Here is a 115012-nt window from a genome sequence, read left to right as displayed (position 1 = left end):
TGCTTTCTGACATCATTACCTGCAGACTTAATTTCATTTTCATAATACGTCGTTTTAGCCTGTTTGAGCAGTTTTCCTAGTAAGTTAGAATATTTGTTATACCTTTCGTGAAGTGCTGTGTTAAATGGCTGTTTTTTTGTTTTTCTGTAAAGGTTATCTTTTTTCCTTAAGCAATTTAGTAAACTGGTAGATAACCATGGGTTACGAGGAGCTGAAAACGTTTTTTTACAATTCATTAGTACCGTGGAATCTGAAATAGCTTTAGAAATTATTTGTGAGAATGTATTATAGGCAGTTTCTGGGTTATCACATACCATTACTGGGGACCAGTCTGAAGCGGCAATTATTTCAATAAAAATTGACGAATTAAATTTCTTTCTGGTGAAGTTTGCATCGGTAATGCGAGCAGTAGAAGTTAAGCGCACGAATGTTGGGTAATGATCGGTTATTGAAGCTTCGACCACACCACAGTCAGGGTTAGTAAGAAGATTGGATACTATGTGGTCGATAAGCGTGCCCTGTTTATCCGTGGGACAACGAGTCGGAAGAGTAATTAGGTTTTCATATCCTAACCCATTGAGGCAGCTAACGTAGTCATTAAGTAGTGTATTGGATGTATCTAAAAGGTTAATATTAATATCACCCATGATAATGACATTTTTCTGTTCGAATGTTAAATTATGTAGCAAATTACCTAGGGCTAAGCAAAACGCGCTTCCAGATGATGAGGGTGAACGATAGATGCAGCCAACTATTAGGTTTTTCTTATCTTGTGAAAAGAATGTATCATCAAATTCGACCCAGACAGATTCACAGTTCGCCACGTTAAGTGTCAAGTCAGATCGCCTGTGAAAACGCAACTCTGAGGACACAAAAATAGCAGCACCACCATGATTACTGTTATCACGGTGGCAGTATTCGGCTGAGTATGAAGGAAAGCAATACAAGTTACTGTGGGAAGCGGAGAGCCAGGTTTCACTAACGCAGATAACAGAGAAATTATGACGGGTAGATGATAAAAAATTTGTGATGCCATCCATGTTTTTTTGCAGACTTCGCGCATTGAAATGGATTAGTGAACGGCAGTGCGATGAAAAATAAGCCTCAAGTTCTTCAGGTAAAAAGTACGTAGCCATTGGACAGAATTTAAAAATTGAAAGTTGGAAGGCTTATGCAAAGTTAGGTAATGATAGATAGATCAGAATCAGAAGCGATGCGAAATACCCTACTATCGGGAGATTTCCGCACTTTGATTTGACAGTTTTCTGTCCAGATGAACTGCCAACCCCTTTCCTTCTTTAAGGCAAGCGTCCTGGAAAACAAACGCTTATTGTCTGGCGATAGATGCTCATTGATGAATATCGCCTGCGAGTGCTCTCCTGAAAACCCTATACTTCGGGTATTCAGTCGAGCCTTTCGCGCCTTCTTCATGAATTCAGTTTTTTTTGATCGAGAGCAAAACCGCACGATTATATTCTTTTGGCCAGACTTTGCTGGTACGCGATGAACTGTGTCAACATCTATGGCTGAGACTGTGCAGTTGATTTTGTCGGCGATGGCAGTCAGGATTGCGGTACAATCCTCCCCCTGGGTACAGGGCACCCCCTTTATTTCTAAGTTATTTAATCTTGAGTATTGCTCAAGGTCAGCTACTTTCCTTTGAAGGGCCTCGTTTTCTGCTTTCAGAACGCGGTTTGCCGCAGATAACTCAAGCTGTTGAGATCGGGTTGACTCGACTACTTCGTTTAGAAGCTTTAGGCTGTCATCCATGCGACCAACTTCAGTTCTCATCGCACCGATGTCTAATCCTGTGTCCTGAAGCTTAGTTTGTATGCTAATGACAAGCCGGTCGACCAATTCATTCAACCGATGTTTGAATATAGCTTCTAGCTCGTCCATCCGTCTACAAAGTTCAGCATTTGTCGGCATTACGAGGATGGCTAAAATAGTGAACACAATGCGAGTACGGTAACAGAGAAAAGCAATAGCAGCAACAACTGTAGCAGCAGCAGTTGCAGGACTTGAGAAATTCTAAAAAAACATATCGAGAGTAATAAAAGCAACCGACCTGTGAAACCAAGGAAGTTTGCTTAGATGCGTGCTTGGGAATGCAACTGCTGCTACTACAACAGTGATGCTCTCGTCGGGACGGCTTTTATGGCAGGAATCCGGACTGCGTAGAGTGCAGCTTGGGGGTGGTTTCAGCGGAGTGCGCGCCGAGATCAGCAGGGTAGTCAGCGCCGCGCAGGCACGTGTACGATGCAGGGATGACCAGCCAGGTAGTCACCGCAGCTATCCAAGGGACAGCCGATGCAGCTAGCCTGTGAAACCAAGGAAGTTTGCTTAGATGCGTGCTTGGGAATGCAACTGCTGCTACTACAACAGTGATGCTCTCGTCGGGACGGCTTTTATGGCAGGAATCCGGACTGCGTAGAGTGCAGCTTGGGGGTGGTTTCAGCGGAGTGCGCGCCGAGATCAGCAGGGTAGTCAGCGCCGCGCAGGCACGTGTACGATGCAGGGATGACCAGCCAGGTAGTCACCGCAGCTATCCAAGGGACAGCCGATGCAGCTAGCCTGTGAAACCAAGGAAGTTTGCTTAGATGCGTGCTTGGGAATGCAACTGCTGCTACTACAGAGGACCTATAGAGGCTATAGAGGACCGTACTGTTGTCTTGATGACATCATGTGTACGTGTAACCGCTAAAGCAGTCTGCGATGCGACACAGCAAGTACTGAGCCAAAAGAAAAGAACAAGTTCCCGTTTTCAGAAGTAATCCAAACAGTATGTTGGAACAGCCGTTAATAACAGGGGGCGATGCACAAATGCCTCTTGGTTGTTCGCTCAGCCATTTTTTCATCCTTTGTTCGTAGCACGACAGTTTGTTTTAACAGTGCCTCCTGCGCTTTGTGCCCGTCCCGTGGCTACGCCGTTTGTTGCGCGGTCGTGTCACTTGCCGCGTACAGTAGCTCAGCTGTCCTCCAGTGATGATGCACCATTTAGGTAAAGCTCGAACGTGCGCTGTCCACGACAAATGCGACTCAGAAACGAACGAGAAATCACAGTATCTCGCGCACGAACCCACAGTGCGGATGACCCAGAGGAGAAAAACAAACGTTTAAAATTATATTCTGAGATTCTAGGTATACTAAACACACCTTAGTTGGGGGCTATACGGAATAATTTTGACCAGATGGAGTTTTTTTTACGTGCACCCAATGCACGGTACGCGAGCATTTTTTGCATTCCGCGTCCACCGGAATGTGTTTGTCGCGACAAGGATCGAACCCGTGACCTCGAGCGCAGCAGTGCAACAGCCACTGCGGCGTACACCATGCATGCCGGATAGAAAAAGAAATAAACGAAAAAACGGTCAGGGGGGGGGGGGTGCTAATAAATTCAGTTCTTTATTTGCAGACATAGAACATACAGAAATACCAAAACTGGTTGTACCCATAGCCACAGGCTAGTTGGGGGTCAAATGAAAAATGAATAACAATTGCAAGTACAAAGCAAATAAGATACATCACGTGCATACACATATTTGTCGCATACCATTAAATTGCACGAGCGTACAGAATGAAATGGGAAATAGTGAAAAGCATGTTATGCTATTAAACACTTCTAAGTAAACACATAGAAAACTAGTTAGGAGGATTGCAGGGAAGTTCCTGCATTATTACGAACATATAATTATTAATCTCGACAAAATGGAAACACTAGTTAGATATGTTCAGCAGGTTTCAGCGAGTTACTAAAAAACACAGTGTCATTGCAGGTGTTTGGACGGAACTGCTTACAGACAAACACCGCTTAAAGAGTTCAACTATATAGCGTTTGGTCAAATTTATTCGTGTATTTGATTTGGCGCCTCGTCGCATACGCCATTACAACAAGGGAAGTACAATACTACACCAACAACCCAGAGAAAATAAACTGTGCGGTCTAACGTATCAAAGTGACGTAGGAGATATGAGAGACACCGTTAAGGGAGAGGGCGGAGAGGGTCTCCGGATTATACTCTCGACAGCGCAGGGTTATTTAGCTGGCACGATGTACAAGCGTTTTTGCATTCTGTAGAACACCGTGCTCAGCAGCAGAACGTTACTATAGCCACTGAGCCACCACGAAGAGTCACGATGTAGACAAGAAACCATTATTTTTTTTTACTACGTATGCCTTGTCGCAAATCCTCCGAAAAAAGAAAAACAAACAAACAAAAGAACAAAACCCTGATTTTTCTTTTTTCTAGCGAGAGGTGCATTTGCTATGCTCCGAGCTACGTTGCAGCTGACGGCACGTCAAAAATTTCTGTCATAGCAATATTCAGTGTGATGACGTAGATTACGCAAACTATGTATATAAAAAGTGAGTGAACTAAAGTGAATTGCCTCAGACCGACGTCTTGATAGGTATAATTATCATCGTCAAAGTGATCGAAATTTACTTTGCATAGCTGCAGAAATTTCCGTAGTACGATCCGATGCAATGCCTTCACGACAAGTCCGGTTTCGACGTACAGGACTGCGACGTTAGCTCCTGTCGTCGAGCGTGGCATTTTGTGTCCCGACAGGGGGCAGTTCTTTCGAGACATGTCGGAGTAGGACGTAGGGTTTACGCCAGAAACCTTTGTCTTTTGAACTTAAAAGCGCAACTCTTCGGAGAATGATGATATGATGCCACAAAATACCTCTCCATGGAATTAATCGCTGTGTGGTGCACGAGCGTACAGCTGGTGAAGGTACAGAAATACGCCCTTAAGGTAACTTCGGAGGCACTGAAAGGAATAAGGTACTACGAGAAGACACCAATGATAACGGTGAAATCCCGATGAATACGCTTCAAAGGGCACAAATGTCCCGTGGCAGGACACACTGAGCTCGTTATCAACGTCTCGCAGCTCTAGGTGACCGGCTTTTTTTTTTATTTTAAAGCAATACCATTTTCTGTTTCGATGTATATTGCTATTGTGTCCTTTGTACTTGCGCCACTCTTTTTACTTTGTATTCATTCTTTCTGCTTTCTTTTTTGGACTTTTACGCATCAGTTTGACACTGCTGCACTTGAGAGTTTATGCATATTTAAAGCTAGATAAATATATCATTTCACCCCAGGCATCCGGTCATATAAGTACAGCTCGTGCTGCCCGCATGAGCAGTAAGGGTGAAAAAGACTAGATTGGTGACGAGTAAAAAAAAATGGTACCGAGGGGCTGTAAGAAAAAGTTACAAAATAATGTTTGGCTGGTCATAATTAACTACAACTGGAAGAGTGAAAGTCTGTGACAAATACGACCTCATCTTCGTCACACACCTGAACTAATATCTAATACGTAATCCCGCTTATCTCGTCTTCTTAGTGATGCGATTAGCATTATCATGATACTCACATTTCGGTATCTATCTATCTATCTATCTATCTATCTATCTATCTATCTATCTATCTATCTATCTATCTATCTATCTATCTATCTATCTATCTATCTATCTATGGTGGAGCATCGGGCTGCTGTGCTGAGGGAACTCGATTCTCAACCGACCATTGGACCAACTTGGGTCACTGGCGTGTGCGGCTCTTTAATCGACTTCTTTCACGCAAACCTGGGTCACTGGGTACGCGCTTCATCCATTGGGTATTACTGGGTGATCATTGGGTAAGTACCGCTCTTCAATGACAAATAAAAATAATCAGTATTTAAAATTTTCCCAGTGCTCGGCGGAATCAAACCCGCGTCATATACGTTCAGACAATATATTCACGCACGCGCGCTAGCTTTGCGGCGGCTCCGTTAGATGGCGCAGCGTGTCCAAAGGTAAGCGCATGAGAGGAGCCTGGCTGCATACGTGCCTCATACATGACGCGTTTCGGCGGTGGTAGTACGGTGTGTCCCTACGATGCCCCAATGCTTATCGTGAGATGGCTACTGCCGCACCTTTTTTTTTTTTTATGCTGAAGTAAAATACTCTCGCACACGGTTTCTTTCGCCTAGCTTTTCTTTTCATCGTTTCGCGAGCCGCAAAACCGGATTTTCAACAACACTGTACCTCACACTGCTTGCAAAAGAGCGATAACCACAGCCTGCGCCCATGTTACTGTCTTGTGGAACAGCCGGAAAGGGCGCCCTCTATATCGCCCACTCCTTTTGAGCTGGTTCGTACTAACTGCGCTCGTGTTAAGCCCCCCCCCCTTTTTTTTTGCTACCGTATTTTCTGGTGTATAGGCCGCGGACTACACATTGTCTTAAATGTTTACTTGGACGTGTACAGTTGAAATTTCGCGTGGTGCACACTATCTACTTGTGTGAATATGATTGAATATTTTATGATGGAAACCCGCAAACGCGATTCCACGTCAAAAAGAATAAAACAACTTGTCAACATCTATTTATGGTCATGGAGAGTATCTGAAGATCAAGTAAATTTTAATTAGTATGATAATTAATTAAATAGTGATTCGTTTGATGAACTAGCCATAACTGAGAACGTCATCCACAGTATAAAAAAACAGTATTGCGGGCTTTGTGTTAAAGTGACCACCGCTTAAAAACAATTTTGGTGTATCAAGATGAGCGCATCAAAAAAGATACATGGTGCTTTGGGCGAACGATACATCGGGCGCGGACTATGGTGCGGAAAATACGGAGATAGATACTTTTTGTTTTTCAGGTCAACAGGAGGCAAAAGGTTTAAAGCCGCGGAAGTGCCAGTAAGCCGACGGCCTGGCCGGCTCAACCAACGCGAGCCGGTCCGTAGAGACAATACGCGCGTGGACTCGGTTCAGCCGCCAGGTGGCGCTTGTGTGCACACTGCTGCTGAAAGTGCTGCTCCACTGAGATAAGGGCTTCCACAAAGCGTCCAACGGGCCAAGAGCGCGGTCGACGAGGCAAAAGAAAACGAAGTAGGGCACTGAGTCAGTATACACTTAACGATCACCTAGCAAAACACTGCGTTCCAGATTTCTGCGGGCTTTCCTATGCGCTATCTTTCAGTTTCACACTCGTTTAGCGCTTTTGTCTACGTTATACAAGAAAAAAAAGAACTAAAAGGATTAGGAAAGCTGTAGAGAGAGAGAGACAGACAGAGAGAGAGAGAGAGGGAGGGAGGGAAGGAGGGAGGGAGGGAGGGAGGGAGGAAAGCTGTGCAGCTGTAGAGAAAACCCATTGGCTTGTTGCCGAAAGGGGTACTCGGTGAGGTAGTATTGACCCCAGCTCCTGTGATCAGTAGGTATACTTAAAACCTCTTTATGACACATCTTTTTTCGTAATCTGGCGTAGTGAAGTTTTATACTTAGCTTTAGCCGCCACTAAATATTATAAAAATCTCACCAGAAAGAAAAAGGAAATCATTCGAAGGCACGGAGGGTTATTTCTTTGCAGCTAGAACACAGTGTTGTTCCGCACGAGCGAAGGTCACTAATACGGTTCGCTACTTTAGCATTAATCAGGAAAACATCAAGTGTTCGTCGAGTTTTCTCTCGCGTTCATCGCACAAGCACCCACCTTCACGTGACCCGTGGTTACAACTTACAAGGCCACAGCCTACACTGGTCACGAGCTTCGGGTATAGAGAACAAGTGCCGCTTTTCCATGCACCACCACTTTCACTTTCCTGTTGAGCAAAAGCATTTGTTCTTCTCGCTTTAACACAAAAGAAGTGTCCTTGACGGCTATAAAAATACAGAAAAGAAAGATTGTATTTCTGTTGTTGTCCGTAAGTAACATTAGGTATCAAAAAAGTTGAAGGAACGACAAGAAATATGTATCTAGATTTGTGTAGATTACTTGTCCCCATCAAATGGTGTCTCTGTTAGCTGCTAGGGCTTGCACAAGGGCAAAAGAACTTCATCCGCAGTGGTCTAGATTTTTTTTTCCACATACGCCGTCTCAACCACTCCGTGCAAAGTAGCAAAAACTACGTGTTGTGTCACCCAGTCAGAATAGAGAACGATGAAAATTGCTGCTCCATTGTTCTCCATTGTCCACCTATGATCGCCCTCTGCGCGACGCCGACTGAACGGCACTTTCACGGAAAGAGTCAGTGGCGGACAATGGGAGAGCCCTCCTCCTCCGTTTTACGATACATGCAGCCGGCTCTTGTTACGAAATGGCTGACACGAGCCCTGTAGGTTTCGTTGCACTGTACGCAATTGATGAGAGGTGGCACAACTGTTTCTCTTGCCTCGAGCTCGCCTTTGAAATCGCCATGGCTCCGGCTGCGTCACGTACGCGCCCGTTCGGTGGAGCGAGCATCCTCTTCGGCCGATTGGGCAGCCGCGCATTATTTCCGCGCAGCGCTTTCTTTCCGAGCACTTCCAGCATCCTGGGATATACCGCAAGCTCTCGCGCTCTTTCAGAAGCTCTCTGCGCACCGGCTTCCTTCCTCTGTAGTGAAGGAGCGCGCAGAGATCTGCGGGCTCGGCATGGCAAGGGGACTTCGCCGCAACGCACTTGGCAGTTTTACGATCCACGCACCGGCCGCGGAGAACAGCGCACGTGCCGGAAAGGCGACTCCTCCGTGTACGCTGCGGCTCGTTTAAATCCGTGCAGCGAGGTCGAGGCTTCAGCCCAACGTTGCCTCGAGTCACACAATGCAAAACTCATCTCTTTTCCATTTTTTCCTCTTCTTCTTCTTTCTCCTTTTATTCCCTTTACCCCTTTAGCCAGGACAGGGTAGCCAGCCGGTACTTACACTGGCTAACCTCCCTTTCTTTCCTCTCCTTTGTCTCCTCCTCCTCCTCCTCCTCCTCCTCCTCCTCCTCAACGCAGTAAAATGCAACACTAGAAATCCCAACACAACACGATAAGAAGAAGATACATTTTATTGGTAGGAAAGACAGGGAGGTCGACCTGAGCTAGTGCGCTCGAGTCCGCTACTCTGCACTGGGCAAGAGAGAAGGGGAGTAAAGTACTGGGATAGTTGATGATGATAAGAGAAGTGGTGAGTGATTATGAACAGTGGACGGTGGCCCTACTAGAGCCGCTCGTCTAGTTTAGTGTCATGTATAAACTTCAACAGGGCTTCAGTTGCCGCATTGAAGACAACACGGTAAAGAACAAAGAAAAAAAAAAAGAAGAATACAGCAAAAATACCATTGATCGCTGAACAGTGCGCAACTACACTTGGGTGTAAGCAAATTCATTCACGCACCGTGGATAAAATTTCATGAGCGGGAAGATAGACAACCACACACAATATATATATATATATATATATATATATATATATATATATATATATATATATATATATATATATATATATATATATATATACCGCCGTAAGAAATAAAGAAAATAAAAGAGGAAACATTAACAAAATGATCGTTTGGGGCGCACATGTTGCTCACTAAGGGAACTCCGTTTTCCTACTTCTGTTAATTGGCGCATATAGTTTGTACATGGGCTCATGCGACCTGCATATAGTAGCAAAAGTGAGAGAGCGTCGTCGAAAAGCAGCACTATTTTGTGTCTCGCGCTAGTGGACGCCTGAGAACGCCTCGCTGCTTCCACAAAGCTGCACGCATTTGGCGAGCCTAAGGGACAGCGAGGAAACTTGCGAGAAAGACAAGCAGCCGCAGCCGTAGGGTTGGTGCTTTGTTGCTTCAGGCGTGACGAAACCGAAACGCCAGCTTTCGGAAGCACGTACTTGGACCGGCGTCACTTGAGCCTGTGACTCTCTCCGCTGTCTCTGTCGAAGTATTCTCCTCCGTTTTCGCTCTAGAAAATAGAAGTGCAGCGTCATCTCTTTCGTCTTCGGAGCATGTAGAACTTTGTTGACTGTCGGATTTTATCTATAAATCGGTTTTTGCGGTGTCCATCGCAGATATCATCATGCTTATCGTCATCGTATTTATTTTGCGCAAGAAAGCCGCAAGAAAGAGAGAAAAGAACTCTCTGTTTCCGCACCCAGGGTTCGATGCACAACGTGCACGTGTGCAGTTGTTGCGCATGCGTCGTCATCATCGTCTGGTCACAGTACTGTTTCGGGAGTCACCTCAAGCGACACAAAACAGATACGCTAAGTTTCTTTAGACTGGTAATGTAGCCGCGAAAAAAAAAAGAGTTAGCGCAGAAACTCCTGGGAGTCGCTTAAGTATGCGTAAGCATTGTGCCACTTGCTCATCTCCATGCAGCCCGGTGTCGTTATCAATGTTATGAAGCTTGATCCGGCCGCCCGCCATGGTGGCTTGGCGGCTATATTGTTGCGCTGCTAAGCACGAGGTCGCGGGAATCAAAGCCCGGCCGTGGCGGCCGCATTTCGATGGGGGCCAAATGCAAAAAAGCCCGCGTACCGTGCATTGGGGGCGCGTTAAAGATGCCCTGGCGGTCAAAATGAATCCGGGGTCCCACACTACGGCGTGCCTCATAATCAAATCGTGGTTTGGGCACGTAAAGCCCCAGAATTCATTTGTTCATTGAATTGAACCAGTGGCGGTGGCTGCGTGTGGCATGGCCGCGCGGATCCTATATATCATGAAAGCGATCTGCGATGGGGGAAGAATGCGGCGAACGCTGATAGCTTTGTGAACGCTGCTTTCTCGCAGCTTGGTTCGCGTTGAAGCCAGAGACAGCACTGAGGGTAATTCGCTTGCTGCTGCGAGCCCTATATTGAAAACGACCGCCTTACGTGACGGACTGACGGACGGACGGTTTTCCTCCTTGGGTAAGCGCAGAAATGTTTACGCACTTATAAAGAACCAAGCCCGGTTGGTATGCGAGAATGCGTTTAGCATGCTTCGGGAGGTGGTTGTTTGTGACACTATGTTGCACTATGTGTTATGGATGGCGCTCCCCTTACTAATGACCCTTACCTGAGAGTAAACCGTTATTTGGGACGCGACTTCCTCGATGACTAGTTTCCAATAGCGTCTGCGTCTGCGATGAAAGGCGCTGTCTCACTGATAGCGTCTAAAAACGCTAGCTGTCACTAGAGAAGAATGCGAAAACACTCCGCTTGGCACTGGTATCACCGCACCCGTTGGTACCGCCCCACTGGTGGTCCCAGGTTACTTGTGCCACCGCTACCAGCGCATGGTACCGCACCACTGCGCGGTTTTCACCGCTGTGTTAGACTGCACAATCTTCGGGATCGGCCCATGATAAAGGTAAGACATTCAGAAGAAAATTGCGGTTAGTTCTTGAAGAAAGCTAAATGATTTAAAACATGGTCTTTCATTTGTTTGGCGGAAAAGGTTGATTACTATAGGAGGCAAAAATTAAGGTTCAACACTCAGCTATCAAATTTCGCGGCAGAACTGCAGCGTCTGTACGTCAGTATGACGTCACAAAGTTAGTATTTTCTAATAAATCGGCCCCGAAACGTTCTAGGTCGAGTTTTTGGTTCATTTAGAAAGCAGTGCAGCACTTTATCTTTTTCTATGTCAAACAGTTTACTAGATCCGAGCAGACACTTAAAATCTGTGACGTCACTCGAAACTTGTGCGCGAACTTCAATGCGGCCGTCGCTACCAGTGCTTAGTTTTCATATCTATTCTCGCTTACCAAGCGTCCGCACTCACAAGAGTGATGTTTTCGGTATTTTAAATTTTTTACCACTATAATTTAAATCAATGATCTTCTATAATGCATATTTTCTATTATCTTTTGAGTTACTCCATTCTCGAACCCATCATTGCACACTTTCAGCCTCCAATTTGAGTAATTGGATTAATGAGCGGGTAGTTAATCTAGTGTTTCGGAAAGACAGAATGAGACAATTCTGAATTATTTACAAGACCAATGTTTTCAATATCTATATGTTATTGGGAAAAATCATGTAAGCTAGCAAGAAAGAATTCCAACAGATATGAATGGCTAAATTTTGGTAAAGTCCTGGCGTCGAAGCTTAGACCTTAAGTATATTTAGTCATTTACATTATTTGAGCTAGCCCTACTCTGCAACTTAGCAGCCTTGCATAGTATCCTGCATTATGTTACGATTCGCAAAAACTAATAGGAAGGTATAGGAACGAACGGCGCTACAACTCAATAATCGATGTTTAAAGTATCAATCAATCTTTAAATATGGAGGCTATGGAAGTTATGTTTTGAGATTCTATTTAAACGTCGAAGTTATAGTTTAAAAACGCGCAAGACTGGATAATGAACTGTCCATGGAAACATCTGTAGTGCTCTCACATTATTTACAAAACTACCTCTAGGTGCGCATCTTTCGGAACATTTAATGAGCAGAACAACGCAGACAACGTGCGATTCGCACTCTGCGAAGTTTACCGTTGATATCATTTCTTACATATAAGTCCACGTTCACTGGACATGCTTAGTTGGGTTACTAAGCCTCGTTACCACAGTTGGGCGCCGCTTCTGCCGACGCACATTTCATCGCAAGCCCTGCGCTTTGCCGCGGAATTCAGGTCACATGACTTTGACGACTTATCGGAGTAGCTGCAGCATCCCGCTGCAGTCGAGGTCTTTTCACACATGAAAGCCCTTGTTATCTTTTACAACAAAAGTGTCTATAAAAGCAAGCAAGAGGAACGGAGACGATAAAAGGTAAACATATATTGAAAGTGAAATTTGTTTTCTTGAAGCTTCAAGAGGAGACGGATACAAAAGGCATATACCTGACAGAGGTCTCTGTTCCCGCATTTGCGATGACTCAGTATTCGAACAAATATCTTGCAATAGAAGAAAATACAAGTACATATACATTGTGCAAAGGAAGACCCTAACGGTACGTAAATCACTGGTCAGAACACACAATGCATTTCCTAAAGCAACATCACAAAGCATAAGCACAACGTCAACATCTTGGAGAAAGAGTATGAAAGTATAAATGTATAAATAAAAGAAAAAAATGTATCAATGAAACAACGCGTTCATGTTTTCGAAAAATAAGCTGGCGCTCGGCCAAGGAAAACTGCGGCCCGTGTGATTTGGACGCTCTTGGAGCCGCGGCGTGTCAGCGTAGAGAAATAGCGTATACGTCGTTTCTCAACTCAAATGCATTTTTCTTTTTTGCTTGCTAGCTTGATTGATTGATTGATTGATTGATTGATTGATTGATTGATTGATTGATTCTTTGTTTGGTTGTTTGTGTGTTTGTTGGTTTATTTGCCTGTTTGTTTATTTCTTCTCGAAATTAGGGGGCAAATGAAGGGTCTTTTTTGCCTGATTTTTTGTTTGTTCTAGGCATTAGGGTGGAAAATGAAGGCGGTTGCTCTTAACCAGAAGAGAAGTTTAAGCGTTCGCGGCAAAAAACAAGGATCTCCGCGCGACCCTTTGGCATAGGGATAGTAAAGTGACGGGACAAGTGTGCAGGAGCATGGATGCTGAGCGGCGGCATAGCTTGGTCAGCAGTGGAAATGCATCATCATCATCATCATCGTCGTCGTCGTCGTCATCATCATCACAGACAGACAGACAGACAGACAGACAGACAGACAGACAGACAGACAGACAGACAGACAGACAGATAGATAGATAGATAGATAGATAGATAGATAGATAGATAGATAGATAGATAGATAGATAGATAGATAGATAGATAGATAGATAGATAGATAGATAATCAATCAATCAATCAATCAATCAATCAATCAATCAATCAATCAATCAATCAATCAATCAATAATTTCATGTGCTCACGAACAACACCGAGATCTCGGTACTGCTGCACAGAAAAACAAAGAAAGGGGAAAACGTTAAACCATGAGCAAAAGTTATGGGATAAAAATTATGGGAGGAGAAGCTGAACTTACTATCAAAAAGCACACTGAGGTCGCTTATTTCAACAACCCTCGTCAACACTGCAGGATCAGCAGAATAAGGAAATATGATTTTACAGGAATTTTAGGCGGATGACAAATTTATTGTTTTCGATGAATTTAGAGTGATCCATCTTAACTGACACCATTAAGAGATTGAGGCTAGGTCAGAATGCAGAGATCGGCTGTCCTCAATACTGCGTACCTCCTTAAATATTTTGGTGTCGTTGGCATAAAGAAGAAACTGTGAAGACTTCTGGATTATTAAGAAAATTTCATTGATGAAAATTGAGAAGAGAAGCGGGCCTAACATGGCGCCTTGGATGTCACCACTAGATACCGCCTAGACACAAGACTGATCATTGCCGCTCAGGAAGCAGGACACACCGAGGAAATAGCTGCGTAGCAGAGCTGCAGTAGCAGTTTCAACACCGTAGTGCGCAAGCTTCTCGAGCAGTAGGGGATGGTAGGCTACGTCAAACGCTTTGCTGAGCTCGCAGTACAGAGCATCTATACTTGCTTCCTTTGCGTGACGGGTGTCAAAACCTGCATCATAAAGCTGGCAAGGTTGGTGGTCCCTGAGCTGCCAGAAAGAAATCTATGCTGATGTGTAACCTAGCACTTGTTTTACGCCAGACAACAATACACTGTGAATAGCTAATGCGAAAAACTTGGAGAATGCATAGAGAAAGAAAATAGGGCTTTAGTTTGCGCAATCCGAAAACGGGCGCGGTTTTCCAAACACGCGGGAAAGTTGAATTATTCAGACAGTTATTAAAGATCGATGTCAGCCCAGGTACACAGTTACTGCCGTGAGCTTTGGTAATGGCGGCCGGGATGCCATCTGTGCCGTAGGATAAAGATGGCCTCAGGCTCCTGAGGCATTCTCTAGCGAGATTCTCGTCAAAGAGTACCGAGCTGGAAGTTGCAGCAAAAGAGCGCGGTTGGTGGACAGTGCTCTCAGCTGACGGGTTTGCATGCAGAGGAAAAACGGACAGCGAAAAAAAATCAGCGACTGCTTGCACTTCTCCACTTCAGGAATCGAGCAGATGGTTACGATCTCCACGCTTGCTGGAGCGCCTACAGAAGTGTCTCCGAAAGCCGTCCGACCAGTTGGAGGCGCTCTTGTCCAGTGACTCTGTGTGAGACTTGCGACCCTGCTTATACAGGTGATTACACAGGGACCGCAAGAGATCGTTATTCTTTTATACATTTGTTAGGCTCAGGACGTGTGGCTTTTCTGTGGGGAAGCTCTTTACTATTCAGAGCAGTGTTAAGAGGAAGCTTTAGCTCGGGCCCAACTCCGACACGGCCTATTCAAATACATGTAGAATGCAAAAGCGTTTTTCTGAGATAACCACTGGACCTATCTTAATGAAAGTTGATGCATTTGAGAGAGAAAGGTAAATTCCAGTGGCTGTTGCAAGTGGAATTTCGATGAAGAGCCTAAATTTTGTTACAATAATTTTCAAAAATTCGAAAGTGAAATCAATAGCTCTGCATCAAAAACAGATATCATGGTTCTGTAAACGACATCCGTTCGATCATTGAAAGCGGACAAATTGAATATGTGATTTTAAATCTCCCGTGGATTTGTTACGTTGTGTACAAGGGTTCTGCAAAACCTGTATTTCCATATTACCAAACGTTTTTACATTCATGTGTAACAAATTAAGTTTGTCCGCTTTAGATGTACTATTACATGCAATTCACAGAATTGTGTTATCATTTCTCATTGCTGAGTTACAGAGTTGCAAACTTGATAGTTTCGGTTTCTGAAAATGTTAGATTTCTGCCAATTTTGAATAAAGAAGTGACAACCTAAATAAAAAGTTTGAAACAAACAGTCACTAGACTAAATTTTTCTTTTAAATGCAACAAACCTTGCCAAGTTTGGTGCAGTGGTTGCCGAGAAAAACGGATTCTCCTTTTACATGTATTTAGATAGGAGCATCCGAGCTAAAGCTTCCGCTTAAGTTTCGCGGAGAACCGAGAGGAAAACAAAAATGGTGAAAGAAATTGCAATATTAAAAAAAAAGCTTACGCATATTAATTATTACACGTGTGAAATATATTATTACGCTTTATTAAATCATTTTTAAACAGATAAATTACTTTAAAGCGACTAGGCAACGTAACAACAACGTGTACTACTAATACTACTATTACTACTACACATGCACACATGCACTTAAAATGGACTATAAGCACGCTAGGCAGGGAGAAGTAAAGGCCGGAAGCAAATAAGAAAAACGAGGTAAGCGTTCTATGATAAAGTGGGAGGAGAAAATCAATGCCCGTTACGCTCGCACACTCGACCGGCTACCACCGCTGCAAATGTGCAACGACGAAAAGAACGGCGACGAAGGCGCATCGGAAGGAGGAACCGCATCTGCCGACGGGCCGCGCTGTTCCCACGAAGAACGGCTCACGCAACCTGCGTTGAGTTCGAGTTAGAGTTCGGGAGCGAGTTCGAAGTGATCGCAGATGAGGGAGGCGAAGGTGACTGTGAGAAAGTGAAACGAAACAACAAACAGGATATCTATATGGGTTTTCCGGTGGCATGCAAGAAACATATCCTGCGATATATAAAGAGCACATGTTCCTCTTCAAGCCTACACGGACTGATCATATTTTTTTAAAAGTTCTGCCGAAGTTTTAAAGATCGCCTTTCGCAGGTAGCATAATTGTTGCGGACATTATCGAAACGCATATTCAACTAATTAACGAAAATAAACTGATTAACTTCTGAAAGAAATACTTTATGGCACACATTGCAATTTAAACATTGCAGCCGGAGGGTTTGCAAGACACATACGCTTGAAGTGAATTTCCGGGATGACACCATCATGAGAAAATGTAACGGGCTCCCCCTTCTGGTTCTCTCCTGAAGTTTTTATAGCTATAGCAGTAATACTGACGCTCGAAACGCAAGAATGCCATTGGCAACGCCGTTGTCGTGCTATGTCGGCGATTGTGCACGGGGGGGGGGGGGGGGGGGATCAGAAAAGGGTAATTAGAGGGTCTCCGGAGATGTGGACTGCGCTCGGCTTCAAAAAAAAAAAAAAGTGGCTGGGGTTCAGCGTAGCCTGAATCTAGTTATACGAACGAAAGCTCTGTTAAGCATGGTTAGACACGGTTCTTCAGAGCGTTTTCCCTGCAAGCTGTATCGGCAGGGTGCTCAGACTCATCCTGGCGCCTGCGGCGAAGAGCTGACGCGCTCGCACCGGCGCGTGCTTCATCCAAGGCGAGACCGAGCGACCAAGTGCCGGCGAAGCAGCTGTGTTAAACCCTCGCATAGCCCCGTGGTACTCAGCGGCGAGTCTCGAACGAGCGCAGCTGCGACGCCTCTCCGCAGCGGACCACGCGACGTGTCATCACACCTTCACGCATGCGCGCCTGCGGCCGAAGGTCAACGTGCAGCGCTGGCGTAGAGGTAGAACACCCACCTCGCGTGCAAGAGGTTCGTGGTTCGAATCCCGGTGCCGCGCAATTTTCCACCGGATTAAAAAAAAATCCGCGTGTTGGTAAAATTGCATAAGCAGGCCTGGAGTGTGGCCTGGTCCCGGGGACCAGAACCGGTAACGCACTCCCTCACCAGAGCAGGATTGGCCACCCTGGTGCAGTACTTGGCCACAACCTCCTATATGAACACAACAATCAAACCCCGGCCCTCAGCCCCCAGCAGCTGCGAAGCAACTGACCACGGCGGCGGTCAGACCTGCGACGCAGCAGAGGGTGCTAAGAATCCCTGGCTGCGGAGAGGCGGACATTGGAATATGAACCTGGCAGCGTTTAACGCAAGAACGTTATCCAGTGAGGCGAGTCTAGCAGTACTATTCGAGGAATTAGAGGGCAGTAAAAGGAATATAATAGGTCTCAGTGAAGTTAGGAGGCCAAAAGAAGCATATACAGTGCTAAAAAGCGGGCACGTCCTGTGCTACCGGGGCTTAGCGGAGAGACGAGAACTAGGAGTCGCATTTCTGATTAATAAGAATATAGCTGGTAACATACAGGAATTCTATAGCATTAACGAGAGGGTGGCATGTCTTGTTGTGAAACTTAATAAGAGGTACAAAATGAAGGTTGTACAGGTCTACGCCCCTACATCCAGTCATGAAGACCAGGAAGTCGAAAGCTTTTATGAAGACGTGGAATCGGCGATGGGTAGAGTGAAAACAACATACACCATAATGATGGGCGACTTCAATGCCAAGGTAAGCAAGAAACAGGCTGGAGAAAAGGCAGTGGGGGAATGTGGCATAGTGAGGAATAGCAGGGGAGAGTTATTAGTTGAGCTTGCGGAACAGAATAATATGCGGATAATGAATACCTTCTTCCGCAAGCGGGATAGGTGAAAGTGGACGTGGAGGAGCCCGAACGGCGAGTCTAGAAATGAAATAGACTTCATACTCTGCGCTAACCCTGGCATCATACAAGATGTGGACGTGCTCGGCAAGGTGCGCTGCAGTGACCATAGGATGGTAAGAACTCGAATTAGCCTAGACCTGAGGAGGGAACGAAAGAAACTGGTACATAGAAGCCGATCAATGAGTTAGCGGTAAGAGGGAAAATAGAGGAATTCCAGATCAAGCTACAGAACAGGTATTCGGCTTTAACTCAGGAAGAGGACCTTAGGGTTGAAGCAATGAACGACAATCTTGTGGGCATCATTAAGGAGTGTGCAGTAGCAGTCGGTGGTAACTCCGTTAGACAGGGTACCAAAAAGCTATCGCCGGAGACGAAAGATCTCATCAAGAAACGCCAATGTATGAAAGCCTCTAACCCTACAGCTAGAATAGAACTGGAAGAACTTTCGAAGTTAATCAACAAGCGTCACGTGGAGATGCGGAGATTGCCTTTACGACCAAGCGCAGTGTGCTGAATGACAAAATTGTAACAGTTCACCTCATGATTACTTAATATACTTGCGAAATTGAAACTATAGACAATTATCACAAAGACAGAAAGACAGGCAGAGGTGCGATTTTTCTGCAATACGTACATACATACATACATACATACATACATACATACATACATACATACATACATACATACATACATACATACATACATACATACATACATACATACATACATACATACATACATACATACATACATACATACATACATACATACATACATACATACATAGACAAGTGACGCTCGCACGTACATTTAAGCTTGCCCGAAATTCCTTAGCGGAACTTGTATATGGAACACCTGATCCACAAAATTGGATTTTCTGGTTTCTCACGGCATGTTTGCCTAAACCAAAATTGAGAGCCGAACTTCCCCGGGCGCGGATCCAAGCGCGGAATATACATTTGAGTTCGAGCGTGAACGTCCATGCCGCTACGAAATTAAGTTTTTTTTTTCGTGGTCTGGGAGACCTGTCCTGGAAACTTGTGCCACCGGTGGTACAAGTAAGCAAGCTTGCAAACATGCAAACAAAAAAAATGAAGCACAGAAAAATAGAAGCGTCACTGCAGCAGGATCGTACGAAGCGGAGTGGACGCTGCGGCTTATAAGCTGGCGCAATACAAACGAAATGTAAGCCGCACGGTTCACTTTTCCTTTCTGCGTCCACGGGCTTAGGAGTCGGCGCGGCGGGGGCCCGGAGCAATAACATTCTTCTTTCTTTTGCAACCGCCTTGCACCGCAGTCGGATACACGAGAGGCACGGGGCTCTTTTCGAATGCAGTCGGTTTCCTGCAGTTCAATTCCGACGGAGCTGCAAAAGTCGGTGGCTTTAGCAGGCGGGTCGAAGCATGGCGGAGCGGGAACAGCGTATGCACCAGCGCGCCGGACGAGGGCTTCTGGTACAGAGTAAATCGTTACGAGCAAGTTCGTCGGAGTTCTCTCAACAGCACTTTAATGTTGCACGTTTTGATGAGCCGCGAGGGTATCATTCCCGACAAAAAAAAAAAAAAAAACAGAAAAACTTAAGAACAGCGCAAAGAATTGCGAAGCAACAGACAGTGATTGGTTTTGCATTAGGAGATGGAAAGATGTCTGCAAAGATTAGAGAGTAAAGACAGGGAACTGATATTTTAGTTTAAACTAAGAAGAAGCAACGTCTCGAAGGTCACGCAGAGCGCACAAAGGAGATAGCAGTAACGGGATGGGTGCCGAGGGAAAGAAAACGCGATCGGGGCGGCACGAGGCATAGATAGAGGGATGCTTAGGAAATTTGCAGGCCCAGAAGATAGTCTACTGACGCAAGACAGGGGTTAAATTGATGCCGTTGGGGGAGGCCGACAACCTGCAGTCGACACGAGCAGGCTGACGGTGGTGGTGGTGGTGGTAGTGATGATGATGATGATGATGATGATGAGGAGCAGGAGGAGGAGGAGGAGGAAACTGGCATCTTTCCTTTCGAAACCATGTGTCCGCACATTGAGATTTATTTGTTGCGGCCGATGTGACATCTTAATATTTGTTGTGACATTTACAACAGTTGAACCGGCCCGAATATACATCTGAAAGCTTCACTGCATGTTATGAAGAATGCTGCAGTGACGAAAACCATGAGTTCTTTACCGTACAAATTTAAATCCACGACGGTTTTTACCTTCCACACCATAACGCACGGAACCACACCGCGGCGTTCCAGGTAAAACACAATGCTACACCGCCACGTACCACATAGTACCACATACGTAAGAGAGAGAGAGAGAGAGAGAAGGAGAAATGAACGGGATGGGAAAGTCAGGGAGGTCAACCGGATAAGGTTCTGGTTTGCTATCCTGCACTGGGGGAAGGGGAAGGGAAAATGAAAGATGGATAGCTAGATAGATAAACTTTATTAAAAGAATAGTAAGAAGAATCGGTAATGGTCGGGGCCCCTAGTCCAGGGTTCCGCTGGCTCTTGCCATCTTCTAAGCTCTCTGTATCAGCTTGAGCTGGTCGTCGAGGGCCGAGCTGGACAGCAGTGCCCCCCATTGCTCTCTCCTGGTGTTCGTGTCGGGGTGTTCTATGTTGTGATCATGGAAGTCGAAGAGCCGGCCATCGCGTTAGTCATCCGCGAAGGCCAACAAGCAAACAAACCAGTGACGATCCTCACGGATTCCCAGCAGGCCTGCCGCAGCTTCCTACAGAGAAGAATTGGAAGACCTGCTGCACAAGTGCTAGCCCAAATACTCAAGGAGGACCCTGAGGGCATCACCACCCAAACCATCATCACGATGAAAGATGGAAAGAACAGCGACATACCACATATAATACACCAGAAGAAACCACACAGTACCACGCCGGACATACGCCACAATGTAGCGTATCACATCGTACCACACGACGACATAGCACATAATGTCATCCCACCGCCTATACCCCACCGCACCACAACACACAATTCTTCAGAGAAGTAGTTTGATGTAAAAAAGGAAAGGTTAGCGCTATCTGGTGCAGCCCTTCAGAAAGCACGACTCAGCGCCACAACGCTCGACTGCACGGCACCGCACGATATCAAACCCTCCACGACGCTGCAGCTCCGCAACGCTTCGGTGTTTCTTTTAAACATCGCGTGCGGTTCAATTTCTTGCATTTGCCCTCAAGGCCTCTCTCTCTCCCCCTCCTCGATCCAAGCGCGCGCGCGCCTTGCGACGGCAGATGGCGCTCGCGGCGGCGGCGGAGCATCGGGCGCGCGGGCGCCAACGCCGGTTCCGACCGCGGCGCGTCCGATCCCGGCGCTCCGCAGCGGAGCGGCGCCCGACCGCCAGTGCAGCATCGGCCAGCGGCGGTGGCATGCGCAACAGCAGCAGCGGACTGCGGCCCGGGCCCTGCTGCGGTGGCCCGTAGCGCGCGCGCGCCGCCGAGACCACACCGCCTCCACCATGGCATCGCCCACCGACGGCAAGCGACCGCCGCACGAGGAGATCACCTTCACGCCGCCCGACCACAGGTCTCTCTCAGAGTCCGTCTCTTTCACGTCCGCTGCTCGTGCTCACTGCCGCTGCCTGCTCAGCACCCGCTTTCACCCTTCCGCTTAGCGCCGCTGCATGCGATATCGTGGAGCGCCGTGCTTCGTCACTGCGCGCGGACGTCGTGCCGTACTTGCGGTTCACCGGCCTGCACGAGCTGTCGCTCGAGGCGAGCGAGTGTTTCCCGCTGCATTTTGTTGGTCTTGCACGCCGGCCGGGACCGCGGTGTAGGTGCATGCTTCGTCGTTTCTAATCGTTTTACGGTGCATCCGTGCGGCGTAATCTCCTTTCTGCGCTGAGAGGTATGTCGCGCTCTTTTGGCGTTATCGCGGGGCTTAAGCGGGCGACTTCGGGTTATATCATACCGCATGCTCCGGGCTTTTGCAACAGTGACGCGGCCACGAACGTTGCGAATGATGCACTTCCCACCGTGGTCACGGCGAGTGGGACTGGCGGTTGAAGATAACGCTCCGCCGCACACTTGCGAAGGAAGTAAGCCAGGGGCATCTCCAGATTGGTTCAGTGGCACGAACGTTAGTTAGCGTCGTGACAGGTGACATACGGAAATAGGGCAGCCACGACACTGCGGTTGGCGACCCGCGGTTATTCTGTGATGAACTATATTACAGGGAACAGAAAATTTATTTTTAAGGAACAGTTTGTCGTGATGTGTGGATTCGAGTTTGGCGTGGTAACAAGTGACGAATAGTTTTTCCGCTTCACGTTTACTCTCAGTGAACACCTTTATCAGGTCATGTGCCTTATGTCCCTTTAATGTGTGTAGTGCCTTGGAAGCAATTTGGTTGTTCCCTCTCGTATTGATTCAGGGTGCACTGCATCCGTCCCAGTTCATTTGATGCGACCGAACAGGTTGACAAGATTATTACGTGGACATGTTTGATGCTGATTTTGCAAGACACTCTCCCTTGTAGCATTTACTTTCATTCAATGTCTTTCCAAGCCAACCATTAGTGCCAATCGGCAGCCGTCATATGGCATTACGCATTCGCTGCGAGTTGTAAGACGGAGGGCGCGAGCATGGTTAAATTTTCTCGAAAGGCGCGTTGCTGGTAGAGCGCAGAGTTGCGGTGTAACCTGTCGGTTGCAGTGACCGCTTGCTTCAGCTTGTCCGCAGGATATATTTGACAGTGTGGGTATAATGCGCAAAATCACCCTCACTCTATTAAGGCCACGCGGATACTATCTTCGAGGGGCAGCATTATGTTGATGTGCTTCGAAGGACGTTTTCGTAAACTGACTGTAGTCTCGGTGCGTTAACAAACATTAATGCTCGAAATGAGTTTGGTACAACAAATCCGACAACAGTTCAGTCGACGACAGATGGCTGAGAGTTGTCATCGCAGTCTGCTCAATTAGTTAGCTATCTTGATAACTAAAATTTTAATTGCTACTTCTGAACCTCGTGTCGCAGTGACAGTACCGCAGATGTAGCCACAGAAGGTTAGAGTAATTGAAGGGATGTTAAAAGCATTCGTCATTCAGCATTCGTCATAGAAGTATTTGTCCACAAAAACTCATATTTTGCCGCTCTAATTTCGACACTGGGCTCACAAAGAGAGGCGGGAGCGTTTCCTACGTGATTATTCCCGCAAGTCTCGTATATATTTGAAAGCATACGCCTCCCCCCCCCCTCCCCTTCATATTTCACATAATATGCCTTCGAGCCACCCCTTAATTAACACATTTGTATCATAATCAAGTGGATGGGTTTACCGCTAAGCTCGTCGGCTGGGACAGGCCATAGCTTGCCGTACAAACGTGTGGTTGGAATGCCTCAGTGCCGTACAGCAGTGGGCTGTTTGACGTCACGACAGCGTCGTGCGTCACGTGGACAGCGCTTCCGGCTCAACTTGTGTGTCAAGTTTTGGAATCGCAACGGGACAAGAACGGTTGTCAGCAAACATCTCAACAACGAATGCTGCTTTTAAAATCGCGTAAACTGTTCTAACCTTCTGTGGCTAAATCTGTGATACTGCCTTTGCACAGGAAATTTAGAACCAGTAATTAAGAAGTTAATTAGTTAATAATGAACTGATTGCGATATGCGGCTACTCTCCAGTCCAATGCCGGCCGTACTGAAGGGACGAGCTAGTGAATGAAGAGTACTAACAGTGGTTGTCATGCAATATATATATATATATATATATATATATATATATATATATATATATATATATATATATATATATATATATATATATATATATATATAAACAATCGGGGGATCACTTTTAAAGCCACACGATATATCCTCTAGTAGACCTGCTGAGGCATGCTGCTGGGGACACTTATTGGTTAGCTCCATTTCCTCTTACAGTTGTTGGTGTTGAGAAACCCTAGAAAAGTTATGGAGTAGTGTCAAAAAGTGGTTTTCAAAGCTTGTAGCACATACGTTGAAACACCGCTGAGATTCTATTTACGAGTGTTAAAATGGTTTCCTTTCTTTTCAGTGAAACACCATTGAGCTATGTCAATTTGAAAGGTTGTTGGTTTATAATTCCCAATATACTAATTGGCAGCACTGAACGTGTAGTTGAAGTCAATTTAATTGTGCTGACAATTGTATTTAGCGATATTGAAAATTGTCCCGAACTTTTAATTGCAGCACAGTTGGGCTTTATTGTGTTGAGGAGTTCTAATTGTACCATTAACGCATCACTTGAGTGATGCTAGCATCGCAATTAAATATCAAAATATCAGACAACGTGTTCAAAAGTAAATTTATGGCAGCTTCTACTTAGATAGCCTGGGCCACTGTGCAGCTCAAAGCATAGTTGTACGGGACACATATTCAGTTTGTTGTAGTATCGCAACTTAGAGCGCAGCAATGGACGACCGACGACAACACACGTGCTGTCGTCTTTTTCTGCACTTTAAGTTGTGATACTGTAAGGCAATTCCAAGTAGCCCACCTATCCATCCTATTCATTTCGCTCTCACAAGCGCTATCGTAGAACAGCCCGTAATAAAACGACGTTTTTTTTTTTTTTTTTTGTAAGGGTGCCAGCAGAACTCTTTCTTTGCAATCACTGCTAATGCAATGAGGCGTGCTAGTGCCGCGACTTAGCTCTGCCTCCAGCATCGGGGCGGGTTAGAAATCACGTTAGAAGCCTCGCGAGAACGCATCCACTGTCATCAGTATCAACCCGCTGGTTCGCCACCTTTGATTACAGTGTCTCTGGGGTCGGTATAGTATGCTGGGCCCGACAGCCATCCACGCAAAGGGGGGGGGGGGGGAACAACCAAAAAGCTTCGCTTTAAAAGACTACCCGGTATTATACAGGTCATGCACCCACCCATCCTACGTACTTCCTTTCCACTGCTATAAAACATACAATTTTTCTCGTACAACTCAATGACTGAGGCTTAAAAGATGTCTCAGATCCCGCGTATTAACCGTATCGTAAAATAAACACATGGTTCACCATATTCTGTCGGCACGTGAGCTGTAGCGTGTCAATCGTATCCGTAGGGCTTTCGGGCCCCGTGTGAAGAGATGCTTTTTTTTTTTTGCCAATATAACGCCGCATGTCACGTTAATATCAGCCTAACAAGCACATTGCTTGCCCATATCGTTGCATAACTTTTGTGAGAAATACATGTCGTGGCAGTTATAGTTTCAGGGAAGTACTTATTTGCCTAGCCTTCTCGGTCCCGCACGCAAGTCGTAAACACTTGAAAATGCGTGCCTGTTTTTCCGAGTACAAATTCATTCCCGTTTCTTTCAGTGCAAGTTCAGAACGCCATTCTTGCAGCTCGCACAGACGCGAGCGTTATATTTGTCTCCGGTAATCTCGCATGAAGCTCTCCAGGACCAGCTCAATATGCAGCGCCCGATCGCGCGGCGGAGCACCCGTGGGCGCCGCAGGCTCGTGGATACAGAACAGGTGGCCCGCCGGCATAGATCAGGGGCTTCACGAAGGCCTAGCAGTGCTCTCCCGCCTCCTTCGCTTTCGCGAACAAGAAGCGAGAAAAATAGAAATGAAAATGACACGGCAACACAGCGCTTTTCGCCTATGTATAGGCCGGGCGACCCGCCAAAACAATATTCGTGCTACAAACCCGAGTTGATAAGAAAGAAACCTCCCGCGTTCGATAACGTCAAAGTATACGATGTATGTGTTACTATACCCAGTATACCGTGTGCTGCCGCAGTGCGCGGATACAAGAGTGTTTGTTTTTGAACGCGAATCATTATTGGCTTCTTGCCAGGCACTTCGCAGTATGAGTGGTAGGCTCCTGCTTCAGCCCAGTGCGGGCATCGTTCGTAAAAAGAAAGGGGGAAAAATTAGAAATTACGTGTCCGATGGTGGGTTTTGAATCCGAGTCCCCCAGCAGTCTCTCATCTCTAAATCCCGGTGCTCTAACACTGGGGTCGGCTCAAGTCGTAACGGAACAGGTCGTAATACTTCTTCGCCGGAGTAGAATAAATCAGTCTTCATTACATCGCCGTTGCCGTCGTGCTATATCGTCGTCACCGTCGCTTTGCTGCTGTCTTCACGCACATGCACGCTTGCTTCAGACAAACACACCAGTCTTACACACGCATGCCGGTTCATCTGGTAAAGCTTTGCGGAACTCCGAACCATGCCGAATAGCCAGCTCCTTGCAGAATGCTTCGTGTAGCACCGATTTCAACTGATCGTGGCCTCTGCTTAATTTTTTTGCTTCTCCTTTAATCGTCCGCACGACGACGTGACGATGACAGATAATTGCAAGGAACGTTCCCGACGTAAAGCTTCTCCGCAAATCCAGCTACAGTGTCCATAATAAGAAAACGAAAGAGAAAAGAAACTTCAGTGCCGCAAACAAATGCCAACGCGTACTTGATTTTGCAAGTTTGCCTGAGCGTATGTTTTTTAGTGTGATACTGTCATACTTCGTTATCAGACGTTGTGTGTTGCGGCAAAGGCAGATTTAGCGACAGGTGAGGCTGCGAGGTCGCTTCGCAATTTCATAAAATTTCGCAGAAAGAAAGAAAGAAAGAAAGAAAGAAAGAAAGAAAGAAAGAAAGAAAGAACCGTCGCTGTGTCACACTACGAAGTGCAACCGTTATCCTTTTACGAAATACGGTCACGCAGATTCTATCGCATCGCGCGTGGAGGCCAGTCAGCTTGTCAACGGCCTTCTTCGTGCCACCAAGCAAACAAGGCGCGCGCAATTCAATTAAGCGAATAGAGGCCTTCGGATGGCGACTGCGGCTGAGTAGTGCTTCCGTGCGCGGGACGCCTTGGAAGCGTTGCGTGCTTAGGCCAAGGGCTGTCGTACATCTTCGACCGCGTTGTGCGCTATATAGAGGCGACCGATGCGCGCGCCAACTCGTCTTCAGTTAGCTCCCCATGTATGCGTTCGTTTTTCTTGCTCCACTCTCTTTTGAACTGCTAGACCTGGCTGGCATCCATTAGAGGCACATTCGCAACCTTTTGTAACTCCGCGTAAGGCGATTTGGCGCGCGTCGTCGTGGCAACGGCTAACGGCCACGGAGTTTTACCTGAACACGGAACGAAATGGACGGACTGGAGTTCGAAGCGGAACCCGAAGAGACTTCTAAATTTTTCTTCCCGGAATCGGCTGACCGATGCAAAACTTTTTTTCCTTTTTTTTTTTTTTTAGTTAGCTGAGGAGCGAGTGGGAAATAGGCCACCGAAGGGCCGCCTATGCCAATCATCAAAAATAAACTCCGACTAAGGGATGTATGGAAGGAAAAAATAAATAAATCAGTAATGCGTACAATCCGACGTAGCTGGCTATACAATATAATTTTAAAAGTGCTCTGTATGGGCGGCAAGAGGAACATCCAGTCACAGCCAAGCGTTACCAAAAGAGTCTCAATCCGTACGGCCAGAGTCCATGGAAGGACTCTGGTACGGCTAAAAAACAGAAAAGTCATAAATAAAGCACACAAAAGAAGTACGCAGAGTCAACGCGCGCACATTGTAGTCTATGCGAAGCGCAGATTTCGTGATGCGGTTAATAAAAATGATATAAATTTGCCTATTTTGTACCGTCGCTTTTGGCGTCAAGGAAAATGGCCCGCGTGCGTATACTCTCGCTCACCCGTGACACGCAATGTGACAAATCTTTCAGTGGCTTATGTTCCCTAATTTATTATTTATATAATAAATGTAACGGTCACTTCTTGGCCGATCGCCAATCGTGGGTGCGTGCCATCGTGCAGAAATCGTCACCGTCATAATCAACACGCGGATGCGCTTCGTGCCGATCTCCCGTGGCGGGTGTGGAAACCATCACTCATAATCGACACGCGGACACGCTTTTTGGCCGTTCCCTCGTTGTGGGTTATGTGCCGTAACGTCCAAAAAGCGTGTCCGCGTGTCGGTTATGAGTGATTGTTTCCATTATAATTATGAGTAACGATTTCCTACTATAGTAAGAAATCGTCACCATCATCAAGACGCGGCAATCATCTGAAAGAGCTACTTGGTGGCAGGATATGTTCCACTCGCTTCTTCGCCAAATTCCCGTTCTGGTTACGTGCCCATAGTGTATGGTAAATTATCGCTATATTCAACACGGGGCGACCATCTCAAATAGCTGTTTGGTGTATGCACGAAGGGGGAAGCATGCGTGCGCTTGTGGCCTAGCGGTTAGGGCGTCGGGTGGCTGCGCTGGCGGGAGAAGCTTGGCAGATCATAGGGACAGTGTTTTTGCGCGGTCGCGGTAGGTGGGGGTCGCGCGGTGGGTTTCTCCGCGTCTTGCTGTATTGCTGGGGCGGACGCGTGATCGCTGTGCTGTAAAACGTGGGGCAGGATACGAGCAGTTACGTGCGCGTCACCGCGTAGCCAAACGACAAAAGGGTTTCTGCGATGGGGGAAGAACGTGAACAGTATGCGCGTAGATGAGATGGAATTCCACGCCTCTTGTGCGTCCTTGCGTAGAATTCATTTGGACGTTTTGCTTTACGTAGAATACAATTGCGTTGCAGACGCCGTCTTTCCGCTCTTTCTTGTGGTTGTTTTGGTTGTTGTTGTTATCGTTGCTGTTGTGTTATAGTAATGTTAACAATTCGCAATAATTATGCGTGTGTGCAGTATCGCTACGGGAACGTCTGTAGCCACAAGCACGAAGATCAGACACATTCATGTAATAATCGTCATTTCCGTTGAATCCGAACGATCGCAGCTCCAGAGTTCCCTTCTAATAATTATTGTAGGAAAGCCTACGACACGAATCACGCGCACTAAGTTTTGCTTTTTGATGGTGACTCTTTTTCACCGTATCGTCACTGATGTCGATTTGTTTCTTAAACGTCCCAACAACGCGACAGTAATAAACATTACTGAAAAATTGTGCAGAAAACGTCGATTCTCAGTGTGATCGAACACCCGAACGCTTCCACAAAGCCGTTAGCTTGAAGACGTACGTTTGTTGCAATGAGCATCTCGGCGCGGCTTTTGTTGGGCTTCACTGCGTGATCTCGCCGAGAACAGCACGGTTAACCGTGGTCCTTTCTATAAACACGCAGGTACCGAGATATTTCCGGTTAAGCCCTGTGGAAGAATACAAGTTACATTTGCCTATTAGTATACGTACCTCTCCAGCTGGCACCTGTTTTGCAGAGAAGTTTACAATGTCCGACAATTTAATTTTTTTCTCCTAAGTGCAACAAGAAAGCTACATACATTAGCTCGACGCGTGGGGCACGTTTCTTGTTTATCTGAGCACATCAGGAACATGTACCTGTAGTAAACCATGGGACAAAAATACCTATTTCTTTTCCTTGGCTTACTTGGCCGTCAAAAATGCACGACCGGAAGTTTTCAGGGGTCCCGAACACACTGCTACCACAGTGCGGATGAAAGGGCGAGACCGTGTTCTCCACCAGAGCATCTAAATCTTGAGACGCCTCGAAGCTATCGCACGAGAGCACGTGCGTGTATTTAGTTTGCGTTCGGCGACGATACGCGCGCGGCAACTCGTTCGAGCGAGGGCACTTGCCCTTTCCGTCGGCGCCTTTGTATCGGCGGTGAAAGTCGAATCCCCGCCGACCACCTTGCTACCGCGCAACCTGGCGAAAGGAAATCTGTTCGCTTCGATAACTCCATCGAAACGAGGGTCTCGCGCACTTCATTCCGAGTGTCGTCGGGGTCCCATTCCTCTCGTCCAATGAGCCGCGAGAAGAGGTCACGAAAGCAACGAGCAGGCGGCGACGTTTCGTCCAGCGCGTTCCGGCACGCGCTCGCGTCGCCCGCAGTGCGAGAGGGGCTCGCAGGGCACGACGTCCCGTTCCTCGCAGGGCACGCGTCGTATACGCACGGAGGGCACCGGGCTAAATTGGCCTCGCTGCCGCTGCCCCGCCAACGACACGCGGTCCCTCTCGCCTCCCGGGTGGCGCACGCCTCGAGCTTCGCTCGGAGTCGACGGCTGCGTATTATAGGCTAGTTGGTTCTTGATCGCGGATGCGAAGTGGCGCTGCGTAGTTTTAACAGAGAGAGAGAGAGAGAGAGAGGGGGGGGGAGGCGGAGAAAGGCAGAGAGGTTAACAAAAAAGAAATTAAAACTCAATTCTGCGGTTTTGCGTGCCAGAACCACGATCTGATTATGAGGCACGCCGTAATGTGGATGGCTCCGGATTAATTGTGAACAGCTGGGGTTCCTTAACCCTGTAATATCCAAACCCACTTACACATCAAAGAATATATGAAAAGAATGAGGTTATTGACATTTATTTCTGGCCATGGCGAGTACATACGTATAAAAACAAAAACACAACTAAGTTGTTCTTTAGTTATAACCTAATTACTGTACTAACTAACGAATTAGTAATTAGATTGATAAGCTATACGCTGCTGATACATCACTCCAGCATAACAAAAACAAAACGCAACTATGACCTTTGCATGGAGTTTCCCGTGCTTGAATCATCATTTTGAGGCATCAAATTCGGCGTAGCCTATATATGATGCATCGGACATCGCAGGGTGCAAGGTGCCCCCAATGCCCGTTACTACACGAGCGCCTGTGCGTTCCGCTGCCATCGGAATGCGGCTACCTCGAGCGGCTACCTCGAGCTCAACAGCCCAACGCCGTAGCCGGTGGGCTGCCGTGGTGGCTAGGTTATCCAAGCACGTGCCCAGTTTTCCACCCTACAGTTGGGGAAAGGGAAAGGGGGAATGCAGATGAGAAGCAGGAAAGATGAGAATAAAGAGGCAGTCATTTTGAACGCGCCCACGGAGGACTGTTCGCCGACAGACGCAAGCGTTCGTACAGTCAATGCTGTCGCCTTCAAAAAGCGCAGCGGGGCTTTTGTGGCCTTGTACTTGCAAGATTGCTTAGGCCAATGTCCGGAGATCTTTTCCTTCGAGAGCGGTATGTCATCCAAGCGGCTCATAGTAGCTCACAGGGCACACTGTTGAGCGTCGGAGAATGCGCAGTGACACGGAAGGTGTCTGGACTCTCGCTGTCCTTTACTCCCCTACACTCCTACGCCCACTGCTGACCGCCATTCACCTGCCAGCCGTCTGCGCTAGACAGTTGCAGTGCGGTAACGAAATGCTTATAACGAAGTGCTATACAGTGCTCCAAAATCCTTCATTATACAGGTCACTTTGTTGTCAATATTGCGCACTGTGGCACTCATCGTGAAGCAAACTTAACACATTCAACAAGGGAAAAGCATTATTTAATACGAATTGAAGAGATAATCATTCGCCTTTTCTTCAGCGCACACTTCGCATGGCGGAATGCGCGACCGCGCCGACCTCATTGCACCGAGTTTCACGACATGCCCCGCGGTGAAACGCGGTAGCGATGCCAGGTAAAACTGCAGACCGTCGAACGCAGTTATCGCTATTCTTACTGAAAATCTTCTTCGACAGGCTTTTCATCACTGTTGCCTTCGTTAACATTCGCACCCTTTCCGCCAATGAAGGCTTTGGAATTTGAAGTCGTCGTCGGTCGCCAGTTATGACACCATGCATCACGTCGTCATCGACTGCGACGTATTCGTCAACTGTCGCACCTAATGCTACGTTACAACAGGCAGAGTACGAGTTCAGCGATTTTTGAATCTGTGCACCAGGCGGGGGGGGGGGGGGGGGGGTGTACTCTGTGAGAGTCCACCTAGTGGACTGTCCATTTCGGCCGCTGCCGATTGGATGCAGCTGTACGAGAGAGGAGGAGACGAGCGGCCCTAGCCAATCAGCAGCGGCCGAAATGGACAGTGCACTAGGTGGACTGTTACAGAATACTCCCCCAGGACTATACTATCATCGGCAGGCCTCATAAAGTGTGTCGCTAGCGATTCCGTTAGCTAGCGTACGACGCAGCTAAGTGGCGTCTGTGGAGGGCAGAGAGGCGCCGTCACGTGACCTTCGCTGTAAAGCAACAAATCAGCCGTTGTGGTGTGTAAATTTCTTTATTGTATACATACAAATTCATTGTAGTGACAGTTCTTGTGAAGGGGTTCGTGTTACTCATGAAAAATAGGAATTTGGCCGCGACTTAATCAATCATTCGTTATACAGGTCATTTCGTTTTGGAGGCGTTCGTTGCAGAGGGGTTAGACTGTAAGATGATGATGGTTATGGTGATGATAGAGCTTCTGGTACAGTGCGTTACGCAGATATACATAAGCGAGGGAATAGTCTGCAAACCTTCATGTCAAACTTAGTAGTAGAATGTAGGAATTCCTGTGGCTCTTTCTTATTACTTTCTTCTCACCCAACATTCACAATCAGGCGATCGTGGTGACAACGTAGGCGTAGAGCCGTCCGGACCCCTGACAAAGCTCGAAAAGGTAAACGAGTTGGAATAGAATCGTTGGATTAACCGGATCCAGGGTGCTACGCCCTTTAATAATAATAATTATGTGCTCGCCCTTTAGCTGCGAACGACCAATACGTCTTCAGTCTTCACCTGTTAATGGGCGACCAATGTTATCACTTTTAAAACAAGCACCTAATTAGTATACGAAAGCTTATAGCAGATCGTGGCATTAGCATATATATATATATATATATATATATATATATATATATATATATATATATATATATATATATATATATATATATATATATATATATATATATACACACCTTATGTCGAAGATCCCCACTTTTTTTAAGCAATGCAGAAGATAATGTTATGCCGTACGGAATACAAAGGAGGTTTCTTTCCTGAGGAGTGACTGCGCACTCAGGCGCGCGGCACGTTGCAGAGGTTAGAGTGTGCCCGGTGTACGTCGGCCAGTGAATATTGCATAACCCGACCCACTAAAAGCGTGCAGTGCTGTCCGAGAAACAGTCGCCTTCACCGAACTAAGCTGGCGGTCAACGTTGCGTGGAGATTAGGCGATTATGCATTTAAATTTTTTTGTGCATGTAGTGTCCGCCGCTTCGAGTAGACCACCTCGTGAACTAGAATTGTGCTACTTGCCACAGGCAACGTTTACGAATTTTCGAAAGTGTCCGCTGAAACACCCTTTATGTGTAGAATACACAGTAATGTATATTCGAGGTAGGAAAGGATTGAGAAAGAGAATTGCAGCACGGGAGCAGCAGTCATTTGTCGGCTCCCACCGTTTCGGTCTGGCCAATCGCTATTGACAACGGCTAGAATTTGTAAATTGCCAAATGGGCCATAAGGCAAATAGATAAAAAGATAATTAGCGAATGTTGGTTAAATATTCGATTATGTATTTAAATTTTTTGTGCAAGTAATTTACGCCTCTTATTCGAGTAGGCCAACTGATCAACTACAATTGTGCTGACTGCCACAGGCCATCTTTTAAATAAATTTGAAAGCGGTCGCTAAAGCACCCGGTATATATATGATATATCGTCATGCATTTCTTCCCTAGTGCATTTATCCCCCTTTTCACTTTTATCTACCTGTTTTATATTTTTTCCCCTGCCCTATGTTTTCTCTTTTCCACCCTCTTTTCCATGGCCCCTGTTCCCCTTCCGGTGGCAGTTGCCAGCCTGGTCCTCGCTTTCCCTTGCCTGTTAATTGTATATATGTGTTCAAAAAACAAATAATGGCCCCAGGACTGTTCCAAGTGTCCTCTGAGGAGTGAGACAGTTACTATGCCCGCGGCTCTTCATCTCGCGCCTCCTGTCTCCATTTCCCCCAATGGAAGAAACTACTGCTACTACTCCTAATTCCTCGATGCATAACACATTTGCGGGTTGGTCAATCGAAGCAGGCGTAGTTAGACTGTGCACTTCGTGCGCTTCGTATGCGCTGGTCAGTTTTGAATAGTCAACGATCATCACCAAGGTAGTCGTCATCGTCATTCCAGTTCAATTGATAGGTCTCACCTGAATACCTACAGCTATGCCCGCGTCCTGTATTCAACAAGGATACCGCGTGCACATGCGAACTTGCTAATCCGGGAATAAATTCACCGTATCTTTCAGAAAAAAAGTTTTTATTCGTACGAACTTTTGCCCATTGGCCAGCTGCCTTCGCTCAAATATGCCCAATATCGTGATTAGCTGGCACCTGAGTTTACAAGTATTCTAACAAAATATTTTTTTTTATGTGTGTGGGATAATACGGACCGTCATGTCCATCTGAATCTTCCCTGCATAAGCATGGCATATCCATTGTTGAGAACACGTCGTGTTACTTTAATAACCATTGATCACCTGTTGTGCGCCCAATTTGATCAACATGATTACTTCCTTTTAGCCTACAACGCAAATGCGCTTGCTTTACATTAGTTATCCTCACGGCCTCTTGACAATATATCCCTAACTATGGCTGTGCGAAAGATATTATTGAGACCGAATCTGATAAAAATCCAACCGAGCCAGAAACAAATCGAATCGAATACTCTTGGAATAGTTTTCGAATAATCAACAGCCATTTTGGCAATTGTTATAAAGCAATGTTTAAATCCTAGTATTCATAATATAAGCAAGCTTTTGTCGTTACAGCGCCCGTTATGAAGCATTGCTTATTAGAAGCACGAACGCAGCTTTAGAAACGAATAAACAATTCGCTCGCATTCTGCAGAGAGCGCGAATTATCGTTGTTACAGCCGGTCATGTCTGGCTTTCTGAGCTACGCAGCCTGCTCAACTACGCAAGCTCTTTCGTTTTAGTCTATGCTATGTTCACGCGGGTGAGATGTATCGTACTTTACTCCTTATGCTTTGTTTCATTGCGCACAGTGGACATTCTAAAGTGTTCTAAAACTATTCGAAAGATATTCGCATTTACGAATAATGACTATTGGATTCCTAGACAAATCGAATAATTCAATTCGTTTTTCGAAAGTTATTCGCACACTACTACCTCTCACAACATGCCACAGATCAAGTAGCCAAAATCGCCTGTCGGCCGGCAAATCGCCAAAGGCAACAATGTGGCATATACACTGCCCATATATTTAGGCATCCCCAAGATTACTTTTCCTACTTTCCTTGCTTTAGTAAATACGTAATTTACTTACACTCTGTTGAAAAACATTACTTTGTGTGCGGAAGTGCTTCACATATTCCCATATTGACATTCGGCTTATCAAATGTGTTGTTCGTGCGCTGTCACTGGGAAATCTAGAACCAGCGATCAATGATATAAATCGTGCAAATAGAGAGACTGGTTATTTCTACATCAACGTATTTATGTCGCAAGAGATTACTGTCAACATGAAGAGTGGGGCAACCACAATCGATCGTTACGTAGCCTTGCGATCAACTGAACAGCTTATGCACTGTTGCACAGAATTAATGAAAAAAGTGCGGTTTACATTTGCATTACCTTTCCGCGGGAGCGCTCGGTATGCAGGTAATGCGTATGCAGCTGGCGCTGATTTCTTTCTCTCTCACTCACTTTTCTTTTTCTGTTCCGATCCGGAGGGCAGCGATATTAGTTTAATTTGAGCGCTGAGATTGATGAGGGCGTTGGAACGCCCGGAATTTCATAATGCGCTTACTACAAGCGCCTGACTTCCATCACACGGCGCTGAAACTAAACTGAACTAAAACTAAAAAAAAATTTACCGCTTCAAACGACATCCGAGAAATAAATATGCAATCAGTTCAGGAGAAATAAAAGAGTGAGAAAAGCATAGACGTTATTGGACACTTCGTCTCGCAAAAATTTTCGTTGACGTCCTGCCAAGTGGTTTATTTTTTTTAAGACTCTGGCAGGTCGCAGAAGTTTGTTCCTCGAACTAGAATGCTCCAAAAGGCGTACATTAGCTCTTGGCAGCACCCCTACTGAAAACAACTTGAAGCAAAATAAGGTTTATGCATAGCGTAAATAGCATTATTGTTATATTGGTTACCTGTAGCCTCGAGTTTCTCTCGTACGCTGGCGACCTGTTTATTCGCGTTTCTCTCCTAGGGGAACCCGCCTATAATGACTCTTTATAACGGCCTAAACACACTTAACATGGTGGAGGGACCGAAGGGAATAAAGCTGATGCTTGCATGAGAACATCTGCTTTTATTTTGCCGAGCAAGTAGAAGAACGACAGAGCGAGAAGGGGATTGAAGAGGAGGAGGATGAAGAGGCCAACTTGAAAAGCAAAAGGAGCAGCGAAAACCCTAATTTCGAAGACTCGCCACGGTGGCTCAACGGCTTTGGTGTCACGCTGTGTGTCTACGCCCCTTTCTTTCTTTATCTCTACTTTCTTTATCACTTTAGCTCCCCCTCCCCTCTCTCCCAAGCGTAGGGTAGCAAACTGGATGTTCCCCTCTGGTTAACATCCCTGCCTTTCCCCTTTCCTCTGTCTCTCTCTCTGCCCATGTCCCGTGCATTGGGGGCACGTTAAGGATCCCCTGGCGGTCAAAATTATTCAGGAGTCCCCCACTACGGCCTGCCTCGTAATCAAATCGTCGTTTTGGCATGTAATACCCCAGAATTCATTAAATAAATTTCGATGGTGACGGATGACTATACGAAGTCGGCAAGCACGGGCATAAGCTACTGCTTTACGGGAATGCGTTGTCGTCGTTTTTAACGAGATAAAGTGCGGTGCCCTTCACGCAGCAAGCCGATTGTTCCTTTAACGTGTTGGAAAAAGTTTCAAGTCAATAATTTTAAAAGCCACGTACAGTTAAGCAATAACTGCGTAGACATAAAATAAAGGCCTCATTGTCAGGCACTGCTCTGGAGCCTTCCGTATGAATAACGCGGAACGAGTACAAGCAACAACTTGACGAAATGGCAATTAACCTGGAAGCCTAAAGAGAAGAGATTGTGGTTCGAGAAGGAGAGAGAGATAGAGAAGCATCGTGAAGGGAAAAAGAACGAAATCGATGGCTATAGGGACGCAAAACGAACACGAAGTGAATAAGGGACTGTAAATGAACTACGCCGAAGAATTGAATATCTCAAAGCTAGAAAGGATGACGGTTGTAGTGAGATCAGTAAAAGAAACGCAGGTTTTATGATTTTTTCTATGACATGACTGAATTAGATGTTACTCTTCTCAAACGTACTCGTCGTTACATGCAGTTCACTCTATCCTGCCATCGTCATCAACACGCGTACATACATACACACTCGCTTTCTCTCTCCTTCATTTACCCTGTCTATCCCCGCTCTTGTTGGCAGCGGATTAGACACAGAGCTCTTTCTGCCAGACCCTCCGCCTTACTCTCAGAAATTTTTCTTTAATTTCTTGGCAAACTTTCACACGACTGACAAGCTAAGGCACTAAACAAATCCGAAAAAAAAGAAAAGAAAACATTACATAAGAGCAGCCCGTTAGGCAGGAAACTCGAGTAACAGTGCGAGCGAGCGCCGACGTGACTGGTTCCTCTTGCGGCACAGGTGACCTGGTCAGGATTAACGCAGGCACGAAATTGCAGGGCTGCTTACCCTCGGTAGTTCTAATAACCACGGGGCGGATGCGCGTACGCGGAGAGAGAGAGAGAGAGAGAGAAAATACGGGGAGGTTAGCGAGAAAGAAGTGCATACACGCAGAAGCTCATCGCAACACCGGCGGATAATTGGCTTGGCGCTTGGTGCACACTACTGCTTTATTACTTTAACAGTGCGCGGCTTGCGAAACTGCAAGGGTATGGACGTGGCGCCCTCACATGCTGTAGATGAGCCTACTAAAGCGTGCGCAGCCTTTGTGTTAGCGGCATGCGTATAATTGCCCCGGAGACAAGCTGGCGTGCGTTACTGACGCTCTCCACACAACTCCTCGCGAAGCGGTATAAGCGCCCCCTGACCCTGTACCGCTGTAAGCAACGACCGAAGAGATCTTGGCGTTCGCGTTGAAGGCATTGGTCGCTTTGTTTACGATTGCTTTTCGCAGAGCAGCAAAGAGCAGCTGCACGGTGAAGCAGAAAAACATAGGAAAAAGTACGCTTTACAGGGGGTTGTATTTATTTCAGAGCCGTGTGGTCATACATTACGACAACATTATTATGGCTACGAAGGGCGGAGTCAGTGGCGTAGCCAGAAATGTTGTTCGGGGGGGAGGGGGGGGGGCTCACGTTGGAGGTGTGTTGAAGGCCGTGAAATGAACAAGTTGAGGACAAATATTTTAATGAAATTTTGTCATTCAAGAACCTTGTTTACATTTTTGTACATATGCAACTGCCAGGGAAAATTCTCTGTCACGCTGTCCTTCGTTCCAATGCACTGCGCAGGAGCAGCTGTCAGCGGTCGTGTATTTTAATTGCACCGAAATCATAGTCGCAAAAGAGATCACATATAAAAAGCAGCAGTTCTGCAAAATATACGTTAGAAATTCGAAGTACAATGGCATACACAAATGCGAAGATGCAGCTTGGTAAAAACCAATACGTGTCTCTGGAAACAAAGTTCACTGCATGTATCCACGAAACCTCGCAACAAGATATTTAAATATACGTATAAGTATTCAATAAATCTACGTATCTAAGCAATAGTCACTGTATACAAGGTGCTTCAGCTAACTTTAGCCAGAGTTTAAAAACATGCCGATGCACTCTAAGACGACGCGACCAAGTGCATGTTGCTCACTTTTGTACGTAGTGTGTCACGCTATTTTTTGTATTTTTGCTTAACTAGGTTTTTAGTCAAGATTAATAAACCAACTTCTGAAGTAACGAAGCTTGGAAAAAAATTCCATTTAGAAAATTGCAGGACGGTTCGCAAAACGTCTGAATAAACAATTTCTGTCTTTGTATACATAAAAATAAGTATTAGTGTATTTCAGCTTACAGATGATGCCCGCGCAAATACAAAACACCAAGTGACATGTCCGTTGCGCGTCGTGATTGCACTGCTCCCCTACGTTCCGCGCACAAACAGCCAGTGGGACATACCGAGTGGGACACACCGAGCTGCGCGTGCTAGCATGTGGGTTAGCCGCCATGAAAGACAGAACGTTGGAGCGAACTTCATTATTTATGACTGAAACTATCTGCCTCTTTCTTGTGAAGCTGCCGGTTTGCTTCAGCGACTCGCAGGTGTTGAATATTGTCATCGGGCTCGGTCGCGTACCCGGGTGTCAGCTTCGAAATATTCTTGCAGCCTGCCGTCTCTGTCCGCCTGCGGCTCCTATAGGGCAAGGATCATGTCTGCTTTTTCCTCGTTGGAAAAAGGCATCACGAAATTGCTCGCGCTCTAACAGCCGATGCACTATAGTCTGTTTTATCGCTGTCTGGAACTGCCAGCTACCACTACCACCCCGTCCGTCAGTCGCTTTACGCAGCGCAGGAGATAACGGTTGCTAGCTTAAATCGAACCGCCAACGCTCGCGTCGCTGCCCTGTCGCTTTTCAAGCGGCGGGGCACCTGTGGCTGCTTGTGCCCGGAACGCTTGGGAGCAGTGCAGTCATGACGCACAAGCGGGCATGTCACGTTGTGTTTTTTATATTTCGCGGGCATCCGCCGTCACCTGAAAAACACTAATATTTAATAGATAGATAGACAGAAACTGTTTAATCGGACATTTTGCAAACCGCGCTGCAACTTCCTAATTGGAAATTTTTTCCTAGCTTCGTTGCTTCAGAAGGTAAATAATTAATTTTGACTAATTATCTGATTAAACAAAATACAAAAATAGCGAGACACACTGCATACAGAAGTGAGCAACATGCACTTGGTCGCGTCGCCTTAGATTGCATCGGCATATTTTTTAACTCCGGTTAAAGTTAGCTAAAACACCCTGTATAATGCGTCAAACAAGGCAAATAAACATGTTACGCAATCACAGATTCGCAGATCACAGAATCCTAAGGCACGCCCCCCCCCCTCCCTCCGCTCCTCCGATGCATCGCGCGCGACGGAAGGCTGCGCGCTTCCTCCTCGCTTTTCTCCGTTGTGCGCATAAGACTGACCCACCATCGTCGGCTCACTCCCCCCCTCTGCGCTTTCATTCGCACATACAGTATGCGGAGCGCGCTGACGATGTTATCGCACTTGGACTTCATACGGAACATGACGGCGACGGCAGGAATGCGCCTTGAGTGTCCATATAATTGCTATCGCAATAATAAAAGAGTATCCGGCACTATACAACTTGGTTCTAGCTTAGACTGCTGACACCTGAACGGCGGTCATAAGCGATGGGGGGGTGGGGGGGAGAACGGGACGACAGGGAGAGAAGGTAGCAGAGAACATGAAGTAAAAAAGGCAACTATTAACCTATGTACAATGGTCTGATTAGGTAAAAGTTTATTCTTATTGCGCTTTTGGAGCGATTTTCTCGAGATAGTTTCTGACCCAGCTCCTCACACCATCACACTATTTACGCTCGCTATATAGCAAAGAAAGAGTGGTTTGTTGGCTTGTTATTGTTGGAAAAAATAATAACGGGGGGATGGAGGGGGGGTGGAGAGGTAGAGGGGCATTGAAAGGAGCCTTAGTTGCTGGGCTAGAGTGCTACTGCTGTTGCTGCATCAAACGCACAAAATTAAAAACAGGCAATCAAACACGCAAAAATGCACACCGTGCCCACTCATACACAGATGTTTGTTCCCTACATTTTTAAGCAGTGGCATAACCCATGGTCATAATATCAGCCACACCTGCACTTCATTTCACCAAACGCCTAATACTAAAGGTGGAGGTATAATTAACAAAGAGCGCTCGCGAATGTTATTCTGCGCGTGTGAAAGAACGACATTCCGCGTATGTAAGCAAAGCCTACCAAAGTGTCATTCACCTAACGAATTAACTAAAGTACAACAATCCTTAAGAAATATTGGTGTTGATGTGCAAACCAACGTTATTATGCGTATGAAAGGAGAACATGCTACCGGAAACAGCAGATAACGGAAATAACATTTTCAGCGTTCCTACCGCTTATCGGAGAAACGTATACCACGAAAGGCTAAGTACAGAACAGATCGGAGAAGCGGGGTGAAGTGAAGTTTATTCAATGTGTAACGATATAAGGCGCACTTTAGGAGGAGGGAAAAAGGCAAAGTGCCTGACAAAGCCCGCCCCCATACAGGCAGTCATATCACTATAAAAGCAACAGTAACGCCACTTCACAGCATAGAGAGAAAAAACTAATAAGATCTGGATCAGATTATGGAGACACTGGTTCAATAACATCGTATCACACCGTATAACAACACTTACACTCACTGCATATACTATTTTCCGTTAAGCAGCAACCGTTCCGTAACCCTCTTTATGCACTCCCAAAAGCAAGTACTCTCATAAACAAGGTTTCAGTGTGTTAATGTTCGGAAAATGCATTAACTGAAATTTCATTGTTTCCGTGCCATAATTTGTTTTTATCTGCGATTTACTACGAGAGACGCGCCTCAACTAATCGTTTATGGATGTGATATTACCTTTAAAATAATAAATAATAACAGACGTTAACGGCCACACAACTGACGTCGTTATAACGACTAAACGATATAATAGTTTTCAATAAAAGTTACTGGCCTTCCGAATGAAGCGATTCGCGCTCCCAAATTTACGTCGTCGGGCGCACATCATTTTCTGGTTGTTGACAAGCCCTACAATCCGCTCAAAGGCAACTTTCTCTCTCTCTCTCTTACTCTCTCTCTCTGCAAGCTCTATCTCACTCGTCCATATGCGTTCGCCCCGCGGCAAAGTTTCATTGCAGTATAAAACATTTTCTTTTACGCCTTCAGACTCGTTTCAATGCGCAGTGAAAACGGCCAAGAGCGAGGCCGTTTTTCTCATTAACGTCTCGCATGCGGAAGCGGCGGGATCCCGCAGTGATGCACGAAATAATCTCGCCGGTTCTTCTTTTACGACGTCGTCCCCCCGGGCATACATTCACCAGTGTGCCACCACAGACCCAAAGTTTGGAACGAAAGCAAGAAAGAGAGAGAGAGAGAGAGGAAGAAAGAAAGAAAGAAAGAAAGAAAGAAAGAAAGAAAGAAAGAAAGAAAGAAAGAAAGCTTGAAGCAAGCCGCGCAGACTGGAAATTGAAAAAGGCGATGTTCCTGGGAGCAGCGCCTGAAACACAACGTTGCTGGAGCGTACAGGTGCATATCAATGGGAGATACACATGTGCGCAAGGAAGCGGGATGTGTGCACGCAGAAATTTCTGCTGCAGCGGCAAGACCACCGCGAAACAAGAGGGAGAAAGGGAACGTCGTTTAGGGAAATGTATGGAACCGGGCATGAGGCGGAAACGCTTCAAATTAACCTTCTTTCCTTTTTTTTTTTTACCTAACTTTGAGCTCAAATCTGCGGGAAGAAATTTCAGAAGTTGCCCTGCGGCAACTACCGTAAACAGCTGCATCGCACGCGAGCGAACTCGAACGGCCGCAAAAAAATGTTGTGAGATGCGTATCGCTGTTACGAGGCTGTAGCCTGCGGACTACATACGCGAATGTGCGTGTATGGGTGCGATGCCGATGCGTGTTTATATTTCGTGCATGCGCGTGTGTTTTGTGCGCATGTGTATACTGTGTACGCATTTGCAGTCGTATCCGTATGAAGGGCACCTTTCGGGCTGCAGGGTAATGCGAGCTACCGTGCAAGCGCGTAATTTGCACCGAAAGGTGGGTTTCACAACATTCCAGGTTCTTCGCGCTTGTAACATGTCCTTACGTGCATAAACAAAGTTTATCTTCCAATTATGCGGCAAATTTGCTAAACTTTTGTTACTTGATGTATTTGTTTCACACAGTCTAGGAGCATCATATTTATTTTAAGTTTCAACAGGTCATGTAAAACAATCATTCTCCGAGTCTATATTTCAATAGTACAACGTCTAAGCACGTAGTTACCCCACGTGTCCGCAGTGCGACATTTCAGATAACCTTTAAATGTAAAGTTTCCTTACATAATATTTTTCTGAATTTTAATGTTTGTGTAAGTTAGTCGTTAATCCGCTGTTGAAAAGGTAGTTCCTGCGTTAAATAATTCTTAGTTTTCCGTCTGAATGCGTATTCTTGAAATTCCCCGCCCAGCATTTTTCTCTGACGCCGAAGCTTCTGCGTAGTGCAGCTGGATGGATCAGGTCAGGACAGAGTTTCTCTTCTCCTTCAACGGTGCAGCTTTCTGGAAAACTCGTGCGGACTTTCCTGGTGGCTTCGCGCTAGCTTAGGCGAACATCAGTATTTGCTCCTTTCGTCTCTTTTAGCAGCAAATAGAGAACGGGCTCCGTGTGTACGTGCGTGCGATACGCTATTTGCTATAGGAGCAACCACGACGCTGTGTTATGGCATTGGTTTTTTAATGCAATGTTGGGGCAAGAGAAGTGGGACATAGATAGAGTGCGCAAGGGGTACCAGAAACAAGAAAGTGTGCGCTTTGCTCTACTTCTTCGAGGTAGCAAAGCATGAGACCAAGTAAAAGAGAACGCCGTGAAACAGAAGGCTCCGACGCAGCTTGTTCGCTCGGAAATGGGAGTGAATGAGCACGGGAAGAAGTAAAACGAGAATTAAATTATTTGATTGGCTATTCCCGAGAAGGTAAAACAAAGGGCGGAGTGGGCGGAAGCCCGAAGGCGCTAGATGAGATATGAGGAAAGATAGAGAGAGACATGAAAGTGATTACGAAAAAGGTACCGTAAGAGTGATGCAAATTTTCAAGACTGAAAAAAAAAGAAAGAAAGAAAGGGAAGAGACAAAATAAAGACAGAAGAAAAGTTTGTAGGATAGAAATATACTTCGAGATTGCCTTCCAAAAATTCGTTGTGTGTGCGTGAAACAAAATCTCGTGGTTTCATTAGGAAAAGGGAAAAGAGTGGCGAAGAAATGAGGGAGAAAATAAAGAAAGCAAAAGCTAGTTTTCTCGTCCGCTCGCTGGCACGGCAAAATTACTTTAGGCATATGACAATGGAAGCCGCACGGGAATTCATCTTTCTTTGCTTGTCCTCAAATAAAAGACGCAGACGCGTGAGAAGCAGGCCCGCTAAAAAGAAAAGAAAAAAAGGAAAAAAAAAACCTCGAACTTTGTAACTGGAGTAGCGGAATGCAATATGAAGTGCGCGAGTGCTATTTGAGCGCTGCCTTCGTCGTTCCTCTAAATGTATGCGCTCTGCAAAGCACTCCGCTACGAAGTACTTGCTTCGCGTCGGAGCGCGTAGGAAACGAGAGCGTGCGTGATGCGTGACTATATACCGGTCAGAGTTCAGGCCTGTACGTCCGCGTGAGCGAATAGAGCTGCACTCCAATCTTTCTCCGTTGTACGTTTATTGTTCTCACTGTTGTTCGCGACGACGATAAGGATCGTGTTGTTTTACTCGTTTTCAATTTTAAATGCGTTCAAGTTTCTATGCTTACCCAACGACGAAAACAGTCCGTCCGTCCGTCCGTCTTGTAAGACGATCGCTTTCAAGATAAGGCCCGCAGTAGCGAGCGAATTCAACTTTGTGCTGTTTGTCGCTTGAGCTGCGAGAACACAGCGCGCGAAGCTATCAGCAGTCGGTGATCGCTTTCAAGATACGGCCCGCGCGGCCGAGCCACGCGCAGGGGCCGCTGGAGTACGGTTGATCACGGTTCGTTATAGTTCGACGCGGATGGATGAACTGCTAACTAGCAATGACGGCTTATAATGCGCACATCAGGGCACGGGGCGCTTCCACCTGCACTGCTTGCGTCACCAACTCACCTTGCGCCGCCGTCCGCAACAGTTCGTGTTGCCACGGCGCTCTCGTTTATACCGGTCGGATCAAGTTTCGTAACATTGATAATGACACCCGGCTGCGGGGTGGTGAGCAAGTGGCTCAGTGCTTATGCATACTTGGACAACTCTCAGAAGAGTTCCTGCGTGAATATTTTCTGTTTTGTTCTTTTGTTTTGGCATTGCCAAACAGAAACAAGCCCCCTCATTATGTAATGCCTCCGGGCCCTTAAGGCGAAAGTGAATGAAATGAAATATAATGTTGACGAAAATGACCTTCTACATCTTTGATCTAGGTGGTTTTCCATGCCGCCAGGTTCGTTCTTTCCACTCCTCTCGTGCATTTAAATCTTAAAATACTTTTATGCCATAAGATAACCTTATTCAAACTAGAAAGCTCGTTTCAATAAAGCAAATGCGCGGATGCAATAACGCATCGGTGCAGCCAAGGCTAAAGCGCCCGTAGATCAACTGATGCCTTAAATATAGAGATGAGTGCAGATAGAAATTACCAGCACTGATCGGAGATATCGGCGAGCTTTTATTCGATTAACTTTACGAATATTCGGTTGTTGTGTCGATTGTTGGGTCGCACTTGCGTTGGTTGTGTCAGACTTATCCTGTCCTCCACACAAGTTTCCTTTAACTTCGAGTCCCCTTTAACGCCGGATCATCAGATGCAGAAAATACATTCCTTCGTCGAAACATCATTTGTTTGTCCACCGTTCACCAATTCAAGCTTTTATCTCTTTGTGAACATCTGTATTTGGATGTACGCGCCTAGTGTTTTTTTAAAGACGATGCCCTTCTTTGGGAGCTACCACCACTTTTCCGCATCGGGTATGTCTGAACGGATATAGTGCTCTTTAAAAACGAGGGTCGATATGTGCTACTAGATACGTATGCTACTGAATGGTCGGTACATCGCGGCGATCTGTGATCCCAGGGGCGCATACCTAGTAGCACACATGAGTCCACATTTTTTAAGTTATTTAAATTAATGAACACAATCATCGTATGTCAGAATATGGGTCAATCCTCCCGTACATAGCGCAGAGACAAAGCGAGGGAGTCCGACGCCCCTTCTACAACCCTCGCGCGGTGGGTGACGCGATAAAGTGTGGTGCGCTGTGAGTCCGTCCCATTCTCACCCCCGACTTACTCAGGAAGACATTGTCTTTGCTCGACATCAAGTCTAGTTTGAATGGCCTTTAAACTTTTACTTTAACTAATTCTTCCGAAATAACCATTCAGTTGTACATTAGTCACCGCTAGCGTCGTGTAGCCTTCTTTCCGTCATTACGCTTTTCGTGCTGAAGATTCAGCATGCAGCATACCTTAATCGGATAGCCTGGAGGTTACCTCCAGTTGCTGAATGTGTGCAAGGCGGTAGGTTTAAAAAGCGGGAACTTCGTTTGCCCACATACGCTATGAGGGGCCTGCAAATTGCTTAATGTTGAATTCTCGCTAATTACCCAATTAGAACGCTGCGTCCCATATATATTTGTTTTCTCAGAGTCAGGAGTGCATGAGTAAAGGTGGTGCTAAATTCAAACAAGTGAAACGCGAGCGACCGTCCTAATTTCATTGAAGAAAAGAAAGTAATATACACTAACTTGAACAAGACCGAGCAAGGAAGTGATGATTTTAAGCAGCGGCTGTGCTCATTAGACAAAAATGAACGTTCCTCTTTCTTTTTTTTTCTTTTTACTAATATATTCCAGCAGGTGCCCTTTATGCTAACGAGCAATTACAAGAAACGGGGGCGTTAATTTAAAGCACTTCCTGATTTCTTCGCTAAAGACTGCCCGTTCCCCGGGAAAAGAAAGAATCAAAGCGCACGGTAAAAAAGGAAGGAAAGAGAAGAAAGGGCAAGAGAAAGCGAAATGGCTTATTTAAATTTTAACTGTGCCGTGTCACGCCACACTTCTAGAGACTTCAAGAAATGTGCAGTCTATACGAGAAATAGAGAAGAAAAAAACCAAGCAAGAATACTAGCTCTGAAGAAAAAAACATATTTTTTCGTAAATCTTAAGACGACACTGCTCATTAGATCTGATTTTTATTCACAAAATGTCCTTTCGATAGAATTAACACGGTTGACAGCCGATTGAAATGTTGACCATATTATTAGCGAAGGCGGCTTATCAATATGGTAAGCAGCAAATAGGAACCCAACGTTTTACTCATTCTGCCTCTCTTAAATGTCATCATGATGCGCCGAACCTCTTATAAAAATGTTCTGGAGTTTTAATTGTCAAAACCACGACCTGATTATGAGACATGCCTTAGTGGCGCGGCTCCGGAATTATCTTGGCCACCTGGGTTTCTTCCTCTCACGTGCACCTGTAAATCTAAAAACAGGAACGGTTTTATTGCATTCCGCCCCCATCAAAATGCGGCCGCCATGATCGAACCCGCGACCTCGAACTCAATAGCGCAACGCCATAGCTACTGCATGGGCTGCCGCGCCAGGTAACTTTTTTAGAAGAAACAAAGCGCTAGATAGATGCCTGGAAGCTTTCCGGCTGTGCCAGCATGTTGTGTCGTAATGTGTCCGGTTCTCTTTTGAAGCGAAGCCCCATCCGCGGCGAACTCTCCCTGACATTACCGACCTTGGCCACTGGGTGCTGCTGAACTGTCTTTCCGAATAGCTCATACTTAGAAAAATAAAAAAAAAATCCGCCTCCATTTCACGCTGTGAAAGTCGGTGTACAACGAAGCACCGCCACCGCAAGCAACATACGTCCCGCGCACGCACGTATGCGGAAGTGCAGCATGCGTCCTCATTCTTCGAGGCCCTTCGCAGAGTGCAAGTGCCTTATTGAATTAAGTGAATGTTTTCAAAAATTGGATCAGGAAAATTTTGGGAAGTACGGCTCACGCACAAGCTGCAGACGTGATGGCTTCGAGATAGTTATTCGAATATACGAGGTAACATAATTGTATTATGCGGAAGCTCAAAGACAAAGCCCTTTTCCATTTGCCATTTGAGGTCTGCCTGAGTGTCCGCGGCCACTAGATGGCGGCACGCCAGTTTCCGCGCGTGCCAGTATCTTATGCGCCAAAGACGCGAGAATGAAATCGGTGAATTCCTAGCATTGGGGAGGTTACATAGATTACATTACCTCTCCCTCTGAACTTCTTTTTTCTATACCGGCGTTCGTTTTGAACGGCTTTCATACTGGCGCATCGTCTTACCTTCTGCGACTCGCTTACATACGTAGCTCACTTTCTATATTTTTGGAAAACCTTCATTCGATCTTTGATGTAGAAGCGGGAAAGGATAGCAATATGGCATTGACCGTAAAGTTTTCCCGTGATTGCTCCACCGTGCGGGAGCGGCGCTTTGGGGCAATGACAGCTCCGACTCCTGTTTGCTTCGTGTAATTACCCCCTCTCTGTAGCTTTGCAAACTTTTACACAATGTTTTTTTTGTCGGTAGCCATTGGACAGTCCGTCATTGCCGTACAAAGGCCCTCTTTTGTCGTAGAAGCTCGCTTTGCGTCAATATTTGTTCGAGAGCTTACCCGCGATACGAAGCCGATGGCGTATACTTACGTTTCGCGCTGCTTTGACGGTCGTTCCTCCACAAATGCGTTGCGTTTGAACGCTGCCGGTCGAGGTTAGACGACAAGAACAATTTCCTTGGCTGTGGTCAGCGCTTGCGCTGCGCTATTGTTGTCAGAGCCGCGAGTTGTCTTTTCACTGAACCGACGCAATCAAAAAAGTTCGTTTTGTGTGTGAGTATGGTATGTTCTCTTAAAGTGGACGGCCGGTCAGTCTTCCACAATTGATTGCAATTGAGATAGCTCCTGTAAGCATAAGTAGTATCTTGTATTCTAAGCATAGACGACTGCCTATTGCCAGTTCGGTCATCTCTTTATGAGTGTATATTTCCTTATCAGAGAGTGATATGAAGGGGGTCAGGTTGCTACCACGCACCGGTGAAGCACTTCATCAGTATAAACTGACGTAGTGTTTCTCTTTGGCGTCGCATTTAAATGTTCGAGGCCGCGTCGCAGACGTTAACCGAGTCTAGTTGACTTCAATGGATGGATGGATCGATGCATGGATGGATGCGCTGAGTATCGCCTTTGGAACGGGGCGGTGCGTTGCGCCACCAAGCTCTTTTACCAAACTTTCTGAACCCCTACTGAGAACTTTGTTTTTGCGTGCCGCCCTCGTTTCTCGTTTGCCAACTTTTCTTCCACCAATCTTCGAATCGCCTCTTACTAATCTCTATTTCGGATATGTTTACTTTCCCGCTGCTCTCGCTGAACCCAAGGGCTTCAAGGAGGCCAGAGGTGCCTAAAACGACCGTTGGGCAGATATCTTCAAATTCCAATAAAACATGCTCCATTGTTTCCCTAGCTTTACCACAGCAAGCACATGCTTCTTCCGTGTTGTATAAGTGCGTGTTCTAAGGCATCCTGATCTCGCTTCGAAAAGTAATGAGCTTCCCTTTGAGTTATCATAAATTGTTTCTTTCCTGATTTCCTTTTTTCCTCTTGAGTAGTCACTCGTAGCAGCTAGGTTTTTTTCCGCTGCCGCCACCCATGAGATTATCTCAGCCTCTCTGACTTTGCGCTTGACGTTCTTTGTTGCCATGTTGCTCACCTTACTGATCGCATACTTGCTGGTAAGCTTCCTAGTTCTTTTCCTCCACTGCGAATCAATGCTTTTTCTGTACAAATATCTGAACACTCTTCCAGCCAATTTACTTTCTTCCAATAGTCCTTCCATAGTCGTTCTTCATAATATTACTCTGAGCTTCCCTCACTTCAAAACTTTTCCAGCCTATATCACCCTGCACAGCTTCATTTATAGTCTTCCCGTGAGCACCCACTGCGAGGCGTCCCACTGACCTTTAGCTGGCATCGAGTCCTAATTGCACGCCTGACTTGAAGCAAACAACCGCATTTCTAAATGTAAGCCCTGGAACCATTACGCCTTTCCACTTATCCCGGAGCACCTCGTACCTATTGTATCGCCTTAGCTATATGTGTTTCATTATGGCTGCATTTCTCTTCCGCTTTGCTGTTATAGATTTTCCTGAGTTACCATATATCTATTGCTTTCGTTTATCCATAGACCAAATTATTTACATTCTTTTATTTACACTCTGGCCCTGAATTGTCACTGTGTTCGCTGTGTTCACTGAATACCATAATACCTCATTTTTTAACGCTATATTTCAGACCTAAATTCTTGCCTTCCTGTCCACATACAATACATGTTGCAAGAATTTAGCCACATGTGTCGGTCTCCTTTCTACTATGGATATTTCAATACAGCGACTAAGAACAAATAAGTTATTATTCAGACGCCTACCCATACTGAAGCCATACTGAATTTCTCCAAATATGCCATCAACATAAGCAGTAGGAGCGCCCTCTTGTGGCGTTGTTTTAAAAAAAATTATGGGGTTTTACGTGCCAGAACCACTTTCTGACTATGAGGCACGTCGTAGTAGAGGACTCCGGTAATTTCAACCACCTGGGGTTCTTTAACGTGCACCTAAATCTAAGTACACGGGTGTTTTTCGCATTTCGCCCCCATCGAAATGCGGCCGCCCTGGCCGGGATTCGATCCCGCGACCTCGTGCTCAGCAGCCCAACACCATAGCCACTAAGCAACCACGGCGGGTAAACTACTTGGTTGCTCTTGATGCTTTATTCGCGCGTTTAATAAGCGCTTCATATTGTGCTATGTAATGGTAGAAGCTTGAGAACTTTAAATCTGCTGGTATGTGAACATTGTTTCATTTTAATTGTGACAATGGCTGTTCATTATTCAAAAACTATTCGAAAAGTATTCGATATTCGGTTCGATTCGATTCGCTTATTACGCTGTTTGATTCGTATTCGATTCGGTTTCAAAAAATCACTATTCGCACACTCTGAAAACACACACACACACACACACACACACACACACACACACACACACACACACACACACACACACACACACACACACACACACACACACACACACACGCACACGCACACGCACACAACCACGGCTCGCAGTTTCGTTTATAGAGCAGCAGCATTTTATGCCGTCAGAATAAGACGAGATGAAACACTCAAGTCTCTGGCACTAAGGCTTGGTTCGTCTTGTCATGTAGGGGACAGAAAAAAAAGAGAATGAGAGAGTGAAAAAAAAAGAACATTCGAGCGCTCACGCTGGCTCTCCTGGGAGAATCGAGAGCGCGGCACGTTTCCGGCCTTGATTGGCGCTAACAAGCATTCGCCCCGCCGGGCTTTTGTGCGAAAGACGAGGATCGTCGGAGCGAGATTTGGGGGCAATGAAAACGGAGAGGAGGCTGCACGAATCGGAATACGCGTGGTGAGGGGGGCGGGAGGAGGAGGAGAGCGGGGCCTCGGATAGAATTAACCGTGTCACGTGCGCTGGTTACAACCAGCATTTTCGTAGAGAGATGCAGAAGTTTCTCGGGCGTCGCTTCATCGGAAAATATGCGGGATGCTCGAGGGAGGCTGTCTTGTTTCCCGCCGTTCAAGATATTGCCATTTTCGAAGGGGACAGCAGCAGTCGCTTGTGTTTCTTTACAGCGAAGCTGTTAGCCTCTAGCTGGTCGGAATATTTCGGGGCGCGTCCTCACGAAAAAAGAAAGAGAACTTCAGCGATTGAAGAGAAAAGTGCCTACATTCTTTGGCATCACGCATACAACATGCAACGCATCGTTCGTTTCAATAAAGAACAAGCACAAAACAACCATTCAAACCACATCATTGATGATAAGGCGCACCTGATAACAATGCGAAGCACGTAGCGCTCCCCGCATGCGTTTCCCGGTAAAGATAACTGTTGCGCAAGCTGCCGCGTCGACGGCTGCTTGTGGCGTGGAGAATGGCGTCACTAGCCTTTCACATGTAAAAGAGCCAGATTAGCAACTGATTTCATTGTTGTTGAAGGACCGCCATGGGTAAACAACGCACAGTTAGGAAGCGAGGTGAACATACAGCAACATATCGATTCACTAGGCATGCGCTATCCATACCTTTAAAAATAATTGTTCGTTGGCTACCTCCTTTTCTTTAAAAAAATATAATAAACATTGTGTTGTGTATATATTTAAATATATTGTGTTCGTGCATTGTGTTCACAGTGAAATTTCTAAAAGAAACGTTGGAGTCAGAAAATACGAATGAGGTAGCCGCCGCATGTGGCTTCCAGTGAGCGTGTCCTCTTATTGTCAGGATTTGCAAAAAGAAAGTCGCAATTAAAATATGTGCACGTTTAAAAGGTAGAGGCAACTTAAAGGAAACGTCGAATGATGTGGGTAACAGAAATGCGGTAATCACATTTTATGGAGGGGTGAGCGGTAGGCTTCAGCATCGCTGAGAGGATGGGGAGGGGGGCGGGGGGCTCTGCCCCCACAGGAAAACTCCGGAGGGGGCTGAGGCCCCGGAGCGCCCCGTAGTCGGCGCCTGTGCCTTTGTGCGCGCTTTGTTCTCGCCGCTCTTGCGTTGGAGCGGTAGACCACACGAAGGTCGCCTCGCTTGCTACCGCTGCCGCGCTTGCTGACACCGATGTTTTGGCAGCCAGTGTCCGCGCTCATCAAGTGTGATGTGCTCATGTTTGTTTGTGCGCGCTGACACTACGCTTTTTAATTCAATTAGTAAGCGAATGTTTCCAAGTTTATACGGCCGATAAAACTACTATCCTTACTACTTATAGCAGTCTACTCATTTGCTATCGCAGTCGACGCTGCACCTTTCGGGCGAAGCTGCCACTCTTCACGCCGACGATGCATGAGATTATACTCTGACCTTTATGACCGTACGTGGTGTCTGTCATAGCTCCTGCATATATAACCCCATCAATATATCAAGATTCTCAGATGTATGTGCTTTTGCACCGAAGTGAAGAAAGTGCTGGGACGCAGGATCTTCGACAGGAGAAACACTTCGCAAGTGTTTACGGGGGCCTAACAAGAGGATCGTCAGCCTGGAGACAAAGTTTCGATAAGAGGGAGTGTCTTCTACTCGACGAGGACGACCCGCTTTGTCGAAACGTTGGCTCCGCGCTGGCTTCTAGATTCACGTTACCAGCGTAACTATAGACAGGATGCTAATAGAAGACCCAGACACTGCGAACGCCGGTATCCTGGTCGTCGCTTTGTGAGCCCTCTAACTTTACGGTGGTAACATGAGTCAAGAAGCCAGGAATCGACAGCATTACTTCCAGGCGTGCGATTTTCTTGTTCTGCCTCTGTTAATCAGTTCAAGCCTCCATCTTCTTTGTGAGTTCTTTGTCTTGTTTGCCAAGGACAGTAAACTCCCGTTAATTCTGCCACGGTTGGTTTGATTTTTTTGCCTAATACGAACGTACTGAAATGTCCTGGCGAGAGACCATATATTGCTATGGAAAGAAAACTTTAGTTCGAATGGGAGGCGAAAGCATGGCCGCTTCGATTTATTCGACGCCCACCTGTGCTGCCTCATGCGCGCTGCGGTACTAAAAGAAATTCCGTAGACGGCACTACTGCTTGCCTGTGTGGCGATGGTGATGGCAGCAACCTGCCCTGCAGTAATGATGATGACTTGCGCTATGCCCCAGGCGACATCTCTTTCGAGGATTTTTTTTTTTCAGCGCTGACGACAGTGTTTCGCACTGCGGCCCACTGACCGACGATGACATGTATATTTACTGTAATATTGTATTGAAGCAGTCTGTCAACGACGACAGACTGCTTGAAACAATAAAAAAAGATTTCAGTTCATTCATTTGCCGCCGTTTATTAATTCGACCTTTCGGAGATTTCGACCAAATCCTGCGGTCCCGCGAGGCTCGATGTAACGGGAGGCGTCTATACAGGGTGTTTCACGTAGCTCTTTCTTTCTTTCTTTCTTTCTTTCTTTCTTTCTTTCTTTCTTTCTTTCTTTCTTTCTTTCTTTCTTTCTTTCTTTCTTTCTTTCGTTCTTTCTTTCTTTCTTTCTTTCTTTCTTTCTTACACACACATACATTTCATTATACAAGATCCGGGCAATCTGTATCCGCGCAATACGGTAACGCAATGCGGTAGCGCAATACGGTAGCGCACGAGCGCAGTCACGTGATTTTATTTATCATTTCTCGGGCTTTCTTTAAACACCGGCAAAAATCGCCACGCAGCATGTACGTTGCCACAAAAAAAAATATGGATTGGTCGTTTTCGAATGTCCTCTACAACTTAACAAAACGCACTTGTTCCTAAAGTGAATATTAAAGAAACTGCATAATTTATCTTAGGTAATTCACTAATCAAGCGCAATATAAGAAATACTTCAAGGAACGCCACATGACGGCAAACCATATGTCGTTGGTTCCACTCAGTTGCGGTGAAACCACTTTATAAAAATCCTTGAAAGTGAAACACACCCGAGGAGTTATGTCTCAAGTAACGCTTCTACAGTAGCTGCTGCATAAATACCGATCAGGCGTTCCCTTTCACAGTTGGCCGCACTCTGGTCTCTTCCTACTGCAGCCTTATCGCAGACCCTCAAAGGCATCTTGCGCTGGTAACGTCACGCTCCCCTTGCTCTTTGCCTGCAGTCACTGCTACTGGTGGCTCCACCGGACGAGCTTGGAACGGGCGCTGACCGTCACGTGCGTGCTGCTGCTCGTGGTCACCGCGGTGCTCCTCGTCGTCCACCTCATAGCCGCGTCATCAGGTAAGCGCGAGTCACCCCCGCGACGCGATGTCGTGGCATTGATAGGCAAACGTATAAACGCTGGTGCATGTTCGGGAGACTAAAAGAAAAAAAAATTGAATTTGGGAGACTCGTGGTCTAATGAGGGGTACTAGACCTATCATGTAAGGTGTTCTTGCGATTCCTGCGAGGATATGCCATCTGTACCGCGGCACCGCTCCGTCAAGGTGCGCACCAGAGAAGCAGGGCCTACAAACCAGAACTAACTAACTAACTAACTAACTAACTAACTAACTAACTAACTAACTAACTAACTAACTAACTAACTAACTAACTAACTAACTAACTAACTAACTAACTAACTAACTAACTTGGTAATTAATTAACCACATAATTAGTTATTAAGCCGTCATCTAAATCGTCAACGAATTAGCTACATCACTGACCACTTAAATAATTGCATAAGTAACTTACTAATTGCTCAATAAACCAATAACGAATTAATTAACTATATACCCACTGATTAACGAACTAATAACTGATGAATTAATTAATTAGCAAATTAACAGAACAACTGCACAGTTCACCAGTTAAATTAATCACCTAGCCGACAGCCTAGGTAATTAAATACATAATTAACTAACTTATTAAATAATTAACTAACTAAGCGAGCCACCACTTAAACCTAATCATCTAGCTGACTGACTGAATGACTCATTCATACGCAGGCACGCATACTCAAAACGTACGTCCTATGTCTTAACGCGCTCCTTCTGACGACGTAATATACACAACTCTTTATTTTAGAATTGTAACTCCTGCAGTGCGTCGTCGCGCATATTATCAGAACGAAGGCGACGCTTGCTAAGCTGCGAAGCTATCCCCCCACTTACAGAATATCTTTGCCTGCAAAAGGTTTTGCAGTACGGCCGACCGAGTTTGTTTTATCATCATTCGTAGGAGCCAAATTGAATTCCGTTGGCTCGACATCGCAATGAAAGAGCTGTCTTTGCTACAGATTTCATTATGAAACTGTAGCAGCATGCGTTCCTTTCATCCTATATTCTGAAACAGTCATAGGAGAACCGCGCCTTTTTTTGCAGTATTCTGCCATCATTTTCGAGCGATGTAGTTTTGTGCTTTCGTGTGATGTGGTTACGGCACTTGTGTTACGAATTTTTCATCGAAGCGATATCGTGTTTGCAGCGTGATTAATGTTTGAGTACCGGGGTCGTGTCTTGTAGCGGTTATTTTATTTTGCATTCTTCTCAAACTTTAATCATGAGCCCGCATTGAGCCGTGCCCTCGCTCTTGTCTTCGATATAGAAGTTCAAAAAATTCAACTTCTATATCGTATCGATATAGAAGTATATATATATATATATATATATATATATGTAGAGAAAACTTGTAAGTGAATAAATGACAGCACGCTGAAACAAGAGCGTGGTTTCGTTTCGCACAACTTTCCTCAGACAATTTCCGTTCAGTGTAAAAGGCGACAGATACGAAAGCTAGAGATAACGAAAAAAAAGGGAACAAGAAAAATAGAGAAAAAAAGAAAAAGAAAACGAAACAGGTAACAGAAAAGGCGTTCCAATCACCTGCAGGCGTTCACGCAGGCCGGTCGATCTCAAGAAGCGCAGTGGCGCTTGCACGGTCTTCTGATGCGATGTTAAGTCGCTTCGATGTTTCAGAATTCTTTCTTCTGACAGAGGCTGGTCGTCTAACTGGTTCAGCACGACGGAAAGCGGTTGTCTCTGCGCACTGTAGTGCGAGCACTGGCAAAGGACATGAATTGTTTCCGCGTCGACGCAATCGCGACACGCTGCGGTGTCGGACATCGCTATGCGTAACGCGTAGGCATTGGTAAACACGACGCCCAACCATAGCCTACACAAAAGGCTCGCGTCTCTTCGGCGAAGTCTTGGTAGAAGTCGAAGGCTTAAGGTTGGACACAGGATGTATAAACGGGCATGCATAAAATGTGGTTAATTCCACTCAAATGTGGTGCATTGGCGTGCAAGTAGGCAGAGCATCCTTGCAGCATCTGTCCTAGGCAGCGGGATCGATAGGCGGTTCTTTTCTGCATGAGCTGAACGAGCAGCTTGATCGGCACTTTCACTGCCCATGATACCACAATGACTTGGTAGTTACTGAAAAATCATTTCATGTCCTCTCTCAGTCAGGTGGTGTATGGTCTGTGTAATTTCAAATACCAACTATTCATTCGGATCACACCGTAGGCTGACATTAAATACTGTAGTGCCGACTTCGAGTCGCAGAAAATGTACCATTTGTATGTTGGTTCGTCATTAACAAATTGTAGTGCGACTCGAAGCGCTGCGAGTTCTGCTGCCGTCGACGTTGTCAAGTGAGATGTTTTCAACTTCAGATAGAGAAAGGGCACACGTGTTGGTTACAAGGTCACGCAAGCTCGTATTGCACATTAAGTCTAAATAAATATGACCTGTCGAGTTGCTGTCGCTTTATTTCATTATCGCTCTATTCGCATAAGTAGATTACATTACTTTCTATTTTATGAGTTCCTAAAAAAGCGACAACCACTCTAGTTCGTCCCCCTCCTGTCCAATGATAAGAAAATGAAGAAAGAAAAATATTTATGAGAATGGCGACACAGGCTGCTGTTATGCAACTATTTGCTAGATAAATTTGATTCACCAAGTTGTTTGGCGCTTGTAGTTGAGAGGTTTTAGCCACACACAGCGTAACTTCTGGCGCGGAATCGTCGATATGGTGTAACGTGAAAACCTTCTGAGCCTAGTCAGAAACGTCTCGGTCGGTCGGTCGATCGGTTGATTCGGGTCGGGTCGGGTCGGGTCGGGTTGTGTTGATCGGTCGCGACGACTAATAGCCCGTATATTGCTCACGCAACGCTTTCTCTCTCTAAATCACCTCCTTTCTCAGTCACTGATTTTCTCACTCCGTTCGTTCAAGCTAAATACTCCTGAAAGACTAAGTCACTAATTCACTCCCCGGATGTTCCTGACACCGCTGATCTGCAACGAACCGTGCCGCGAGCAGTTTCGCGAGGGAGCCCGGCTTCGCATAGGTTCGCATAGACCGCCATGCTTGCTGTGCAAGAACTAAAATAAACGAAGCAACACACTACTCTGAGAGAGGATCTTATTCAGTTGTGTGACGCTTTCTTCAGTGCAACGCACACTCGAAATGTTGGCCGCCTGACCGAGGAGCTGCTTGTACCCGTCTTATATACCAGTGAGCGTCCTGTGGCGGGGATAGAATCCCGCACTTTCTTCGGCTGCGCCGGGCGCCCTGCCCACTGCGCCACCCACAGTCGCAGTATCTGGGTCCTCGCGGCCAGCATCAGTCCGTTCCTGAATGCAACGAAATACCCGACTTCTGTCACCGCTCCTATTGCCCACTGCTAGCGGGTTGACTTCGTCCTGCTTTAGGCGTCATGATTGTCATCATTATCGCTCCCTTCGTCTTTATCACTACCACCAGCATCCGTCGCCCGTTTCCTCATCGGGACACCTTGCACTACGATGTGCGCCACACCGCTCTCGCGAGCAACGAGAGCTGCCCCGAGCAGATTCTGACGATAAAAACATTGTGGTACCGGTGCTGACGGCGAAGACGACGGCCCGAGAGAGCACCTCGATGGCGCGAGCGCTGCAAGCAATAAATCAGTTCTTGTCTAACACTCCACAAGCCACGTCTTTTTTCTCCAGAAGTCGATGGCGTCGTGCAGGTCTAAGGATTGAGAAGTCCAATGTTTTGTTGCAGTCTTCATCTAACACCAGAGCATTAGCTTTACTTTATCACCTTGATAAACAGGCAAGTTTCTTTTGGCCAAGGCTGTGCTATACCTTGCGCGAAAATCGAATCGTGGCTTCACTGAACACTTCATGGTTCCGAAGGAGCAGGTTTGTTGGTGCCATTGTTTAATGAATCAACATAAACAAGTGTCTGCCTTTTATATTGATATGTTCATGGGTGTACAGGGCTGTGTTCTGTGGGTTTCTGACCCCATGACGTGGTTTCTTTTCATTTTCTTAGATATATTTGTAATATTGTTGTTTCCGTTATGCGAAAATTAGTAGCCATCACCGTTATGAGGTGACTACGTCTCTTTCTTTTAGTTTCATTTGAAAAATAGAGAAAGAAAGAAAAAAAAAACAAGAAGCGAGAGTTGAGTGCAGCGCCCCCAGCTGTCCCTTACCTGCAAAGGGTGCAGCGCCGCAAGCATACCTATTTTGAGGCAAAGCAAACTTCACTGACGTTTCGCAGTCGCTTTTGCAGGTGAACATAACAGATGCACGAAACAACATCTCGCTAATGGAGAAAAGGGTGCAGGTCGTGGACAGAAACTACTTCAAAATAAAGAGCCCATCGTCCTACGTGGGCGAACTAAAAACTGCGGCACGCAGGTAACTTTCCTAGACTTTAATCCCGGGCGCGACCCCGTTCCTGATTGAATGAACCTTCTTTGAAATATATCAGGCTTGCTTCCAGCAGGTAAACCCGCGCATTGAAGCTTGCGCGGGTGCGCCTAACGAGATTGACGCTTGCGCGGAAAGAAGATTATCGGTGCTTCGTGTGCCTGCTTGGGACTCAGCGTGTAGCGCGTGGTATAACTTGTCGGCGCCTTTTGTGCCTGTACATGTACTTCAGTGTGTCTCGGGCTATATCGGGGTCCTGCGCACTCTGTTTAGCTATTTTCGGCCTTGATTCTCCAAAATTTGTGACGTTTCTTATCTCATTACATTATTTTTACGTTAGTATTATGCCAAAAAAGTCGCCATTACCACTATAAGGTGACTAAAGCATCATCATCATCATCATCACCACCACCACCACCACCACCACCACCACCACCACCACCACCACCACCACCACCACCACCACCACCACCACCACCATCATCATCATCAGCATCATCATCATCATCATCATCATCATCATCATCATCATCATCATTTATTTTATTCTTAAGGATCCCTTGCGGGGTTTCAAATAAAAAAAAAGGGGGGGGGTTTAAAGACCAATAGATACACTGAAAAATGGTTACAACACTTGTACACAAACTAGACATATTATGACACTCGAAAAATAAAGAGGAGCACAGTCTCTTTCTTGCATTCATTTCAATAGAGAAAAGAAGATGTCATTTTGAAGAAGCTTTAGCTGAAGAGGTGCACATCACTCGAGCCTGGTCAAAGAGCTTCGAGGCAAGTACCGCAAGCGTTGCCCCGATATTTGAGTGGAAAATAAATCAGCCTGACACGATCCTTCAGCGATACGTGCCTTGCGGTGCAGCTCGTCAGCGAACAAAACGAATCGGTCCTTAGCTTCCGTTACACGACGTTATTTTCTTCAAGATACACCGGAACACCGGCAAACGGAGCGGAACAACACGAAGCAAGAATCGGTTAAGACGTTCAAGATGATCAAAGAAAGGCTTATAAGTCACGCAAAGAAGGAATATGACATTGCGGCCTTGGATATTTCTACGTAAAAAGAAAGAGGTGAAAACAACGTTTTAGGTTCTGGATTGAAGTATCCCTCCTGAAAATGCCTGAGTGTGTTGCTGTGCTTTATTTCCATTGCCGCTATTCTTTTTATTGACTTTTTATTCTGGCGCCCTTTCAAGAGGCTACTTTACCGGCCCCAGTGATGTTTCAGTTCCTCCTTACAAGGACTAAGTACATCTTGTTTAAGAACATGCTCGACCTGAAAGGTTCGCTTACTTTACAAAACGGACTCTTTCGATGGGCTATCTTCGAGTTTATCGTCTTTCCGGAGATTTCGGGCATGCACTCAGAAGTTTCATTCAGCGAGTCGTTTTGCTTTCTGAAGAGGAGAACGGGCTCCACACAGTTGCGATGCATCCTCGAAACATCGTGGGTCGATAAGCTTGCTTTCCAAAACTTGTGTGACGTCTTGTTTGTGTTTTCCAGAAACGTTAAAGCAAAGCATCCTTCCGTGAATAAAGCCCATCCTCTTGAATGCTCTTTCTAGTTCATGTCATTCTGTGACTCTTGAAAGCCCATCGCGTAAATCTTCCGCTCCCCTATTCTGTAGTTTATGGCGTGTCCCGTGTGCTCACTTAAGTTTTCCTAGTTGCAAAATATCGAGTCGCGTAGATATTGCACGATAAATAACATAGAAAGGGCATGTTTAAAGATAACCAAAGGAGATTATGTTCAAGAACAGATTTCTTTTCGATAAGGAACAGTTGGTTGATTTGGCAAAACGAAGAATAAAGAGGCAAATTAACAGAAGTAACAGTGATGAATGTCATAGTTTGAAAAAAATTCTATGGCTGACGTAACACCAGTCCTGTAAGTTTTACCATTCCGTCAAACTAAGGTAATAAAACATGTATTGGAAGGAACTCTCCCTTATCCGTAAGTTGCGAAAGTACTGGTAGTTATGACATGTTGATAAGACGATCTAGTTTGTCTCCGCCGCATCTAAAAAAGAAATTTCGACATATTCCTTGAACAACCAGAATGGTGAGCGCAGAAAAATAAAACGGAACGTGAACGAAAGTGTCGACATCATTTTATATTGTTGGCTTTCCGCGTTCGAACGGATGTAGCGGCGATCTAAAAATAGGGGGACAGCAGACTTCAGCGATTTGTCATGCTCTAACTCATTTGCTGCGACAGCAGAATTTTTCCAGTGAACTCATACATTCTGTTCGTGCTTGCATAGATGTCCCTCAAATAATTATGCTCACCCACTACAGTGTAATTCACAAGAAGCCAGCGATTATAGGGTGGTTGCTTCAGTACGGGAAGAAGGAGGGGGGAGGAAGCGGTCGAAGAATAATGTATTAAATATCGCAGAAATTTCAGAAAGAAATATATATACATACACATACATGCATACACACATGACACGCTCTTCTAAGCTCTCCCATCCCCTCTCTACCTCGACCACGTGACCGGCTTCCCACACTTCACACGTTCAAACTTGTGTTCCACTTTAACATTACTCATGTTAAGACATTTAAAAAAACTACGCAGTGCTGTCGTTGCGCCTTCGTTGTTGCCAGTGACACCGTCAATGCGTTCTAAGTTGTTTTCCGTCAATGACCTGATTCTCGGCGCGTTCTTCATTATGGAGTAGGTTGTGTGACATGTTTCAGCCTAATCACCACCATCGTAATGTGCGCCTCTGTTGCGTCGTCCATGCTGTTTTCAAGAGCACGAGGACGAAGAATCACGAGCCATCACACCGAAATCTTATCGACAACAACTTTCATGTTCTTGCGCACAGCTTGGCATCCTCGTCTGCTACAGACGCATGTACAGACGTCATGGCTCACAGAGTCCGTGTGGACCGCAAAGTTTTGCACTAATTGCCAAGAGCACTGTTGTCAGTATTCGGAAAAGGCACATGTGTGACAGACATGCATAGACTCCTAGATAACACAAAATTAATTTTGCGTTAAACTGTATCATGCGTGTAATGCAGCTTAAGAATAGCCGCCAGAGTGATTTTTTTTTTTGCGTGCACGTGTCTGTCTGCCTGAAAAATGATATGCCTGTTCGTATAGTGCTTTGATTACTTTTGAGTCTGTCATCCCTGTATTAAAGGAAAAAAATGTTGCGCGATAGCGCACTGGTTAGCGTACACGGCTCTCTAGTGAACATTTGCCAGTGATGACGGTTGTGGCGGGTTTTTATTCGCCCTGTGTCAGTGGTGAAGCGTGACATGGAGTAGACGGCGTGATGACAGCAGTCGTCGTCAGCTTAACGGAATTGGTGGGCGGACGGACAAGACGAACATCGTTTTGAGCACTTAACTGCTGTCGCAGTAAAATACGGTGCCATCACAAACTGGTTCGTTGGAACAGCATATAATCTGCTGTGCCGTAACGGAAACAGAAAGATCAGCAACTCTCTTGAAGGCATGAGAGAGAGAGAGAGAGAGAGAGAGAGAGAGAGAGAGAGAGAGAGAGAGAGAGAGAGAGAGAGAGAGAGAGAGAGAGAGAGAGAGAGATGCCTATTTTATTTAAAACCAAGGATAGAGGCACGTAAGACTCCATCGTCACCTAGCAGTGTGTTTAGGTGAATGTTATTTAATATGGTGATGACGCCTGATAAGGCACATCTCCAACCTATATTCTCTTCTGGCGCTCGAAATGGCCCTGAACTATTTATTTTGAATACAAAAACAAGAAAATTAGAGTTCTTTCGTCCACTCCCAATATATCAATCCACCATACAAAGTTGTCGATGGCCTGCTTTGAGAACATTTAATCTTTTGTGCTAGTGTATAGTATTTGTTTTTGATTTTCAGACGAACCTCGGTGGGAACTACCGCCGCCTCTAACCAGGAATACCTGCTACAGTCCAGAATGCATCCGAGCGGGTGAGTGCACAAGACAGCGTTGTTAAACAATAAATACAGAAAGAAAGCAAGCAACCATACAAATAAACAGAAAGCCGCAAAGACCACACGACAGCCTATAAAAGCAAAAAAAATATTAAAGAAAGCTCCTCCCCGCGGAGCAGAATAAAAGTAGAGCTTAATGAACGCTCCCTTTCGGCAAACTGAGCCGGAAACAAATTTCCGTTGAGAGCAGATTGCTGGTGCAAGATGAAAGTTAAATAACGTCCTGTTTATCATTATCAACTTATGTCAGTGAAAACCACGCATGTGTGTGCCCTAAGTGCGTGCCATTTTCAACTTTTCCCCATTTTCCTCTCATCTTCCTCTGTTAGCAGTAACACTCGGGGGGCGGCGTTTTTAAAAAGGCAATATCAAAGAGTTGCACTAGGGTGTACAGCTGTGTCTGCAAATACGTGTTGTCCAGCGAAACTTGTGTACCATTTGTGCGCCACTGGGGTGCCTTCAGCTGAATAGATAAGTTCGACCGCATGAATCCTGTTTTGTGCCATCGCTGAACGCTCACTGTCTTTGGTTCGCCAAAGTTTTCTTACGTTCTTCGCGGCTCAGTCGCTCGTACAAACAAGCTACGAGAGTTAATTAGTAACCCCTCCACGGGGGCCAACCACGCGTGACCCAGCTTAATTTCTCTTCTTTCTCTCGCTCTCGCTGCTACCGCAACTCTCTACCCCTTCCGCAAAGTAGTACGCCTTCGCCCTTTCTTTTTTCCCCATCAATAAGAGAGCCGCGTATGGCTAACCCGCGCGCAGTGGTGACCGAAATAGAACAACGCATCGCGGTTCAAAACACGTATAGCGTGACATACCATTCCTTCCCTGCCAGCGATCCCCCCCCCTTTCTTTTGCTTACTATTCTTCGCTCTTTCTCCAAACTTCGCAGCGGCGGCCATCTTGGAGCGTGCCCAGATGCACCGCGACCCGTGCGAGGACTTCGACGCGTTCGCGTGCGGCAACTTCGTCCACCAGCACTCGGCGCCGGACGACCACTACTACACCAACGTGCTCATCAGCATGCAGGACACCATCTTCGTCCGGCTCAAGAGTGCGTCCGCACATGCCGCCGCGGGGCGTTGTTTACGGCGGGAAAAGCACGCGATGACCCACCCACGAGCTGAGCCCAAGCGAGCGACTCGAAGAGAGCGCTCGGATAGTGCGAGGTCTTGCTCTCTGTACGCAGGGACAACGACGTTTGCAGGGTCGTTCAACTTGATCGGGAAGGCAGCGACTTCCTTCTGGCTTGCCGCTTTGTTTAGTTTGTTTTCTTCATTTTACGAGGCGCTCGAGAACCTGGGAATTATCAGATGACGTCAGCTAGTAACTTTATTGTTTTCTGTGAAACTCGGGGTAAATAGGCAAGTGAGGAACGTCGCTATTAAAGAAAATAAGAAAAAAAATTGTTTTACTGCATGCGTGAAGACAGGGCCGCTTTCAAGTCAACATAACTCCCCCCTTGTCAAAGTTGTCTGTAGGACCAGCGCAGAATGTTCAACCGATATGTTCTTGATGCTCTTAAATTGCCGGTTAATCTATACCATGCTTCTTTTCTAATAGGAATGTGTAACAAATAATAATAATAATAATAATAATAATAATAATAATAATAATAATAATAATAATAATAATAATAATAATAATAATAATAATAATACATGGCGTACTTTGCAAAGGATAACGCTCCACAAATACAAGAGCATTCGCCATTGCTGATCACATTTAAGTCACTGTATATATGCTCATTTCAGGTTGAGTGTATTATGAATGTATTAGTTAATTACGTAGTATGTATTACTGTCTTCTGTATTTGTTATGTATTAAACGCCTGTAGCACCACAAATATTTGACACTGTAATGCCACATGTTCTTGATAGTGCAGAATCGCTGCTCCCTGCGATTATGTTCAGTGTTAGTTTAAATAAACACGTTGCTTTGTATATGTCAGCGAAGAGTATTGCGTGCCCATGCAGCACCGAATAAGGACACGCCTTCCCTGCCATCTCTACCATCGCTCTTGTTTTTCTCTTTCAGAGCTTCTCGAAGAGCCAACCAGTCTTAACCGGACTTCGGCCGTGAGCAAAGTGAAAGCGCTGTACAACTCATGCATGAACACCAGTAAGTAAACACAACGATGTACGAATTAAGTGTCCCACGCGATTTTCTAGCATTGCTGCATGTCACCCGCTTTCTGAACGTTGGCTCCAACCTGAGTTCCCCACGATGATTGAATCAACTGGTTTTAAATATTGCCACTAGTTTCTTGAGTCTGCAGTCCAAGACTCCGCGGCTACACTGTTCCACAGGCAGTTTTGAATGTAGTCCACGAGGTAGCGTTGGTCGTGCCAGGCCTTGCCGAAAATGGTTCAGTCTGGTGTAGCAGCGAATTGAAGCCTAGAGACACCGGGGAGGGAGGGTGTTGGATAACTATAATATGTGGTGCTGGCCTATGTAGCCTCTAGATGAAGGGCGCTCAGGGTACGGCTGCGCGCCTGCGCTTCTCGCGTAAGGAAAGCACTTGTATAGTATTATTGCGATAGCAATTATACTGACATCCGACGTGCGATCTGGACGTCGCCGACGCCGTGCTGTTCCGCGTGAGACAGCGCCTATGCAACCAGCGCGGTGGCTGCTGGAGGTCACGTGATCTGCTGTGGCCGCTGGGGCGAGCAGTTAAGGGGAAGCTTTAGCTCGGGTGCTCCTATCTAAATACATGTAAAAGGAGAATTCGTTTTTCTCGGCAACCACTGCACCAAATTTGGTGAGGTTTGTGGCAGTTAAAAGAAAACTTTAAATTCTAGTGATAGTTAGTTTCGAATTTTTGATTTAGGTTGTCAGTATTTTATTAAAAATTGACAAATATCAAAAATTTTCAGAAAACAAGACTATCAAGTTTACAACTCTGTAACTCAGCAATGAAAAGTGATATCACAATTCCGTTAATTGCATCTAATAGCACATATAAAGCGGACAAAATTTATATGTTACACATAAATCCTAAAAAAAATTTGTAATACGGAAATACAGCATTTGCAGAACCCTTGTACACAACGTAACAAATTCACGTAAGACATAAATTGACATGAAATTTGTCCGCGTTGAATGGTCTAATGGATGCCATTTAAAGAACCGAGATATCTGTTCTTGAAGCAGAGATATTATTTTGTAAACTTCGAGCTTCTATTTTTTTTTTCAATTTTTCAACGTTTTGAAAATTCTTTTAGCAAAATTCAGGCCCTAAATCGGCATTCCGCTCCCAACCGTCGTTACAATTTAGCTTTTCCTCTCAAATGCAACAAATTTCATTAGAATCCGTGCAGGAATTATCTCAGAAAAGCGTTCTTGCGTTTTAGATGTGTTTGAATAGGCCCCGTCGTAGTTGGGGCCGAGCTAAAGCTTCATCTTAAGGCCAAAAGGCTGGTGCCCTTACGCGTGCTGTCCTCCCGCGCGACGAGTGTTGGAGGCTACGTGATCTGCTTAGTTTCGGAGGCGCGGCTTAGTGAAATGGCAACGAGAGCGGTAGCACGGAACGTTCGCTTTGGGACAAGCGCGCGCGCGCTCTCCGCTACATGTTGTCATCGCGCCACCGTTGTGGCCGCGTATACTCGCGGTGAACTCTGTTCATGCAGGTCTATGGGTGCATGACACAACGCGCGTTCATTTAGTAAAATAACTGGTTTATACTGCCCATAAAAGCTTTCGTGTAATGTTTTAATACCTTGCTATCGCTTTCAGTGCATGGCCCTCCTGGAAAAAACTGCGTCTTCTTTTTTAAAAGCTTCCGGTCTCAACAACATTTTGCGACTGGCTTTAGTGTGAGTATGCGCGTGCATGGCCGTATCTGCCAAGCCGTAAGCTGGTCAAACATTTTTAGTCTTTAAAGATATAGTGCCTCTCCCGTCTCCAGCCGCGTCGCGACAGGAGGCACTTCTGCTACGTCTTGTCGCGCTCATTCCATCTTGCGCCCCCCGCAGGCAGCGTGGAGGAAGGGTCGGTGGCCAAGCTGAAGGAGCTCCTCCGGGACGACTACCTCGGATCGTGGCCCACACTGGAGAGGGGCTCCCGCCACAAGCCCATGACGAGCACGTCGCTGGCGCTCGAGCGGCGGCTGGCGCTTTTGCGTGTGCACGGCGTCGAGCCATTCTTCCAGCTCCACGTGGGCCAGGACGAGCGAAACACCTCCATGCACGTCATACAGGTTCGCTTGAGCCCATACCAGAAGGCGTCTGCTACATTACTTCCAGAAGTCCTCTGGGCGTGATGAACCCGCAACACAAGACCCGGGAGTATAGAGGGAGCACTGCGTCTACATACACTTCTGCATCCTGAATACCTTCCTAGGCCCGCCGCAGGCCCCCGTGTATTGTCTTGGAACGTTAACCACCACAATTTGAAGTTTAGTGCTCCTAGCGTTGTGGTTGCTTCTTATATTGTGCTTCCATTGCAAACTGAATATCTGCCAACTGGATGAGCGGCCGACGCTGTCACTCAGCGAGCCTGTAATAATGAATTCTATCGTAGGAATGGGCGCACTTCTGGGAGCACTTTGGCACCACAGGCCTTTTTTCGTCCAACCAAATTCGCCGTGTAGAGTGTCAGGAACAAACGCCTTAGCAAGTTTTCTATTGGACAAACAGCAGCGCCTCGAATAGCTAGCTATAAAGGCTCTCCTAATAAACAAATTGCTTTGGTTCGCCAATAGAATTTGCTTTTAATTATGTAGTACGTGTAAGCCCAAAAGTATTTGTAGGCCCAAAACTACGCGCAGGCTCAACACTACAATATTTTCCGGTGACCTTTGCATAGATTCGAGCGGCCTCGTGTAAACTATAGCAAACTATAAAGCAAGGATTTCTCCGAGGTGCGCTGCGCAATATCTAAAATGCATTAAAAGAGCCTTACATGGTCCAACGAAAACGAGAACTGCAGGTGACAGCGGTGGTGACAAGATGCTCATTGACACATCTTTCTTTGTTTCTTTCTTTCTTTTCTTTCTTTCTTTCTTTCTTTCTTTCTTTCTTTCTTTCTTTCTTTCTTTCTTTCTTTCTTTCTTTCTTTCTTTTTGCACGGGGCATGGAGCACCCATTCAGAGCCATTAGAATTAACTGCCGCTATAAAACTACTTCCGTGCGCGAAGCGACCGGTTGTGAGCTGAAATGAAAAAATATACCGTAATAACGCCACTGAATGAGATAGTTTCCACGTATCTCAGAGAAAAACAGCGCTAACCTCAGGACAGACACCGAGAACTCGCAGGTCACGTCTCTCTTTTCTCGTTCCGTGTCTCGAGTCTCTAGCACGCGTTCGCTCCTACGTATACGCCTATAGCGTTCTTTTTTCTTTTTCAAACTTTAAATTTCTTCACGTAGCAAAGATCAACCATCCTCGTTTCTCATTTATGTGTTTGTTTATATTATCATAACGGTCTGCGTGTACTATCGGAACAAATTCCAACGCGAACAAGTCGTCGAAAACAACTCATACGCGCTATTCCGTTTCTAGGTTCTGAACCCAGGTCTAATTAGGTGATCCGAAACGTACAACTGAAGCTACTCTATGCTTAGCAATTGGCTACATAGCGAGTACAAATCGAACTTCGGTGTAGCTACGGGGAACGGGCGTTCTTATTGGTTATTTTCTGTTCGCGTTTCAATTATGCCAATGAGTCATAAGAGGCACTTCGATTAGAAAGCTGAGTGCCGTCATCTTGTTGAGCAACAAGAAATTAAATAATGTAAAAAAAAACATATCTTCTGACGGTGGTCATCAGCACAAATAAAAAGGAAAAGATTTGCAGTTCCATCCAGTGGGAGCGAAGGAAGGTACAGAGCAGATAGTTGCATATGTGTATACTATAGAGGTACTCCTGCACTATGTACTGTCTATCCTCTTTCAAGTGCTCACTCTATGTCATTTATTCATAATCTCCCATACCCTCTGCTGACCGCCATTCAGGTTTCAGATAGTTACGGTAGGTCAGCCGGAATTTCCTCACTTCCCCCTTTTCATTATAAGTATAATGAAGCAATCAATTACTACTGCTGGGACGAATACTGCTATTTCGCGTGCGGTAAGATTAGGTGACGCTTCCACGCTGCTGGTGCCTTTCCCCTGACGATGCATTCCCGGACGGTCATTTTTCGGTGATACTATCACTTTCGCGTTATGTATTACACGACCCGTTGTATGATTCGAGTGGTTTTGCTACACCAGCCAATCAGCTAAACCAGTTTCCCTCAACCAGCCAATCAGCGCGCACTGAAAATGATATCTCCGAAAGTGACCATCCGAGAATACGTCCCCAGCTTTTCGATTGAACGATTTTGCATCTCGATGCAGCAATCTGGCTAAGAGTTACGCCGTATTGGGAGACTCTGGATTAATTTTGGGCGAACTGGGCCAAAATTCATATCTAACTAAAGTTCGAAATATGACTGTTCTTGCACCCCGGATCCATCAATAATGGTGCGACCACAGCTGGTATAATCTAATCCGCCACCTTGGGCTCACCAGCATCAAGCCGTAGCTATACTTGTCAACTGCGCCGGCGCGCATCCAGCCATATATGTCTGGTGTTTAACGATGTCCAGTATGTTAAGTTTAGCACGCGGGTTGCTGCTTGTACATTGTATACTACTTCTGGCAATCGCATGCCTACTGTCGGCGTCAGAAGTTTGCCAGGCCCACAACGCTCTATGAAATAAAAAAAAAAACAATCTCCCGCAAGCTCTGGTACATAGCCCAGAGTTAAGATTTGCAGTCTGCAGCACTGTGTGCGACGGACGCAATGTTCCACTATCCGTTTAAACGCCGCGAGCCCGCACTGAGCAGAAATTACGCTTTTACGTGAAACCTGCACCCCGTAAGCTTTTTGACGCCGGCTGTACTTGTGCGGTTGAATCGGGCCCCGAAGTCCGCGAGGCTGTCACAATGGCTTGCAGTGCCGAACGCGCACACTGTCGTCCGTGACATTGTACACACTGTGGTTGTTCTTACCCGCCAACAGCGCACCAATCCCTGCCGACGTGTTCGCAGATATTCAGCGGGTCCCCCGTGCTTCGAAGCGAGTACTACCTCAACGAGACGGACGACAAGTGTCGCGAGGCTCTTCGCCTCTACCGGGAAATCCTGGCGCAGTCGGCCAGGCTTCTCGGTGCCAAGGACCCGGAGAGAGACGTCGAAGAAGTCGTCGACTTTGAAATACAGTTTGCCAACGTACGTGTCGAAACATTCCGGTCACGGATTACGGCCGACCGTCGGTAAAACCCGAGAAAACGCATCCAGTAAACTCATCGTCATTGTCTTGTCTGCTAACAATAATCGTAATGTAAAACTTGCGCGCACACTTTTTTTTTTTAATGTGCAGGCGCGTATCAGCCTGACAACAAGTTCCTGACAGGATTGAATTGGGGGCGCTGCATGCGCCAAAGAAGGAATGTGCACGCAAGTTAGATAGCAATTAGGTCACGGGAACGATATAAGGCGCAAAGGGCACGAAAGTTAAATCTAGAGTGTTAATCTCTCAAATTGGATCTTGTTCCACGAAAGCACGGTGCAGACTGCATAGAAAATTAAGAAAAATGCATTCATTACTTATCAGTCTCCAAAAGTGAAAATTCCGGATATTTTTCTGCCAGAAATGCGGCCCTGCTTTGCGAAAAAAAAAATGAAATCTTCGTTGAAAGTAGACGTGCGAGTTATCGATATCACTCAAGATGAAAAACCCATTAGCAGCATTTATTTATTTTATTTATTTATTCGTGATGCCCTCAATGTACATAATTGTACATTGCAGAGGGGAGGGGCGAGAATACATTCCAAGAGTAAAAAATACAGAATTAGTTCTAGGAATTCACAGTGCAGGGAACAAAAGCGATATGAAAAAGCTAGTAATGCATTCATAACAACCAAAACAGAGACTTACATAATATGAAAATACAGAAAGAGTACGCTTTAGCAAGTAGACAATGTTCACGAATAAGTACGTAATTATGCCACTTGCCACCATACATTATTTTATGTTGATTAGTACATTCTCAAAACTAGTGGGGTCACTGATGCTTACTAATGATGTAGGTAGATTATTCCAGTCGACCGAAGTCCTGGGAAGGAATGATTGTGAGCAGGCGACGGTGTTATGACGGGGTACGTTAACGTTATGTACGCGATCACGACGAGCCGAATAATAAGGCGCAGGCTCACGAGAAGCACGAGGTAGTGTCTTTTGTAGAACGATAGTGTTTCGTGTTATTCGGGCAAACTAAGGGGGAAAATGTGCAACAAGAATCAGAGGAACCGATGGGCTCGATTTTTAGTTTTAGCCGTGAGAAGCCAACTGACAATGAAGCCAAAAATGCGCTCATTGGGAAGACTAGTTTTCTTTATTGAAGATTTACTAATAACTGGTAAATTTGCCATGTGCTTTGCATTTTAATAAAGAAACAGAATAAAAGGAAGTGGTAGAAAAGGTAACGGTCTCCCCGACGGGAGCCGAACTCGCAACCTACGTTCGACACTCGCAGTCCACTCTGCGAAGTGAGATAGGGCGTTGGCTGACCTTCCGGTCACTTGAGTATGTTCTGGGACGTTTGTAATAAATGTGCATTAAGCCTTTTGCTGCGATTTGATTGGCTATGATGTCTACTGCGCACAGGTATCCCACTCCAGCGAATTCGACGGATCGGGGTCCAGCGGAGCAGGATCCAATGGCAGCGCGGCCAATGACTCGTCTGCAAACTACGACTCGGGCATGATCAGCGTCACACTGGCAGAACTGCACGACATGGCGCCAGAGGTTGTAGTTTAACCTCCTCTGTGAATGAATGAATGAATGAATGAATGAATGAATGAATGAATGAATGAATGAATGAACATGGGTGATGAATACAACTGGACTACTTGGTGCGTTTTCAAAGGCTAAGACAAGCTTGAGCGCAATATGGACAGGGCACGAGAAGAAACAAGCAGGACAGAGCACTAGATTCAAGCGGCGTTTGCTGATCAAACTGCAATCTTTGTACACTGACGACGTCATCCAATACAAAACAATTTTCGAAGAAACACGTTTTCTAAACAGACATGTTGTAAGTCAGAGAACTCATATTCCTCCTCGAGATATACCCAATGTCGTTGCAGCTGAGTGATGCCATCTTTCACTAGAAGTTAGTTGTAAAGAGATTAGCTTCCTAGAGAAAGGTCTGAGAGTGAACATGTGTCTTTTGATAGACGGTATGTCTGTTTAAAGAATGTGTCTCTGCGACAACGGTCACGCATCGGATGACATTTTTTTTATTATATGGTACATAGGAGATGATGTAGCCTATAGTTGGCGCCGGCTACTCCTTTTCACACATAGATTTAAAAAATAAGTAGTAAACTCTCTATGTGAAAAGAAGTATGCGGCGCCAACTAAAGGGGACAGCATCTTCTAATATAGTAATTAAAACAAATTTCGCAGTCTGAAATGGCTCCGTCCTGTTTGTTTCTTCTATTACGCTGTTTTATTTAGATATCAGTTATATGGGCACTCCAGGCGAACTTCCATCGTCGGCATCGGCATCGCCGTGATATTCTGTATAAAATCCAAATGCTATGACATCGCGGCCGCTCGTCGTATGCTGTAGGTGTGAGCGCAAGCTTGCGAGGGTGAGTCGGGAAGTATGATGGCTTGATGCGGCGGTGTCTTCTCGCGCTCGCAAGGGAGGAGGGCGGTGAGGGTGCGCGCCGCCGTCTTCTCACGCGCGCAAGGGACGCCGCGGGTAGAGGCGCACGCGCTAGGAGTCGAACGGCTTTGTTAAAGGGAGAGCACCGATGTTGTCCGCTACCTAGAGCAATCTTCAAAAACAAACTGATAACTGAGGTTGAGATCAACATATCCAACTACCACTGAAACCTCCGATGATCTCATTTACAGCGAAGCTATATATGGCTATGGTTCCATGCATTTTGCTCTCCGTGTACAAAAACTATCACCATCAAAGGCTCATACCTCCGTAAGCATTCATGCTCCCGTAAGCAAGCAAGAAATGCAATGGCGCATATCCCCGTAAGGCAGAGGCTACAAGCACTCTGCAAAATGAAGCAAACAGTACTTAAATTCTTTCTAATCACGCATACAACATACAGAACAGCGTATCGAAAACTGTCATCATCAATGGCTCATACAAACGTGAGAAATGGCTCATATCCCTGTAAGCAAGCAAAAAATGCAACGAATCATAGTCCCATAAGGTTCATGACTACTCACTTTGCGTGAGTTAACTGCGATGACACTACTCCTGTTGTCGTTGTCGGTGATTTAAATGCGGATGTGTTGGTGCCGAAAAGGGAGCGATTTACGCGTTCCGTGTTGCAGACATATCCCTCGCGATGCCACACCGATCTGGCCCAACCGACCACCCAGCGGCGTACGTGCACCGATTTGACATTATCAAAGAATGTGATTGCCGTTTCGAGTGAAATAATGACCACCGATCAAGACAGTAAATGATCGTGCGTACGTTTCATCACGATGACCACCGATTAAGACAATAATTATTTCATACCTTTGTTCAAAATTATGTGTCACATGCGTACCGTGGGTTAAACAGTTTCGCGCTGGTTAACCACCTTCACAGAGGGGAATGGCTCATGATTTTTTGGCTCTGTTATCGCCGTTACCAGGCAAAATTCGTTGCGCAGTTCACATTCTAGCAAATTCTTCTTAAATATCTACAGTTCTTCTAGCGGCAGGCCCAGTGCACAATATTTCTGACAACTGATATTCAAGACTTTCTCTTTCATAATAGCATAGTGTCACTACTTCATCTGCGTTCATCTTCACGTATCCTGTCATACATCGGAGAACATTATCATTGCCAACTGTTTCTCCTTAGAGCTTCTTATTCCGCCCTCGCCTCGTCCTTCAAGCAGCCGCCGCTGAGTTCGACGTTCACTTAATCAACGTTTCTTTTAATCGCAATGGACACTATGGAGCATTAATCGCAATGGAGCATTTTTGCTCTGCCATGTGAAGGTGTCAAAAAGATTTGCATTCTTACACCTAGATAAATCAATCAGTCGATTGCGACGTGAATGATCAGTGCTGAACACGCCGCTCTTCAATCAGTGACATTCTTCGCTACTTATTTTCTTTTTCGGGTAACGATTGAAATTATGAGCCTGGAGGATTCTTCAATGTCATCGTCATCCCTCATCCCACCTTCACGTCCTGCGTCCCCTCCCCCTGTGCACAGTGGCAGGCTAGATCGCGCTAGCTCAGATCGACCTCTCTCTCTTCCTTCAATTAAATTAGCTCTCTCTCTATCTATCTAACTCTCTCTGGAGCTATCGTGTAAGTATAAAATTGCTATAAACGTTGAATTTCCGGCCAAAGTTTTATTTCTAATCCTTCCGTTGTTCGATGATCTCGCGTTGAACTCAGCTTTGTTGTTCAAGCTTCGACGCTATCACTTACAGCCAGCAGATCTTCCGGGCCAGTGGATCTTCTTTCTTTATTATTATGTTTTTTCACGCCTTCACTTCTTTTCGTCTACCGTCCGTTCGTGCCGTGACGAATGGGCGTTCCTGTCCAAACTCTGCCGCTATCACTCAGAAAGTGCTCGCCAGCGACCGCGAACGTGACCCCTCGCGGCGACTGAGTAACTGCGCGATGCGCGAGCTTCTCAGGTACCGTGCACCTTCATCGTGCGGTTCCTTAAGTAGCACAAAGCGGACCTATAGTGGCTCCGAAACCCTGTCAGTTCCAGAAATATATATAAAGAAGAGAGAGAGAGAGAGTAATTGGAGGTCTGGTATAGGGCAGAGGCGTTTGCGGAAGCCAGGGCGATACCTTCAACTCAAATGACTCCCCCGAGGGCCCGCGTAACGATGGTCCCTTCCTTCCAATCAGAAACTGGTTGCCCTCTTCTAAAGAGTGAAAGCAAAAAAAAAAAAGAAAAAAGAATTGTTCGTGACAGCGAGAGCTAGCGTTTGCAAACACGCAAACGGGAGAAAGTGAAAGTTTTTTTTATATAAGTGGCGTCGAAAACAAGCAAACAAAAAGAAGGAAGCGTAACGTTGTTTTCAAAGGAGCTGGTGGAGGGGAACAGTGAGCAAAGCGCGAACAACCGAAGCTGGAAGAACACTGTTTACTCCCATCCTGGCTCAGTAGTGCGAAGCGTGTAGCTCTTTAACTCAGTTCCCTCCTTCACCCTCAGCAGCCACCACTCTACAGCTGATGCCGGAAGATTCACCCCCCCGCCCCCTGCGGTACCACCGCGCCGCGCGTCCCTTGGGGAAAGAGGAAGTGCGCGCTGAACAGAGAGAGAGAGAGATCGATTACAAGTGCCTCGGGAACGTCGAGATCGCGAAGCCCGAAGCCATTTCGGCTCGGCGCTAACGACCTGTCGCTTCGCTGGCCGCGTGGAGCTCACGAACGGTTTGTCGCACCGCGCGGGAGGAAGAGGGCTCCAATTAGTCGCCGATGCGTGAACTCACGGCCCTCTTTCGGGCGTGTGTGTGTGTGTGTGTATACATGTATGTGTGCGTGCGTGTGTTCGTGTGTGTGCACGCAGATGTGTACCTGCGTTTGTGCGTGTGTGTTCGGGTGCTAGCGCCGCCTGATTAGCCATAACATTGGCTCCTGGTCAATGCGACGCTACAACCTGCCTCATATATGTCGTCCGTCTGGCTGAGTGCGGATCTCTGGAGCACAAGGCTCAACCAGTCAGCTTTTCTTTCTTTCTTTCTTTCTTTCTTTCTTTCTTTCTTTCTTTCTTTCTTTTCTTTCTTTCTTTCTTTCTTTCTTTCTGTCTTTCTTTCTTTGCACTGGCGAGGGAACTGCGCTGAGTACACGCGGCGTGATAAATATTCTTGTCGACGTGCTCAGTAGGCGCACCGCCTGGAGGGTACGACCAAGCAGCACATCGGTGGTCCAAAAGTAGAACAAGGTCGAGCGTGGGGGGCCCCGGATGGGAATTCGGGACCACGGGAAGCACTTAAGAAAGAGGAATTCGGGAAGGTCACCGCACATAGGGTGGTAAAATGAAGCGGCTGCGCAACGGTAGTACGCCCTCGCCCGCGGAAATGATGCGGGAGAAACGTGGTCTAGAACCGACGCCATCAGAAACATTTTGAAGTGCATCGACGGTGATTACTTGGCATGGCACGTCTCGATAGTGCAAGCTACACCGCTCATGCGCGATATATATACACACACGAAAACAGGAACACCGACTGACCCGTAAACAGGGAGTGTACACAGGCGTCTGTGCACCTCCCGTGTTTACGTGCGAAATGTCCCTGTGTGTGCGTGTTGTGCATCACGGCAACCACACTTACACCACCGAGACATTTCAGTCCATGAGAGTGTGCTGGGAGTCTAGTTGGTAAGGCATATTTTTGTCCTTAGCGACTGCGTTTGTCTTGTCTCCTTCTACCTCTGTATCTCGTCCCTAGCGCAGTTTAACTTTACAAAAGAAATATTGCAGTCCAATCTTACTATTTCTGCTAAGTAAACATTGCTTGACTACTGCTAAGCTTCAAGTTCTCAATTGTGCCCTAGATTGGAAAATTAGAAAGCTAATTAATGATTTCTTTTTTAATCAGCCAATTGGACATTACGATTTCTCGTGCAAGCAATTGCCATATCCTACACAGGCGATGTTTAAAGTAAGCCGTTCTAACAAAAAAAAAAGAAATAAAAAAAACACGTGGTAGCATATGTCGCCGGTTTTTCCGCATTGTTATAAAATTAAGTTGCTCTCTCTTAAGCGTTCAGAATTTTTTTGCGTACTTTCAACCGGCATGTAGGGCAATCACAGCTGCTTATTAGAGAATAACTGTAAGCTTATTTTAGGTGAGAGGAGAGGAAACCTCACTGAAGCTCCGCATTTCAAGTTGTCAATCCGTGCGTGATGTTCAACACATCAAAATGGACTTCCGCGTCATTCTTCATGATTTTCTGAGAAAGTGCTGACGAACTTCTCGCAAGACAGCGCCGATTGGGACTGTCTTCAGAATGCCCTTCACGACTTCGCTACGCCTCCGAAAGTGTACGTTTCGAATGCTGCCCCAATAATCGCGTGCTAGTTGATATCCAAAGAACATGTAGAGTTGTCAGTAACGTACGAGACAGCACACCGAAATTGTTTTTGAGTAACGATTACCTGTGATACGTGGATTTGAATCTAACGTGTTATTAGGTATCAACTGACTTTCCCGCTGAACATTTGAACTACTTTTTAACATGTGAACATCTGAACCAATCCTGCGCGGGGAAAGTGGGCTCGGTCACATATCGTTCAAGGGCGTACGTAGGTGACAATGAGGAACGACACTGAAAAGGAAAGCGAACGCAGTTTCACCCAAGTCGCCAAGCCGTGACAGTGAAATCTGTCAACGCGTGCCACTCTTTCAGTCTTTTCATGCTTGTTCGAAGCTTTCACTGCTGTGGTTCCTGTCTTCCAGTTCGCCTCTGATGCCTGGAAATAATACTTGCACGTGACAACTAGCAATAAATATGCGCCATATTGCTTGTCGTACACTGCAAACAAGGCAAGTAACACGTACACAGGAAGAATGAGGTTTGAAGTGATCAGTGTATGCGGTACTTATACAAGGTAATTTTATGTGTAATCGCAGATTCATCATATTTTAGTCACACCGAACCTTTTTTTTTTTGTAAGCACCGACTATCAACACATTGAATATATATTAAGAAAAAGTGTGCGCTAGTTATTCATAAGCAAGTGAACACTGAACCCCATAAGTTTTTATACAGTTATCATCATCATCATCATCATCGTCGTCGTCGTCGTTATTATTATTATTATTATTATTTTTATTATTATTATTATTATTATTATTATTATTATTATTATTATTATTATTATTATTATTATTATTATTATTATTATTATTATTATTATTATTATCATTAACTGGGGGCCGGAGAAGATAGCTGTGACTCGCGGCATCAGAATTATCTCGAAAAGAAAATACGTACTAATTGTGGCCCACAGAAAGTCACCTACCATACCAGACTTCGGACTTCCTTAAGCATAATCCAGTAGATACAACTATGATTGTTGAAAACATGTCCATTTACACTTTCAGAAAGAATATCGCCGTGCTTAATCTGTTCTTCTCAGGTTGAGCGCTATAGTATAAGCCGTCTCGTGGTAACGTGAAGAGTTTTTTTTTCTTTAACATATCAATTTGAATGCGCGCATTTCACTGTATGAACAGTATTGCTTCCATGTTTTGCTATGTAGTGTTTATTTGAATGTGAGCGTTTACATGAAATACATGTCTGAATCTGTGAAACGCATTTATGTAACTTGCACCTTGTTGCACAGTGTATGACGTATGTCTCGTTTCTATTTTCTATTTTATTTTCCTTTATTGGGAGTATTGTGTCATCTGGAGAGAGGCTTTTTCACCGTTTGTCAGAGACTTGTTTGCCTTTACGGCCCCCCCCCCCCCCCGCCGGCAACTGTGTGTTTCTCGACAAAATAAACATGTAGTGTATTGTAAGGATTGATCGAACAAGCGCTGTCGCAACAGCCGTTTCGATAAGAGGACTTCACGAAGGCAGGTCTCCTTGTCGAAACGTTGGCTCTAGAGGGACGTCCGTTATTTGAGAAGCGTTTATTGCTGGTACACAGGTAACTTACGCAGTCTTTCCCGAGGCCTGCATGTCGCAGCAATGGCTCTAAGCACCCGGGCTATATACACCTGGGCTATAAGCACCTTAGTCGGGTGGAAACCAGATCCAGAAATCAGATCCGGGTGCCCTCAAGATCCAAGAGCGTCCCGAAGTCCAACAGAATGTTTTAACTTAACACACCTTCCAGTACAAGCGACGTAGGCCGCGCCGCGTAATATAGGAATTTGATACCGCAACCCTTTCTTCGCTATTCCGAAACACTTGGGGGATAAGGTCCGGCAAGCGTCCGAGACGCAGCAGCCGTAGCAGCGTATAATTAGGGGTGCACCGGGGTGTGTTCTGTAAGCGGCGGTCTCGTGCCAGAGGGTGCAAACAGGAGCGTTAAGCACGCGGCGGCGCGGTACACAGAGGGGGGGGGGGGGGGCAGCCCCTCACGGTGGCGCGCTAGCCTTCGCCGCGACACTTTAACAGGCGCGCTGACAGGCTATAAATAAGCCCCGGGCCGCGCTAGCGAAGCGCACTGGCTGCACCGTCCTCTGAGTTATGCCCTTCTCCGCGTTCTCCACCCTTTTGTTGTTTCTTTCTTCCCAACGCTTTTCATTTCATTTCTATCCCTTATCTGGGCTTCATATTGTGCGGAGAAAAATTCATGCGTGGACGGTGGCGTTAAATCTATGAGGATCAGCCTGGTTAAATCCTCGAATCTCTTCCAAGGAGTTGTGGTAAACATAAAGAGAAAGAAAAAGGGGGGCGGGGCGGGTTAGAGAATGCGCAAGACGAGGCACAACGTGAAAATATATGAAAAATAAAAAGAAAGAAAGAAGCCTCAACAAGCGGCCTACAACCTGCTGACACTGCTTGAAATATCTGCAGGCAAGCCTTAATAAAATGCGGAGAGTGCAAACAAAAAAAAAGAAATAAAGACGAGGTGAATTGCGCATTTCTCTCCGCATATTCGCCCGTATGTTTTTACATTGTCTTGATTTGTTCACAGTCACAAAGTTTCGGGACAGCGACACGCTTAGCAATCTCCTGTACGTCAAGATGACATGTCACATTGAAATTTTGGTGCAATTATATGCTTAATATGACTCTCTCATTCTCCTAGTTTCATTCTAGCCTTGTTGCTTGTATACGCGGAGTCTTGTGCATACCCTGTCTTTAATAATACTATGCCGCACAGGCACTTTCGATCGCGATCAAGCCCGACCCGGATTTACCTCGATTCTGATAGAATTCTGTTACGCGGGCCCTTTCAATCACGACTTTAATCGGTCCAGATCCAGTGAGTCGTAATTTGTGCATCAATCACGATCGCAGGCTGGTGTCTACTTTGCGATTTTACTGCACATTAGGAAAGTTTGTCACCTGCTTTGGAGCCACTTAACGACACATGGGACGCTGGAGCTCACTCGACTCGATCCCAATTTTCGGACAGTTTAGCAGCGATCATCGTCAATAGTGATGCGAAAATTCGATCCCGATCGGACTCCATCGCGATCGAAAGCGCCTGTGTGGCACCGGTATAGATATTTTACGTATATTTCATATGTGGCATGCAGATGCTACGCCAAGAAGCCACACACGTATAACATGAAAGGTTGAGTTTCAGCATATTGAGCAGCGGTCAGCATTTTCAGCCTCTAAAGAAATGCTGTCCTTGAAAGCAAGCGAGGTGTTCCTTTACTAAAGTCCGTTACTTCAAGCGCTAAGCATCTGGGAAATCGTAGGAGAAAGATAAGAGAGGAAAGAAGGAAGGAGAGAGAATTGTTGCTAGTTGCACGCTTTCCGCACTCTATAAAAAGCAGCAGCTGGCCGTCATCGATTGTCGTTTAGGCTGCTGTTACACTTTTTTTTTTCAAGTTCGCCAGGATGAGGCCATTTTGCTGTCATCTGGCCGCACATCCAACTATACCGCTTGATCGGTGATTGTGTGCGAAGGCATTTTAGGCGGGTCTTAGGCACAGGCGAACCAAAATGAGGACAATTAATCACTACTCGCCTCGCACCATCTCGGGTGGCTTTCGGCGCGCTGTTCTCCCAGACAGGCGTGCCATGAAGGGACCTAGGCTCGCCGAGTCGCTCGTCGAGCTACTGAGAGAAATTTGACAAATTGACCCGGAAGTGACATTATATACAGTGTTCACGTGCGATGGCGTTAATGGCGTAAGGGCTATCGATAACGCGTCGCTTCATCGGCAACAAATTGGGCTAAAAGACGCCGCTCCTTTAGTGTAATTGTGCAAGAAAGCGATCGACCGAGGACGGGGCCCCGACGGCCGTACGTACATTTCGGACTGATGAGTTTGGGGCGAAGTATAGCTTCCAGCGCGAAGCGTAACTGAAACGCCGGGTATTCTGCAAACGAGTCGAGAACTATGGGTCGTCAAAATAATGCTGACAGAAAGTACGCCATTGATTTGATCTGACTCGATCGATGGTACGGGCAACGGTTTGTCGTGCAATTTTGGTCCCTGGCTTTTCCAGCACGAGTGGTTGACTAGAAAAATGAATAAGAAAACACGCACACGTGCAGGGAACGATGAGCATTTAGACCAATGTAGCGGACGGGAGAAGTAATAATAAATCATGGGGCTTTACGTGCCGAAATCACGGTATCATTATGAGGCAGGCCGTAATGGGAAACTCCGAATTAATATTGACTACCCGGAGTTCTTTAACGTGCACCCCATGCACGCCTCACGGCTGCTTTTTTCGTTTCGCTCCCTATCAATGTGCGTCCTCCGCGGCCTGAATTCGATCCCGCGCCCTCAGGCTTCTCAGCGTGACGGCAAAGCTGTTACGCCACCACGTCGGGTAGGAAACAATTGGTACAATGTATACTACATCAATGTAAAGGCAAAAAACAAGCAGTTGAATGTTAAACAACATGCAAAAGAAATGAAAGAATCACAAATATCAGGAACTGTAACTATAAGGAAATTATAGAGCAAATTTACATGAATAAAAAATACAAGCAAATAAGAGCCGTATCTAGAAAGCAAGAAAACATACATAGGAATCAATGACTTGACAATGTGCCACTGTTCATTAACAAACCTGTTAAAGCTTTCAAAGCTGTAGTTTTCGTTCGCGAATTATTTCACGGTGAAAGCACTTTCCCTACAGTGAAAGGAACGGTCATCAGGACCGTTCAACGTGGATCTCAAGGCCGTCCTTGCTGATTAATGAAATAAGCAATATATAGAACATCTTCAATGCTCTGCATATGTGACCGCGTTTGCAACAATGCACTGTTGCACGAGGTATCCGCCATTCTATCCTTCCCATTAACTTTCACTGCCTCACCCTATCAATATTCTCTGAAGGGGACACACAAATGACCTACTGTCTTTAAATTTGCTTTGCACTATGTTATTCTGTATCGTTTTGTACGCCTGATTGCTTGCTCCTTGGACTGCCGTATATCTTACATTAAGAAAAGAAAGACAAATACGTTCCCTGCTGTGGTTCTCGTGCTTCTCGCTGTGGTCCACCTTCATCATTTGGCAATTGTGAGCTTAACAGTTACCTTCAGCGCGTTTTACGTGTCCTTGTACTAGATAGATACTATAGAGGTGCTAATAAATAAGAATTTTACTCGTTACAAGAGCAAAAACGCTTTTGGACACAAAACGCATTTAACAGGATGTGCACGGACGTATCCGCAATGACGTATTTGTCGTCGGAAAATATTCTTCGCTCTGCTCGTGCTCAATTTTCTCAAGGGTCGGCAGCATTTTATTATATCTTTTATGACAAGGCAAGCGTTTTCTCGCATAAGCTCTACGTATTCTCGAGTGGCAATTATCGCACAATGGAAGTTTCTTTACTGAGAAAAACGCTCTTGCGTCTTCTAGAAAAGGTTCACTACCACTGTCAACAGGATAACCATGAAAAATAAAAAGAACTTGCACCATATTCAGTTGTGTCACAACAGAAAGTATATTGAAGACAGCATAACTAATTAAAAACGCAACAGAATATATAACATAATTTTATAACGAGTTTTGTAATTGCATATCAGAGGCTTTATACGCACTTCACTCCAGCATGCGTATGCACTCGACCTTATGTTTTGAGATCATCACGCATCGTACAAGAAAACATACTCCAATCATATCGCACTTTTCGAGTTCAGTTTTGCAGCTTTTCCTTTTTTTTTTGCGTTCAAACCTAAAATTCCTGTTCCCTTGTCACGCATTATGCGTACAAATGTTCCGCCCGAAACGATGAGCAGCGTCTCACGTAAGCCGTGCCCCGCGGCGTTGTCATTCTTTATTTTTGTTTTTTGCCTGCAGTTGAATTGGACCCATATCTTGCGAATAGTCATGGACTACGCGGGACTGCAACAGACCGACGAGTCCAGCATCAACCTGACCATCGAGAACGACACCAACTACATGCGCCGGCTCTTTGACCTGCTCAACAAGACCAGTCCCCGGTGAGATTTCTCACAGTCTCAAAGAAAGGGCGTGAGAACAGAGAGTGTTCGCTTCCTCCAGGTGTGAAGCCCACGCCTTGGCGTAGTCACTACTGTAGGTTCGCTTTATTTCTCGTTTACGCTATCATGTACGTATGTAGGTTCCGCATGCAGTTTTTAACTTGGGTCTTCTTCCTGGATATTCGTGAGTACTCATTTTGATATCTTTACCAATAAGGCTAACTTCAAATGAATTGAAATGGAAGTCGTGAGTCTGGCTACCACCAGCGACAGTTCTTCTATTCGCCCACTTTCCTTTTCCTTACTTTTTCCATTGCATTTCAATAAAAAAAAAGACAGTTATTTCCCTATGCTTTCCTTGGCTTCATTGTTCGTAGACTTCGAATTGGCCGTAACTGTGCTCTAGGCCACACGTATATGGCCACACTTCATTATCTGCCTACACGTTTTGTCTCTCTGGAAAGACCTTCCTATCGTCGCCACGTGGTCATCGTCGTCATCGTATTGTCATTCGCTCGTCGTCGTACCATCGTCTCCATTCCATCGCCATCATTGCGTCATCGTCACGAAGTCACGGTCATTCTGTCGTCGTCATGTCGTAGTCGATTACAACGAAGGCGCCAAATAAAACAACGGACGAAGGAAGGCGACACGGGACAACCACGTAGGCGCACTAACGACTGAGCGTTTTATTTCTTAACACAGGAATAAATAGCTGCTGCCAAGGATCAAAACAACAACGTTGTTTTATTTGGCGCCTTCGTTAAAATCATGTATAACCAACTCGCCCAACAGCTCGTGCTCAATGTCGTAGTCGTCATTCCATCGTAGCCGTTCCAGCGTTGTCATTTTGCCACAGTTATTCCGATGTTTCCAGTTATTCCAGTTATTCCAATGTCACTGCTTCGTCGCAGTGCAGTCGTCGCGATTCCTTCGTACTCATGATCGTAGGAACGATTCGCAGTCATGCACGATCGAGCGCCACGAGTTCATGTTGAGCGAAGCGGTTTTTAGTGAAAATATGGCGAGCTTGCTCGTATGCTCTGTACTCGGGATCGGTCGCTAAACAAGAACCGCGTTCTTCGCAAACACCAATGTAAGCTTCGCTTAAACGAATTTCTACAGTGCTTGGTATCCGCATATTTTTTTACTAGTATTAATGTTCGTTCTTTTTGTTCAAGTTTTATGACGTTTACATTAGATCTTAAATTTCCTTTCTAGCTACCTCTTCCTACTTCCCGTTGTTGTTGTTGTTGTTGTTGTTGTTTTTTGTGCACGGCTTGTGTTTATGCGATGTATCTATTCGCGAGAGTATACCTCTGCAGTGTACCACTTCGGGACCACTTTCTTGTACGTTATGCTGCACGCATTCACTGAACTTTGCATTTACGCGAAATAAGCTCGCATCGAAGCTGATCCCCGTGCGGCGCGCCGCGCAGGACGCTGGCCAACTACCTGTCGTGGCGGTTCGTGATGGCGTACATGCCGTACCTGGACGTGCACTTCCGGCGGCTGTACCTGGACTTCCGGAGGCGAGTGCCGCGCCCCCACGAGGAGCGCACCTACCTCTCGCGCTGGAAGGAGTGCGTGCGCCTGCTCAGCGACAGCTTCAGCATGCCCCTGGCGGCGCTGTTCGTGCGGCAGGACTTCGCCTCGTCGGCCACCGACAACCAGGTGCGACGTCGACCGGTCGCGGCCGTCACGCGTGTGCGAGCCTTCTTTCCACCGGCCAACCGGTCCGGCCCCCATAGTTTGGACTTCGCTGTCGACATCTACGGCGACATAAGGCTATATGAAGGAAAAAACCAGTCACAAAACACAAAAGACAAGAAGAAAGGTTCACACCACTACTGCTGGTGTGAGCTATATATATATATATATATATATATATATATATATATACGGCGACATAAGGCTATATCTTTCCCGAAGGTTCATGCGCAGGTGAGAGAGAGAGATGGAAGACAGGAAAGACAGGGAGGATATAACCAGACGCATGTCTGGTTTGCTACCCTGCACTGGGGGAAGGGGTATGGAAAGAGAGAGAGAGAGAGAGAGAGAGAGAGAGAGAGAGAGACAGAGAGAGAGAGAGAGAGAGAGAGAGAGAGGGGGGGGGGGCACAATTTCTCGCAGATTTGAAGGTTCGCACCGAGTCTACACACGGTTACCAGCACCGTTCGACTTGCGATATTTCAACAACGCTTTCGTGGCTTTCTGTGCCATCGATGCGTACGGCCATGGTCCAAGGACCTTCATTAATGCGCAGGTGGATTTGTTAAATACGAAGCTCCAGGCATTATGCAGCTTCTTTTTTTTTTGTAGTTTAATGTTTACCGGGTGCATTTTAAACACTCTCTGCGCAGGTAGGATTGCTGATTGACGAGATCAAGAATGCCTACGTGGAAACCTTTCCGAGGCAGAGTTTCCTCGATGAAAAGACTAAGGAACTCTGTCGTGAGAAGGTGAGTGCTTTTGCGATAGTGTGTTTCTTTTTTTTTCTCGATAAGATAGCATTACGCAGGACAGTTTTGCCGGTCTTAGGTGGTGTCGAAATCTACGCTCCAGCGACGACTTTCTTAGGATGACAGAACCAGACCTTGAGAAAGGCTATGCTTTTGCTGGCGGCATACGCCAGAAGCGGTTCAGGAGCCGAAAAACGCCATATACCCTAGGTTTTAGAAACTTTAAAGTCAAAATTCCGGCGCGTCGTTCTCAGAGACAGCGTAATCAAAGGGCTCGGTGGTACGTTCCTTTTTACCAGTGTGCGATATGTGGCCTCGCAAGAGTTGCAGTAAATGTTACTGTAAGTTAAGCGTCTTAAGTTACAGTAAGAGTTAAAGTAAATGTGTTGTTTAGTCCATGTGTTGTCCGTGGAGAACTGCCCTTAGTCAGTGGTGCGCAATAACCACTGTGATAGAGAGGTGTAAATGATTCATCATAAGTTGTCAGAATGAGCATATCCTAAGGAGGACGTGAGGAGTAGTTATCGGTATGCTGTCAGCAGATAATGGTCGTAACGTGTTGGTAGGCAGCTAGGATCAGTTAATTATATGGTCCTAATAGTTCACAGATGACCACGGGAAGGGGAGCAAGTACATGTGGATTTGGTGGACAGTCATTCAATGGCAGGACGCCGTAATGCTGTCGCATTAGAGTCGCTCTTTATGTCTACGATAACAGCAGAGCACGCTGTGGATGTGAATGCAACAGAGATTATTATTATTATTATCATTATTATTATTATTATTATTATTATTATTATTATTATTATTATTATTATTATTATTATTATTATTATTATTATTATTATTATTATTATTATTATTATTATTATTATTATTATTATTATTATTATTATTAATTCATGTGAACAAACTTTTCAGTTCAGCAATCTTATCATGTTTTTTGTGCGCAGGTAGCCGCTATGGGACAAAAAGTGGGCTTCCCGAAGTTCATCTTGGATCCGGTTGAACTGGACAAAGAATACCATGACGTGAGCATCGTTTTGGTTTGCTTTCATTTTGTTTTTAATGAAGAGAAGTTGGAAGGTAGGTCTCGTTTGCCTTAAATATCTTGCTTCGTTAAAAGTGTGTTGTCTCATTTGTGTCAAAGCAACAGATGCACTGAAATCCGTCGTTCTCAATACTCAACAGAATCGTTAGAGCGCATTCACCGGAGAACATCTCAACGTCCGTGTGGGTTTGTATATATATATATATATATATATATATATATATATATATATATATATATATATATATATATATATATATATATATATATATATATATATATATATATATATACACGAAGGCAGTATACATGCCATAATTCGCGGCAAAGCAGCCTTATAGGAGGTGCGTTACGGCAAAACTGATTCGTTCTATAGACATGGTGTCTGGGTCAATTTTACGCTCTCGCAAGTTCCATGCTCCAAAAACTTTCCCCGAGAGGCAACTGCATGAAGGGTCACTGTCGGGCCAACCCTTTTCCCGGGTAACGTCATTGTGGCCCAAAACTGGGTTATATATACACACCGGCTCTCCTTCGTGCGCTGCTATGGCGTTTACGCTCGACTGTACGTTTCTCTTCAGTGGAGCGACGGTTTGCGCCCCATCGCACGAAAGTGCATGAAGGTAACTCTCTTTTTCTTTTTTTTTTCCTTTCACAGCTTGAAATAGACGACGATCACTTTCTCGTGAACATTCTCAAGGTACGACGCTTTGAGTTTGCCAGAGATTTCTCCAAGATTACGAAGCCTGTCGATAAGGAAAAGTAAGTTGCTGGTCGTTCTCTTAGTCTCGCTGTGTCATTAAGAGAGAGAGAGAGAAATAGAATACAGGAAAAGCAGGGAGGTTAACCAGATGCACGCCTGTTTTGCGACCCTGCACTGGGGCAAGGGTGTATGGGGACGAAGAGAGAGGTTTCCGTGATTCAATGCCGCCGCGTGTCTAAGGATTCCGTGCCTTCGCATATTTACGCTGCTAAATATACCGTGATTTTTATTTTTCTAGTTAGAACAGATCTTTATGAAAGAAATGTGTGGGAGATAGCGCTGGTCGGCCTTCGCAGGTCAATTTGTGAAAGTTGCGGGAATTATCCTCACGATAAATCACAATGTCTAGGTGGCCAATAAAGCTTTGGGCTCACGTTGAAATTGCGAAATGGAAGCTGTGCAGCAGTGAAGCCAAATTCTAATGTTAGCACCACTTTCGAGATATCCACCCTCAAGCTGCGCTATGAAATACATCGGCATTACAAATAACAGTTTATTAAAAGTATATACCTCTAGAAGTTGGTGATAATATCAGTTGCGAAACCAGTGAATATTAAGGAGGTTTTCAACAGTATAGATATCTCTTAAGTGGTCAAATCTTGGGATTTCTACTAAGCAGACGTGACTTCACTATTTATCGGCTACAGTGGCCTGAAGAGAATAATATAAAACAATAATTAGTAAATGTATATTTATCTACCTACCTGGACATTGCGATTTCTCATGCAGGTAGTTTGCGCCTCTTCTAGAAGTCCACGTGAATATATGGAACAGCGCTATATTTGGCAAGCGAACTAAAAAGAAAATGTTCGAACAATATAAGATGGTATAGAAAATTTATAGCTCATAATTAGCATGGTAACTTGTGTTGGAGAGAATTCTCGCTACGGCTATATATTCGCTGGCACTTTTCTTTTTCACTGTGACAGGGAGTGGGCGACAAATCCCCTGATCGTAAACGCGTTCTATGACATCCGAGGCAACTACGCTAGTGAGTATACAGACATCTTTTGTCACCTCCTTCTATTTAGAGTGACTTGACAGTAGAACAGGACTGCGCTCGATACGTATATCGCTGCAATTAGTAAAGCAGAAACGATTATACTAATGGTAACTAGTATTTGTGATGCACCCCGTGGTTTTCTTCTGCTGCTTCTTGGGTGAAAGATTTCACGTTACATAAGTACGATAACTTCGAATGTGCAAAAAAGAGTACTTCTGCACGCTATAATTCGGTCTTTTTAAAAGACCGAATTATAGCGTGCAGACTTTATGAATTAAAGAAATATTTGTAGCCAATGCGACTCGTTCCGATCAATGAATCTTAGTAGTTTGAAGTTTAACTCTCATGTTTCACATTTTGTCAAGCGTACTGCAGTGTTAATTATATCGCCTTCTTCCTGCTACTTACCTCCGCACTTTCGTCACTGCAGTTTACCCAGCCGGGATCTTGCGTTCCCCCATGCTCATTCTCGACAGGCCACAGTGAGTGAGATTCCTTCGCATTCATTCCCGAAGTGCTATTCGGGGACCAGACTCGACAACTTCGTGCATGAGTTTTGTTTGCCATTATCTGACCGCCTTCGCCAGTAACATCATGCCCAACATCGCCATTGGCGGTTTGTGTTTGTAGCGATCTGACAAGCCGTAGCCAGTAACGATTCACGACGATCGTTACGGTTAATCCTGATGACCCTATCGTATTGGTTATCACGGAAGTTCTCAAGAACTTTTTGTGAGTAGGAGCCCCGGATTCTGACTGCTGTCAAATTTCGCCATGTATTGCTGTTTGAGGCAATGATAGAGGGCGTAGCCACTTTGCTGGCCTATGAGAGCTGACAAGGCGGCGGTATTGACAACGCAGCGGAATCTGACGGTGTCAACGATACAGCAACATTGCTATAAGTTTCAATTTATTTTTAGATCCAATCACTATAATGACCGGGAAGAACATACTATAATGACCGAGTGCCTCGGTTCTTCCCATTCTCGGTTCTGGCTTATTGTGTTTATCGTGTATTATGTTTTCTCGGATATTCAAAATATTTTCTCGCATGTTCAAATTACAATCCGACGCTATCAAGGCTGTGAGTTGTGTGTAAGTTGGACTTTATGAATTTTCTGACACATATTGCTTTCAGAAATTCAGTTAGTTCAGTAACGCCTCTGCGCCACGCGGAGAGCCTGCGTGATTGCCGTTCAGGGTTTGGGTACTGGCTAGTTGGTATTCCATTGTTTCAGAAATATCACTTACAGCGCTTACGTAGGCAGGGATAAAAAGAACGACGCTTGTCTTCGTCGTTCTTTTGGTCCCTGTCTATGTACGCGCTGTAAGTGATGTCGTTCAGGATTATTTTTTTCTGACGGACATCGCCGCCGCCAACGGACGCCGGCATCGGATTTTCGTGCTACCCGGGCCCTTTAACGCTATCGCGTGAAAATAAAGTGAATGCATTCCTTCACGGCGAGTTTGCTTGCCAAGGCTTGCTACGTTACATACAATGTTCCCTCCCATTTCATTACCTTCCTCCATGCTCGAATAGATTTGTCTGCCAGTTGCCTGCACTTAACATCACATAATACACGTGACCTGTGCTGCGTTGCCTCCGAGATTACAAAGGCGCAGTGCGTGCTCGTAAATACCCAAGAAAGTGGATGGAGGTACAGACGTCGCCGTAGCTCAGTCGGCAGAGCGTAGCACGCGTCACGCAGAGGTTCTGGGTTCGGCTCCCACCGGCGGCAAAGTTCTAAGTTTGCCGTAAATTTAACCTTCATGTTTGAATAACTATGCACTTCAAGAACAATGAAAAAACAGTTAATTTCCCTAGTGCGCTTCTTGGCTTTATCCAAGTCCATTGTTGGCTTCCATGCGAAAGGCCCTGCAATGAAGCGCAATAAAGCTCTTGCGTGATTTTCTTTCTTTTTCTTCTTTTTTGTTCAATGCCTGGCGACGACAGCAACGTGTTCATCAGAATTTGAAAAATGCAAGGAGACGGGAATACAGTTATTACCACTGTTTCAATAGAATTAACTTTCTTGGGCCCACAAGATTGTAGTGCATAACTGTATCATTAGAGTCTCCTATCACTTTGTAGATACCTGAACTTTGGCACCATAGGCGTCGTCATTGGACACGAGATTACCCACGGCTTTGCCGGTTTCGGTGAGTACAAAGCTTACTTTGCGCATAATTTCTTTTATGAAACTGCCTGTCATCCCACAGTAAGAACCTCTTCACACCAGGGACACCAGAAGTGCTAACGTATGCTCTTCTAAAAAGCACGTTGAAGTTACAATGCAGTTGTCACACTATTACCACCTTGGTATAACTGCAGTTGGTAACGATATAGTATGTAACATTACTGACTAAACAAGTTAATTACTGCTAATAATGGGTCTCAGCTACCAAGAGCAGAGAAAGAGACAGACCGACAGACAGAGGAAAGGGGAAAGGCAGGGAGGTTAACCAGAGGGGAAGATCCGGTTTGCTACCCTACGCTGGGGAGAGAGGGGATGGGGAGGCAAAGTGATAATAAAGTAGAGATAAAGAAAGAAAGGAGCATAAGCATACAATCACAGAGAGCAAACGCAGTTAGCGCCACCGGATACAAAGTTTATAGCATATATAGAGCGCCTCTATCGGACCAGCTTTGGCATATTCCAGAGTGGTTTCGATGAATGTGTTATAGGCTAGAACATTTGCATCCGGCAGTGCTAACCGCATTTGTGATTGGTAACTGAGACCGCTTAGCAACTGTGGCTACTTTGTTTAGTCAGTAATGTTACAAACTCCATCGTTACAAACTGCAGTTATACCAAGGTGTAAGTAGTGTGACAACTGGATAGTAACTACAACGACAAATTTCCGAAGAGTTATATACACGAATGAGTTGTCGGCAGTTTTTATCTCTTGCGCCGTTTTCCAACTGTTTCGTGTGCGGTAATGTGATCACGAATAAAGGAAAATGTAGGGAGGTTGGCCACATCGCCCGCCCGGCTTGATACCCTGGACTGATTGACAGAAATAAACGGACAAAAATAGAGAAAACAAAGGGAGAGAGAAAAAGAGCACTAGCTGCGCCCGCACGTGGAGATACACACCGCATCCAGGAACTGTCGCACAAGCCTGTTGACAGTAACGCGGCCGTTTCTGCGCGAGCGACTCGCACCGTTATTGTCAAAGGATACTTGCCTCGCAAGAAGGCAAACTGCTCGCACCAATGCGCGTCAATGGCCCTGCCAATGTCAATACGCGTATAGTTCACGAAGTCACGGCAGAAGAAAACAACACGCACAAGTATAAACATGTCCGCAGAGGTGTGCGAATATTCAGGATTTCGAGTAAGAGTCGAATAGCACTTGCTATTTGAGTCAAGAATTCACAATTTGAAATTGTCGAATATTCGTTTCATTCGAATACTATACAATGGGACAACGAAGCTTTTTTTGTTTTGTAGAATACGGGGGGGGGGGGGGGCATGCTTATGAGAGCGGAGTCTCTTCGAATGATTATTATGAAACGATGTGCGACGCTGTCATATGGCACCTAACTCCTTCAACGGTCACTGAACTCTACTGTGTGCATTCGGTGACGTGCTGTTTCTCTATTTCGTTTGTCATTGTCATAACGCACAAGATACGACCCATTTTCCTTTGTTTCTCGCTTACAAGTTTGTCCGTTGAGTGTAAGTCTAGTCGGATACTGGCATTAGATGTATCAAATGACGCAAATAAGCCTTTTGTTCGAAACGCTGCAGAGCATTTATACTTCACTTTGTTTAGAAATTGCAAATACTCGGTATTCAATCCGATATTTGGAGGTAGCTTTTCCTCGAGTATTCGCATCCGATTAGATTTGAATTTTTCTCTACTCGAACATCCCTACAGTTCTGGGTGATGGGAAGGTGCATATGTAGCTTGCCTTGAAAATTTCGCGTCCTTCAAGACGGAAATTCACAAATCGCAAGAAGACTTAGCTTGGCGCGTCTCCACGTTGATAGCTATACAGCAGAGAGAGTACTTGGATCGCAACTTACTAAATAGGTAACCTACCTCGACTTAATCACTGTGCTGATATGTGTTAGTTACAACATCAATATAGCTGAGTAGAACTTGTTGCTGGGCGAGTTGGTTGGGATCTAATGAATACATTGTTGCGCCAAAAAAAAATGAAAATAAAGGCTTGGGAAGGAAGAGTTGAATCTGTCGTTTCGTACTCTTCCTTTCCAAGTCATTATTTTCCTCTTTTGGCGCAACAATGTATTCATTAACATCGATATATTTCGCCACAGAATTGGATTGAGGACGTACTTATGCTTCGTGCACAACACGGTATTTCTGCAAAATGGGTATGACTTAGAACGCTAAAGTGAACGACTACGTAGTTATTTAGTGAATCTATTGTTAGTTACCTAAGGTAACAGTACGATTTGTCGTTCAAGTTGTGTCCGCTCCTTCAAATTATCCATATGTGTCAGAATTGCGCTATCTGTCACGAGTAATCTTCAGTCATAGTGTTTCCGCTAAATAAGATTGCCCAGTAGGTGCATTTTTCTCACAGGGTACTTGTTTTCTCAATCTAAAATTGTTTCACTTCTCATAGTGAATAATGTGTGAAATAAATTGTACAAAAAGAAAATCTCAACGCAGGCAAGAAATTTGACAAGCATGGGAATTTCACCAACTGGTGGCCTGACGATGCGCTGGAGCACCTTCGGCAACGTGCAAACTGCTTCGTCGAACAGTTCTCACAGTTTCCTCTTTGGAACTCCGGTCTTTTCGTGAGCCTCATTCTACACAATACTGCGCGATTGTCGTTTGCTAACTTGCATACCACATATTTTATTATTATAACTTTTTTTTTGCGTCGAGCCTGCTACGAGTGGTAAAAGTTTCTTAACGTGCCACTTTAGATTGACTGTTGTTATATCTCACTAGCACATTAGTGATATCAGTGGCATCTGAGCTGCAGCAAACCTACAGCGGGTAAAAAAGACTTGTCAAAAGCGTCACAACTAGTCAATCAGGCAGCTGACTATACTCGACCCGTCTTGTCGATAGCACGGTACTTCTTTCTGAAGCTTTCCGGACTTTGCTGACTGTGGCTATATAAATATATATATATATATATATATATCCTTCTGTGCTGCTACTACAGATGAGCCGGTTAACCGCTCGCTTCTTTAGGAACTTACGCAATGAAATAACAAACAACACCTAAATGTCCTGTCTGCTAGAAATCAAGCGCATATTTTCTTTATTGATGCGAAAGCGTCAAATGGCCCCTTGATCGAAATAGCCGGCGTCTGCAGTCTGTAGCAGCGAAACGGCAGCTAAAGTCCCATTGGCTGGAACGCGCCTCGACAGATCAGTGCGGGGGAAAGGGAACACCTGCTGCGTCATTAACGCGCCAGGTGTGGCGTGAGGGTCCCGTGTGTCACTTGGGTCACTTGGGGGGTGTCTCGGCAGGCGCGTAAGCTGCAAAACGTGGTGCAGAAGAGGAATTCTCTTATAAGTAACAGCTTCAATTAGATTCCGACAGTTGCACTGGATTTGCGTAATTGTTTACCTCCAATTCAGCGTACCTTTTCTCAACTCCACGTTCAAATGTTTACCCAGGTGAACGGTAACACGACGCTCGAAGAGAACATCTGTGACTCGACGGCCGTGAAGCAAGCCTATTACGTGAGTCGTTACAGTTACTCTATCAGTGAGCAGGAGCAGCTGCGCGCTTTAGCCTTCCGGCATGCCTGTTCAGCTATGTGACGCGAAGCCACGTTTACTCGTCATAGATGCGAGGGTGTCAACGTGTTATAACCTCCGTCATTTGCTTTGATGCGAAAACTAGCACTGAATGACGCCGGAGCAGCGGCTGTAGAAGATGTGTAATTGCAACGCCAGTCGGTTCATATATGGCGATGGCGCAGAGTGTTACAATTGTCTCTGCATATAGAGCTTCTCCGTTCTGGTTACAGTGCTGTCACGAGACAGGTGCATGCGTTCTTGGTAGCCTAACTTCCATAAGATACATTATGCGTCTGAGACATCTGGAATTGTAAAGCAAAAGGTCAGGCGTCGGGGACGCCTAAATTTATTCGTTGTACAGGCTAATTCGTTGCATAGAGGTCTTAGTTGTAGAGGTGTTCACAATATATATGGAAGATAGAAATTCAGCCGGGACATAATCAATCATTCGCAATACAGGGCATTACGCTGTCGAAGCGTTCGTCGTGGAGACGTTCGACTGTACCCCAAAACAAAAGACGTTGACGTCAGAAGCGCCGTTAGCGGCACCTTGTGCTGATTTGTTCAACCACAAGGCGTGAGAAAAGTTTTTTTGTTTGTTTGAGCATTTCACGCCCTTTTCATCGAATGAAACACAAATATAGAAAAAGAAACTTTCAAAAATTGATGTTGCCGATGCCCCTACACCAGTAACAGAGTCACAAATAGCCCATCATTTCAATAATAGTTTTCTTCGTTCTTGTTATACTAAACGCCACCCGATGGCGCTAACAGTGGTGTTTCTTTGACATTCAGCTTTATTATAGTATGAATTCGTTTATGGACAACGTGTATAACTCCTATATTACGTAACTTCGCAAAAGACATGGAGCTATGCATCGATACACTTGGCAAGCAAACTTATTTTATGTGACTTGGAAAGCTCAGGGACGTGCAAGATTCCTAGCTTTTTCTATTTCTTTTTCAGGCGTACAAGAGCTGGGCTGCGAAGCATGGGCAAGAGCCGCGATTGCCGGGCCTGGGTCTGACCAATGAACAAGTATTCTTTGTTCAATATGCCCAGGTTTGTACACGAAATTTGAATTCGGTGTGGCTGCTTGCAGGTAGATTTGCTAACTTTTAGCACACTTACCTTATAAGCGTGTCTAGAATTGATACTAACGTCCACTATGACAGAGTACGCGATCACCGAAAAACAGAACGACTAACAGAAAACGATTAGTCGACCAATTAGTCGTTACTAAATCGCCGGCATGAGATTGTTGACGATATTATGGTGGACTTGAATAAATTCTATGAATATTTTCTCGTTGTGAACAATACTGAGTTTGAAGCCTTTTTGTGGAATCGGCAGGTGTGTTTTCATCGTTGCGAGTTGGTTTTCTTGCTTGAATTAGGCGCGTGCGTCATAAATTGAGTCAGATAAGTTAACCAAATTCGCGAGCGCGCCTTGATACTCTGCTCTGGCAAAGGGGTTCAGGGAACGAAAAAGAGAAAGGGAAAAAGGATATCTTTTTCTCGATATTATTCTGTGACCTAGATTTTTATTTTTAAAGGAGAAATGAATTCAAGGGAAAATTTTATGGAAATCAATTGCAGCCTTTGTTTTGTAATTGTTGTTATAACTAAATGCATGAAAAAAAAAATAGACCGAAACGTAGCTAACTATCTAAGTACGCTATTATTGTGACGTACCGATAGCTACCTGCGCTCACGTCACGGGCGACTTTGCACTCTCAATTATCTCAATTATCTGTCACCCGCCGCGGTGGCTGAGCGGATATTGTGCTTCCCTGCTAAGCACGAGGTCGCGGGATCGAATCCCGGTCGCGGCAGCCGCATTTCGATGGGGGCGAGATGCGAAAAAACGCGCTTGTCTCTCGTGCCTTGGCGCACGTTCCCGCAGCGGTCAAAATTAATCGGGCGTCCCCCACTATACGGCGCGCCTCATAATCGAATCGTGGTTTTGACACGTAAAACCTTAGATTTCAATTCGCTTCTCTACCTCGTGTATCTTACAAACTTGGGATTTCGTGCCTACTGTGACGCGTTCGCGTACGCTCCGCGCAGTGCGAGTCTTCTGTTAGATATATAGTTCCAAAGTGAGCGAAGTCCACCTATAGTGCTATAACGAAATGCGTTTCCGATGGCGAGATCGAATCTCCGCCTCACAGCGGAGCAGATCATTTCTCTAACGACGGTCGGCCACTATCGCAAGCGTGATTCTTCGCATGAGTGCCAGTTTCTCGCATTCTTCCCTCGTGACCGCTAGCGCTTTGAGACGCCATTTTAGGCTGCAATGTCTTTGGTATCGGCCGGCGCATTTTGACTGGACGATGACACCTCGAAAGCGGGTGAAGTAAGCCTATATGAAGCTATCGCTCTAAATTGAAAAAGAAGAAAAGACACATCCATGGATGAACAGTTCTTGTGCTTCAGGGGTTGGCGATCGCTTGCAAGCGGGCCAAGACGCGTCTAAGGGACAGGTTTCTCTGGGAAGTGTTGCGTGGCTCAGACTTTGAAAAACAATACTCTCATGCAGACTAGTATAACGGCGTAATAAGAGAACAAAAAAATTATGTTTGTGAGGATTTCGGAAAATTGTAACTTGTAAAAAAAAGTGCCAAGTCCCCTTGAGCGGAAACAGAAGAAAGTGTGAATGCAAGTCGAACTCCGAAGTTGCTTGTGTCTTACGGGCTTCGAAGCATGAGGCTAAAAGCAGATTAGCCAGCGTTAGGACTGGGAAAGAAGGTTATGCTGGCAAAGTTGTTGACATTGACTTATTTCGCTTGTTTTAGCGTTTTAGTAGAACACTAACGAAACACACTATAGATCAGTTTACAGTAATAAAGCATTCATTAAAAGCATTCATAATTTTCATTAATTTCGCGGTAAGAGTCTGAATACCAGAAGACAAAACGAAGGCCAATCTTCCTTCTTTTTTATATATATAGTGCCGAAACATCATTGCCGGTACGTAAGCGTGACGTCATGGATTTGAAATTATTTTTTCGCATTTAGGGCGTTGTAGCGCCGTAAATGTTCTCTAAATTTTGCCAAGTTCAGTCTTTGGCTCACTTAAGACACAATGAAGTTCCTTTTTCTGATAAAAAGTTAACTAGGCCTAAGCAGACGTCGTCAAAATGACGTCATGGCGAGGAGCTTGTGCGGGATACTCGAGGCGGCGTCGCAACTGGTCTTTTGTTCTTGCGTCTTTTCTGGCTTTCCAAGCCTTGTCTCAGCGTGAAAGTTGTTTATTTCCGTATTACAAATGAGTAAATTACTGATACAGGTCAAATTAGTTTTCTCTTTGGCAATCATATCGACAGCCGGCCCAAACCTATGATTTCTTAATCAATATAGCCCACGTAGCAAACGCGAAGTCTTGAGGGCGACATTTCACCTAAACTGAGTCTCAAGAACAGCACTAAACTTGCTTCGACTGACGAAATATTCTTTCAAGGCCCCGTTTACATTTGCGTGTGGGAAATAAGATGATGATGATGATGATGCTTGATTTAAATATGACGGCTCATCGTCCTACTAAGGTAATAGTGAGGGAAAATTAGGAGATGTTGACAGTGCCAGCTATACCAAGGAATGCTCCCTCGCACGATTACACCGTGCGGAGAATGCCCGATTCCTCGGCAAAGGCGCACAGCACTCGCTGGACACTGTCGGCTACCGCCGAGGGAGGGATCCACTCCCCGAAGCTGCTGGTCACTTGCGCCCGGTTCAAAAGCCGTATCTGAGAAATAGCCACTGCGGCTTTCTTTTCTAGTGACCGCTTAAGGTAGCCGTATAGAGTCGCGCCGCTTTTCTCTAAGAGGTTCAAGTCGAGGTGTAAGGGCTGCACTCCTTTTCTCTAGAATCCTGGCTGGGTGCGGCCCTTACACGAATCAGGCCCATGACAGCAGCCAGAGGGTCACACTATTTTCGCAACGCAACTGTACCAGAGGGTAAGAGAGGCGCAAATGACAAAACGCTGGAGTAAGTAAACGACCTCAGATGCCCGCCCATCGTCCCCGACCAGCGCTGACCCAAACAGGGCTCCTTTCTCTAGAGACGAAATGCCACCGATCTGACTGGAAACACTGTAAACACGGCCGAGACGACACGCCACACAAAGGAATAATGGCGAGGCGGCGCCGGCCTGAGCGGCGTTGACGTAAAAGCAGCTAGCGTCATCTAGCGGCAAAGGAACTAACTTCACTTTCCCTCGGAACGTTTTTAATTTTTTTTTCCCCACAATTTTGCCCTCCAAAGCAGGAGTGCGGCCCTTAATTACACGCGTATATGCGGTATTTGAATACAGGGTTGAAAATATTTGGGAGCGAAATGTATCCGCTGATGCCTATTCTCTCCTTTTTTTCGCTTTCCCTTTCTGCATGTCTGTACCGCCGGCAAACGCAGATCTGGTGCGAAGTCGTGAGTGATGAAGGCTACAAGAAGTACGAGACTGAAACGCACAGTCCTGGCAAGTACAGGTCTGTATTCCAGAGAACCGTCATACAGCCACGTCACATCAACAGTGGTCGTAAAGAGGGAGGCTCAGCCGTAATATGGAGGCGTAATATTTCGACAAGGGCGCTTGTCTGTGTCAGCTCCCCTTGTCGAAACGTTGGGTCTCTCGCTTTTCTGCCACTGCTGATCACTTCCTCTCCGTGTTCCTGTGTCTTCTTTCTCTTGCTCATAGTTAACAATACAGTACAGTCACCGTTATACTTAACCGGAACGCCCATTAAGCGTCTTTTTGTTTCTCCTGCGACGGATGCTGGGCATTTCTGGTTGAGGTTACTTGAATGTAATAGCTTAATACGTTTTATTTCAAAGCATGCGATGCCTGCTCCTTATAACCCGTGCTTTCTTAAGTTAAACCGCTATAGATGTGTCTTCATTGTTCGGGTTAAGTCTGGCGGCGGCTGTATACGTTTCTGGGACATGGAATCCGCGCTGTCGTTGCGCACGCACAAGCCATCTACAGAAACGTGTAGTTAATCAAGACTCGCTCACCTTCGCATCGAGTATGCTGTAATCAACTTTAAACTGTCAGTGAACGTAATTGGACATTGGATGTCATAATTTTAATCACTTGCAGATACTCAACAAAAATAGCCGCGTGACCATCACTAGAATTCTATCTGACGAGTAAAAAAATATTACCTATCATAGGCGTAGTTCCAGCCAATGGCACACTAATCAAACAATAGTTTCTTATAGTGCGACATATATTTGAAGCTTTCGAATTGGACGAGGATAACCCTCGATTCCCGAAGCCAATTCCTAAAGTATGTTCTTTTTTTTATTATTCAGACTTATCGGTCATTGTTTCATACGACAGGTCGTGTCAATAACAGCATAGAAATAGCCGAAAACTGAAGAAATCACACTTGAATAGAATTTTGATAAAGCCGCCGTGCACTCCACGTTGTTGCAGGTCCAACGGTGCCTTGCAGAACTTCGACGAATTCGCGAAGGCTTTTCATTGCCCGCTCGGGAGCTACATGAACCCGGAGAAGAAATGCTCGCTCTGGGACTGAAGGCGCTCTCCCTCCTAACTAGGCCCAGGAGACCGCACGACGTCTCTCAGTCTCCCCTCCCCCTTCTCCTCCAACACTGGAACCGAAAACCTCAAAGCGCACCATATACGTACGTGCCCAGTGCGTGTGTGGAGACGCTTTTGTTTTTGTTGTTTCATTTTGCTTTGTCTTCCTTCAAGTGACGTCTCCTCGAGTTTGTGACGTCGAACGGTGACGTCGCACCTTCTGGCTGTGACGTCGCGCCGACAGTACCGTCACCGTGCCGATGCCGCCGGCGGGACAACGTCTACAAGTGCCCTACGATGCACATCCCTACTTGTAGTGAGATGAACGTGGACCAAAGCTCGTTACTTTCTGTGCCGCCCGGGGTAGGAAAAAAGAAAGGTCCTATCTCGTTAGCTTTGTTGGGCCTTACAAGCTGTATGACGTTACTCCGTGTCATTTCAGAGCATTTACCAGGGTTCTTCACCTGTACCAGTTGCGGAACAGCTTCCAGGCTCTATATTTCAGAAACCGGCAAGCCGATGAGCTCACAACAGCGGCGAGTCTGGGAAAGCTACATGCATACGATATTCACTGTGAACAAAGAGAAAGAAAGAAGCGCGCAACGATGAAACCTGTGATTAACACAGAATGGTTCTTAACTACGAGTTTGCGAAATTTGGCATCTGGAGTGCTGGCTGTTAGGAAATTTTAGCCAACAGAAAACGACGAGAATTAAGAAAGGTAAAAACAATTTCAAAAGCGATATGAAACGGCAATACACTATCAAAACAAGTCACAATGGTGCCTGCTTAATTGAGTCTATTCATGTGGGGCGAACGTTAGCTCAGTGCAATTTGTCAAGTAGTGTAAAAGAATTTAGCATTGTAGTTTCGAAACTGGTACGCTTAAAGAACTCAGTGTCGTCCTGTGCTGCGGTCACCTGTTTTTCATAGCACCTGGTGCCACGTGTTTTAATCTATGGTTGTCATGTTGATAAGCGTGCCGACAAAGCTATAGTTTTGGCTTCACGCGAGCGTTGTTCCAGCACAGAAAAAAAAAGAGATCGAAACTTTCTTACTAGGAACTATCGTGGTGCGAAGCATTATATAGTGGCTCATTATTGCGCGTTTGCGAGTTGAGCGTTCTTGCTTCTATTGTTCCGTTAGATTAAGGTAGCGCTGCCTATCCCTGGCCGTTCTGGCGCATGAGGTGCAAGCAACGCTCAGCTTCTTCGGTCGAGGCGCGTTGTCAGTCCGAGAGCAGGAGCAGCTGTGGAGAGTGGAGAGTGGTGTCCAATCATTGCACCAATGAGGGCGCTCCTCCGAGGGCGCGCCTCTAACGCGTAAAGGAGGCGGCGCTTGTTGCGGCTGACGTGGCCTTCGTGCTCAGAGGACCGACAAATTATCGTATAGTCTAATCTTAGATGAACTGTTACTACATATATGGCACAGATTGGCTATTTTGAAACTCCTAGTTTTGCTTATCACTTCACACTCCTCGCAAAACGAAACAATTCAGTTTTATTTTAAATTTCTGTAAAAACCGCTGCATATATCCATATAAAGACATTATTAAAGGGACCCTCACCAGGCCCCGTAGCAATTTCGGTTATACGCTGGAAGTTGTTACATGTCCTCTAGGGAGCCTTCTGCCGCAAGAATTTTTCAAATCGTCTCCATTAATAGCCGAGATAGAAATATTTCAGTGCCGCGAACCCATGATTTCATGTGGCGAGCTCCACTGCATAGCGATACTCTCTCTCCCCTCGCCCTGTCTAGCCTCCGCAAGCGAAATTCCTTCTCTGCGTTCACTCATGCCGGACCTCGAGAATCGCGTGACACATACGTAACAGGCTCCGCCTTCAGTCTCTTTCTTCCTTTTTTTTGGCGATGCGCACATCCGCTGGTGGCGTTGCGCGCGAGCTGTTATGGTTTCGCGCAGCGCACGATTTTGCCCGCTGTGCGCAAGGACACATGATTAGCGGTATAATTCAGTGCTACACGAACACTAAGGCAGAACAAGCGGGTCGATGAGCATGATCACGCGTTGGAACACGGTAAAAATGGCATAGTTGCGGTACCTGCGCACGTGACCGCACGACCGCGGGAACAAGCAGACGAAGCGGAAGTGCATCTCTCTTGCTTCGGTGCGAAGTAAAACAAAAAACACGCAGACATTCCGTTTGTGTGTTTTATTATTTCTCTAAACTTCAATTCGTCAATTCAAGCAACAGATAACACAAACAACAGATGTGGCCTTGAATAATTTTCGAAGTCACGTGTCAGCACGAGCGACGCCACGCTGCGGACACGAGTACGTATAGGCGCAGGTACACGAGTACGTCATCCTCCGGCTTGGAGTGTGGCGGCCGCGAGGAGAAGGAAAAACGGCGTTCGATATTTCAAATCTTTCCGTGGCGCGTAGCGATGTAATACTTTGCAGACACGATCGTTAGCGCATGCCCTGCGCTTGTCAGCGCAATATGGCCAGACCTGGTGAGGGGCCCTTTAAGTCTGGTTTAGGATTATAGCATCATTTTGCGGATTTGTGAGCGGGAATTTTTTTTAAGGTGAACCAAACAATTTAAGATGTCCTTGCTGAGAGCTTCCTATGTAATGCTTGGCATTAAGAAAAAAGAAAGAAAGGGAGGAACGTGAACCACGCACTCATTGTTCGCCAGCACCTATGACCCAGACTGTATCAATGCACTGATTAGCGCGACTGCGTGCGCATTTCAGTGCTTCATCGTTGTTCCCATGTGTGGTTCTCAAACAGATGTAAGATGTTGACACTGGCTTGCACCACAAGCATTGTACTTTCCGGAAAGGTGTTTTCAGACAGATGGGGCCTGTTTTAGTGCACAAGCAGTGTTGCTGAGTGACAGGCGTGAAAGAGAGATATGAACGCACTAACGAAAGCCTGAAATCGGGTCCGATTGGACTTATTCATTGGTGGTGTCCAAAGTGCATCGATCCGGGGGCGTACCGGCTCACTCGCGCAATGATGCATCCCATTGCGAGTAGATAGATAATAAATTGAGGAGAGGCCACGAGAGCTGTGACTCATGGCAGTACCCCAAACCGCACAAGTTTTCTGAGCAAAAGATAAAAAAATGAACGGAACACAACAGAAGGAAACAATATTTCGTCAAAACCTAAGCACTCGTCCTCGAATAAAAAAAGTTCAGTGTGTGCTTCTACGCACAGTGGTCACACTATCCAAATAAATTCTTAGCTTTGCGGCGAGCGTGTGGGACAGCTTGAATTTCTCGTGATTTCCTAGGTTAGAAAGATTTTTTGCAGTAGGCTTACATCATGTCCAGAAGCCGTGAACAGGAACTCGCATTGTATGAAGCGCTTTTGAACTTCGTGAATACTTCGTCATAGCTTCGCAGATGAGTGTCGGATAGGCCTTGACTTTTGCACATTGCACTCGTCACTATTCGGCCTCAGGTAGGCGTAACGCCCTATTAACCAATAGGAATACATCACAAAATTCGTTACACTGCATTAAATTCTTGCCACAAAATATGTGGACGGGTCATGAGGGAACTCCCAGACAACCGTTGGCGCTTGCCACACACCAAAGCAGCAATATACGGAAAATCACCAGTGGCACACACTGTCGTGTTGCATGGACACCACCTACAGCAGTTCACAGCAGCGTTCAAGGAGGGAGCTAGGTCAAAGATACTAGTAACTTAATTCGTAGTTACTTCTCGCGAAACCGAGCCGTAGGTCAAACTATATTGCCTCTGGCCTTTTAAATGTAGAAGGCTAAGTGGATAAATTGAGAAGTAGCGGGAAGCGTTGCAGGCACCAGTTAGAGCGCTGACTGCCGCCAGAGTTGTAAGAGAGAGGCCAGACTTCTGGAGGCTCTGCATTGATTTACGGGCAGTTAAGTACCCAATGGTCTGTTCCTCTCGTACTGCTCACAAGATCTGCCACATGTGAGTGATCACGTAATATAAGCAGTGCCTCTCAGTGATTAATAGGCTATTAGTCCGTAAATATTCCCATGCACGACGAAGCCTCGGCCAGCATGCACCGTCGTCAAGCACGCGTAAATGGTAAATTCACTGAAACTCTTATAAGGAAACCTAGATTCAACAGGCATTCTTTTTAAATGAACACAAGCACTCCTTGAGCTGATCCAGCTGTCCGGACAGCGTGTGACTTCTCAGTGTACAGGTTAATATTTCAGAAAGAAATGTTCAAGGGGTCGCTTTTACAATTTCCCTGTGAAATTGCCCTGTGATTACGACATGTAATCTTCTTGGCCGTTCTGTCGTGGTCAGAAAACACAGCCTTTTTGCATAGCATCTCGTTGTTGGGTAGATGAGGTTCCTGCGCGGGAGCTTTACAGTCACTGTACCGTCATAGCATGGAGTTGGCAGACACGCTGTGAAAGTTTCATCAATTTAATTTCGTATTAGTCCCGGCCTAGGGTACGATTGTTTTTCGTTATCTTATTTGCAGGTTCCTAACCCTTTGGCGCCAGTATAGAATGCAAAACTGCCCAATATTTACAAACAAACTGCTCCCGGGTAGACAGGTGACTGCTATTCGAGATGCTTACTCCAGAACTGTCCCCGTCAGTATCTTGACCAACGGAGAGCGAACAAAAAAAACCTCATCCTGGAGCCTTTGTTCTGCAGTTAAACCTTCGTCGGGGCAGCACGTTGCCCTGGCTAAACGAGTCTCCTTCTTTATACGTTGGCTCCAGAGAAGAGGCTACAGAATGAGGCATCCCTGACAAAGGCGAAACCCTTACGGAGACGTTGGCAGCAAACTAATGGTTCTATAGAGTGATGCTTCCCCTGACGAAAGCAAGTCCCCTTGTCGAAACGCCGGCAGCAGACTAGAGGCTCCAGGCTGGTGCTTTCCATATTCGCACACTACTGATCAGTTTCATGTTCCTGTGACAACATTGCCTCGTTCGGAAGACAGTGTCCTGGTAGTCCTCCAGGGACTTTACTCATATTACGCTCATCATATGCGAAAAGCGGCAGCCGATAGCGGTTGGCTCAGGGCTAAATAGAACTTGCCGCTCTGGGATAATTTAGCCTGTTCGTTCAGTTGACACAAAGCGCCGTGCTCGACAAGAGGAGGAACCGCAGCGCGAGCTACCTCACGCTGTCTAGTTTTGCATCACTTTGTTTTCATCCTAACTCTCACGCCTGTGCACTAGCAAGATCCGTGCACCATCACAACGCAGTTCGTGCCCAAGAAAAAAGTGTTCCAAGTTGTTGTCCGTTGTGTTATCGTTGAAAAATCGCGCCATGTTAAAGAAAAAGAAAACCCATCACAAAACGCCCCATACGGATATATCGTCGTTTCCAGCTATGTCTCTCAAGATGTCACGTTTGTTACCTGACAGTGTATAGTCTGTTCGATAAAAGGCTTACCCTTTATCTCTCCTTATTATTTTATTTTTACATGCATCTATATCTGACTTCAGTGTCACTTTAAGCAGCGCTTTTCATGGCTGATTAAAGTGAGCGTAGCCCGAACACACACAGCTTCCTCACGTAAGACGACTCAGGAGAGGCATGCACCGGCTGATGAGATCACGGGGCGCTCTGCAACTATACAGTCAACGCGAACGAAACCGTTATTGAGCGGTGACACGAGGAATGGGTGCAGAAATAGTGTGTCCAGAGTGCGGTGGCCTCTCGTCGCTCAATAAAGTATTGCCCTAAACAAGACTGTCGGTGTGTGTGTCTGCTTTTTCTTTCCCTTTTTTGTTTAGAGCGCAGCTGCTAGGCGCTCGTTCCTGCGGCGAGTGTCGGCGTCGGCCTCGGCGTGACCGAGCGAACGAACACAGCGAAAGATGAAAGCGAACGCGGAGTGCAGCGGTGGAGATGAAAGACGCGAGTAGGAAAGCGGAGAGGAGGATGCAGCGCTGCCAGGAGGGGGAAACCGGAGGAGGGTATGGCGAGAAGGGCGAGGTGGATAGTGGAGTGCCGGCACGGCCAGGCATGCGGCCAGCGCGGAAACAAAGCGCTGGCGTGGGCTTCGGACCCACTGCGCATGCGCTACTTCGACTGCGGGGCCACCGCCGCTAGAGAATGCGAGCCACGTGTTCTCGTGTTCACGCTTCCTTTCTCAACAGTAAGTGACGCAACCGGTGAAAATGCTTCGTCTGCCGATGCTGCTAAGCGAGCTGCCCGAGCAGAGGCTTAGCACCGCCGCCGAGGGCATCTTGTCCTTCAGAATCAAATTCTTTGCCGTAATATAGCGCGAATTCACAACACCTAAGCTGCTGCGCTCGAAATTCGCATTTAGGGAGTGTCGTAATCGTCGGTAATATTTTCTTTTTTTTTTTTTTTCGTCTCATCGAGAATCGGTACATTGGACGTCTCGTTTCAAAATACCAGTTTTGTATGTACTTTCATAATAAAGGAATTTCTAGAGGGAAACCTGACGCCTTGCGACGACTGAAGAAAGAACAAAGAAGAAACATATCAGGTTGGACCAATTGGAAGTACATTTTTACTCGCCGATACCGGAGTTGCGCCCGTTAAGAAGTTGTAACATGTGCCAAAATTAGAGCTCTTGGTCAGTAGCTAGAAATGGCTAATTATGGGAACCAATGAGTGCTTAGTGGACGCACGCGAATTACTCTTTAGTCTTGTGATTCCATCGCATTCGGTTGAATCCGGGGAAGCATCAAGCGGGAAGCGTTTGTTGACAACAAAATTACAGTCAAAATCTATAGTAGGGTTTATCGCTGTTATATTTTGCTATATGCCCGCACGTTTACCGATGTTGGGATCTGCTTATCGTGGCACGCCAGCCAGAACGGAACGAGACATCCAGAATGCCCTTTTCGAAGTTCGCACTGCACGCAGGAAATGCCCAGTGCATCCAGCGAAGTACGTGAAAGCATCGCTGCGAGCAGGCCTAGTTGGAACTGATTCAGTGTGAAACTTTGCACTGCACAAACAGGGATGAAGTCTTTGTGTATCTTTCTTTGTCCCCGCTTGTCCGATATTTCCGATTATTAGGAACATTTTGCGGCTTCTTTCGTGTTATGGAAGTCTATCGGCGGCTGTACTTATCGGCATAAAAGGTCGAATTTCAATGAAAAAATTTCTATATAAGGAAGCAAATTGACAATTTTCTCGACTTCGTTATGTTGAGGTTTAGCTGTACATACAATGTTGAGCATGCAGTTGACGTCTGCGCTAATGTTGTACTACGCGAGTCATTCCATCGACTTAGTGGTGCCAACAGGTGCACGGAAAGGATAAAGTACACATTGCGTAGGAGCAGACTCGGCTTTCAGTTTCGTAATTATCAGGAGCAGTTCAATTTACATTTATTATTCTTTGGTATCATGCATTCAACATACAGCACATGATTTGTTTCAATAAAGAACAAGTACAGAACAAGCATCCAATCCACATCATGGCGCTCCCGGCCCGCGTACGTTTCCTGGTAAAGGTTGCTGTTTGCAAGCTGCCACGGCGACGGAAGCTTACGACGTGGAGAGTGACGTCACTAGCCTTTCATGTATAAAAGAAGCCTGGCAACTGATTTCATTGTTGTTACAGCAACACTATGGGTAGGCAACGCATAGTTAGGACTCCCGAGGAGCAGCGTGAATACGAGGAGCGGCAAAGGGAAAAAGAAACGGCAATCTAACCAGCCGCGGCGTGCTGCCAAGATTACCATTACTCCCATTACTATCATCACTCTAAATTACCATTGCTATTATTACCCTAAAGCAATAAAGCATTGCGTATTCTCCTCTGCATTTGTGTAGTGGTGGTTCTCATCAGCTTCGCTGGACATCCCCCTTCGCAGGACCGGGATGGCGAGTCAATTTTGTTTAGTCGTTTTTTTTTTCCTGATTTATTTACGCTACCGGCGGTTCGGCAGCGTGCGAGCCAGTGACGGATGATGGGATTACAGAAGCTGGCCGCTGCAACGCATGCGCAAATATCAGAACATCGTGGTTACAAGGCGAAGATCCGGGACACCGCTTGCCATTTGCGAGCCCTGCTGAGCGCATTGTGGACTGGTATTTACGTGTTAGCAGTGGGAGCATGTGGTTGACGACGTCGCATGGAATACGTGCCCCACTTGGCCGGAATCCTGAAAAAACTGCACGGATTCCACCGCAGGACCGCGCAACTTAACGAGGCGTGTTTCGAAACTTCGCGTGAGCTGCTTACAAGGACGTCGAAGACAGCGTCGCCCAGCTGCTCCAGAGTCGGCCTTTGCGGTTGCCGAGGGCTTGGGACTTTTATTACTCTGCCGTAGCCTCACGTGGGCTCTTGTTCAGCAGTGTTTGCACGCTATTCAAGCTCCTGGAATATATGCAACGCCGGGCGTGCGTTTCAGCCCTTCGGACGGGTGCTCCGATATGTCCACGCCTTTGGCCAACGGCTTCCCGCCCACCAGCTTCCCACCCACCAGCGGGACGTGCATAAGTCGTCCATGCCTCTCACTTGTTTCTGTGCTCGGATTCCAGCCGTCGGTGACGCCCGCACCGTTAACTGTAAACAAGGAACTTTGAACGAAGAACTGCGTCCATGGCAATTAACCGAGGACCAATGAAACTGCCGTCTCGGCGAGTTTCGCCAGCGCTCAACCAAAAACATACAAGGTGAGCCCCAAGCTGGCGATGCCTGTGGGGCCCGCGTTTAAGGGCTTTAATGGCGCGCGCTAAGTTATTGGCGAAATTTGAATATTAAGCTTAGTTGCGGTGTCTACTTTAGCCACGTCTGTGTCACCTGGCGTACCCTCCAGGTAAACTGGAATTGCTTCACGAGCGCCGATATCTACCCTGGTGTCGGTAGGCCATGCATTTGAAAAAAAAAAAATCGAGCCTGCTGTCACGGCAACTGTTTTGTTGATGTGCGAGGGCGAGACGCCATCGCGTTTGTCGTTTGCTATGCGTTCAACGAGCGCGCGATTTTCCCGGCAGACGCAAGAGGAAACGCGCACCAAATGTGTTTGCTGTTTAAATCTGTTTAGTTCTAACAGCTGCCATTTTCAGCCCCTTTCTTGTAATGACAATTTTTTATGTGTTTAGTTATGCGGCTATTATTTCGTTTCGGCCGGATATTAATAGGCAGAGAAATGTGCTTTATTTCGGATTTTTATTGGCAACTATTGCACAGAAAGATACGCAATACACAAAACATCATTGCAAAACTCAGTATTTTGTATGTACAGAACAAACTGCACATTCCCTAGGCGCGTAAGTACGAAACAAGGCTTCTTACAATTCCTGAATAACAAAAGCCATGTTCTTTTGCTTTGCGTGTATCGATCCTACAAATGAAAATAGTTTGTCGCAAGCTACTTACGATTACTTAGGCAAAAAATATCTGTAAGCAAGACCGGTTGAAAGGCTGAATACAGCACATTCCGCGTGTATACCCTGACACAGACGAGACTGCGATCCCGAGGTGGTGGTGCTGGGCTGGTGGTGCTGTCGTCTGAGAGAGAGAGAGAGAGAGAGAGAGAGAGAGAGAGAGAGAAATGACAACCATTCCACGCTGTGAAAATGAAATGGCAGCGAAAGCCGACGAGAGTCAAAGCTGTCAAACGAAAAGCAAAGTGCTTTCGCTGCCGTTCCATCTTCACAGGATGGAATGGTTGTCATTTATTGCGTTGCGAGTCTGGCGTAATTGCTCGTTCGGAGGTGTCCGGGCTCGCGATTGTCGTTTTGTTCAGCATCGCGGGAAAATTCTTCGTGGGTAGTCGTTTCGCGCCGGCGCCGTTTACATTCTCGTTGTTGTTCCCTCCGGCGCTCCTCGTACGCATGTTGTTCTTCGGGTGTACGAACTATACGTGTCCGCCCCATCGATAACGCGGCTATATTTAGCGCCGATAGCTCTCCTGCTTACATATTGCAGTAACCTTGACGTCACGCTATCGCGTTCGCGGCGACCGTTCTAATCTGCTCTGCATTTTGACATCTGTGCCGCCGCGCTGCACCCGCAAGGGTTTGTTATAAATCGCCAAGTCCGTTTCTGTTGCCGGACGCCGACAAAAACTACGGAAGGTTAGTCATATACAACTTCACTGTAAAAGAAAATGGAGGTAAATAAGCTCTGTCTGCGAGCATTTTCTGCTCTAGAAGAATTTGTGGGGCACAGGGGGTACAAAAATTCGCGTGGGCACTGGAGCCCACGCGAAGATACGAAAGTGCTTACGTCGGCGCTAAGCGCCGACGTAAGCACCTTCGTACGCACTGCCCGGCAGTACAACTTGCTGCGACGGTTAATTCGCTCCTTCTCGGCAAAATCTGCTCGGCTGCTTAGTTCTCAGTTAACCGCGAACATCGCACATGAATATGTGATAAAGAGGAACCGACAAGCAGGCTGGTTTTTGGCGACACAGAAATGTTCACTTCGTAACGTAAAAAGCGCCGTAGCAGACAACGCTTAGGAAGCAGCGCTTGTAGTGCTTATCTGCGCCTGTGCAGGGGTCCTTCAATTGGTTTCCTCACACAATTAATGCCTCACCGCGAAGCTTCAGGCGGCTTCCAATGCCTAACCAGGAACATTCAAGCAGTGTTCTCTAACCTAACCATGCAGCAAGCATTCAAACATCTTCAGCAAATACAAATTATCAGTATTTTTTTTATTTCTCAATAAAACGAACAGCAGTCGACGAGGAATTTCGGCGAGCAACGATGCGCAATTTCTGTCGGTGTGTTAGCTAGCGCTCACTCGACACAGGAGTTGCTGTTGATAGGTATATAGTTTCAATGCCTTAACATATCACAAACAACTGTACCGTATAAGGATGACCCTTCCTTGCGTTACAATGAACTAGACGGCTTCTAGTTCACTATACTTGCGTCCTACAGCAGTTTCAATAAAATATGTAATGCAAAAGGATAGAAAGTCGGGCGAGTTGGTACGGTAACATGATCTTGGATTGTAGCGCGAAGTGACACCGATAGTGATTATAGACAGAGACTAGCGCTCCTCCTGTCTGCTTCTAATCTCGGTCCGTGTCACTTCGCGCTACGATCCAAGATTAGTTTCAATACGTTTAGCGGCTATTCTATAGGGGTGTGTGTGAATGGTGATTTTTGAGACCGAATCGAATACGAATCGAATAGCTTTCGAAAAGTGCATGGGATGGCAACAAAGCTGTTCACGGCTGCCATCTTTGCAGCACACTGTACAGCAGCCTCTCCTTCCCGACGTCATTCGTAGACACACATCAGTTTTTTCTTTTCTTTTTCTTTTAGCTTCGGGCAACTCGTCACAAGGCAGGCGTGAAGGTGTAATGGCCAGTTGCATGCATTTGCACGGACAGGGGATGGGAGGAAGCATCGTGCAAATTTTCTGTGGCCCTGCAGATTTCAGAATCTGACTGGCGGCAAATCATGCCAAACCTGATAATAAAAATGACGCAGACAGCGCCTGCTCTTTACCACTGCTAGGGGACTCCCGAGCGTGTGCAGTGCCATATTTTCTTGGCCAAAATATGTAAGCATTAAATTTTTAAAAAATTTTTCTGCTGTTTCATATTTGGCCTTTATTTCTTGGTTTCATTCGAAATTTCATTCAAAATCTACTTTTCGGTATTTGCACATCCCAAGTTTATAATAATTGGGCATTCTTTCAAAACACATTTTTTTTTTTGGGGGGGGGGGGGGAGAACAAAGTCAATGATTAATGAAGAAAGTGATGGCCAAAATTTACTAAATTTTATGCCAAAATGGTGTGCAACGTTGTCGACTGCAAAGTATATTTGTGTGATATTGGACTGTTTGGCCCAGTAAAAGTTCTGTCTCCAAAATTCATTTTCTCTGCTTATGTCCATGCTGTTAGTGCCATACTTACTCGTCAGTTTCCTGGACCTTTCTCTTTTCCGTGTCAACATTTTCCTAATATAGTTAGAACATACCCTATTCACACATCTATTTTTGTTCATGTTTTTGAGAGTATATTCAGCTCTGATCCTTCCTGTGCATTGAAGGACTCCCACCCCATGTCTCCCTGTGATGCCTCCGTCTGTAGCTTTTCCACGCCCACCTAAAGCTGCTGCTAGTTTTCCAACAACCCTTTGATTGCACTGTCAAATGTGAGGGTGGCCACAGCTGTAGTTTGCGGACACGCATAGCCTTCGAGATTGAGTAGCATAGGTACACCTCATCTTGGAAGACATGCAGTGGCACGATGGAATACCGTGCATGCAGTATGCCCCTTTTTTTCAATAAGTGGCCATAGTCCAGTAGATCTCTCACTATGCTATGCTGGAATGATGTGCCGCCATGCCTACTATCACACGTTGACAATGCCACCTGTAAGCCTTCAAATTACAGCTTGTCAGCTATGTGCTGCAAGTTCTTTGCTTCATAGGCAAGACTCTCCCATATTGAACAGCTGTCTGAATTTTCCATGCTACACATTTACGCGTCATCACCAGCATGCCACAATGTAGCACTGGTAAACAGTTCATTTCTTCATTATTGTGGCTGATAGGGTTGATGTGCAGGAACAGGGTGTCTACCAAACGGGAAAACCGGGCCAGGGATTTTGAGTAGTCTGGAAAAACTCAGGGAAAACTCTGGGAATTTGTGCTTCTATCAGGGAAATTAGCTGTAATTTTATTGAAAGGGAACCCGAAGTCGCGGTAACGCTGCCCCGAGTAACAGAGAGGAATCGTAACGAATTGTCTTTGACGCCTCGTAGTCGGCGCTGGAGGAGTCGCCAGAGTACAGTCAACGAGCGATTTTCAGGACGCCAGATAATTCGGACGGCTTCGCGGCACCACTACGTATCCCATAGGGTCAATGTCTGAACTTTCGGACGCAAGAACTCTTTGCCGTCCGATTTTCCGGATTTTTTGCCGTGACCGCAGGTCCGAAACGGTATTAATAAAAGCCACAACCGCCACCATTTTGATAATCTCGCCGCCTCGAACCGGCACACTTGCACGCCGATCCGCTGGCAGCCGTAGCCATCATCGCAGCAGTGCTAGGCCTAGCTGCTTCGAGCTTCGACATCAAGCTTCTTGCGTTCTGTACCGTGTTTTTCATTGAAATAATTCGCCGCTGTCAGCAATGGCACCGACACCGCCTTTGTAGTCATCGCAATTGGCTTCGAAGTTCGGAAAGCACGGCGCGTTGCATAATGCCAGTTCCTGAAAGTAGGCTTTACCTCATTACAGTAACGCTACGCTGCGAAGCATAACAAGTGTGGGAAGGGGCAACTGTCACGGGACACAGTATGTATTCCTTAATTATACACGCGTGCACCCGCCATCTTCTGTCACAGTACGAGCACCGATATGCCTATTAAGTGTACTGGCAGGCCTTCAGAGCTTTTTTGGGCGTGCCTGTGGCGATTTGAGCCCTTAAGGGCTGTAAAAGACATGCATTCATTTTTTCGGATATTTTCGCAGCCTCTAGGGAGTCCGAAAAATCGGACAATAACTGCACAACTGTCCAAGAGGATGCTTCAAATAGTCTGTGTGGCGAACGCGCAGCCGAAGGAGAAGATGACAAACCACCTATACGCATTGAGAAATTAACGGGAAAGGAATTATGCCGCCGCCTTTTTGAAGGAGCTTGCACTCAAAAGCAAAGTGTTGGCTGGCACCGAGATGCAGGTGTCCCTCATCCAAGCAAAAAAAAAAAAAAAAAGAAAAGCTTTTTACAACAGTGAAACGCAACACAGGCGTTGTGCGCGGGCTGAGAGTATGTCGGGACAATTGAGGTTGGCTTACCAGCTGTTACGAGAGAATCTCACTTGTGATAAAGTTCAGGCCTCATACGAATTAGCTTGCTATCAGTTGATATAAATAGCTCTTATTCGAAAATATTCTGTATGCATCTTTTTTTTATTCGTATTTGAGAATGTTCGACTCAATTTGCGATGGGTTTTAGTATTTCTTTAGGAGATATTTAATTGCTGTGCATTTTACTAGCCCCTCCCTTCTGTTTCTGAATAAAATAAATACTATCCCTTACTATTCAGATTGGATTGTTTTTTTATTTTTTAACATGCTTACTAGAGAGTGACGCCATTGTGCGACATGATGTAGAGAGCCCGTGTTTACATAAAACAAAGTCCTGTGTCACTTGGGGAAAATCTGGAAAACTCGGGGAATTTGGGAATGTCAACTTGGCAGACACCCTGAGGAAGTATATTTGCAAGCTTGATATGATTGTGTCGAGAAAATGTGCTCAAAGCAGATGAAAGGTCAATGAAGTTGCACTTTCGTTAAATTGGTTATAAATTAGTAGTATAGACCACTGAAGCAATCTTGGCAAATCTGCAGGGCCGGTAATTGTACAATTTTGTTTATTAACAACAGCACAGCAGATGACGCTTGCACCTGGCATTCAGCGGCTATTAAATCCCAGCATGTCGCCTTCAAGATTTTTCGGTGCGCTTTCGAATCTCGGGAGGTCATACAGGAAAGCCGTGCATTTTAGGTAATGCGTCACTTCCGGTAGGTGTTAATGGCAGTGTCTTTTTCAGTTTCGGCATTAAAAAATTGCAGTTCTTGAGAGCTTTTCGTGACGATTCGACTTGTAGTTCAGACGTAAAATTAACGGCTCTTCCATAATCGAGAGTAGATGCAAGCATGAAATGGCAAAGCAGATTAGATGAGAAGATACCAGCCACAATCTTAAAATGGGTGTAGTGCATGTTCGCAACGGCACACCCCACGACACTACCCCACTGTGTGTACTGGTCCATATAGACGCTGCCCAGATAGAAGAAAACTGGCTGAAGGTGGCACGACGGGCAGCAAAAGACGCCAGGGAGACACAGTGCACTACCCAGCTAGAAGAGTGCCTGAGTGGCGCCATCTTTTGAGGCGATGCAAAACCCACGCTGCAGAGCTTACGGACCACTGGCATTCAAAAGAGCACAGGCAACCCTGTCTCAGTGCCAAAAGATGACAATGAAGTGAATGATGCCCTTTATCAGCCTTTCGTATGTCGCTAGTGGAAATGACAAATAAATCTTCAGCATACTAGAAGTTACAGCTTGAATAATAGTGTGAGCAAACATTAGGAAGAACTTGGAAGCAATATTTTTGCAAGTTGTTTGGGCATAACTAGCATATGTAATGTGGTCCTGTAGAAAGGGTTGGGGGCCAGAGACTGCGTTTTCTTAGGTTTTAACTGGTTGCTCGGACAATCTCATTTTGTTCTCACCACTTGCCCTGATGTTCTCACTTAAGCGCCTGGATAACTGCTGTGGCTTTTGGCTCAAGGTCACTTGAAGGTTGTCGATAATAAGAGCTAAAAGCACTTCATGCTTAAAAATACTTCAATCTTAATAATAACACAGGTGATCGGCACTGTATGTGATGCTGGCCATGCACTTAAATTTCCTTGTATAGTTGCTTTAATTTTGCATAAAAAGGAATTGCATATCTTAAGGTAATGCAAAATATTTTAAAAGAAATGATGGCACACTAAGACAGAAGAAAGAGAAATGCACGAGTCACAAAAGCATGCAATGAGCCTGCGCTGCGAAAGTTTGACCATTAACTTACAATAGTATGCACAAGTGTGCTTGTTTACTTTCTTGAAAAATTCTGTTTAAGCATAACATGCTAGCCACTGCATCAAAGCACTTAATTTGACATATGAACTCCAGCGTGCACATTTAAACTGAAAGTGCTTGCCCAGAACTATACAAAAGAATACAGCTGAT

The 115012-nt window shown here is 45.8% G+C and overlaps 1 protein-coding gene across 1 annotated transcript; it reads left to right on the top strand.

Moving 5' to 3' along the window:
* The first annotated feature begins 21392 nt into the window (after window positions 1–21392).
* Window positions 21393–105061, top strand: LOC142575349 (neprilysin-1-like). Its single transcript, XM_075684633.1, has 21 exons — window positions 21393–21632; window positions 54220–54338; window positions 62616–62687; window positions 63606–63767; window positions 64751–64834; window positions 66691–66914; window positions 69752–69931; window positions 71370–71510; window positions 82667–82809; window positions 84249–84483; window positions 85173–85271; window positions 86225–86302; window positions 86981–87084; window positions 88015–88076; window positions 88519–88570; window positions 90181–90248; window positions 92735–92865; window positions 93704–93769; window positions 94797–94892; window positions 98243–98316; window positions 99267–105061. Exons 1-21 carry the CDS (start codon window positions 21565–21567, stop codon window positions 99367–99369), a joined length of 2361 nt encoding a protein of 786 aa, XP_075540748.1. The 5' UTR covers window positions 21393–21564; the 3' UTR covers window positions 99370–105061.
* Window positions 105062–115012: the final 9951 nt, after the last annotated feature.

This window comes from Dermacentor variabilis, chromosome 3, assembly GCF_050947875.1.
Source record: "Dermacentor variabilis isolate Ectoservices chromosome 3, ASM5094787v1, whole genome shotgun sequence".
NCBI lineage: Eukaryota > Metazoa > Arthropoda > Arachnida > Ixodida > Ixodidae > Dermacentor > Dermacentor variabilis.
The sequence above is the reverse complement of the archived record's forward strand: the minus strand, read 5'-3'. Positions and strand labels throughout refer to the sequence as shown.

What these genes read in the sequence shown, in the direction of transcription:
- LOC142575349 (XM_075684633.1), top strand. Translation starts at nt 21,565, where the DNA reads ATGGCATCGCCCACCGACGGCAAGCGACCGCCGCACGAGGAGATCACC. An exon ending in CCTCCATGCACGTCATACAG is followed by an intron (nt 66,915 to 69,751) that starts GTTCGCTTGAGC and finishes ACGTGTTCGCAG; the next exon opens with ATATTCAGCGGGTCCCCCGT. An exon ending in CTCAACAAGACCAGTCCCCG is followed by an intron (nt 82,810 to 84,248) that starts GTGAGATTTCTC and finishes CGCGCCGCGCAG; the next exon opens with GACGCTGGCCAACTACCTGT.